Consider the following 144179-nt stretch of genomic DNA (forward strand, 5'->3'; position numbering starts at 1 on the left):
GTTTCCACTGGGTGTCAACCCCTGACTGAGGTCATTGATGACTTGAATAAGCCGAGTCTTGTCCGTTCCATAACCAACCTGCCTCAACTGCTCTGCATACGCTGTGACCCTGCATCTCCTGCTGCCATCTACCCTTCAGCTCTCCCTCAGAGCTGCCTGAGATGCCTCATCGAGGAAAAACCTCTTGCAGGTGCAATCCTGAGCTTCCCGTTGGCATAAGCCATCACGCTTGAAGTCCCCTGTGCTGGGCTGCTGGGCTGTACAGGCCCCGGGGGGGGGGGGCAGGACCCCCTGCCATTCCCACCCCACCCCAGCTTCCTCCCCATCGCCACCCCCACCACAGCATGCAATGCTAGCAGGAGGCTAGAGCAGGAAGGACTGGGATGTCTCCTCCCTCTGTGAGCACTGCAGAGCTCTTGTGCCTGGGGCCCAGGATAGAGACAATGCAAGGCTCAGGAAGACAAATGACACATGGCTGCTCGCAGGGTCACCCTATGACACACGGTCATGTGATGGGAAGGAGAATGTGAAGCCCAGCCTGCTTCCAGGCCACCACCAGGGCACAACAGCACACTGCCACCTTCTCTTCAGCTTCCAGGCACACAGCCCACAGGCTGACATTACACTGGGCAGGGGGAGAACAGAACATGACTGTAGGGCAAGTTAAAGATCTATGTTAGCATAGATCTCAAGCATAGTCCACAGAGCACATGTCAACTGCGACTGCGCGCTCTTGAGAGAAATTGTCTTTCCTAGTTCTTCACGGTAACTCCTTCTCAGCAGGCTGACTCCCCCAAACAGGTGCTCGGAGCTTGACAATATTGACTTTTACCGTACTTGGCAACACATCAAAGAATCATAGCCCATAAATACATGTCCTGTGCATCCATAGTGGCCAGATCTCATGGAGAGGGGATGAGAGGAAAAGGTGTGAAAAACACCAAAGAGAAATAGGAAACAAAGAAGGGAGGGAAGGAAAGAGGGAGGGGAAGATAGGGGGAGGAAGGGGAAAAAGGTGAGGAGGCAAGAAGAAAGAAAGGAAGGTAGGGAGGGAAGGAGGAAGGGAGGAAGGAGAGAGGATTACGTATCACCATCCTAACACAAAGGGTTTTTCTCCTGGACTCCATGTCACAGGCTCCGTGAGGCAGACATGCTTCTTTCCTCTGAAGTGCCATAGCTAAGCACTCATCGAGCAAGAATTCAAAGTTACATAATTCCCAGTGCCATGCCATAAACAAGTTTTGTGCCATCTCTGAATGTGAGCTCGACATTAGCTGCCAGGCGGTTCTACACACCTCAACTCTCAACTCGTCCTCAACACCAAAGCAGTCAGGCAGCAGCAGCCCTCGGCACTTTCTAGCAATTCAGAATCCGGAGTCCGCTCTGGACCTACAGAGGGAGATCTGCCAAGCACTGGGTGCCATCCTTGCGTGAGGCAGCTGGAGCCTGGTGGTCACAGGGGAGCCGTCTTCCTGTGCCGTGAGCAGCCGAGACAAAGACACTGGGATTCTTCCCACATTTCAGGCCCCAGCCCCAGTCAGAAACTCCCTTGTCAGACTAATTATACTTATGGGTGTTCTGTGACTTACTGTATTCCCAGAAAAAGAAAGAGAAATGAAGTTCTCTTTCAGGTTTTCAGGGTAGATAATGTCAAATATTTACAGAGCAAACATCATTCTACCAAGCACCATTCTCTTCCCACTGATTAGGGGCTGTCAATCAAGCCAAGATGGGAGGCCTGTCAGCCCTCTCGGCAGAAAGAAACCTCCCGTCACCAAGGCTGAACCGTCAGCACTCCTGCTGGGACACAGGGCAAGGCTTTGAAGGCAAGAACCCCTGGAGGGAGTCCCTTCCCCGGTGCAGGAGATGGGGGAGGGGGACAAGGAGCCTTGGTGGGAGGAGAGGGGGCTGTGTCCTAAAGCAGAGAGTTTCCATATTGAGGACACATCAGCATCTGCATCAGGACTTGATGCAGGCTGCCTGGCCTTGGGCCAGGATGCCCTAAGTGTGAAACGAACATGCTGTCTCCAAGTTCCGGGAACTGCTGCTAATTTGACAATCACACTTTGAAAGCTAGCTCCGAACCTTTGACATTCTAGCTGTGGGTTTCTGACCAGGAGCTGAGGGGTCACCTGGCCCTTAGGAGAACAAGATCCCCAGATGATGGGTCTACACTTTAAGCTTGGAGAAGCATGGCTCTTCACATGCTTCCACATCAGGACCACCAGACTAGCTGTTAAAGAATCGGGCTGTGGCCAGGCATGGTCACATCACACATCTGCAATCCCAGATCATTCGAGTCTGATACAGAAAGATCATAAATTTGAGGCCAGTTTGGCTGGCCTATCTAGTGAGACAAAGAAAGAAGGAGGGAGTGGAGGAGGAAGAGAAGGGGTAGGAGGAAAAGGAGGAGGAGAAGGAGGAGGAGGGGAGATGCAGGGAGGAGGAGGAGGAAAGGAAAAGGGGAAGGAGGACAGGAGGAAAAGATAGAAGAAGGAGGATAGGAAGAGAAGGAGAGGGGAGGCAAGAGAGGAGGGATAGGAGGGAAGAGGAAAATGAAGCCGTGCAGATTCCTAGAGCTGGCACTGGTCTAGACTGCAGGGTAGTGCACACCTCCCCTCCCCTGGGTCTTCATGTGTGTTTCACCTCACAGTGTACTAACTTACCACTCATGTGATGAGACACAGTCCAAGGCATGTGGGCATTTTGTATGTGTAAATGAGCTCTCTTATCCATGTAGCAGCCACAGTGTCTCCCCTCCCTCTTCAGTGGAGATTGCTGGCAACCACAGCTGGACTCTCCGATTGCATCGGATAATCTTTGAACAAGTGAGCCAACAGAGGCACCTGCCTTCTAAGGGAACCACATGAGTGCATAAGGAAAGGCCAGCGACTTCTCAGAGGCTGCCCATCACACCCCCCATGCCACACCCCCGGTGACTGGCAAGGTGTGCCAGTCCACCACACCCCACGTCATGCAGAAGAGAATCCACTCCCTCCGACTGCTTAGAACCTAGAGCTTCACTTTTCCTCTTCCCCAACCACAAGCCCAGCCACCAGGAGGTCACTTCTGACCAAGTCAGTTTTGCCTCTTATATCCATTGAAGTCTGAGAGGAGGTTAGACAAATTGGCCTAACTCTAAAAATAATCATTATTGGGCCTAGTGGTAGAGTGCTTGCCTAGCATGCATGAAGACCCAGGTTCAATTCCTCAGTACCACATACATAGAAAAAAGCCGGAAGTGGTGCTGAGGCTCAAGTGGTAGAGCTCCAGCCTTGAGAAAGTCCAAGGACAGTGCTCAGGCCCTGAGCTCAAGCCCAGGACTGGCAAAAAAAAAAAAAAATGTATCAGCCTTGAATCCTACTGTGCGAAAGCAAATACTTACCTGCTGCTGGGAAAGTGGGTAGATAATGGAGAGAAAAGGATGGCAAGGTAGTTATTTGGATGGAGGGACAGAGGGAGGGAGGAAGGGAGGGAGGGAGGGAAAGAAGAAGGGAGGGAGGGAGGGAGGGAGAGAGGGAGGGAAGGAAGAAAGGAAGGAAGGAAGGTAGGTAGGTAGGAAGGAAGGACCAATCTGAATCACTACAAAATTCCCAAGCGTCCTAATCCCTCTCAACTTTCAGGAGCTTTCTGTATGAAGGTGATGATCACCTCAGCTTTCCTGTTTCAGTGACATTTCCTGCTTCTTATCCACTTAAAGCAGAGTAAAAGACAGAGAAGGGGTATGAGTGTGTGGTGAGGAGAATTTTATAGATTGCTCACCCTTACTGGCTTTCTTAGGCATTCTGAAATTAACCAGGCCTGCTAGAAGACCTTCATAAATATTTGGTCATACGGTATCTTTAGAGAACTATTTTTGCCGTTAACTGTACCGGCTAAGCACTCTTGCCTCTCTGAGAAAGACTCGTTGAACTGTCAGGCTGAAAGATCATTTTATTGAATAGACGCATGATGTAGTGAACAAAAGCTAGAAAATAAACTCTAATTCCCAAAGGAACACTCTATACCATTCTATGCACACTAAAATATTCAATTTATGGCCTATATTGAATCCTATGTCTATAATTTACTACCCTAACTACGAAGGAGGATTTTTTTTACTCCAAACCCATTTCAATATATTTTACTATTTTTCTTGCCTGTGTTAAAGCAGAAATAACAAGTTTTGCAGAAAAAAATTAAGAGATGGATGCCACAGACAGTTATAGGGTATCTCAACCTTACTGATCTTCCTTTGAAACCCAGCTGGATACTCACTGCATCATGGGCATAATTCCCAAATGGCTCTGATATATGCCAAAGCACTACAGCTTTGTGTGTGTGTGCCTGCGTGTGTGTGCGCACGCGCTGGGGCTTAACCTCTGGGCGTGCGTGCTCTCCCTTAAGCTTTTTCACTGAAGGTTGGTGCTGTACTACTTGATCCACAACTCCACTTCTGGATTTTTGGTGATTAATTGGAGATAAGCATCACATCATCTTTCCAGGCTGGTTTCCAACAGATACTCTGATCTCAGCCTCCCAGTAGCTATGATTACAGAAGTGAGCCACCAGCTCTCAGCTGCACTACAGCTCTTAAGAAAGCAGAGATGGGTCTGTTCAACAAAGAGAAGGTATGGAGCCTTTGCCTAGAACAGTATAGGCACCGAGGATCCAATCACAGATGAGACACCGCTTGTGTCTAAGGAGCTGCTGTTTTAGCAGTGAGCAGGCACATAAAGGAATGGAGAATGCTTAGAGCCCGACAAGATCCCACCAGCATGGTGATGCCAAGATCTGAAGGAAATGAAGAGAGAAGGCATGTGTAGATCTGGAGGAAGACCAGCATAATGGACTAGACATGTAGAGTTTATAGTCCTTAGAGATCCCCCTAGCTGCCATATTTGGAATTGAACCTCAGGAATGTTATGAATGAAGGGAGCTTGGATGGACTCTGGCTGCAAAGAAGCCACTTAGATACATACAGGGACACTTGGTTGCATTTTAGACACGTTTTGAAAATAGATCAGTGGGGATGAATCTTACAATGAAGTTGTTATTTTGAAAGTAAGATAGCTTGTGAAAATGACTGACTCTGAAGGGGAAAAGAAAAGCAAGAGAAGGAGGAGGAGGAAGAGGAGAAAGAGGAAAAGGAAGAGGAGGAGGGGAAAGCGAATGATATTGCTGTTCTGTGAATATCAAAGAATTTGGTGTGCAGAATGACGATTCTGAGCTCAGCTCTGTCCTGTCACGTTGGAGAGTTTGTAGTAATTAATGCATAATAAATTTCTCCAAAATATAGCAGCTTGAAACAACAAATATTTATTATCTCCCAGTTTTCTGCAGTCAGGGAATCTGCAGCAGCTTCAACGGGTGGAGAGTCTACAGGAAGCAGGAGCTGCTCTTCTGCACCAGGAGTTTGCCCACCAGAGATTCCACTGGGCCTGGGGGAGCCTCTTCCCCAAGGCTGCTTTCCTGGCCTTTGACAGGAGGTCACAGTTTCTCGCAGGGTATTGGCACAAGGCCCAGGTTCTCCACAAAGGGCTCATGGGTGTCTCTCCTTCAGCAACTGGCTCTTCCAGAGGGAGACACCTCAGGGAGCCATGCCCACGTAAGCTTAACCCCAGGAAGCACACACTATCCGAAACACTGTTAGCTAGATACAATCACTAGTTCCACCCAGATTCCCCTGGGGCATTCCCATGGCGATACTAAACATACCAATCTGGAGGGGGTCTAAAGATGGCAGAGCAGTGGCACCCACCCATCTAGGCATCTCCAGGGCATAGAGCTGGAGCCACGGGAGAGAGGCGCCCCCTAGAGGACAGTGGTGACAGGAAGGCACTGAAGTTTCCCACTGAAGAGACCGAATCCTACTTTTAAAATTCAAATAGGGAGCCAGGCGCTGTGGCTCATGCCTGTAATCCTAGCTACTCAGGAGGCTGAGATCTGAGGATCAAGGTTCAAAGCCAGCCCGGGTACAAAAGGACCTGAGACTCTTATCTCTAATTAACCTCTAGAAGACAGAAAGTGGGGCTTGTCTCAAGGGTAGGGTGTAGCCTTGAGCCGAAGAGCTGGGGGACAGTGCCCAGGCTGAGTTCAAGCCCCATGACCCACAAAAAACAAACAAAATTAGAATAGGGGACCAGCAAGATTGGGAAAAGGGCACTAATGAAGAAGATGAATGGGGAAGAATGTGGTTGGGGTAGTTTATTTACATATAAGAAGAGAGCAATAGAACCTGTTAAAAATGGTTTTAAGACAGTGGCAAAAGGGAAGTGGTAGACAGGAGCGGTTGAGCTAGATACAGAATATGCATGTGTAGAAATATTGCCCCCATCTTTGTTCAGCCCATGTGTGCTAATATCTGAAAAATGGAAAATTTTAGAATTCAGAACAGAGGGAGAGAACGACCATCACACTAGGAGGAGTTCAGGGTGCCAAGCGTGGCACACACAGAGCCAGAGAGTGTGGGGCTGTGGCAAAAGGATCTGTCTGCTGTCTATTCACCATAGCAAAGATATGGAACCAACCCAGATGCCCCTCAGTAGATGACTGGATCACCAAGATGTGGCATTTATACACAATGGAATTTTATGCTGCCATCAGAAAGAACAACATCGCCCCATTTGTGAGGAAATGAAAAGACTTGGAAAAAAATCACAGTAAGTGAAGTAAGCCAGACCCAAAGGAACATAGGCTCAATGGTTTCTCTCATTTGTAATAATTATTACAGACCTTGGACTCTCCTAGTAGAAGATTACAATAGCTCAAAACCTAAATGCATAAGAGCATATAGGATGAGGCTAAATGAAAGGACCTCCAGGATATGGAAACAAGAGCCATATAATGTGTGACTGTTATTTTTGATGTACTATGTTATTTCTCATCTCTTTCATTGTCCCTTTGTTTTTCTCATATTGTTATAGTATCTTACCTTGTTATCTGATATATTATATATATAGTTATTTGTTTATTTGAAATGGGAAAGGGAAGGGGGTAAAACAAGATGAGGGGAGGGGTGGGAGAAGGGAAATGGGGACAAAAACATGAGAAGGGGTATCCATGTGTGTAAAGTAATGCACCTTCTATGTGATGAATATTATTGTAATACTTCTATTAATTATAATTTAAAAAAAAAAGGATCTGTCTGCTGAGACAAACATGAACTCTACTTTCAATAGTAGACAGGTACCACCTCCTTTTTTTAAAAAGCACACAGGGCTTGGAGTTTGGCCTACTGGTAGAATGCTTGCCTAGCATGCATGAAGACCCGGGTTTGATTCCTTGGTACCATATACATAGAAAAAAACTGGAAGTGGTGCTGTGGCTCAAGTGGTAGAGCTCTAGCCTAGAAAAAGCCCAAGGACAGGGCTCAGGCCCTGAGTTCAAGGCCCAGGATTAGCAAAAACAAAAAAAGCACACAGAAAACTTTGAGAAAAGAATGGAGGGAGTGAGAAAACTTAATGATAGGAACTGGCAGAGCACAACAGTAGAGAAAGGGAATAGAGAAGAAAGAAAGAAAGAAAGAAAGAAAGAAAGAAAGAAAGAAAGAAAGAAAGAAAGAAAAGAAAGAAAGAAAGGGAACAGAGAAGAAAGAAAGGGAACAGAGAAGAAAGAAAGAAAGAAAGAAAGAAAGAAAGAAAGAAAGAAAGAAAGAAAGAAAGAAAGAAGGAAAGGGGCTGGGAGCATAGCCTAGCATGCACGAAACCCTGGGTTCAATTCCTCGATACCACATACACAGCACTAGCCTTGAGTATAAAGCATCCAAGAACAATGCCCAGGCCCTGAGTTTAAGCCCCAGGTCTGGCAAAAAGGAAGAAAGGGAAGGAGGGAGGGAGGGAGGGAGGGAGGGAGGGAGGGAGGAAGGGAGGGATGAAGGAAGGAAGGAAGGAAAGAAGGAAGGAAGAAAGGAAGGAAGGAAGGAAGGAAAAGGGGCTCAGAAAACACATGTAATACTGATCTCTACACGGGGCAGATCTGCAGTCTAAACAGACAAGAGTCCTCTGGTCTGCATATCACAAAGAAAATGGGCAAGTTCTCTTTTCTTCCTGGCTCTGGTCATGATGTAATGGGGGCCCATTTTAAAGGCTCCTATCTAACTCTGTAGCTTTAGTGCTCAACTTGTAAGGACTAGCCCAGACAGTTGGTCCAGCTACAGAGGAAAGGCCCTGAGTCAGAGGCGGGGTGGAGCAAACTAATCAAAGCCCCGATAATACAGAGAAAGCTTCCTCTCTGGGCCACTGAGTAGAACAGCTGTGACCAGAGCTCTGAGAGAGGACCGGACCTGTAGCAAGTGAGAGCTCAATTGTGCAAACTGGAGTGCATTAGTGCCCCCAACCACAGTGGTGGTTCCATCCACAAAAGACTTCCCCACCCAACAACCAGACATTGGAAAGTATCGCCGACTAGGACTCATTCACAGAGAGATTTCAGTACACCTCCTCTATGTCTAAGAGTCAAGTGACCTTTGAAAGAAGTCTCATGTTTCAAGTGAAAAATTCAGGAGGTCAAAAGCTCTACCCTGCCCAATTTGGCACTGGTTGCATGAATTGCAACAGAAAAACAGAAGAAATGAGAAAAATCAAGACAACATAATCCTCTAAATGTCAGCGATTCCTTAGTTACTGATAATAATGATAGTGAAGAGGATAAAAAGACAAAGAATGTAAAAGAATGATCACAACGGCTGACAAAACTGAGAACACAAATAAGTTGTGAAATGAATTCAAAGATAGCACAAATATAAGCTGAAGGAAATAAGGAAGCTAGTGCAAGCCATGAAAGAGGAATTTTAAAAAGCAGTAACAGAAATTCTGAAAAAGAAATCACAATGGAATTTGGAAATAAAAAGCTCAATAAATTAAATTAAAAACTCAGTTGAAAGTTACATCAAAAGATCAAATGGAAGACAGAATATTGGGACAAGAAGATGAGGTAGACAAATTAGAACAGTCAGGCAATAAAAAGAAAAAATAAGAAGCTATAAACAGCACATACCAGAGAACTATAGCACCACTAAAAGACCTAACTTACAAGTCATGGGTACAGAAGAGAAGAGGTATAAGAGAAAGGCATAGAAAACATATCCAGCTGGGGGTCAGTGGCTCACACCTATAATCCTAGCTACTCAGGAGGCTGAGATCTGAGGATCAAGGTTCAAAGCCAGCCCAGGCAGGAAAATCTGAGACTCTTAGCTCCAATGAATCACCAGAAAACCAGAAGTGGTACTATAGCTCAAGTGGTAGAGTGCTTGCCTTGAGCTGAAGAGCTCAGGGACTATGTCCAGGACCAGAAGTAAGGCAGTAGCCTTGACCTGAAGAGCTCAGGGACAGTGCCCAGGCCAACCTCCAGTGCCCAGTTCAAGCCCCATGACCAACAAAAAACAAACAAACAAACAAACAAAAACCAAAAAAAAATCCAATAAAATAGCAACAGAAAAACATCCAAAGCTTAGAAAAGAAATGCATATTTCAGTACTAGAGGCCCTCAGGTCACCAAACCTGTAAGAGCAGAAAAGGGCCTCCCTCAGTCATGTAGCCAAAACACCAAGTACACAAGACAACCAATGTTGACAACTGTCAAGAGATGTGCCACAAAGGAAGGAAAACTCCTAAGAACAACAGCAGATTTCGCAAAGAGGGGCAAGCTAATGCATAACTGTAGTCCTAGGTACATTATAGGAGGAAATGGGAGGGTCTCAGTTCGAAGCCAGCCCAGGAGAAATGTACGACTCTATCTTAAAACAAAGCTGTGCATGATGACTCCTATAATTCCAATTACATGACCAGCAGAAGTAGGAGAACTAATGTTTGAAGCTAGCCTAGTGCAAAAAAATTCAAGACTCTATCAAAACAAAAAATCAAAATGTCATGGATTGGATAGTAATGTACAATCCCAAGTAACTGAGTTCAAGCCCCAAAGCTAGCAAAGAAAAGAAAGAAGGAAGAATGGAAGAAGAGGGGGGAAGAAGGAAGGAAGGAAAGAATCTGACTGTAAACTGGGTGAGGTGGCTGTTGCCTGTAATCCTAGCTAGTCAGGAACTGGGATTGAGGGTTGCAGTTCAAAGCCAGCCCAGGCACTAAAGACCATGAGACTCTTATCTCCAATTAACCACTAGAAAATGGGAAGTGGGACTAAGGCTCAAAGTAGGCAGGGTGGTAGCCTTGAGCTAGAGAGCTCAGGGACAGTGCCCAGGCCCAGAGTTCAAGCCCCATGACCCCACCCCATCCCCCAAAACAGGATCTGACTATAAAATCTAAGACCCTAAAAAGATCTTCAGGCTCTGAAAGTAACCTAGATTACTGTTGTGAGCAAAACTATCCTTCAGAGTTGAAGGAAGAATACTTTCTACAGCGCTAAAGGAATTCATCATCGCTAAGCCAGCAGAAGACATTTAAAGGAATGTTTCACGCAAAAGAGGACAACAAATGTGACCTTGAGAATACAGGAAAGAATAAGTCTTGGCAGAAGAGTAGATAAGCAAACAAGGATTTGGAAAGAAACAAACTTCACAAAAACTGGGGAATGACAATTAAGACATACATTTCTATAATAATGTGGAATATTAATAGTCTCAGTTCTTCAATTAAAAGATGTAGATTTGGGGCTGGGAGTGTGGCCTAGTGGCGGGGTGCTTGCCTAGCATGCACGAAGACCCAGATTCAACTCCTCGGTACCACATACACAGGAAAAAGCTGGAATTGGTGCTGAGGCTGAAGTGGTAGAGCTCTAGCCTTGAGAAAGTCCAAAGGCAGTGCTCAGGCCCTGAGCTCAAGCCCAGGACTGGCAAAAAACAAAAACAAAAAACAAAAAACAAAACAAAAGATGTAGACTGATGATAAAACTAAAACTCAGTTAAAGAATGCTTGCCTCTAGCACATATAAGGTCCTAGATTTGATCCCTACCAAAACACACACACACACACACACACACACACACACACACACACACACACACACACACACCAGTCTAACTGATTGGATTGCAAAAAGAAGACCTAGCTGTTACTGCCTGCCAGAGCACACCTCTGGAAGGGCAAACAGCCTGCAAGTGAAAGGATGGAAAGATATTTCAAACAAATGGCATCTGAAGATAAACAGGAGTAGCTAATGCTCACATCTGACAAAGCAGACTTCAAATCAAATATAGTCAGATGAGACAAGAGCTTGCTTCACAGTAATAACAAGTCTAGGCTCCCGTGGCTCACATCTGTAATCTGAGCTACTCAGGAGACTGAGATCTGAAAACTGAGATTCAAAACCAGCCTGGGCAGAAAAGTCTGTGAGATTCTTACATCTAATTAATCATGCACACACACATAAAGCTGGAAATGGATCTTTGGCTCAAGTGGTAGCCTTGAGCAAATGCAACTAAGGAACAGTGTCCAAGCCCTGAGTTCAAGCCCAAGGTTTGGCACACACACAAAAAAAAAGTCTTCATATTAATAAAGCAAACAATTCAAGTGTGTCTAACAATTTGGCCTAGTGGCTAACATCTGTAATCCTAATTATTCTAGAGGATGAGAATCTAAAGGATTGCAACTCCAAGTCATCAGAAAAACTGATATGACTCCATCATTCAATAAATTAAAAAAAAAAAAGTGTGGCTCTACCAAGTGGCTCAAGTAGTAAACCACCATCTGACCAAGCAAGCTAAGACAATGTGAGACTTTCAGTTGAAACTGTAGCAGAGAGAGAGAAAAAATCAACAACTATAGACATATATGCAGAAACATGGGTACCTGATTTCCTAAAACCCTTCTGTATATAAAGCCACCGGGTGACTTCAACACCCTGCCCCCACCAGCAGATAGGTGTTCAGACCAAATAAAATCAACAGAGAAGAGTCAGCATTAACAACACTGTCGATCAAGCAGATTTAACAGACACTACAAAGCATTTCACTCACCAGCTGTAGAATACATGTTCTCCTCAGTAGCCTATGGAACTTTCTATTTTAAAAAAATCATATTTTAGGACATAAAGAAGCTTTTGACAAATACAAGGGTACTGAGATACTGAGCTCCTGTTATGGAACTTGATTTCAGCAAGAGATACTCTACCTCAAATAGGCACACATGTGAAGATTAAATAGAACTTTTTTTTTTTTTGGTGGCTGGGTCATGGGGCTTGATCTGGGCCTGGGCACTGTCCCTGAGCTCTTCAGCTCAAGGCTACTACCCTACCCCTGGGCCCTGGGCACTGTCCCTGAGCTTTTCAGCTCAAGGCTATCACTCTACCCCTGGGCCTTGGGCATGTCCCTGCGTTCTTCAGCCCAAGGCTACTGCCCCACCCACGAGCTAAGCCCCACTTCCTATTTTCTAGAGGTTAATTTGAGAAAAGTGTCTCAGGTTCTTTTGTGCCCGGGCTGGCTTTGAGCCTTGATCCTCAGATCTCAGCTTCCTGAGTAGCTAGGATTATAGGCATAAGCCACCACACCCAGCTTAAACAGTATATTTTGAATGGGGTTTGAACTCAGGATTTAGGCACTGTCCCTGAGCTTTTGTGCTCAGGGATAGCTACCACTTGAGCCTCAGCTCAAAGTCTGGTTTTTTGGTGGCTAACTGGAGATGGGAATCTTAGCCTCCTAAGTAGGTAAGATTACAATGATGAGACACCAGCCCTTGTTTCCAGCTGTTTGCATTTGGTTTTATATACATCTAGCTGTATAAAACATGTGAAAACTAAAAGCAAGAATGACCTGTGGGGAAGGGAATTGTTTAGGGGAGGACAGAAGGCTAAAGGCTGATTGTGCTTTTCCGTATTACTGGAATAATGCCCAAGATGTGTCCCACTTTCTTGGGAATAGTTTGCAGAGTGGTGGCTGAGTGAAACAAGGCTCAGAAGACAGGAAGATAGCAAGTGTGATGATCTGTCCATCACCTAGACTCATGGCTTAGGCAGTCACTCCAGTTTCTGCATGTCTCCCCTATGTCTCCTGCTTCTGTTTCTCTGTACTCGTCCAGGAGACTGCAAGCCCTCCTCTCTCACACAGCATACCCACTTGGATCTGCAATGCTCACCTTGCCTCCTCCTGGCCACTGGGTTCTTCCTGGGTCTCTGCCTCTGGTCACTCCTAGCATGTATGACACCGTCCTGGGGCTTTCGGTACATAAGTGACACAGGTACGGGAATGTACCACTCAGCCACCAAGGAAAACCAAGGCTTCCAAGGTTGTCCTTGGGGTCGTCTGTGGGGCCACGTTGACAAGCCACGCTGAGAAGCCACACTGAGAAGCCACATTGTGTGTCCCAGAGACAGCAAAGCATCAGCTGCAGTGACCCCGTAAGCAGGACTCTTTCAGGGCTGTGGGAGCTTAGGAGATTCAAGGCTCAGGCTGGCCTGGACATAAAAGCAAGACCCTATTCCAACAATAGTGATGACAAGGGTTGCTCATTCGTGAAATCCTAGAAGGCTGAGATCTGAGGATTGCAGTTCGAAGCCAGCCCAAGCAAGAAAGCCTGTGACACTTTTATCTTGAATTAGCCATCATAAGTGGAACCATAAGTAGAGCTGTTGCTTAAGGGGCAGGATGCTAACCTGGAGCAATAATGCTCAGGGACAGTGTCCAGGCCCTGAATTCAAGCACCAAGACTGACACACACACACACACACACACACACACACACACACACACACACACACACACACACACACACACTGAAAGCAAAAAGGACTGGTGGTGTGGCTAAAGTGGTAGAGCACATGCCTGTCAAGTGCAGAGTCCTATTACTGAAAGAAAATAATAATAATAATAATAATAAACAGTCAGGAAAGCCAGGCATGATGGCTCACTCCTATAATCCTAGCTACTCAGGAGGCTGAGATCTAGGGATCGAGGTTCAAAGCCTGCTCGGGTAATATAAACCTGGGAGACTCATGTCCAATTAATCACTAGAAAACGGAAAATGAGGCTGTGGCTCAAGGGTAGGGCAGTAGCCTTGAGCAGAAGATCTCAGGGACAGCTCCCAGGCCCAGGGACAGAGCAGTAGCCTTGAGCTACAGAGCTCAGGGACCACCAGTGCCCCGGTCAGAGTGCAAGCCCCATGACCCCCCCACCTTCTCTACCCCCACCCCCGCCAAAAAAAAAAGTCAGGGAATTGGATTTTTTTTTTTACCTTCCAAAGGGACTTCTGGCTGTTAGGTAGATATGGTTTATTTAGCTAACAAAGGTTCTTGTGGAATTAAATGTACCATCAACCTATAACAACCAGGAAATGTCTAACCAAAATTTCATTCCCAGCTTCCCTTTAAATGTAGGAATTGTTTAGTTAGGTAGCACTCAGCTTGCACCCCCCAGTGGCAACCATCCTCTAGAGCTGACAGGAGACGGCATTTCTTTCCCAGCATGCCCATCTCCATTACTCCCTAGCGTCCCTTTGATCTGAAGACCCAGAGGCAGTTCTACTTGTCATTACTGAGGCTCAGACACTTGTTTTGTTTGGAGTAGATAATTATTTTTCTGTGCAAAGTCATCCATTGAAAATATGAAAATGAAAGACATCCCCCCTCCAAACCAAGGGATCTTCCTTACAAACCCAGTCACCTTCAGTCCACGGCCTGCCTGGATCCTGGCATGACTCAGTTGATGGCATCACCCATCTAAGCTTTACTCTGGAAAACTAAACTCATATTTGCACATGCTCTGTTTTCTGTCAGAGACCAAGGAGTTAAACGGAACAAAGCAAAGACCCTCTAGCCTTGAGCAAATCGCATCTGGTTGAGTCATCTGCACAAAATACTTCTCGGAATAACTGCAGGTTGTTGCTTGGGTTAGCACAATGGCCAAAAGAACAGCCTGACCCACCCCTAACCTTGAGATTTCCCGTTCTTGTTATCACAAAAACTCTCCATCCCCCCCCTCTATACTCCCTTCCTTACACTCAGGGTATATAAACCCTGCTTTACTTTTAATAAATGAGACCTTGACGCAACTCAGATTGTCTCTGTCTTTCTTTATGCGCCTGGTCTCCTTCCTCTCTTTCCCCCATTGGTTTTCTTCTTTTAGGAGGTGCCTCCTCGAGCCTCATGAATAGCTGAACCCGCGGGACGGGAGAGTTTTCTGCTTATTTAGTGTCTTCTCAGGGCAATAGAAAGCAGAGCTGGCCATCTGCTCCCTCAGGGAAGAAACTGGGAAAAAGCAGGAATGGGGGAAAAAAAAAAAAAAAAAAACCTGCGCCACAGGCTCTGGGTGGTCAGCGGCCTTTTTGTGTCCTCTCTCAATGTATCCAGAGCTGAAAAGGCAGTGTGAACTAGGCAGGAAGCCTGCAAATTCCCCTTTGTGTTGTCCAAGGCAGACATTACTAATCAATCATGGCTTCTTTTCCTCAGAACTCCAGAAGTCTCAATCCACTTTCAGCCCTTTCCAAATGATGGAGTTGGTCCCAAGCATAGGTGTTGTGCTCAATCTTCCAGGACAGTCTAATGAGTCCACAAACCCTTGTTCAGAAAGTGCTTAAAACTGTATCACACAGATTCAAGCCTGAGCCCAACCTTCTAACTCAAGGGCTGCTCTGGTAGCCTATAATCCTATAATCCTATAATCCTAGCCTCTCTGGATGCTGAGATCTGAGGATCACAGTTTGAATTCAGCCTGATCAGGTAAGTTCATAGAACTCTTGCCTCCAATTAAGTGCCAGAAAGCCTTAAAGCTCAAGTGGTAGATAGCCAGGCTTGAGTGAATAAGATCAAAAACTGAACCCAACCCCTGAGTTCAAGCCCAAAAATCAGGACCAAAAAGAAAAAAAAAAAATGTAACTCAAAAGTCAACTGCTATTGGGCTGGGAGTTTGGCCTAGTGGTAGAGTGCTTGCCCAGCATGCATGAAGACCCGGGTTCGATTCCTTGGTACCACATCCATCAAGAAAAGCCAGAAGTGGTACTGAGGCTCAAATTGTAGAGCTCTAGCCTTGAGAAAGTCCAAGGACAGTGCTCAGACCCTGAGCTCAAGCCCAGGACTGGCAAAAAAAAAAAAAAAAGTCAACTGCTATTGCTTTTCCATCTTGATGAATGCCAGCATTGTTTAAATATTAATGTTTGTTCGGTTGAGAAGACATTGACCGTTGGCTTACCTAGACTGGAACAAATTCACTGGAAATAGTTTACAACCAACGGTGTCAGATTGGTATTATGTGTTCTGTCTCACAGAAGCCTGAGGTTCTGAAAGCTTCAGAATCACCACCAAGGTCACACAGCCTGTAAGGGGAGTGAGGGAACTGAGTCTGGGTCCAAACTGCAGCACACACTGTGTGTTGGGCCACGTTCTTTCTTGTGGTCAACATTCCACACTCTTTACCTTCTTGACTTTTCCACCTAAGGTTGAGGACCTACAGCTGCAAGGATGAGGGAAAGCCCATGCTCTGAAGCTGACAGCTCTTCTTTCTGCTGGAAAGTCTTTGGGCTGCATTCAGCTGTTAGGGTGTATGAAAGTCTCTGAATGTTTGGGGAATGCTAATGGTCCCCAAAGAGCTGTTTCAAAGTTGAACTTTTCTTTCTTTTCTTTTTTAAACACAAGTTCCTAGTGTTTAGCACAGGCGAGTGTCAGATTCACAATGTGCCTTCACCTTGTACGGGGATTAAAGGTGTGAAACACCATACATAGCCTGGTATTGACTTCTTAATTTGCCAAGAACTTCACTTCTTCCAAAAGCAACCTGAGGGAAGACAGCAACAAGGCCAGGGCAATTCCATGGCAGAGGGACCAGAATTCTGGGTGTCTCCGTGTGGATCCAAAGCTTAGGGCCCTATTCTCCGCAGCCAGGTGAGGGTGTCATAAACTTCGAGGGTTGGTTGATTCCCCTGGAAAATGGGGATGGCAGCAAACCAGGAGACAGCTGGGGCAAGGCAGCTGCCCTCTATGGGAGAAGGGTAACCGCTGCAGGAGCTCTGTGACACAGTGCCTTTGTCTGCCGAGTGCTCTGTGGTCTTCACATCCCCTCACTGTAACACCTCCCTCTGGCTGATGTGTGCCTATCGGAAGTTCTCACTACCAGCTACTCACCAGGTCTTTGGTTGGCTGCTTTGGGGGCGGTCGGGGAGAACAGGAGTCAGAAACTGATATGTCCAATGATTCTGAGTCCTGTAGTTCTGTCCTAGAGACACCTCATGGTCCCTGGCACAATGCCCCCCAGGAGTTTCCTCTCTTGGGCTGAGTCCTTCCTCTGTGACTTCACAGGCTGGAACCCTCCCGTTGATGGTGAGCTGAAGCCTGGGCAGGTTTATACTTGTTTACCCAGAGTAACAGTTACTGATCTATTTCCTGAAGTTGGCCTAGAAATCTGGAGCCAGAAATCCCAAGCACAACCGTTCGTCTTAGCTAATGCTGCTCCCTTGTGGACACAAGCTGCAATGTCAGCACCAAAAGGGACAGGAAAGACCTTTTCTGACCCATCATATAAGGAAGTGCCTTCTCTGGGTCAATGTATAATTAAGAAGATAAAAATTCTGTTGGGTGCTGGTGGCTCCTCGTTACTCAGGAGGTTAAAATCTGAGAATCACCACTCAAATCCAGCCTGGGCAGGAAAGTCAGTGAGACTTATCTCAAATTAAACACCAGAAAACCGGAAGTGGCACTGTGGCTCAAAGTGGTAGAGAGAGCACCGAGGTGAAAAGCTCAGGAACAGTGTTCAGGCCCAGAGTTCAAGTCCCACGATGGAAAAAAAATAATAAAACACTGACTACATGTGATAGATGTCTTGGTAGTGTCATTGAGAGTGGCCTAAAAGTGGGCCTGGTTGCACATATTTGTAGTCTCGACTATTCCGGAGGCTGAAAATCATTGAACCCTGAAATTGAAGACAGCCTGACACAGGAAGCATTATTTTAAAAGTTAAATGAGAAGCCGAGCTCAGTGGCTCACACCTCTAATCCTAGCTACTCAAGGAGACTGAGATCTGAGGATCCAGGTTCAAAGCCAGCCCAGGCATTAAAGTCCCTGAGACTCTTATCTCCAATTAACTAGCTGAAAAACCGGAAGTTGCACTGTAGCTCAAGGGGTAGGGCAGTAGCCTTGAACTGAGTAGCTCAGGGACAACATCCAGGCCCAGAGTTCAAGCTCCACAACCAACCAAAAAAAAAAAAAAGTTATAGACGTTTTATTTTCTAAAATTAATATGTTCTATGACATACAAACCCTTAGCCTAATTTTGATTAAGTTCTAAGTCCCACTGATTATAGAGATTCCCTTCTTGAACACTCGTTTGTTAAACCTGTCATTTAAAATATGATGTAAAAATTAACGTTAATAAAAAAATATCAAAAAGTTATATGAATCAGTTGCCTCGATATTGCTTATTCATTAAAATGAATTCAAAATATATTGATTCAACCTGTATACTGGGCATTAGCAAGTCATGCTATTTAGACTAAGAGCCCATACAAAGACATTACAATAAACAAATGGTAGTCCTACAGTATTTCAAAGAAAGAGACCAGCATAGTGATTCCTAAAAGCTGAGAGTCCACTCAAGAGTGTTCAGATAGAACTGAGAGCCAGGAACCAGTGGCTCACACCTGGCAGCCTAGCTACTACTCAGAAGCCTGAGCTCAGAGGATCAAACTTTGAAGCCAGCTTGGCCAGGAACAGCCCAAGAGACAAGTATGTTCACTTCACCACCATAAAACTAGAAGTAGAGCTGTGGCTCAAGTGCTAAAGCACCAGGCTTAAGAGTTCAAGTCGGTGCAGTAATGGCATCAAAAGGGAGAGAGGGAGGAGAGTGGAGGGAGGGAGGGAAGAGGGAGAAAGGGAGGGAGTAGGGGAAAGGAAAGGGGGAGGGAGGGAGATAGACCATTCATTGTCTTCAGCATCTTCCTTAGTCAAGGATGATGCCTCTCAAACTCCTTAGCTTACCAGCATCTCTCCAGCTGCTTTTACTTTCCCTCCCACATACCGCAGACCCTGCCAGCCCTTGCTGTCTTCCACTTACGATAATTCTAGCAACAGCTGCCTCCTCTTCCCATAATCCCCCCTCCCTCCACTCCTTGTGAAGCTCAGTGTGGATGGCCAAGCCCCCAGTTGGCCCCAGGCCAAGATTCGCCAAAAATGTGGAGCTGTAGCTCAAAGTGGTAGAGAACTAGCCTTGAGCAAAAAGAGCTCAGGGACTGCACAGAGGCCCTCCGAGTTCAAGCTCCAGGATCAGCACACACACACAAAATCACTTTCTTAAAATCATATTAAGTGCCAGGCGCAGTAGCTCATGCCTGTAATCCGAGCTATGCAGGTGGCCAAGATCTGAGGATTGCAGTACAAAGCCAGCCTGAGCACTGAAGACCGAGACTCTTACCTCCAATTAATCACTAGAAAAGGGGAAGTGGGGCTCAAGGGGGTAGGGTGGTAGCCTTGAGCTGAAGAGCCCAGGGAAGTGCCCAGGCCCAGAGTTCAAGCCCCATGATCCACAAAAAAAAAAAAAAAAAAAAAAAAAAAAAAAAAAAAAAATCAAATCATGTAAAGTAAGCCAGACCTAAAGGAACATAAGACTTAATGGTCTCTAGGACTCTTCTAGCAGAGGATCACAATAGCTCAAAAGCTAGGTATATAAGGTCACATGAGACTAAATGAAATCATCTCTAGGATTTGGAAACAAGAGCTTTATCTTGTGTGACTGTTCTTAATGTACGGTTATTTCTCTTCTCCTTTGTTGCCCTTTGGTTAATTATTGTTACTGTATCTGACTTTGTTACCTGGTATAATGTATATGTTTATTTTTTATTTATTGTAATAGAAGGGTTACATTATATTCACCAGATAGGTGTATTACTTCACGAAGTTTATTTAAAATAGGAAAGGGAAGTGAGGATAACAAGATGATTGGAAGGGGGTGGGGGGAAGGAAATGGGGGCAACATGAAAAGGATATCAATGTGTAAGAAGTAATGCACTGGCTGGGAGTTTGGCCTAGTGGTAGAATACTTGCCTAGCATGCACAAAGGCCCGGGGTTCAATTCCTCGGTACCACATACACAGAAAAAAGCCAGAAGTGGTGCTGAGGCTCAGGTGGTAGAGCTCTGGTCTTAAGAAAGTCCAAGAACAGGGCTCAGGCCCTGAGCTCAAGCCCAGGATTGGTAAGAAAAAAAAAAGTAATGCACCTATTATTTGGTGAGTGTAACCATAACCCCGCTATACATTACCTCAATAAAAAATTAAAAAATTACATGTTCTCAATTCTCTATATCAGATCAAGAGTTCAAGGCACCAAGAATGAGCCCTCTCATATGCCCCAATCATGTCTCTAATTCCCATTTCCCAAAAAGAATCCAAAGCCAGCCAATTGTGGTAGTGCAGACCTGTAATGCCAGCAACTCTGGAAGACAGGGGACAGAGGTCCAAGGCCAGCTAACAGCCACTGTTCTGAGGGCTGTGATTCTAATGGCAGGACTCTGACTGACCTAGGAGGTAAAGCTGAGACCACTGGACAATGATTTCCAGGGCAGGCACCTCCACAGATCTCACCATCTTGTCACAAGAAGCAAAGCTGCCACTCCACCTGTCAAAAGAAATACACGAGGCCCCCTGAGGTTTGAAGGAGCAGAGTTCCAAGGTTTGGACCTAGACTAAATCTGGGAGATAATGAAGCAATAGACCCTCATCCTCCAAATTGGTTAAAAAAAAAAGGGGGGGGAAGGACAGGGAGGAGGGGCCTCACTCTAAGGTGACCAGAGAACAGCAGGTAGACTGAGGTTACTTCTGAGAGGTTGTTTGTGAGAAGTCATGCCTGAGACTGCTTTAAAATCCTCCCAAAAAGGCTGGCTGGGTGCTCACATCTGTAACCCTAGCTACTAAAGCTAATATCTTGAGAGCCAAGGCCTGGCCAGACAAATCTAACATTCTTACTTCCAATTAACCAGCGAAAAGCTGCAAGTGGAGGTGTGTTTCAAGCAGTAAAGTGCCAGTCTTGAGAGAAAATGCTAAGCAAAAGCATGAGGCCTGAGTTCAAGTGCCCTGCCCCAGACACACAATCCTCCAGGAGAGGTGTGGAAAAATATGGGAACCCATTTACACTCATCTACTGGGGTGCGTATGCATGCGTGCGCGTGTGTATGTAGTTCCAATTATTTATTAACAGTTAATCAAAACAGAGACACAATGAAGACCAAAAGCCAAGATTGCAAAACACCAAATCTATATTTACATCCATATAACATAACTTTAAGCTGAAATATAAATAAAACAAGTAATGTCTACTGTTTGACAACTTAAGTATCAACAATTAAAATAAATCAAACTGGGATGAAATAAATAAAACAAAAAAATCCACGAATTGTACCTCTACATATGTACTGTTGTCCCAAAGGGGGGAAAAAAAACATACAAAACCAGTAGTATCCCAATAGTTAATACTGATGGACCAAATAATAATAATAATAGTAATATTTTGAAGTACAAAGGGCTGTCAAAAAACAACTGGCTTTCTGCACTCAGAAATGCAGTTGAAAAGGAGAGATCAGAAAGCCCCCTGATTTCAGCAGAACACATACTGACTTGTTTTCAAATAGATTTGGTGATTTCTTTTTAAATACAAGTTGAATTTCAGCCCGCTATCATCATCCCCCCCTTTAAGATTTACATTTATTGCCACAGCAAGCTTTCTGTAATACTCACTGCATTAGGCAAAGATCGAGTCAATCATCCTGCAAATGTGTTAATCTTCAAAAATAGGATATAAAAGTGCAAAAACTATGGAAACAAAATCTAGACTATGTACATATGGCTCAGCTTGACAGGGAGAGGGAGCAGTGTATGCCTTTCTTCCTGATATGAGGCCCCACTATGGCGGCCGAGACCCTCCCAGCTACATCTCCCTGGAACATGGGAGTTAAGACTTCTGCCAACACCACCTTGTGTTGCATAAAAAAGAAAAAAAATCAAGATTCTTTGAGTACTTTACCCTTGTTCTATGGAGAGGATCAAGGCAAGGGAAGGGAGAGGTCCAAACTTTGTTTTGAACGTTTCTTAAAAAAATAATTTGGGGGTGTTAATCCCACGAGCTGCTGAACAAACTCAGTTAAAGTTTAAAAATCTCCAGCAAGCCAGCTGAAGGAACTGTGTGCAGTGGGGCAGAGGGGGAGGGGGGATGCTGCTGTATCACAACCCAATGATGGGGCAGCAGGGTTAGAAGCAGCTGCTCTCCCTACCCTCCGGACCCTGAGGCTCAGCCAGCTGTTCCTGCTAGAACAGGCAGGCTCTGGTGCACTGGCCTGAGTGTGTCCTCACTCCCCACTCCCAAACCCACTTACACACTCCGCGTCTCCTCCAGCATTTATATACCCATCCAAGTGACACCCCTAAGAAATTGGACTTGCTAATCAACGACTAACCTGATAAAAAATAATAATAATAATAATAATAAACTGAGCGTCCCAGGCAGCTGCCTCCCCAGTACAGGTCCCCTCATCTGCCCAGTGCTGGTAACGGGCCAGGGCCAGGCTCTGAGGTGGACTTCCAGAGGGGCCCATGTACAGAGAGAGGCCACCTACAGAGAGGCAGCACTTACTTCTGGGAACACATTCGTTAGGACCACAAGATGGGGCGATATTGGCTGACACAGATCCTTGATATTTCTTACACAAAAGAAGACAAACAGCAGGAACCGCTCAGAGCACTGAGCTCCAGAGGGAAAGGAACACACAGCATCTAAACAAGTAGGTTTGCAACTGAAGTATTTACAGATTTTACCTGAGGTGCAAGAATTAGGTTTTTCCTCCCACCCCGCCCAAGTGATTTCTTCCCAGCAGCGTTACATATGCAAAACTCCACTTATTTGGTCAATTCTTACAAAAAAAAAATTATTCTGGGACAAAATAGACTTCCAGTCCCCACTCATGTACAGCCAACTGTTCCAACTAGTTTTATTGCTATTTGGTACATTAAGAGAACGTTACAAACTGTAGTGTTCCTCTGTGCGCCTCGCACATGTATGTATACAATCACAGCTTAGTTCAGTAGCTTTCACCGTTTTCTTCAAAGGATGAACTAAAACATTTTCCTGGAGACTGCGAACTTGTACCCAGCAACACCTAAGGAGACAAAAGGTTCATGAAGTGATTGAGATAAAAAAATGAATGTGGTTCAGGAATCAGAACTTTCAAATGCAATCTGTGAGGAAGATTTTTTTTTTCTTTACCAGTCCTAGGCTTGAACTCCAGGGCCTGGATGCTGTCCCAAAGCCTCTCTGTGCTCAAGGCTAGTACTCTACTACTTGAGCCTTTTCTGTTTATACGGTACTAAGGAATGGAACGCAGGGTTTCATGCATTCAGGGCAAGCACTCTACCACTAAGCCACATTCCCAGCCCTGTGAGAAATGATGGAGCTGGAAACACTATGGGTGAATATGAGAAAGAACCGGGCGATGTGGCATCAGGAGACTGAATCATTGGGGCATGCTGGGCCACCATGAGGTCCTTCTTGCCCTCATCAGTATTTCTAGATAACATTTAGTAACAACTACTCCATGCATATGAGGCGGCGGCTTTGCATCCAGGAGCCTCAGTAATATACGGACTGAAGTAACCCTGCATCCTGACCTATGCCCAAAAATCTTTACTGAGCCTGACTCCAGTTACACTTCTGACATACATGCATGATCAAATACCCCAAGTACGGATGTGTGCGTGCATGCGCACATACACGTGCCAGCAATAGGGCTGGAACTCTGGATGTTATCTCAACCTTTTCTGCTCATGGCTGGCACTATACCATTTGAGCCACAGGTCCACTTCCAGTTTTTTGGTAGTTAATTGGAGATAAGAGTCTCACAGAAGCCAGGCATTGTGGCTCATGCCTGTAATCCTACTCAGGAGACTGAGATCTGAGGATCTCGGTTCAAAGCCAGCCTATGCACTAGAGTCCCTAAGACTCTTATCTCCAATTAATCACCAGAAAACCAGAAGTGGCACTGTGGCTCAAGGGTTAGGGTGGTAGCCTTGAGCTGAAACAGTGCCCAGGCCCAGAATTCAAGCCCCAGGACCATCCTCCCCCCACCCCCCGCCCCCCCAAAAAAAAAAAAAAGTCTCACAGTCTCACAGACTTTCCTGCCCAGGCTGGCTTTGAACTGTGATCATCAGACCTCAGCTTCATGAATAGCTAGGATGATAGGCATGAGCCACTAGCTTTTGGCTTGAGAAGGCTTTAGGCAGCTAGAGCTTGTACAAGGATGAACCCAGGATTGGACTTGCATAAACACTACATACCTGCAAGTGACATGGCCCCAGCCTCAGTCCCTACTACACCGCACCTAACCCTGGTTCAAACACCGTGTATTTTAGGCTGCTGGCTATATGGCCTGTCACATCTATCAGGTTTGCTGTTAGGGCAGGGAAGCAGCTATCTTCATTAAGTAAACAAATAGGCCTGATGGATTCCTTGACAAAAACCACCAGGTGGAGGGTTGGTGTGCTAATCCCTAGCCCTAGCAACACCCAACTGCTAAAACAAGGATTAAATGGCTAATGTTGAAGCACATCATTCAATGCCCAGCAAAAACCAACTTCAAGTGATGTCAGGACACCGGTAAGCTGGCTTCTCCAGCAATGCCCTCTGAGCTCTGAAACACGCTACTCAAGTAAATGAACTGCGTATTCTGTTGGAGAATTAGACTTTATTTTCACTTAAGTAAAACCAATACATGATACTTAATGAAAATATATGCTCACCTCCTCAATAAATAGGAATTCAAGTTGTTTTTTTGTCATTTGGTCGATAATGGGCATTCCCTATAAAAGTCTCATAGTTCCTCTTTTGTAGCATGCTGTTAGATAGGTGCTGGTAGGATACAGGTCTCTTTCCTGAAGGAAAGAATTAAAAATAAATAAATAAGAGGCTCCAGTGGCAGGACTAGACCAGTAACTCACAGTGAATTTCAGTATGAATTTTAAGACATAATAAAAGTAAGGACCTCCCAGGCTGTCATAAGGTAAGAATTAAAAAGTCAAAAGGACAAAATAAAATACTTCAAACCTATGTGTGTTATGAAAACACTAGGTGGATTGGGGGATGGGGGGAGGAGTGGCCCACTTAAAAGAGGATCTGAAGGCCCACGATGGTGGCTCACTCGGGAGGCTGAGATATGAGGATTGCAACTCAAAGCCAGCCTAGGCAGGAAAGTCTGTGGGACTCTTATCTCTAATTACCCACCAGAAAACTGGAAGTGATACTGTGGCTTAAAGTGGTAGACTGCTATATTGTGCAAAAAATCTCAGAAACAGCACCCTGAATTCAAGTCACAGGATAAAAAAAAGGGGGGGATGGATGGATTTGACTCACAACAGAGCATTTTCCCCTAAGCTTATTTGTTTGCTTCCAAAGAGGAGGTTCTTGCCAAGTAGCCTAGACTAGCCCTAATCGCAAGATGCTCTTTCTGCCTCACACTCCTGAGAGCCAGTATTACAGTTGGAACCACCAGGCCTGGCCTCAGTAGTTTTAATTCCTGTCCATTTTCAGCACCAGGGTGAGGAAATGGACGTTTTTAAATCAAACGGCAGCAAAAAATTACTATTTCATCATAAACTTTAATAAAATGCACCGGAGTGTGTGAAAGCAATTATTCTCCATGACACCAGGCCAATCACCAAGTCATCTTTGATGGGCACTGCCACCACACTGAGCCCTTCATTCAAATTACTGCAAGCTGGAAGGTCAGAAACCAACAGCTGCTCCCCCCTCCGGAGAAAGGGAAGGTGCTGGGGGAGGGGGGAGTGTCACAAAGCAGGTCTTCCTTGCCCCCTGCACACGCTGCTAGAGCACTCCATGAGTGGCTCACGCCTGTAATCCTAGCTACTCAGGAGATTGAGATTTGAGGATCAAGGTTCAAAGACAGTCTGAGCACAAAAGAAGGACCTGAGACTCTTATCTCCAATGAACCTCTAGAAAATGGTAAGTGGGGCTTGGCTCCAGGATAGGGTGGTAGCCTTGAGCTGAAGAGCTCAGGGACAATGCCCATGCCAGGTCAAGCCCTATGATCCACCAAAAAAAAAAAAAGAACACACTCCATGACGTGAGGACACACTTCCCTAGGGAGTGCTGCTGGACCCCTTGAGGCACCATGTCTGTTTAGTTAAGAAAAGATCAGCTCTCAGATTCGCTCAGTATGGAAGAACACAGACCACTGCCCTCCAAGGGGCCCAGAGACAGCCATTGTTCAGCTGTAGCACTCTGGTCTATATGCAACTGCACCCCACACCCGGCAACACCAGTACCTTCAAGTCCTGGGCCAGGAGCTGGTGGTGTGGCAGAGTGGCAGGTGAGCAGTGACCCAGAGCTGCTGTACGTCTTGGGCATGGTCAGCATACTGGGGGAGTCCACGTCCCCGGAGCTCAGGAACCGGGTCTTGGGGGGTAGGACAGGCTGGGCCGGGCACACACAGTCCTGTGGCAGCAGCGGGAGGCTCCTGACCACCTGGTACTTGGGGAGCTCAAAGCCCCTTCTGCCATTGGGCCCGGGCTGCTCCACATCAAGGGCAGCCACGCTGGACTTGAGTCTTTTGGGGAGTGGCTCCCCAAACTCAGTGCTCCATTTGCAGAAATAGTCTCTCCCAGAGGGGACCAAGGAGCCATCGGCCTTTGGAGGGTGATCAGAGGTGCCGTTGCTGCTGCTGAGGGGAGCAAGAGAATAGGCCGCCTGCAGCGGTTTCAGCTTGGTCTCCAGTCTTTTCGATTTCTCAGGCACGGCAGAAACAATGGTCTTGGAAAATGTCTGGGACGGCTGCTGTCTGGGGGCCCCGGGTCCCCCAGCCCCTGGCAGTGGCCTGTGTGACTTCAGATGACTGGGTGCTAAAGTGCTGCTGCAGTCCACCCCTGAAGTGAGGAGGGCCTTGCCTGGCCCTGGGGGGCCCTGCCGCAACTTCTCAGGAAGCAGGGATTTGGGCTGCGCTAGGGGAGCAGCCTTGGACTTGGCTTTGTGGAAACCGGGCAAGGGAGGCACATCTTTGCCCAGCAGGGCAGGTGGGCAGCCTGTCCGCCGGCTCCTCAGCAGAGACTTGTTCCTGCTTTTCTGAATGTCCGGATTGTACTTATGCTCCAGCCGCTGGTGCATCATGAGCACCTCTGGATAGAAAGTCTTGAAGGTACAGAACGGGCAGGTGATGCTGGGGATTAGACTTTTACTCAGAGAGAGTGCAGAGCAGCCAGGGAGGACCCCTAGGGATAAGTTCAAAGGTTTCTCCTGACAGTCCAGGCTGGGCTTCATCGGTGGCTTTTGATCAGCGGCAGTCTCTGATGGCTTCTCTATGTGGCCTTGTTGGCCCCATGGGGCAGCGCTGCTGTCCACAGAAGCCCCCTCTGCTTCTGATGTACAGGTGAGGTTGCTGGTCTGAGGTTCACCTCCTGACCTCTTCAAAAGGTCCAGGAAGGCAGGGGCAGGGATTCTGCTCATTTTCTCAGTGCTACTGCTAGCTGTATTTTTATGGAAATCCTGAGTGTCTCCATGTGCTGGTGGCGGGATGGCACTGCCCAGAGCATTCTCAAAGATAGGCGGTGTCTCTCGAAGCTGCTTGGCGGGTGGACTGCCTTTACCATCTTTGGCACCATTGAAATACCGCTTTAAATTTTTGGTCTGTGTGCTCTCGGCAGCTAATAGTGCATCTTCAGCCTCCTGGCCTTTGCCCTCTCTCTTCACCTCGGCAGCAGACTCAGCCACCTGCCTGTCCTTGTGGTGCCTCTCCAGGTGGTACCTCAGAGATGTCTTCTGGGCTGCAGCATAGTCACAGAATTCACATTTGTACGGTTTTTCACCTAGAACAAGAAATATCGCTGTATTAACAGACTGTGAAATTCACCGCAAGTTAACTTTTAAAAAATCTATGAGAGTGTAGTCCCGCTCCTTCCTTGCCCAGTCCACGTAGGATTTCTCAGGGGTGCACTGCTCCGAACACCCCACCATCCTAAAAAAAAAAAAAAAAAAATCACAGAGTATGAGCACTATCCTCACCAGACCAAGTAAACAATGTTGTCAGCTGATTTGCCTTCATCTTAGCCCCATCGAGTCAGATTAGCACTTTTTCATCTAAGAAAAGGGATACAACAAATAGGATGTAACTATGGCCAGTATGTAGGTGGATGAGGAGAAACTCAGATCCGCTAAGCCAGAATTGCTTCCATGACTACTAGATATGCTAATTTCATTCTACATTGTAAAAAAATAGTTTCAGAAAAGAAAACATGTGGCATTTAAAAATGTCAGAAAGTGCTGCGAATATAGTTTAGTGGTAGAGTGCTTGCCTTGCAAGCATGAAAGCCCTGGGTTCAATTCCTCAGTATCACATAAACAGAAAAGGCTGGAAGTGGTGCTGTAGTTCAAGTGACAGAATGCTAGCCTTGAGGAAAAACAGCTCAGGGACAGTACGCAGGCCCTGAGTTCAAGCACCAGGTCTGGCACAAAAAAAAAAAAAAAAAAAATCAGAGGAAGCCAGGTGCCAGTGACTCACACCTGTAATCCTGGCTACTGGGGGAACTAAAATCTGAGGATCATGGTCATGAGACTCTCAGTTCCAACTAACCAGCAAAAAGTCACTAGTGGAGCTGTGGCTCAAGTGATAAAGCACCAGGACTGAGCCAAGATGATAAGGGTTAGCCCCCAGGTCCTGAGTTCAAGCCCAGAACCAGTACTGAATGAATTTGTCAGCAGGTAGAGTGAGGTGTGTAACGTACATATGTGGGAAAGAAAACAAGGCCCTGCAGAAGTGCTAACTCAGCATTAAGAACTTACTGTGAGCACTTTTCTCTTTTTTCACAGGCAGCTCCACAATGCAACAGACAACACACACCTCAGCTCTTACCCACCACATGCGTTAAAAAACAAAGTCCTTTACCTGTGTGCGTCCTGAGATGAATATTGAGGTAATAGTTGGAACGGAAAAACTTTCCACAATAACTACACTCCCTCGAGGATGCGAGATGCTTTACTTTTCCTCCACCGTCACTCTTATCTTAAAGCAAAAACAAATGTTTTTATGTAAGACAGCTGAAGCATGTGAACCAGGCACTGATGTCCCAAACCTTCTTGACATAAACTTTTTTTTTTTTGGGGGGGGGGGTCCATAGTGAGGTTTGATCTCTGGGCCTGGGTGCTGTCCCTGAGCTCCGCAGCTCAAGGCTATCGCTCTACCACTTGAGCCACAGCACCACTTCCAGTTTTCTGGTGGTTAACTGGACTTAAGTCTCACGGACTTCAGTGCCTGGGCTGACTTTGAACCACTATCCTCAGATGCCAGCCTCCTGAGTAGCTAGGATTACAGGCATGAGCTACCAGCACCCAGCTATATGTTTATTTTAGTGTAGGAGTAGAAGCAAAACCTTTTTTTTTTGCTTGTTTTTGAGCTTTGTTTGCTCAAGGTTAGTGCTTTATCACTTGAACCACAGTTCCACTTCCAGGAAAATTTTTTTTTTTTTTTTTTTTGCTAGTTACTTGGTTGGAGATGACAGTCTCACTGAGTTTCCTGCCCAGGCTGGCTTTGAATCTCAATCCTCAGGTATCAGCCTCCTGAATAGCTAAGATTACAGGCATTAGCCACTAGTGCCCAAGTGAACTTTCTATGTTTTATAATGTGTTATTTTGCTTACTGGGTACAGTCCAGTACATGCACAATTGCTTCCTAGCCACAAACTAGACCACTTGACAGGAGAAGTAAACAGGCAGCCTCCATCCATCCTCTACCTGCAGTGTGCAGGGCAGGAGCACCTAAAGGTGGAGGAGCTCACTACCTGATCACCTTCAGAATCAGGGACTGCTTAAACTGACTCAATGTAAATGCTCAGCACTTCCAGCCTCCAGGAGAAAAATATTTTTCTTATCCTAAGATCACACTAGTTTCCACTAGAGGGCAGCAAGCGGCAATCTAATCAGGCCAACACCTGGAAGTCTGAGACTACAGACTGTATCTATAATCCACAAACACTTCAAAGGGCAAACTATATGACAAGTCAAAATCTGTCCCCTCAGACCTAGGACAGTGGACCTGATGTGCAGGAGCCCAAGTAAAAGGACTCAAATAGAAGGCCACCAAGGCCCCAACCCCAAATCAGTCCTCCAACAGATGATTATTTAGTTCTAAATACTCCCTATTGCAGATCGTACTTACACACATCACAATCAGAACTATAAGCCTGTTCATCTCTTTAAACTTAGCGTGATGAGCATAAGAGAGGTGGGGGGAGAGGAAAACAACAGGGACATAAACTGATCAGTGTGCCTTGCAAAACTTACTTTCAATTAAAGAGTTCCCTGCCCAGATTCTTCATCCTAGACCCTTACAGCTTGAAAGGCAGCTACCACAAAACCCTTCCATGTAATAAACACAGGATTTACATCCTCCATTTCACCAGAGCCCACTCTAGGGAAAGGTGCAAGAGACAACCCTTGCCCTAAAAAGGTACCAGGGAGATTCACAAAATTAATCATTGACCTCGCTTTCTGATCTTTTTAAAAGTAAACCTAAGCCTGTAATCCTAGGTACTCAGGGGGCTGAGAGCTGAGGATTGTGTTCAATTCAAAGCCAGCCTGGTCAGCAAAGTTCACGAAGACTCTATTCCATTAACCACCCAAAAGCTGGAAGTGAAATTGTGGCTCAAGAGGTACAGAGCCAACTATGCCGGGGGGGGGGGGGGGGGGGGGGAGAGAACCACACACACACACACACACACACACACACAGCTCAGGGACAGTAACCCAAGCCTTGAGTTCAAGCCCCAGGACAGGCACGCACAAAATGAAACCTAGCCAGTAACTGTTTGCTCATGCTTGTAACCTTGTAAAATCCTAGCTAGTGAAGAGGCTGAAATATAAGGACCACAGTTCAAAGCCAACCTAGGCACAACAATCTGCCCAAGCCCTGAATTCAAGCCCCAGGATCAGCACCAAAAAAAATAAATAAATAAAAAACAAAATAAACCTAAAGAAAGCCAGATAGTACAATAAGAGAACTTTGAAACTTGGAAGCTACCTAACAATGCAGATGTAGAAAAAAATCTATTTCCTGTGTGTCCAAGACTCATTTCTTCCTCACAGATGTGCCTGGCTCACTGTGTTTTCTCTGGATTTACACTTTGAGTCCCCTGCCTCCAACAGTGCATCAGAACATGTCATACCGTGTCCAAAAAGTTATAAAATGCTTTCACTTTAAAATGAAGGATGTGTAAGTGGCACTATGGCTCAAGGGATAGGGCTGTGGCCTTGAACTGAAGAGCTCAGGGACAACACCCAAGCCCAGAGTTCAAGTCCCACAACCGACAAAAATAAATAAAATGAAAGCTGTGACACCTCCACCATCTCCTGCCTTTTGATACATTTGGTTTTACAAGTGCTAGAGAGGGAACTTTTGAAGATGGGTTTGGGGTTACAAATAGGGAAACCAGAACAAAGAAAGTGAAGTGGCTCACAATGGGACAGAACGCAGAACGACTGCTTATCTGGGCCTACCTGCAGGCAGCAGTGACTGGAAGTCCTATCCCTGACAATCAATCCCCAAGGTTCCCATACCACCTACAAACAGCTCTACTCCTGTCAAGTACCAGGATACCTCATAGGAATCCAAGGGCAACTATAGGCTGTGCTTTTAAACCTGTGATGCCATTAGCATAACCAAAGGTTTTTTTATGTATCTGGAAAGATTTGAGCTATGCTAAGTGCTGGATGCCTTGTGTCCCAGGAAGCTCAGCAAATTACTAAGTATTTCTTTCTTTCTTTCTTTTTTTTTTTTTTGCCAGTCTTGGGCTTAGGTCAGGGCCTGAGAACTGTCCTTGGATTTTTCTCAAGGCTAGAACTCTACCACTTGAGCCTCAGCACCACTTCTGACTTTTTCTAAGTATGTGGTACCAAGGAATTGAACCCAGGTCTTCGTGCATGCTAGGCAAGCACTCTACCACTAGGCCAAACTCCCGGCCCCTTACTAAATATTTCTGATGGAAGCTAGGGGACTCAAGTCAGTCACATGAGAAAACGTGAGTGCTAGCTGATAACAAGTCCAGCACAAGGTGCTGCACACATCTTCCTGGGTCACAGAGTTCTCAAGAAGACCTGAGACGAACAGACAGCAAAGCTACATGGAAAGGATGCAAAGGCATCAGGTCTTAAACTTCTGGGAATGATGCTCCTCTTCACTAGCATGTGTCTTACACGTGGAATGTGAAGAGGTGAGCTAAATACTTCAGGAAATATGAGACCCAGGTGGACTCCTTTGCCTTAAATAATGCTACCAGGCTAGGCACAAGATGTACACAGGAACAGGTCTCAGCCTACATCTGTATATGCCATTGGCATGCTGGCAGGTCTACTGAGCAGTGTGAAATGAACTCACATTGCCTAGATTTTACAAACAAAACATTCCAGTCACTCGAGCACTTGTTACTGGATCACTCAAGTGATCACAAAGCCTTAGATGATTGCCTAGCAAACCCTGGCTCTGCTTGGCAACCCTTCCCACTGTCTCCTATACCTGCAGAAGCCTGTATGAAATAAATCCATGGAAGAAAGCAGGCCTGGCTAGGCTTGGTATTATTATACATGAGGTAAGGAGTGAGGGCAGAACCCCTCCCTCCTCACACTACTGCCTTTCTAGGCTAGGCAATTCTTTGGTGGAGATGCCTGCTCCCTTAGGCCTACCTAGCATCACCAGAAATACCTCCAAAGATTGCTAGATGTCACCTGAAGGCCCCAGGTTAGGGCTGAAGGATGATTATAAGAGAGACAGGTTACAAAAGCATGTCTTTGTTCTCTTCAGAACAAAGAGGAAACCCTGACAAGCCAATTAGCACAACCCAGTTACTATACAAATGAAGGGAAAAAAAGGAGCCTGGATGGTTAAGTGACTTCACATAATGAAACCACCACTGGGGTAGCAAGACGTATGCAGCAAGGTGCTTACCCAACTGAAGCCCTTCAGGAAGTCCATCCTCAGATCCATCTTCAGAGCCTCCTTCTCCTCGGTCGTCCAGAGTGGGGGCAAGATCCAGGGAACACGACCCAGCCTGCCTGCCATCTACAGACATGGTGGGTGAGCCAGCGTCAGTTCTCCGGTCCTTCTTATGTACTCGGGAATGCAGCACCAGCTGGTGGTAGGTCCTGAAGGCTTTGCCACACTCTGAGCAATGTGTAGGCTTCTCCTTGTTACTGGCCAACTTGGCATCCGCATCAACAGAAGGCACTTCACCACTCGCCTGTCTGGCTTTCTCTTTGTCTTGTGAAAAGCCTGCACAACTGCTTTTGTTTGTTTTGGACTTTCCAGAACCTTCTGATTTACTACCATTCCAAATTTCTCCCGGCTCTTCTTTTTCAGAATTTGAGTCCTCATTGTCATTGTCAGTGCTCCCTTCTTGCCCAGACTCCTTCACCTCTTCCTTGGCGATGGCAACTTTCCCCTTGGTAGCCAGCTGCCATGCCTGGTAGGTGGTAAATGGGTCCAGCTGAGGGATACATGCAGTGGCCCTCTTTGTGTTCTCAGGGTGACTCTTGGGCCTTAAATTTAAAAACTGCAGCAGCTCTTCCCTCGGGGATGGGAATGGAGAGGGCATTCCCTCCTGCCAGGCATCAATCTGTGTGTTGCTGGCAGCAGCAGTGGCTTCTTTGGTATGCACCTTGCTGTGCTCAATTAGATTATCTTTATCTGGAAAGAGGAAGCCACAAACCATGCAGATTTTGTAAGGCGATGTGATGCTCACAGCTGCAGGTGCCTGGACAACTTCATTGATGGTGGCCGGACTGTCCAGGCCAGGCTGCAGCTTGCTCCTGGCACCTGCCTTGCCACTATGGGTCCGCATGTGGTTCTTCAGAAACCAGGGCTCCTTGAACCTCCTTCCACACATGCTGCACCCGTATGTGAATGAGTCTTTGTGTTTCTTCATGTGCACCTCAACATCAAAAGCCACGCCGAATGTCTGCCCACACACCTCACAGCTCAATTCTTCCTTTTCGATGCAAGTTTTGTCCTTCGGGGGTTCCGCTCGCACCTGACTTTTATCAAGAGGGCTGAGGTACTCTGCCTCCACACGCAGAACAGCAGGCTCGCACAGAGTGGGACGGTGTTGCAGAAAGACATGGTTGTTCAGGTCCTCTGACTGTGCGAAGGTCTGGCAGCAGAACATGCAGTCCAAGGGCATGCAGTCTTCTATATGGATTATACTCTTCTCCTGACAGGCTCGGAAAGGAACCATGGCAGCCCCTTTGAATGACACAGCATCATCCACCTCCATCTGGGTGCCAAGAGACCCCCCGCCGACATCTGGCCCATCCATGTACACTAGGAGGGACTGAGTTGGCATGTTTCCTGTTGTGTTGAGGACTGGCTATAAACCAAGAGTCACCAATGTATCGCTGGGGACTCCTGGGTTGGAATAAGGCCACCTGGAAGACTTGTCTCACACCTCAGCAGCTCCTGTAGCTTCCAAAGCTAGGGTCAATGCATATGACACAGTCAAAAGACAGAATCTAACATCCTCCCAAGTTTGGAGAAGCTCAGTGCTGTCACTTGCCACTGGCAGGGTGCAGAGAAGACCACCACACTGTGCCTTACATAGGACTCAGCACAAGCATTAGTTCCATTGAGTCTCCACTGACTGAGCAGGAAGTCAATCCCTGCAATGTGGACACCAGAAGTTTCCAGATCCTGGGGAAAGAGGAGGAGAGATAAAAAATAGTTAACAAGGCTAGAAAAGAGAAGGTCAACCACGTCACAGAGGGACCTCACTCAGCTGCCTCACCTCTACCTAACCTATACCACATCTGGTTAAACATGTCTGTTAATTAAACCAGTAACATTCTGCCCAGTCCGTACACTTTTTGAAAATTTCATCTAGTCAAGAAATTTTCAAAACCAGGCAGCAGTGGGCTCACACCTATAATCCCACCTACTTGAGAGGCTGAGACCTCAAGTAGCTAGGGTTATGGTTCAAAGCCAGCCTGGGCAGCAAAGTCCATGTGATTCTTATTTCCAATTAATCACCAGAAAGATGAAAGTGAAGATGTGACTCAAGTGGTAGAGTGCCAGCCTTGAGCAAAAAGCTAAGGGATAGTACCTTGATCCTAAATTCAAGCCCACCTACCAGTACAAAACAAAACAAGACAGAGACGAGGAGAGACATGTGGTACTTCATTTTTAAATTTAAAGGTCAAATAAATTGAGTGTGGTGTGCACACGGGAAACTGACAAGAGGACTGGGATCCTGTCTACACACACACACACACACACACACCAAGTATAAAACCGAACTGCTATATTCTGAATGCCACTACAATGTGAATGTACATACTATCAGCCTCCAACATAAGAGTGAAGATGACAATGTGAAACCACATCTTCAAGCCAAGTGCCAAATACAGACAAGGCCTGACATATGCTACAAATTAGGAACCATCCCCAAAATCCTCATGGAAGAAACGAGTCACCTCAGCATGGAACACCTCCTGGCAGAGTGGCTGCATATTCTAAACTGCAGTCCACTGTTCAGTAAGCACCACACCAGGCATCCCAGGCCCAACAGTAAGGAAATGTGTAAACAAAACCTATACTTGATGAAATCCACAACAGAGCTATTTCTATGTGGTTTAGTTTTTCACTAGAAAACAGGTTTTATCATCTTTTAAACCTACCTCTCCCATGATGGCTGGCCAGATGAAAAAGGCTTACTTTATGTAGCTTTGCAGGCCCTGATGGAGAGGTTGATTTTCACTCAGAGAATTAACCTCTCAGGTCAGTATTGTCCCCTTTACGGCACACAGACAACCTGCCTTTCAACACTGCCAGCTACTTTAACACTTAAGTCAGTTAATTCTACCCAAAGAAACACAAGCAAACTGCTGCCCCCCACTGTCATCAATATGAAACAAGAAAGCCGTCCTTCTCTCCCTTTCTCCCTGTTGGTCTTTAGTTCTGAATAAACTAAAGATGTAACATTATGCTGTTCCACAGCTGTTCTACCTAAGACCCCAGAGCAAAGCTTAGGTAAAGAAAACACTGGAGTTTTATCTCCATTTGTACTTTCACTCTGTTGTAATCACAATGCAGGATAAACAGGCGAGCTGGATACCTGCCTGTGTCATAATTCACAATACAGTCCAGAGGCTTCAGTTCCAGTCAGTCTCACCTGTGGTCACCTCCACACCCATGCCCTGGGCCACATCTTAGCTGAAGAACTAAGGAACCATTCTAGAAAACTTTTTACAGATGGATCAACAACTAAATATAGAGAAAATAGCCCAATGAGTTCTATGCCAAGCCACGAGGATTTTAATTTCAATTTCAATAAAGACTTGGGGCTCAAGCAGAAGTGTAGCAGTTTGGCAAGCACAGGGTCCTGAGTTCAAATCTAAGTGCCTTCAAAAACAAAGAAAAAAACTATCACTTTTTTTTCCTGCCACCCTTGGGCTTGCGTTCAGAGTCTGAGCACTGTCCTTGGGATTTCTCAAGGCTAGAACTCTACCACTTGAGCCTCAGCACCACTTCCAGCTTTTTTTTCTATGTATGTGGTATTGAGGAATAGAACCTGGGTCTTCGTGCATGCTAGGCAAGCACTCTACCAAACTCCCAACCCATTATCACTTTTTCTTAAAGCACAGTCCTTTCTTAAATGCTGAAATAGCTAAGATAAAGACTTACAGTGTTGTTCTGTTTTGAATGTCCTTAAATCAGCAAAATCAAAGTCAGCTTAGGGCAGGCCTCAATTTTTTTTTTTTTAATGAAATTTGGCTGGGCTAAAAATATAGCTCAGTGGTAGGCACTAGTTTAATCCCAGCACAGTAGGTGGGGTGAGAGGGAGAAAAACCTGGCTCCCCCTTCAGTGTATAATTGAGGGTAGAAACCTCACTTAATCTCACTGGGGGAGCCCTACTTTTCCTTAGGCACCAAGGTTACACTAGAAATAGGTGAAACACCATGCTTCCCCACCAGGCACTCTACTACAACTACCCATCTACAGGCACAGTCTAATTCCAGTGTTCATCTCTGAAATATTCAAGTATGAGGAATAAGAATAAGAAGTTTGCCATGGGGGCCTGGAGTTTAGCCTAGTGGTAGATTGCTTGCCTAGCATACACGAAGACCAGCATTGGATACCAAGGAATCGGTACCACATACAGAGAAAAATGCCGGAAGTGGTGCTGAGGCTCAAGTGCCAGAGCTCTAGCCCTGAGAAAGTCCAAGGACAGTGCCCAGGCCCTGAGTTCAAGCCCAGGACTGGCAATAAAAATAAAATTAAAAAATAGAAGTTTACCATGTTCTCTAGCTAAGATTCTAGATTCTTTTCCTGGAATGTAGGGTAACATGAGGCACAGTGGGAAGAGGGATAGGAAGAGGAGGAAGAGAGTTCCAGCCTTGCCATGACCCACCATATAAACAAGCTGGACCTGCTACAGAAGTCTGCTATGGGTCTGGACTTGGAAACTATAAAACTCTTTAGGCACCCCCCCAAACAAACAAACAAACAAACTAAAAAAAAAAACACAGAATTCTTAAACTCTAAAGCAGCCAATACTTTAAACTACATAGATACCATTTAAACTAACTGGCTAAGCAAAAATCCTTAAAATGGTGGTAATAAACCCCTAAACAGTATCAGAAACAGCCAGAACAAAAATGTTAAAAGTAATTTACTAATAAACTCGCAGTCCAAATAAAGGAAGTGTACACACAGCCTTCCCAGACTCCCTCAGGCTCTCTTCTAAGCACAGAAGCAACAGAAAGTCCATGTGGCCACTGATAAAAGAATTGCCTTTCCTAACAAAGAAGTGGGGGTGTTAAATACCACCCTACAACCCAAATGCTTTTACTGGGCAGGACAGTGAGCATTCAGAACACACCAGGCTTATTGGAAGGTAGTTTACAAAAACACTTTATGTTTAAAATAGCTTAAAAACCTCTGCTCAGGGGTTGGGAGTTTGGCCTAGTGGTTAAAGTGCTTGCCTAGCATGCACAAAGACCCGGGTTCGATTCCTTGGTACCACATACATACAAAAAAGCCGGAGGTGGTGCTGAGGCTCAAGTGGTAGAGCTCTAGCCTTGAGAAAGTCCGCTCAGGCCCTGAGCTCATGCCCAGGACTGGCAAAAAAAAAAAAAAAACCTCTGCTCAGTAAACACAGTTACCCTTCAGCTATATGCCTAAGGCACCTGAGTCTGGTGGTCATTCAAAACAATCCTACATGTTGACATGATACTATGTGATTACTGAATTATTTTTTTTAATGTACCAGTCTTTGAAATTCAGTAAGAATATTTAAGTTGCTACCTAGCCACGGAACTGGGATGAAAGCTACTGTAAAGCCTACCATTACCTCTACCTCAAGACTGTAAATTAGCCAACATTAATCACACATCTCTTAATGAAAAGGACATTAAGTTGTGCTTCAGAATGACAAATTAGGGGTGCCCATCACCTTCCTAGCAGTAACTCTTCTTTGGAAATAGTATTCTTTACATACAGATGTATGTTACACCTTTAGACAACAGTAAGATATTCAAACTCAAACACTGTCAAAAATATACACAAAAATTCTATTCATCTCTTCTTTTCCCCAAATTAGCAGTATGCCCAAATCTGTGGGTTGTTTAGTAATTGAAGTTAAAACTGCTAGTCTCTGGCCAATTCATCTGGATTCTTAAAACTATAAAATGACTTCTAAGTTATGAATCTTCTAAGCCTTCTGTGACTTCCTCCACATTCACACACACACTGTTTTTCCTTAATTCATTCCTCAGGGCAGTTACTGGACAGAAGAAATCCAAACCTGTAGCCTCACACTCTTAACTCTCCCGCAAGGAAATCAAGTCATACAGAGCTAAGTGATCAACCCAACTTCCCTCATAACCTGTGGGAAAAGATACTTGAAAATTGATAGGATTTAAATATTCAGTCTAAATTATTCAGAACACAAATCTTTATATACAGAAAGAACGAAAGGAAGGAAGGAAGGGAGAGAGGGAGGGAAACATAGAAAGGGGGGGAAAAAAAACCTACTCAAAGGCCAAAACATAGGGAAAACCTAGAGAAAATAATCTCATTTTCTCAAAACTATACAAAAATACTCAGCTCAAAAGGATGAGATGAAAACCATAAAAATCACAATTGGAAACTGCCTGACTCACCCAGGTTAGTTTAGCTCTGCCAAAGGCTCTTGGCTCTTCCTAAGAACTTAGAACCACATATACCCTTCATTTTACTTTCAGTATTATCAATGCTGACAGTCTTTTGCCAACTCCATCTTGATCTAGAAGATCCTTAGGGGAAATAAGCAATTTTTAACTAGGCATTGTTAAGCACTGCAATCAGTGAGTTTCTGCTAGTATTACTTTTACATAGGGAGTACAATCTTAAACATTTTGAAAACGGTGACAGAACTGTGTCTGAGGAAAAAGAAAACCTCAGGAAATGAAAACGCCTAGCTGTTCTAACACCCTCTTCACCTGTTCCTACCGAGCAATGCTGGTAGTGTTTGTATCACACAAGCCAACACATGTAGATGAACAGTAACTGCCCATTACACTACACCATGCTCACAGTGGACAACTTCCTTCAAGCCAAGCCAGGAGTGTCTAAACTGAGGGCAATCTAACTAACTGCAAGTTAAACACAAGCTCAGACAACACTTACAAGCCTAGGATCTTTCCCTAACAATACCTAAACTCTTCTGCTTCCCAAATACTAAAACTGAACAGAAACTAAAAAATTAATGTCTACTTTAAGTCACCTACTTGCTTTCCAAACTAACGGGGGGGGGGGTCCTCTTTTTGGTTAATAGTGACACTGTTCAAGCCATGTATATATTAAACTAAAAATAATTACCCACTATCGAACAGAAAAATTAAACCAACCCTTCACTTTGAATATAGCTGTTTTAAGTTATCTGGATTTGACAGTGGTAGGAGAAGGCAACCTTTTTTTTTTTTAACTTCCTAATGCTGTCTCAGCAACAAACCCTGTATATGTCTATCATGCAATCTATTTAACTCCAGGTTAAAGTAATGAACACAAGAACACTACACAGCCTATTAACCCCAGCCTGAATGGGGCAGTGCAGGTCACAAACAACTAGGCAAGCCTCCAACCAAGGCTAGGGAGCTAAACCCACCCTGTCCTACAATTTACGCAGCTGTCTATTTAGGGCTAGTAATTTTATTTCTCAACTTTATCATAAAATTACCAAACTGGTCCCAAATTTCCAGTAAGTCATTTAGGTGGGTACGCTAGGCAGGATATTTACAGCACTGCCAACAAGTGTCCAAATGTAGAGTTCTTTAAGAAACATTCCAGTGTTAATATAAAACTGATTTGTAGTGGCAACTGGCTAACAAGAGGGGACAGGATAGGTGACACCTCCCTATTTATTTGGAAGACAGATGTATATAAGGAGCCAGCTTGCTCTCACAAGCTTAGGACTTTAGAATGGTCCTCCTTCCACTTCCTTAAAGACAGATTTCTATCTGGCCTCATGGTCTAAACTCAAAACCCTTTGCCCCACATACCATTGTAAATTTGTCCAACTGTACTATGATTAGGAACAATAATCCACATTACCTTAACATAAAATAAAAAGCCAGCATTTCAGGAGAGTTGACACTGCCCCAAAGGGAGTCCATTAAATCAGGCTCCACAACCTGGCTTCCCTTGCTGCTGTCTTTGTGTAATAGTACAGTCTTTTCTCCCCCACGTGCCTGTGTTCAAACTAGTTAACACCCCTCCCCCCAAAATCTGGAGATGGGGTGTAGAAAGAAGGCTTCTCCATTGTCATAAACTCAATTTACATGGTGAACTAAAAACCCTTTGCTGTTTACAACAATTAATATAACTAGCATTCTTTTAACTCAGTTTGGCAGCTGTTCTGTACAGACTTTCCAGATTTTTATTTTTTAATACTCTAGTGATTTAACTATTCTACATATTTGATAGTAATGATCCGACTTAAAAATCTTTTTACACTTATTTTAATCTCTGGCATTTGTGTTTACACAACTCTCATGGTTTCTATTCCTACTTTTTAATTCTGAAGCCGTAAACCTATAGCCACTGTTTGGTATTGATGAGCAATTGTTCAACTTTTCAACTTCTGAAGCACATTTCTACCGGTTAAAACTAAAATGGGAAATTAGGAATTATTTTTAGCACATTTATCCAGCAACCTCAAATGTACAACCACAACTTCTGAGACAGTGTGAACTGAACTGTTTCCTGAGCAAGTAGAGACAAAGGTTCATATAAAACATCTGTAAAAGCACCATTTATTTTCACAAGAGTCAGAAAAATGTAGATCCCTTCTTAAATTAATAGGTTAATTTAGCAGTCAAGGGTCATTAAAACTACTCCAAAGTTCTTATCAACCAATATCATGTTTGTGACAACTGTGCAAAAAGAATGTAACTTTGCAAAATGGAAAATGGCCCATCTTTGGGACACCCAAGGCTCTAATCAAGCTTCTCAGAGCACAGTGCACGGTCTGGAGAGGGCCACCCGCTGGGGTAAAAACACACCATTTCCTAAGACCTGGTGGTAAGGGGGAAAGGTGATTAGCACTTATTCAAGGAGACAGAGACTCCAAGTCCACCATGGATGCCTTAATTATTTCATCAGTACATAAGTGACTTGATTAAGTCTTATTTTCAGATTTCCTCTAAAACAAGTCCCTTGGAAAGGGATTAGGGGATATTTCTCCGAGTTTCACAGCCAAAAATGGGGGATTACAAAGAGAATGTAAATCTTCCCCCATCTAAAAGAAAGGAATCCAAAACCATAGCTTTCACTCCTCTTTTCCTCCCCCCCACCCCAACCACCTGGAGGGGCCACTGAGATACTATTAAAATGGATTCTTCAGCATAAAGGGGGAAAATTTTTTCTCTGCAAATTTTTTTCTGTCGTATCCTACTTCCTTTTTTTAAATAATAAGTGAAAAGGGGATAACATGAATCCAAGACAAATGCTGTAACTCCGATCTAACAACTTATTTAAAAAGCAAAAAACAAAAACAAGGGTCCAACTGCCAAGTGGTGGAAGGTGTGGTGAGGCTGGACACTGACACAGGGAGTCAATGTGTCCTTTTACCACGAAATGGCAGAAAAGGTCCCTCTTACTTCCTCCTCCTGTATGCAAATGAAGGTACAGTTCTAAAGGGCAGCTTTCCTCCACACAGTGATTCCCAACGGCCAGATTACTAACCCCATTCTAGCAATCCAAATACATTACAAATCTGCACTGTAACAACTGACAACTGTGTTTTCTAAGTTCCTCCTTCTTGACTCTTTAATACTTCTGTAACTGAATAAAACCGGCAGTCATTTGGGAGATAGGGGTGACTTGAACTGAAACAGGAGAAAAGAAAGAAACCAAAACAGTACACTACAGACTCCAGAACTCAGAACAGTATCTAAAATAAACATGACTTCTCGGAAGGGAAAAGTCATCCACCATTAAGGACACACCTTAAAAGTTCTCAGCACACATTAACTAAGCAAGCACAAACTAGTGGTTTAACTGTTGTATTCTGGAGACATAAAGCAATTCGATTTTTCTGCACTTGTCACTACTGACACACGTAGGCTGTTCACAAACTAAACCTATTACTCATCCTAAAGGCCTTAAAAAAAAAAAGTTCGTATTATCAAGTCTGATCTGTGATCAATCAAGGTAGTCCCTCCATGTCAGGGGAAAAGTACAGTAAATGAGAGCTGACTGAGCATCGTTCCCACATACAAAGAGAAGGTGAATAGCCCCTTGAGACCCCTACCTACTGGCCAGGCCTGCACGGCAGCTGTCGTTACCCTGCCTCTCCTTTTGTTGAGCTTAATCTCATGTCAAGTCATTCAACCAGCTCAAAAGGGATGAAGACATAATTGAATCAACCTGAACTAAATCAGACTAGGCTTCTTCAAACATACAGCTTAATGGTTCCAAACCATCCACCAAACCAGAAAACTGGCCAGGGCCACTCAGAGGAACGTAAGGTGGCCAGCAACACAGGACCCCGAACTGGTTCAGGGCCCCATTGCAGCCACCATTTCTTTAATGCCTACTTAGGAATGCCCAAGACTTACATTATGGGCTGATTCTGAAAGTCGAGGCTCAAAGAATTTCAAAATGGAACAACACACTTGAAACGACCACCCTTGCCTTGGGACAAAAAAAAAAGAAGGGGGGGCGAGTTTCTGCGGCCCTAGTAGGGCATACTTCTGGGGTCCAAAAGGGGGCCGGTGGCCTGGGCGGGCTCCAGTAACCCAAGCTTTTGGGGAAATTCACCGCCTGTTCTCCCCACCCCCACCCTCCCCCTCCCAAGAATGCACTTCCCATCCCCCGTGGCCTTGCCCCATCCTAAAATGTGGGTCTCCGGAACCCAAGCATTCCTAAACACAGCGGCACCCCACACGGTCCCGTGCGTTGGGGTTCGAGAGCGAGCAGGGGTGAAGAGAACCGAGCCTCCCAAACAGAGCGGGTTCTCCACCCCGCGCCTCCCGACACAAACTTCCTTTAGGAAGCAAGCAAGCACTTTGGGGCTAACGCGTCCAGACCTTCCGCCTGGGGAGCTGCGGGTGCTGGCCCCGCCGGCCGGGGGACCCCGCAAGCGCCCCCCTCCGCAAGCTGCAGAGGCACTTTGGAAGACTTTCTGAGCCAGGGCTAGACTTTGGGGAGCGCAAAAAAATCTTGAGGAGGACAAGAGAAAACCCAAACCACCTTATCACACATCCAGGAAACGCAGTCTGAGCGTGGCCGGGTCAGGACCGGCAGAAGCCGGGCGGCTCGGGGCGCCGGGGGCGGGCGGAGACCCCCGCCGCGGACCCCGTGGACGCGCCCCCGCCCGGCCCGGGCGCACCGCGGGCCATTGTCTGCGGGGACGCCCGCGAGGACGCATTGTTTTGGCTGTTTCCAACTTGCCGCCCCCCACGGGGCCACCGCGGGGGCCTGCACCCGCCCCCCGCAGCCAGCGCGGGGGCCCGCCGCCAGCCCACCAACTTTTCCCGGGACCCCTCCGCCCGCGCGGCCCGGGGAGCGGGGCGACCCCGGGTGTGTGTGGTGGCTGACTCGGTACACCGCCGGGCCCGCAACGCGCCGGTGGGGAGAGGGCGCCCGAGAGCGGAAACGGCGCCAAGCGGGGTGCGGGCGGGACGCTCGCGGGGCCGGGACTCCCGGGCGCCCCTTTACCTGGGCCGGCTCCGCGACCGCGCCTCCCTCCGCGGCGCCGCGCTGCAGCCGCCCCGAGCGCCGCCGGGTTTGAATGAGGAGCGCCGCGGAGGGGGCGGGGAGGGAGGCGACGCGAGTTCCTCAGCCTTTTGTGCGGGCACCTTCGGAGCCCGCGCCCGCACCCGGCCCCCAAGAAGACCAGGGGGCACCGGCGGAGGAACGAGGGGCGCGAATCCTCCCGGCCGGGACGCCGCGGGGGCCTGGCGCCCGGAAGACCCTCCCCCGAAAAAAGAGCGCCCCCACTCCCACCGCCCCCGCCCCGCCAGAGGATTGGGGGGCCGGGCTCACCTCAGGCGCGGGGCTAAGGTGAGCGGGGCGGGGTGCGCACGGGGCAAAGGCGCGGGCGCCCCCTACTCGTCCGCGCGGGGACAGTGCAGGCACGGGGGTCCCTAGAGCCGCGCGGCGCGGCGCGGCGCGTCCAGCGCAGGGGGACTGTTGGGTCAGAAAGTGCTCGGAGCAGCTGTTGCACCCGCCCCCGGCCCCGCCGCTCAGACGCCCCGCCTCCGGCCTCCACCGGCCGCACGGCCCCGCCCCGGGTCCGCCTCCAGCGCCCACGTGATCTGCGCGGGCGCGCCCCTGCCCCGCCCACTCATCTGGGCCCCGCCCCGAGACGGGAACGCGCCGGCCAGGGTGCGCACGGCCGGCTCCACCACTAAGCTCCACCACTGTGATTCCCGCGCACGCGCGTGCCTTCCCGCCGCGCCCCCAGCCCCCTCCCCCCACCCATCCGGCATAACGTGGCGGGCTCGCGCCCGGGCGGTTCCAAAGACAGGTACTAAGGGGGTGGGGGGGGGGAGAAGAGCCTTTCTGGCTAGCGCGCAAGCGCAGACCCCTCCGGATTCCCCCCCCCCTTCCTTCGCAAGGTGCGTCCAGGGAGGGGAGTGGAGGGGAGGGGCCACAGACCAACTCCCGGGTCACCCAGAATCACAAACAAAAACCCTTCACCCAGGCTCTGGGTAGTGTAGAAGATAGCGGTGTATTGCAATATAAAACACTGTTTCAGATCTTCTTCAAGTGTAAGATAGGATGATGAATTTTTTCCTCTTAATCAGTATCTTCGTAAGGCTATTTCCATTTTATTTTCCCCTGAAAGCGCTTGGTTTGCGTTTTAATCCCAAGTTTCTAAACTGAACCTAGGCTCCAAGGATTCTGATAACAACTCACTTGGATGAAACTAGGACTAAAGTGGGAAGCAAAAATATAAATGAAACAAAAAACGCTAGTCTCCTCCTCCCCCCACCCCTTCAACGTCCAACTCATTTAAGTGTTTCTCAACTGCTTTCTTCCGGACTCGAAAGATGAAGAAAAAGCAGGAAGAGGCTATGACTCCGAGACAGGCGACAGATAACCTCCCATGCCAGGAAAGCCCTAGGAGGAGCCTGGGGCCCACAATGGCATCCACTAATTTTTCTGCTCTGAAATGAAGTGGTTTCAAATGTGAAATTCCATCCATTCACGTTGCTAAACAAAATAGCTAAACTGTGATTTAAAAAAAAAAACTGGCATTCAGTGTATCCAAAATGAGGAAAATCATAAAGAAGCATAAAAAAATACATTTCCTAAATCAAAGTAAAGGGGCGGAGCCTACGAAAAGGACCCGGAACTGGCGAGCAATGGCAATCCTAATAAGAAAAGGAATTTGCAAAAGAGAAGAATTTGCCTAGTTGCAATTTTTCTGTCGTTTTACATATAACTACTAATACCACATACAGTCTGGATAGGAAGTAGATTACAATTAACTAGTAGTGCCAGAATCTGATCCTTAGGCCAGTACTATGCGTTTTCACTCCAGTACATTATTTTAGTACTATGCTTTTCTCCCCAAAAGATTAATGCCTTTCTTTAAATTCGTAAAAGCCTTTTAAATATTCATTCTCACACCCAGTTCTAACGCACTCTTTAAAACACACTTCATAACCAAGCAAGAAACCGCATTTATCAAAACAAATAACTGAGCTTCTCCAGAAAACGAAGTATTCTCAAGTGGAAGCAGGTTGAGCCAAAACCTAAGCAGTAACCTCGCTATACATGTTAATGGATAACCTTTGAACTCTGAAGCCTTGAATGTCGTAAACACAATAGTGCTGATAGTTAAAAATCCCAGTGTCAAAATGGGGCGAAAAGCAAGTCCAAACTTTTCAGCAGGAAGAAGGAAACAATCAAATATTTTGACAAATAATCGTTTCACTAAGAACAATGAGGCTCCTGGCTCTCAGACCTAGTTGCTACTGAGTTATTTTCAGAGCAAAAAACGGTTGTATTTTTGCTCTATGCCAGGCACAAAGCCTCCATTTGTTAAGGCACTGGGGCCTCATAGGGTCTGTTACAGTTTTCTCCTCCCCCTCCTCTCCTCCACTCCCAAAGCCCATATTCTAGGGGAGCTTTTAAAATTGAAGAGGAGAGGCTGAGCTTAACAGATCTATCAGCTCCGGGTTCTGTATGTGATCCTGATGTTTGAGCGAGGAATTACAAAGAACCTTAACTCCTGGCGCCGAGCCAAACCAAAAAAAAAAAAAAAAGGGAATGTGGCGAAATTCTGCCGGCGAATGACGGCTGGCTGGTAAATGCTGTTTTCCAACGGACGGGAGGGGGGCTCCGAGGTCGCCGGGGCGAGCCCTCCTCCCCGCACGGTCATTTTCTGCCCTCCACCGCTGTGGACACTCTCGCCCCGGCTTTATTTGGAAAGCACGTGGAGTTGAAACAATTAAAGATGCAAAATCACAAAGTAGCAGGAGCGCAGGCGGCACCCTGGGTTTCGTAATCAGCTCCCAGAACTCCCATATTGTGCCCGGTGACAAGCAAAAACCCCGTCGTGGGTCCCGGGGACCCTTGGCTCCGCCCACGCGCAATCCCGGGCTGGCCCATCTCTCCAGAATCAGGTGCCACCAGGCTCCGGCAGCCAGACAAAGCCTGCGACCGGCGGAGATGCCCCTGGCAAGGGGCCCCAAACTCTGCCCGCGTTGGTAGAAGGGGGGAGGGGCCTGCGGTTCACCTTTTTTTTATTCGACAAACGTGGGCTACTAAACTTCATTTTTCAAAGTGAACCTCCTTTAAGACCTATTTCCCAACTTGACCCATTTTTTAAAAAAAAAAAGTTTTTAACTATTCTCTGATTTCATTTCGGGCCTTCCTGTAACCAAAAACTAATGTTTCACCTCCATCCTGCCAATCCCAGCATTTAAAACCAAAACTACTAATTTTATTCCTTATTTACTGGAACACCGTTTTTGTTTTTGTTTTTTTAAACTTCACCTTAATGAGAAGAGTAGAATGGGATAGGATCTTTTTCCCAAGTATGTATTTCTTTCACTCTTGAACTACTACAGCAAAACAATTTGGAAACTGGAAACCCCAGAAGCTGATACAGAGCCAACATAGATACTCCCGCGTAAAAGAATTCAGTGTTCAGAACAGGAAAACCTGAAAAACTGCAGCGAGAAGTTCACAAGAACAGAAAATAAAAAAACTTAGGCAAACCCTGCCAACAACTGCAAACTACAAAGGACATTTGAGGAACAGGGACAACCCTTTTACCAAAACTAAAGGCACTAAAGTAAATAGGAATAACAAAACAACTGAAGGGACCCAACTTTTTTTTTCTACTAAGTTTCATTCCACACAAGTCATCATCATTTTGAACCTCCTCTAAAACACTGCAATAATGTATGATAAAAGTATGTAACAGAAATTACCTTCTAGAAGCACAGGCAGTGTCTGGAACCTGAAAACTCGAGAAGCCGGCCGGCCCACCTGGCTCAGAACAATACTGCAGGAGATGTGATTGCTGGGTTTTTACAAGCAAACCAAAAAGGGAGGAGCCAGGCAGAAAGCTCAATTTAAATAGAGATTTAGATATAATCCTGGCTTGACTGAATAAATCAACCTAGATTGGTTTTATCAACACAACTAGACTTTAACTTTAGTTATGCCTTTGTAAGCAAGATTTTCCCTCCTCTGCAAGCCTGGCTATAGCTTCTAATATTCTTGATACTTTTCCTAAAGTTGATTTAACTCAGAACATTCATATAAATGTTTAAATATTATATTTCTGACACAACATAGAAAAAAAATCACTCTAGCCCCATCCCACGCCCAGTACAGTGCCAATGGGAGGCTTTGGAATGGAGGAAAGCAGGGGAAGACAGAGGGAATGTTCATGAACTCCAATTATTGTCAGGAGGCTGAGATGGAGGTCTGAAGCCAATCTGGGGAGGAAAGTCTGTAAGACTCTTATCACCAATTAACTAGCAAAAGCAGGAAGTAGGACAGACTGGTGCCAGTTGCTCAGGACTATAATCCTAGCTACTCAAGAAGCTGAGATCTGAAGCATATGGTTCAAAGCTAGCCTGGGCAAAAAAAAAAAAAAAAAAAAAAAGTATGTAAGACCCTTAACTCTAATAATCTACAAAAAAAAAGAAAGAAAGAAAGAAAAAAGAAAAGAAAACAAGCCATAAGTAGAAAAGTAGAACTGTGGCTCAAGTGATAGAGTACCAGCTTTAAGCAAAACAAGCTCAAGGACAGCACCCAGGACCCGAGGGGTTTTTTTTGTTTTTTTTGAGGGGGGGAAAAGGAGAAGATGAGAAAGGGAAGGAGGGAGGAAAAATAGGAAGTGGACCTGTGGCTCACATGGTGGAACACCATAAATGGCAGGGCCCAGGCCCCAAGTTCAGGCCACAGTACTGGCATACACATACATGTGTCCAACAGAAATCCAATTATCATCTCCATCTCAATAAATGGAACTATTTTCCATACACACGCACACTTGTGGACAAACTCACCTCCCCTTCACAGATCTTGACTGTACTTCTTACTAAGATCTCTGTACTTCTTACTAAGGCAGGCCTGATGGAATACCATGACCACACCTCTCCTCCAGACACAGGAAGTGTGCAGAGGTTTCCTCCTTTCTAGGTTTACCTGTGTCCTTTCACCCTTCACAAACACAAAACATCTTTCTCAGTGGATATCAGATCATGTCACCACCCTGCTAATGGTTTCCTATTGCCGTAGGAAAAAGAACCAGTCTCAGAGCTAGCTCTGGCTGTGCTGCAACTCAAGTCTCGGCAGGCCTCCATGGCTGCCCACACTTCAGCCAGCAGCCTTCACAGACAAGGCCCTCACCCTTCTTTTGCTACCACCCATTCACATTCTCACCTGGATAGCTCCATCCTTTCTAGCCCCAAGCTCTCTGATATGGTAGCTTGTCTCCTTTCACTGTAAGACTCAAATCCTGGGGTTCCACCACTTGAAAGATACATAAAGCCAAATTACTTAATCTCTAATGTTCTGTTCCCTCATCTCCAAAATGAAGTGAATATGATGAAGAAATGGCAACACAGCTGCTTATATTATCTACAAATAACAAATATTAGTATGTTGAAAGGACTGGAGAATTAAGTGAGATTCATGAACAAAGGCTTATTCACATTATTAGAAGCATGGGAGTAAGCAACAGAGACCTGTAACTCTGGGGCTGATATTTCTAGAGAAACAACAGCACAGCACATTACACACATGGAGACAGAAGTGCTACCAGAAAAGCAGAGACAGTTGGAAAGCAAATCACAATTACATGGAGAGTGAGGCTTCATTCAGTGGGGACAGAAGGGGTAAGGCAGTCCAGAGAGCCAGGCTTGGAAAGAACTGAACAGTGGCTAGTATGGTGGTCCTCTAGGACAAGAGCATAGGATAAGGAAGATAAGGTGAGGACTGGACCACAAGAAATAGAGGTGGGACTTTGGACTCCTCCTACAGCATGGATCAGCAACAAGACACTAGGCAGCCCTAGGTCTAGTCTCCTCCCACCACTCAGCCAAGTCCCCAAGTTCCTGTTCTCACTATCCCAAGAGACTCATCTCTGGAAGAAACAAGAATGGTCTTACAAAACTGTATGTCCCAGCCCGCCTTGGTGGCTCACACCTGTAATCCTAGCTACTCAGGAGGTTGAGATCTGAGGATCAAGGTTCAAAACCAGCCCAGGCACAAAAGGGCCTAAGACTAGTATCTCCAATTAACCTCCAGGGCTTTCCTCCAGGGTAGGGTGGAAGCCTTGAACTGAATAGCTCAGGGGCAATACCCAGGCTGAGTTCAAACCTCATGACCCACAAAATAAAAAACAAAATAAAAACTTTATGTCCTGGGGGAGGGAAACGGGGACAAAAATACAAGAAAGGGTAGCAATGATTGTTAAGTAATGCATCTTCTATCTGGAAAATATTATGTAACCCTTCTATTAACTACAATAAAAAATAAAATAAATAAATAAAAACCGTATGTCCCAAAAGCAGAGGGCTCTGCTCACAGAGCTATGAGGTAGTGTTTGTAAAATGAAAATATCCCACGCCCTTCCCTTCATCTCTGGTTCCTTCAGATGTGTGACTGCCCTACAGCTTCTCCTGCATCCAGTTCCTTACCAGCTCAGAACATGTCCCTTTCGCCCCTTCTGAAGCATCTTGCTACAGGCCTGTGCACAAACCTACTTTACCAAAACAAGTCATAGTTCATTCTCAGGATACCAGGATGCAAAACCACACTCAGCCAAAACAAAGCCAACTTTTCAACCTGATTCATTTAACAAACATGTACTGGCCACCCCAGTCTCCCAAGCCAGTGGGCTACACAGTAATTACAGAACAGGCATAAAACAAATCCAGTTTCCTACCCTCATGCAGATTCTATTTTAAATGGACAGTAAATATTAATCCAATTAAAACACAAATAGATTAGCGTGTAATTACAGTATTGACCTAAAGACATAATCACTCATACACATTAAGAAAAGTACTAAGCCAGGAGCTGTGGCTCACACCTATAATCCTAGCTACTCAGGAGGCTGAGATCTGAGGATCTAGGCTCTAAGCCAGCCCGGGCACAAAAGGACCTGAGACTCTTATCTCCAATTGATCTCCAGAAAATGAGAAGTGGGGCTTAGCTCAAGGGTAGGGTGGTAGCCTTGAGCTGAAGAGCTCAAAGACAACACCCAGGTTGAGTTCAAGCCCAAGACTCACCAAAAAAAAAAAAAAAAGCATACTTTGGGGGCTAGGAGCATAGCCTAGTGGTAGAGTACTTGCATAGCATGCAAGTCCTGGGTTCAATTCCTCGGTGCCCACAGATAGAAAAAACTGGAAATGGTGGTGTGGTTCAAGTGGTAGAGCACTAGCCTTAAGAAAGCCCAAAGGCAGTGCCCAGGCCCTGAGTTAGAACCCAGGAATGATAAGAAGAAAGAAGAGGAGGAAGACGTTCTCTGTGGGATTGTTTATAACACAGACACACCAGGAACAACTTGTGCTTTCCTAAAGGAAGGCCATACCAGTCATGGTATATCCAAATTACTATGCCAAGAAATCAGGCATCTGGGTGGTAGATAAACATTTTGCTCTTTCTATATGTAAAACAAGGAGGTGGGGGTTAATTGGTTTTTATGGTGTTACTTTTTTTTTCCCCCCAGAAAAATCCATGAGATTCTGTCTCCAAAAACTGCAGAGCTGGAGGCATGGATACAGCAGAGTAAGTCAAGCAGTATTTCAGGAAGGTATAAGGAAAACATAACTTATTGACACAGGCAAGAACTTCCTGAATAGAACTTCAATAGCTAAGCAAGCCAGAGAAAGAAATGTGAATGAGAATGAAGCTAAACAGCTTCTGAATAACAAAGGAAATAGTAAATCACTAAGCTAAAAAGACAAAATAGAAAGCCAGGCAAGGTGGGTCACACCTATATTCCTATCTGCTCAAGAGGCTGAGATCTGAGGATTGGGGCTCAAAGCCAGCCTGGGCACTAAAGTCAGCAGTCTTATCTCCAAGTAATCTCCAGAAAACGAGAAATGGGACTGTGGCTCAGGGGTAGGGCATAGCCTTGAGCTGAAGAGCTTAGGGACATCACCCAAGGCCAGAGTTCCCAGGACCAGAGTTCAAGTACCGTGACCAACAAAAATAAATGCAAACCTAAACAATAATCCAATTAATAAATGGACAAAAAAGCTACACACATATTTATTTAAAAAAAAAAAACTAAAAATAGCCAATAAGGAGACGGGAGTTTGGCCTAGTGGTAGAGTGCTTACCGAGCATTCACGAAGACCCAGGTTCAATTCCTCGGTACCACATACATAGAAAAAAGCCAGAAGTGGTGCTGAGGCTCAGGTGGTAGAGCTCTAGCCCTGAGAAAGTCCAAGGACAGTGCTCAGGACCTGAGCTCAAGCCCAGGACTGGCAAAAAAAAAAAAAAAAAAATATATATATATATATATATATATATATGGCCAATAAATACATAAGAATGTTTCAACATCCTTTAGGAAGTGCAAATCAAAACCACATGGAGGCCCGGCGCTGTGGTGCATGCTGGTAATCCTAGCTACTCAGGAGGCTGAGATCTGAGGATCAAAGTTCAAAGCCTCCCGGGCACAAAAAGACCTAAGACTTATCTCCAATTAACCTCTAGAAAATGGGAAGTGGGGTTTGGCTCAAGGGTAGGGCCGAAGCCTTGAGCTAAAGAGCTCAGGGACAACGCCCAGGCCCAGGGGTAGGGTGCTAGCTTTTAGCTGAAGAGCTCAGGGACAGTGACCAGACTGAATACAAGCCCCAAGACCCATAAAAAAAAAAAAAAAAAATACAAGCTATGTTAAAATGCCCAGGAGCCAGGCGCTGTGGCTCATGCCTGTAATTCTAGCTACTCAGGAGGCTGAGATCTGAGGATCGAGGTTCAAAGCCAGCCAGGGGCACTGAAGTCAGTGAGACTCTTACCTCCAATTAACCAGTAGAAAATGGGAAGTAGAGTTGTGTGAATTCAGGGGTAGAGCGGTAGCCTGGAGCTGAAGAGCTCAGGGACATTGCCCAGGCCCAGAGTTCAAGCCCCAGGATCCACCAAAAAAAAAAGAGCCCCATGATTGGGCACTGGTGGCTCACACCTGTACCTCAACTATTTAGGAAATTCCATGAGAATTTTTGGAAAAGGAAGAAGAGGAGGAGGAAGACAGAGAAAAGGAGGAATGGAGCCAGGAGCTGTGGCACATGCCTGTAATCCTAGCTACTCAGGAGACTGTGATCTGAGGATCTCTGTTCAAAGCTGGCCCAGGCACTAAAGAATGTGAGATTCTTATCTCCAATTATTCACTAGAAAATGGGAAGTGGTACTGTGACTCCAGGGGCAGGATGGTAGTCTTGAGCTGAAGAGCTCAGGGACAACGTCCAGGCCCAGAGTTCAAGCCCCAGGACTGACAAAAAAAGAAAAGAAAAGGAGTGGGAGGGGGAGGAGGAGGAAGAGGAGGAAGAGGAGGAGGAGAAGGAAGAGAAGGAGAAGCAGCAACAGCTCAACAGTGGCTCACCCCTATAATCCTAGCTACTCAGGAAGCTGTGCTCTCAGGATCACAGTTCAAAGCCAACCTGGGCATCTGTGAGACTTTTATCTCCAATTAACCACCAGAAAACGGTAAGTGGTATTGTGGATGAAAGTGGCAAAACTCTTGCCTTGAACAAAAAAGTTCAAGGACAGAACCCAGGACCTGAGTTCAAGCCTATGACCAACCAAAACCAAAACCAAAAAAGAAAGAAAAATACATCATAAAGTATGCTTAAGAAAAAAAAATTGCTTTCACTATTTTCATATAACCCATTACATACTTAACCCTTTTTCTGAGTAGTATCTGCCCTGCCTTTTTTTTTTTTGGTGCCTGGTACTGGGGCTTGAGCCTGACCAGAATGTCAGTTCCACTGAGCTTTAGTGGCTCACACCTGTAATCAAGAGGCTAAGATCTGAGGATCTGGCTTCAAAGCTAGCTTGAGCAGTAAAGTCCTGAGACTCTTATCACCAATCAAAACTATACAGATAAAGTACAGTGGTGAAGTACCACCACTGAGCAAAAGAAGTTCAGTGACAGAGGCCAGGACCAGAATTCAAGGCCCAGGACTATGATTTAAAAAAAAAAAAAAAAAGGCAAGTCCCCAAAGGGACCTTGGTGAAAAATTAGGACCCCAATATTTAGCTGTTCTATTTAATTATATAAGTATGTTTGCTGTATTTTTCATCAACTTGCTTACTCAAGGACTTCTCATTCTTATGTATGTATATATGTATGTATGTATATATGTATATACATACACACACACACTCATATATATAATATATATATATATATTTCCGAGCCCCCCTTTCTCCCCATTGCTAGAGCCTGAACCCAGGGCCTTCCACATACTATGTATTAATCACCTACTATGTTCAAGATACCATTCTAGGTTCTGGGAATATAGCAAGACACCATGCAGATCAAAATGCTTATCTCATAAAGGTGATTTGTAATCTTATGGGATTAGATGATTAAGTAGCCCAAGCAAAAGGAGATAGATCAGTGATACTGAATTAGTTGATCCTGAAAGACTGTACAGTGCAGACACCTCTGAAACAGAAGTTAGGGAACAATGGAAGCCAACAGGAGGTTTGGAAAAAGAGTATTCCAGATTCGGGACTGGCACCGAGAGGCCTTGAAGCAAAGTGAGCCCCATGGTTAAGGAGCAAAGAGATCAGCCCAAAATCATGGCTGGCACAAAGATCAATCAACGTAGGGGCTGAGAAAGTAGCTTAGTGGTAAGAGTGCTTGATTACCATGCTTGAGACCTTGGTTCAACACCACATAAAAAAACTGTCACGGGGGGCCGGGAGTTTGGCCTAGTGGTTAAAGTGCTTGCCTAGCATGCACGAAGACCCGGGTTTGATTCCTCGGTACCACATACATAGAAAAAAGCCGGAAGTGGTGCTGAGGCTCAAGTGGTAGAGCTCTAGCCTTGAGAAGTCCAAGGACAGTGCTCAGGCCCTGGGCCCAAGCCCAGGACTGGCAAAAAAAAAAAAAAAACTGTCACAAAATAAAATTAAAAGAAAATCAGCAAATAGGACATACAAACTGCATGGAGCCTTCCGGCTATAATATAAGCAAAATGGCGACCAATGGCTCACACCTATAATCCTAGCTACTCAAGAGGCTGAGTTCTGAGCATCCAGATTCAAAGCCAGCCCCAGCATGGAAGTCTGTGAGACTCTTATCTCCAATTAACCACCAGAAAACCAGCGAAGTGGCTCTGTGGCTCCAGGGTAGGGTAGTAGCCTTGAGCTAAAGAGCTCATGGACAACGCCCAGGCCCCAAGAGTTCAAGTCCCATGACCAACCAAAAACAAAACTAAAAACAAACAAAAGGAAATCTTAACTGGCGTCCAGTTTTTAGATTCATCTTCTAACAACAGTAATAGATACAGTAAGGAGAGCAACAAATGGGGAAAATAAAACTTAAAGACCAGGTCATGTTCCAGAGTCTCAAGCCCACATCTGGTTTGTATCATGGTGTTAATTAGTTCTCAGGATAACTAGTGTATTTTAATCTACTTATAGATGAGGCCAAGTGTGAGCAGCCAGGGTTAACTTCCCGACTTGCTAACCTCCCTTAGCTGAGGCCCTGTACTCAGAAAAGTACCCTTCTGACCAACCACTTAATTCCACAATCCAGATGTCTCAAGCTTTTCTGGCTATCAGTTACCTTGGCCTTAGGAGAATAACCAACAGAAATGGGGATCAGGCCAAGTGACAGACACTATTTGGGGGCACAAAGCAATGACTATGGGGTCTTTCAGTTAGAATGTCACCACAAGGAGCAAAGATACCTACAGACCTACTGACCTTCCTCTGGAGTATAGATGTTTGGTTTCAAACCAAGGCTTCCCTATCTCAGGCAGTCTGCTTGCCTACCAACCGTTTCCTCTATTTTAAGATGGAGTAATGATATGCATTGTGGGGATTTGGCACTCAGGAAGCACAAGACAGAGCCCATGGCACACGGCACAGAGATCACTAACACTGAAGATGAGGTGAGCCACCCACAGAAATGTTCTTACCCAGAGCAGCCCCTGACACCCATGAGTGCAAAAAAGAATCAAAGCCTTAGTTTGGGCCCAGCTTTGGGTCCAGTTTGGTCCAGCTTCAACGGGACCTTCCAGTGTAGTTAAAGCTAGTAGAATTCTCCTGTATGTGTATGCCTGTGTCTATGTGCACACAAATGCATGGGTGCAGGAGTCATTGTCCTTTGAGGTCAAAGGCACTGTCCTTTGGCTATTTTCACTCAAGGCTAACACCAAATCATTTGAGCCACAGATCCACTTGAGGCTAAGATCCACTCAGCCTCTTGAATAGCTAGTATTACAGGCATGAACCATCAGCACTCAAAAAGCAAATACAATTCTTGTTAGTACGTACCTGGACCTGATGATCCTTGAAGCAGGCAGGTCTCAACACAGCCTTCAGTGGGCCCGAAGTATCCTTAACAGCAGCAAGGTCTGGCCAGGCCTGGGAGGAAGGTAAAGGAGTTTGTCATCCACCAAGGAGACAGCAGAGACTAGGTTTTGGCTTTGTGCAGGTGGGCCTTTTAATCTCACTCTCAGGAGAAGAGATTAGGGTAGGGGTCACACCCTAGCCAGGTCCTAGGCAATACCATCCCAGAGTCTATAATCTCTAGAGTAGGTTCAGTTCTGGGGCAGATCCAAAGCCACACCCCTAAGGCACTTTCTCAGAACCAGAAGTAAACAGAACAGCTTTCCTAGACCTGCCCAACTGAGGTCTAGAACTCCAAGCTCAGCCCTGGTCTTCTGCCTCCAGTGCAAGGGGAGTATGTGGCCCTGGGTACAGAGATTGTCCTGAGGATGGCAAGCACATATCACCTGACACCTCCAAGTGACGCCTGCTTCCTGGTCCCAAAACAGCCCTTTAATTGAACTATTTAATCCCTCTGGTTTCTTTGACAACATTTTAAATTTCTGCCCCCCTCACCCCCGCCTCTCCCCACCCCCACCCCATCCTGAGCCTTGAACTCTGGGTCTAGATGCTATCCCAAGGCTCCTTTAGTCAAGGTTCACACTCTACCACTTGGGCTACAGCACCACTTTCAGTAGTTAACTGAATGTAAAGAGTCACACAGACTTCCCTGCCTGGGCCGGCTTCAAACAGAGATCCTCAGATCTAAACCTCCTAAGTAGCTAGGATTACAGGCATGAGCCAACTGTGCCCAGCAACATTAAAAAAAAAAAAAAAATAGATAGGTAGGTGGGTAGATAGACAGATAGGTATAACATTTTGCTGACATTTACCAAAACCAAGCTACCATGTCCTCTTAGAAAATATTTTAAGTGGTTGTTTTGTTCTCACTTGTAAGGAATACTCTAAGGAATACTCTTTTGACATCATGGGACAGAGAAGGAAGCAGAGGAAGGACCTCCCCCACCTCCACCCATTTTGAAAGAAAGAAAAAGGAATTAAATGTTCAGATAATTAAGAACCATCCTGCTATCTTCTTATCAGTTCTCTCCCCACTCTTCCAACCCAAAACTAACCCAATATTAATGAGTTTCTATTTCTCTCTGCCTAAAAGAAGTACATTAAGGGCCGGGAGGTTGGCCTAGTGGTTAGAGTGCTTGCCTAGCATGCATGAAGACCCGGGTTCGATTCCTCGGTACCACATACATAGAAAAAAGCCGGAAGTGGTGCTGAGGCTCAAGTGGTAGAGCTCTAGCCTTGAGAAAGTCCAAGGACAGTGCTCAGGCCCTGAGCTCAAGCCCAGGACAGGCAAAAAAAAAAAAAAAAAAAAAACCCCAATAAACTGACATATAAACTTCTCCAACCAATATGGTTGAGTTTTCTACAATGATCTGCAATCCATGTGCTATAATCCTTAAGGAAAATATGAACATTATGAACAGAATAAACTTGGTTGAACAAGTCTACAGATAAAAACAGCATGTCCCCAAGGAAACAAAGTAGAATTTGGAGTCGTGGCTAAAATGACTGTGGCTTAATCCTCTGCTACCCAGCCCAGTGGGGCTGCATTTAACCCAAACTCTTTTCCCTCATTCCTTCCCTCCCTCCCTCCTCAAGCTTTGTTCTCTCCTTTCTTTCTTTTTTTCTCTCTCCCTCTCTTCTTTCTCTTCCTTTCCTTTCCTTTGACATTGTCAACTCAGTCTCAGTCCTATGGGAACAAATAAAATTAAAACAGCTTTAAAGACAAAAAAGCACACAGAAAGAAAGAGGGAGGGAGAGGGAGGGAGGAGGGGGAGAGGGAGAGAGAGAGAGAGAGGGAGAGAGAGAGAGAGGGAGAGAGAGAGAGAGGGAGAGAGAGACAGAGAGAGACAGAGAGAGAGAGAGAGAGAGAGAGACAGAGACAGAGACAGAGAGACAGACAGACAGACAGAGAATAAAATGGTAAAATAGCAAAGTAAAGGAACAGAAGCTGACCTGAGCAGTCTACCTTCCTCGGGACAGGGCGTGGCCAGAGGACACGTTCCCCCTCCCCCTCCCGCTGAGCTTCCTGGCTGGCTGTGAACTATCTCATTACTGCATTTTAAACCAGTCCACTGGTTTCCTCATTTAATCAAAGTTACTTTGTGGTTACAGGCCTAGAGTGCGCACAACATGCTTTTATAGCTATAGAAAATGCACATTTATTTATTCAGAGATGGCTGAGCATGTGACTAACTCAAGTCAGCCTCTCCTGGCCAGTGATTTGTAAGAGCTCTGGAAAGCATTTTAATAGGGCCTCTCTCATCCTTTCTAAGTGGAAGTGTAAATTGGTACAGTCCCTTTGTAAACAACTCAGTGAGACAAGTCAAGGGCCTTACAAATGTTCAGACATTTGGATTCAGAAATAATACTTCTGGAAGGAATCCTAAGAAAACAACCCTCCAATAGGAAGAGGCATTGGGAACAAGGATATTCATAGCAACAGGAGTTACTAAAAGAAGAAAACTACACATTCTCTTCACATCCAAGGAGACACAGAATAAAGGAATGGCTAATCACCCAAGTTATCCACAGAGTTACACACAGCCATCTTTAAATTAGAACTTTATTTTTAAGGTTTTGCAAAGTGTGCCAATGAAAACAGTTGTGAGAACACATGGAAAAGCCAAGTTGGAAAGCAGATTTTTAGTCAGCCATATATATATATATATATATATATATATATATATTATTAGAAAGCAAAAAGGTAGGGTGTGAGGCTACATAAAAATATTTTAAAATCAGTCCAGTGGAGATGAGGAAACAGGGTAAGAATTCAAGGCCAGCCCGAGCTCATAGCCAGACCCTGTTTTAAACTGCAGGGGAATAAAAAAAAGTAACACAAAGTAAGGTAAATAAAATATAAAACCGAACAAAAGAAAACAAAACAAAACTTTAAAAATATGATTTTCTTATCAGGAAAATTTCAGTATGGGTAGAACATCATTGTGATACCAAGAAACTTATTTGATCATCTGTACAAATGGCTGTATGGATGTATATGTATATACACGAAACATTGAAGCATCTAAAGGAATGATAGGATTTATAATAAATTAGTATATAAAGAACAAGAGAACTGAAAGGAATGTGGTTAATATGTTGAAATTACAGAACTTAGTATTGGGCACAAAGGAGACTTTTTTTTTTACTGTTTTTATTTTTATTATTCGCTCTACTTTTCACACACATTTCAATGGCTGTTGTTTTTCAACAATGGATATGCATTAACTTTTCTCTACTTCCTGTTTTCCTCAATAATTTTCTCTAAAATGCCTTCTCTGCCTTTGAGATCAAACACATTAACATGTATTTACCGAAAAGAAAGAATGTGCAGTTATTCCCAGAGGTGTGTTTTGTTTTGTTTTGAATGGCTGTGAGGATACTCAGATCTTCTAAAGGTCCTGGTAAGCCTATAGAACTCAAAATGAGAGGTCTTAAATGGCCAGATCTGCTTTGGGGTATGGAACCAAACTTTCTGAGACTTAGCTGTAAATATGTAAACACACACACACACACACACACACACACACGCAGTAGTGCCTATGTCTTAAATGTTGAGACTGGTTTTATTTCTAAAGTTTCATGCAATGATCATGTAAGCAAGCAAGCAGGGCAGAGTTCTACATACCGAGGAGCTGACTCAGAAGGACCGGTTCCACATTCCTTAATTAGCAGCATTAGAAAGCTCCACTTCCGGTAGCAAGTTCCCATTTCATCCTGAGACCCAGAGGGCTCAGACACACATACATGCACATTCCCCTCCAAGTCTGGATATCGCCACAGCACTTCTTAGCTTATTTTGTTTCATTCTGAGGGTTTTTTTTTTTCCCTATTATTCACTTTCCCTACTCTTAATCTTTACAGAGCAATGCTTCAGTTAAAGACACAGAAATCAGATCATGTACATTCTTTTACCTCCAGGCAGAAGGAGCCAAGATAGATGAGTATGTAATCAGCTTAAAAAGACAGCTTTCTTTTTCTTTTTTTTTTTTTTTTTTTGCCAGTTCTGGGCTTGAGCTCAGGGCCTGAGCACTGTCCTTGGATTTTTCTCAAGGCTAGAACTCTACCACTTGAGCCTCATCACCACTTCTGGGTTTTTCCAAGTATGTGGTACCAAGGAATTGAACCCAGGCCTTCGTGCATGCTAGGCAAGCACTCTACCACTAGGCCAAACTCCCAGCCCCAAGACAGCTTTCTTGATTATGCATAGGCAAGATTCAAAGTCCTGGGCCAGAAGTTTCTTTTTTTAGTACCAATTACTGATATTAAGTTTGTGATCTCTATTTAGTTCCCTGGCAGAACTCATACAGGACCAAGGATCATCTCCAAGCCTGACACCCAGCAGTCCAAAGCAGTGCATTTGTACAGGTTTGAAAATTCAGTTACTGAAAACTTAATTAAAACGACAGATTATCTACTGGCAAATTAGTGGATGCAAGCAATGGTTGTTCTTTTTAAACTGGAGAAGCCTTAAAGGCATTTACAATAACCCTAAAAAGGCAATTAGCAGATGTAACAGGCATTTTTTAAAGTAAACTATTTAGTAAAAGATTTTCAAAAGTTGAAGTATCATTACAAATCTATTCTTGTATACATTGTGCCATTTTCTTTATTTATGTACTCATTTATTTGGTACAAATAGAGAAGCTTGAACTTAGGGCATGGGTGCTATCCCTGAGCTAGGTTCTTCCTTTTTTTTATTTTCCCCCCCTCAAGGCTAATACTCTAGCACTTAAACCACAGTACCACTTCCAGCTTTTAGCAAGCTAATTAGAGATGACTCTCTCGCACTTTTCTGCCCAGGCTGGCTTCAAACTTGGATCTAAAGGTCTTAGCCTCAGCCGGGCACAGTGGCTCTCTCCTGTAATCCTACCTACTCAAGAAGCTGAGATCTGAGGATTAAGGTTCAAAGCCAGCTCCAGCACAAAAGAACCAAGACTCTCATCTCCAATTAACCTCTAGAAAACGGGAAGTGGGGCTTGGCTCAAGGGTAAGGGAGGCAATAGCCTTGAGCTTTAGAGCTCAAGGAAATGCCCAGGTCCAGGGGTAAAGTGGTAACCTTGACTAAAGAGCTCAGGGACAGCACCCAGACCAAGTTCAAGTCCCTTGACCCACAAAAAAATAAATAAATAAAAATAAAGGTCTTAGTCTCCTGAGTAGCTTTACAGGTATGAGCAGAACCATAGATGTGAGCCAACCATACCCAGCTCCTGATTCATTTACTTATTTATGTATTTATTTGCCAGTCCTAAACTTGAGCTCAGGGCCTAAGCACTGTCCTTGGACTTTCTCAAGGTTAGAGCTCTACCACTTGAGCCTCAGCATCACTTCTGGCTTTTTTCTATGTATGTGGTACCAAGGAATCGAACCCGGGTCTAGTGCATGCTAGGCAAGCACTCAACCACTAGGCCAAACGCCTGGCCCCCCCTCATTTATTTTCTTACTTATTTTCATGCAAACTCTTAACCATTGTCCAGTTTTCCTGCAAAGTCCCCTAATTTCTGTAAATCCTGCCTCTGCCTCCCAAGTGCTGGAAGTACAGGCGTGCTCCACCACAACCATCCTCTATTTCCCCTATTCAATCCTTGTTCTTATTCTTTTCCTTCTGTTGGTCCTGATGCTTGAGCTTGGGGCCTAGGTACTATCCCTGAGCTCTTCAACTCAATGCTAGCACTCTACCACTTTGTACCACAGCATCATTTCCAGTTTTCTGGTGGTTAATCAGAGATCAGTCTCTCAGATTTCAGTGCCCAGGATGGCTTTAAACCCTGATCCTCAGATCTCAGCCTCTAGAGTAGCTAGGATTACAGGCGTGAGCCATCAGCACTGGCCCTATCTTCTTTAACTTGGATGTTTTCAAATAATTCTTCTCTTGCATCATCAGATTGACAGACTTATAGCCAGCTTTTCATTAAGTACTTTAATTAAGAGGCTACTTAAAAGCCTAGAGGCAGGTTGGGAATTTGGCTCTAGTGGTAATAGTGCTTGCCTAGCATGCACTAAGACCAGGCTTCAATTCCTTGGTACCACATACATAGAAAGGAAAAAAAAAAAGAAAAAGCTGGAAGTGGTACTGTGGCTCAAGTGGTAGAGTTCTAACCTTGAGAAAGCCCAAGGACGGTGCTCAGGGCCTCAGTTCAGTCCCTACCACTGGCAAAAAAAAAAAAAAAAAAAAAAAAAAAAAAAAAAGTAAAAATCCATAGCCTCATTGGAAGGAAGAAGAAAGAATAATTGGTATGATGTGTAGAAGGTTCTGAGTTCAATTCTCGTATCAATTTTAAAAAGAAAAAGGAAAAGGAAAAAGTAGCAGAGGAGTACAAACAGTAGAAGTATTATGAAATGCTCGTGTGGAAATGTAACAATGAAAAATCTAATGCCGGGAATGTGGCTTTGGGGTAGAGTGCTTGCCTAGCATGCAGGAAGCCCTGGGTTTCATTCCTCAGTACCAAATAAACAGAAAAGCTAGAGTAGCATTGTGGCTCAAGTGGTAGAATGCTAGCCCTGAACAAAACTAGCTTATGGACAGTGCCCAAGGACTGGCAAAAAAAAAAACCTAACCTTAAATATATGTTAAGGGCCAGGAGCATAGCCTAGTGGTAGAGTGCCCACCTAGCATATAGGACGCCCTGGGTTCAATTCTTTGCTACCACATTGAAAAAGCCAAAAGTAGTGCTTGTAGCTCAAGTGGCAGAGCACTAGCCTTGAGTAAAAAGTGTCCAAGGACAGTGCCCATGCCCTGAGTTCAAGTCCCATGACTGGCAAAAAAAATAATATATATATATATATGCTAATAAAAATGTGTGGATTTTTTTTTTTAAGACCAAAGGGGCTGGGGTTTTGGCTTGAGTGGTCTAGCAAACACAAGACTCTGAGTTCAAAGTCTGGTACTGCCAAAAATAAAAATAAAAATCCCAAAGCTTAGCCCAAAAGAAAGCAAAGCAAACATCTCCTCAGTGGTAAAGTGAGCCTAAGCAATCCAAGAAGGGGAGAAAGAAGCACATTTATGGGTCTATTTTCTTCCCAATACTTGGGCATCTGAGAATTTGTGAGACTGTTTAGTGAAGCAAAGTAAGCCTTGACTGGCTCTCCTGAAATACTGTTTCTTTCTGAACACAACATAAGGAATTACTTCTAACAACATGTGATAATCATAAAAAAAAAATCCAATATGTGTGTATGGAGAGAGAGAGAGAGAGAGAGAGAGAGAGAGAGAGAGAGAGAGAGAGAGAGAGAGAAGCCAGGTGCAGGTGGCTCAAGCCTGCAATCCAGGCTTCTCAGGGAGCTGAGATGTAAGGATCACAATTCCAAGCCAACCCAGGAAAAGTCTGTGAGATTCTTTTTTTTCTTCTTCTTCTTCTTCTTCTTTTTTTTTTTTTTTGCCAGTCCTGGGCTTGAGCTCAGGGCCTGAGCACTGTCCTTGGACTAGAGCTCTTCCACTTGAGCCACAGCACCACTCCCGGCTTTTTTCCGTATATGTGGTACTGAGGAATCGAAACCCGGTCTTCTCGCAGGCTAGGCAAGCTCTCTACCACTAGGCCAAACTCCCAGCCCAAGTCTGTGAGATTCTTATCTCTAGTTAACTACCAAGAAGCTAGATGTGGAATTCAAGTGGTAAAAAGCAAGCCTTATTCCCCCCTACCCTCAACAAAAGAAAAAGGGCCCAGAGGCCCAGAGTGTGGCCTAGTGATAGAGTACTTGCCTAGCATGCACAAAGGCCAGAGTTCAATTCCTCTCTACCACATACATAGAAAAAGCCGGAAGAGGGGCCGGGAGTTTGGCCTAGTGGTTAAAGTGCTTGCCTAGCATGCATGAAGACCCGGGTTCGATTCCTCGGTACCACATACATAGAAAAAAGCCGGAAGTGGTGCTGAGGCTCAAGTGGTACAGCTCTGGCCTTGAGAAAGTCCAAGGCCAGTGCTCAGGCTCTGAGCTCAAGCCCTGGACTGGCAAAAAAAAAAAAAAGAAAAAGAAAAAGCCGAGAGTGGTGCTGTGGCTAAAGTGGTAGCTCTTTATCCTTGACAAAGCCCCAGGAGAGTGCTCAGGTCCTGAGTTCATGCCCCAGGGCTGGCAAAAAAAGGGGGGGGGCCCTCAAAGACAGCACCCAGGTCCTTAGTTCAAGCCCCACAAATATAAAAAAAAATTTTTTTTTTTTTGAGCTGGGCATGGCAGTGCTTGTCTATTATCCCAGCTAATTAGGAAGCTGAGGGAAATGGCAGTTTCAATACAGGCAGCCAAGACCATACAGGCCATGCGGTAAAACACTGTATCACATACGTGCGTATAACTATATGCGTATATGTGCATGTGTTACATTTATATTATACATACATGTGACATGGATGTATGCACATGTATTTCATACGCATTTTTTAAAAAATAAATTTTGAATAACAATGGTTAGTTTTAATACACATAATTCTCTAATGATGAGCACAAGTGAATTAAATTAATGTTCAGCTGAGCCTGTAGCTTAGTCAGGGAGCATCTACTTATGATTAGCAAGGTCCTGGCTTTTAATTCCCAACACCTAAAAAGTGATAAGTGAATAAACAGAGACCTCGCTCTTTTGGTATTTGAGGGTAATGTCTGCCCCTGACTCAGTTTCCATTCTTGTCCTGTGTTACGAGACCTTATGATAATACAGAGGTGTCCCCTAATGAAAAAATTACCCTTATGCAGACATGATGTCTCAGACTTGTTTCTCTTTAGTAAACTCATGTTTACATGGGTCAGTAATGTAACTCAGTGATAGGGTGCTTGTCTACTATGGGTGAGGCCCTGGTTTCAATCCCAGCTCCAAAATAAAATAAAGTGAAAGCAAAATGTTAAAATGTAAAGTGGGATGTCATGGGTCACAGTCTTAACTTGAGAAGCAAATCTTTCAACTTGAAAGAAATCAAGACTGGAATACAATTGTTCTTATTAATGTTGGGGGTGTGGCTACCATAATAGATTGCTTGTTTAGCATGTTCAAGGCGCTAAATTCAACCTCCACTGCCACAAAAAATTATATATATATATAATATTAATATTGGAATTAGAGCTTGTAGCACAGAGATAAAATGTTTGTGTCACATCCTAAAGTCTTTGGGTTCCATCTTCAGCAGCACAGAAACAAAACAAAAGACAAACAGAAGACAGAAAAAAAAAAAAATCATGCAGAGCATGGAGGCGGACGTCTGCACTTAGGAGGTTAAAGCAGGAGGATGGACAGTCTGACATCAGCCTGGGCTACACGGAGAGACCCAGACCACTACCACCCCCTCTACTAAAAAGAAAGCAAACAGGCTGGGGGCGTGGCAGAGACAGAGAGATGGGGGAGGAGAGGAAGAGAGTTCGTCTTTAACTCCCATGTTCTGTATAGGGAACACAAGACATTCTCTACCTTTCTATTTCTCCATATTTTGTTCTACAAAAATTAAGACCTTGTCAAAACTTAAAAAAAATATTGAAAAAAAGAAAGGCTTCTATGTAAAGGGAAAAGCTCATTAAAACAAACCAACAAAAACATTTGAATTCTCTCTCAAATTTTATCTCCTCCCCTTCCAGTATATTACAATCAGCCAGGGAGACAGTCAAATTCCAAACCATAAGAATCCAGAGAGTTCAGTGACAGAGCACTTGCTAACATGTGTGAGGCCCTGGGTTTGATCCCCAAACAGCAGCAGCAGCAGCAATAACATCCGAAAGTTTCAACTGGAATAAGGGAAGAAAGGCCCCCCTTGCAAGTATATTCGCTGTGTTCTGTCCATGGAAGCCTGGAAGAATGGTACTCACCTCAGTGAGCAGCTCACTGGGTTGCAGTAATCCCCACAAACTTGTCCTGGTTTGAGTTCAACCTCTGCTGCTTTGCCACCGGACGCCAGCAGCTGTTGTCAGGACTGTTTAGATAAGGACCTCCCTCCCGGGCCTCCTGGCTCTGCTGATATTCCTTTGCATATCATTACTTGGGAGTATTTTCTTAGTCATAGACAGGGCCGTTTATTGGAATGTTCTCTGTATGAACTTATATTTGAAGATAACAAATGGGTATTTAAACAGGAATGCAAGCCAATAAATATTCTTATTTTGGAGGAGGCCTGAGATAGTTTGGTTTTTGTTTTCTTTGCTATTATTTTTTTTCTTAAACTTTTAGCTGTTTTTCAGAGTAGAGATTTGATTTTTTTTTAAAATCATTCCTCTGACCTTTGAATATTTAAGTCTTTTGAAAGCATTTATTTCTACTGATCATGCTTACTAACATTAAAGAAAGAAAAGGTGGGGGAGGGAGAAAGTTAGAGATTTTGCACAACTATTAATCTTGAGCAAGAATAGATGGGTTTGAATTTACTGAAACATTTGAAAGCAATTTTTTTCCTTCCAACTTATTTTTGTGTCTTTTAAAGCACACACAGCTATAGACTGAAAATCTCATTACAAGTATAAATGAATTATTAAACTGATCAAGATAAGGAAGTATGGTCAGAGGTCTTTGCAGTACAGTAACATAGAATAATCCATTTTCAGGCTATTGGAACCAAGATTAACCCTATTTAAAAAAAAAAAAAAAAAAAAAAAAAAAAAAAAAAAGCTGATCCAGTCTTCAGTATTGCAATATAATTAAGGACCACTGACCTGACATAGAAAGCCCTGTGTCGCATTTAATATGCCATCTCCCACCAGGAGCTTACCTAACTACTCAGGAGGCTAAGATCTGAGAATCTGGGTTCAAAGTCAACCTTGACAGGAAGTCTGTGAGACTCATATCTCCACTTAACTACCCCAAAGCTGGAAGTATATGAAACTGAAATTTCTTTGTACAACAACTTAATAAAATTAATAGTAAAACAAAAATCAAAAAGAAGCTGGAAGTAAAAGTGACTCAAGCGATAGAGTGCCAGCTATAAGCAAAAAAAAAATTTATTTTTTATTTTTGCCAGTCCTAGGCTTTGGCTCAGGGCCTGAGCACTGTCCTTGGACTTTCTCAAGGCTAGAGCTCTACCACTTGAGCCTCAGCACCACTTCCGGCTTTTTCTATATATGTGGTACCAAGGAATCGAACCTGGGTCTTTGTGCAGGCTAGGCAAGCACTTTAACCACTAGGCCAAACTCCCAGACTGCAAAAAAATTTTTAAAATTGGGATTCTAATTAATTTGAATTCTAAGTCCTCAATAGCCTAGGAGAACACTATTATTAAGTCTGTGTTCTTATTTTTGAATTTTTTTTGGCCAGTCCTGGGCTTGAGCTCAGGGCCTGAGCACTGTCCTTGGACTCTCTTAAGGCTAGAGCTCTACCACTTGAGCCTCAGCACCACTTCAGGCTTTTTTCTATGTATGTGGTGCCGAGGAATCGAACCCGGGTCTTTGTGCATACTAGGCAGGCACTCTACCACTAGGCCAAACTCCTGGCCCCCTGTGTACTTATTTTTAAAAACAAGTCACAGATATGTAATGTGTAATTTTTAAATACATGTTTGATTTAACAATTTAATCATAACAAAAATTAAAAATTTGAAAATACTCATAAACCCCATACATCACACAAAGTATCCTGATTCTTCTACTTTTGAATGTTTTTAAATGGCATAGTATTTCCTCAAACCCTGTTGTCTTCACCTGACAGCCATTATTATTTTTCTCAGGTGTCAGAGATGGTGTCAATAGGGAGTAGAAAGCATGCTACCACTAGCTCACACCTGGATCTTAGCTACTCAGGAGGCTTAGATCTGAGGATTACAGTCAAGGCCAGTCCAGGAAGGAAAGTCCATGAGATTGCAATTAACCACCATCAAAAACAAAACAAAACAACAGAAGTAGAGCTGTGACTTAGGTGATGGAGCACTAATCTTCAGAAAATGTTCAGGAACAATGCCCAGGCCATGAGTTCAAGGGTAAGGCCATAGCTTCTATCCAAATAAATAAATAAATACTTAAATAAATAAAACAGCAATAATAATATCAGATTTTGAAATCATGTCTTATTTTCTTTGCTTAAAGATTTTTATAAAATGCAAAACTGGAGCTTGCCTAGCAAGCATGAAGCCCTGGGTTCTATTCCCAGATACCCACATAAATAGAAAAAGCCAAAAGTAGTGCTGTGGCTCAAGTGGTAGAACACTAGTCTTGAGAAAGCTCAAGGATAGTGCAAAGGCCCTGAGTTCCAGCCCCAGGGCTGGCAAAAAAAAAAAAAATTTTTTTCCACTGATAGTTGAATCAAAGCCTTGACATGAGCTGTGAGTTTGGGTTAGTGGTAGAGTGTTTGCCTACTAGCATGCACGAAGACCCAGGTTCGGATCCTTGGTATCACATACATAGAAAAAAGCTAGAAGTGGTGCCCTGATTCAAGTGGCAGAGCTCTAACCTTGAGAAAGCCCAAGAATAGTGCTCAGGTGCTAAGGAATGGAACCCAGAGCATCATGTATGCTAGGCAAGCACTCTACCACTAGTTCAAACTCCCAGCCCCTCCTTGCCTTTTTTGACTGAACCACACCTCCACTTCTACCTTTTTGCTGGTTAATTGGAAATAGTAGTTTCAAAGATATTTTTTCTGGGCCGGGATTTTGGCCTAGTGGTAGAGTTCTTGCTTAGCATGCACAAAGACCCAGATTTGATTCTGTGGTACCATGTACATAGAAAAAAGGTGCTGTGGCTCAAGTGGTAGAGCTGTAGCCTTGAGGAAAGCCCAAGGACAGTGCTGGCTTCAAACTACAATCTTCAGATCTATTCCTCCTAAGAAGCTACAGTTACAGGTATAAACCACTGGAACCCAGTCAGCCCAGCTTTTTGTTGGTTATTTTGGAACTGGAATCTGCCTAGGGTTGACCATGAACTTCAGTCCTTAGGATCTGTTTCCTGAGTAGCTAGGATTACATTAACCACTAGCGCTCAGTTTATTATTTTTGTTTTTCATTTTGGAGACAGACTATCATTCTGTAGCTCAGTTTGGCCTCAAACTCAAAACATCCTGTACCTCAAACTCCTGAGTGCTCTGATTATATGCAATGTCTACATGTCCTGTCTTTTGCTTTTCCCGTGTGTGTGTGTGTGTGTGTGTGTGTGTGTGTGTGTGTGTGTACACGTACGTGTGTTAGGTTTCTCATAGAAATTCTGCTTGAACATCATAAAAAGAATTACAGATTATTGCTGGGCATGGTGGCTCACGCCTGAAATCCTAGCTACTCAAGAAGCTGAGATCTGAGGATCAAGGTTCAAAGCCAGCTCGGCACAAAAAGACCTGAGACTCTTATGTCCAATTAACCTGTAGAAAAAAACGGGAAGTGGAGCTTGGCTCAAGGGTAAGGTGATAGCCTAGTGCTGAAAAGCTCTGGGACAACACCTAGGCCCAGGGATAGGGCGGTAGCCTTGAACTGAAGAGCTCAGGGACAGTGCTCAGGCCAAGTTCAAGCCTAATGACCCACCAAAAAAGAAAAAAAAAAAAGAATTACAGATGATTTGTCAGTGTAACTATGGACACATCTGTGTAACAATCTTAGGGAAACAAGCTCATTATGTAGGAGACATACCACCCGTTTTTTTTAGCACACAAGATTATCCTCCCTTCCTTTACTTCTCATTTCAGGAGCAGTTTGTGGGACATAAAGCAAAAAAGCAAAAACAGAGCACCTATTACACTTTGTCAATGGGTAAATTCTCAGATAAGTCCTGGGAACACCCCAGATTAGGGCAGCCTCACTATGTAAAATAGGAATCCCTACAGATTCCTACAGATGTTTAGGTAATACGCTCATGAGGTACTTGTAGTTTATGTTCTGTCTCTGGACACTTGGGCCTGGAGGATGCTGAGCAGGCTAGGGGATCAGGAGGATGGTGGGGTGACAAGAAGGCTTGCTGTGTCCCAGGCCTGAGAGTCTTCAGTGACAACTTCCTGTAATTGCTTTCTATTCTAGCTGGCATTCCTTTAGTTCTTTCAATACCTGTGCCCCAACTGAATCTCTTTCACAGGAAGTGGAAATGTAGACTTTGTTCACCATGGAATATCCTTGAAATGCTTATCACCTGACATGGATGAGCAATTTCACTGAAATAAGTTTCCTTATAGGAAACACAAAATGAATACTGTGGATGCAAACAGGCTATCAGATTTCAGGTTTTCTATGAAACAAGAGCGCTAGGGGTGGGGCTTGGTAGTAGAGCATTTCCCTTAGAATGCTCAATTCCCGAGATCGCCCCCCTCCCAAGCACAGTAAAAATTATAATGAAGGACCTGATTTTATTGACCACAAGTAACAGCCTTGGCTTTCCTTCCTGGGTTTTAAGCAAGTAAAAACAGAATCTACTTTTGAGTGACAAAAACATATGCTTGTGTAATTTTCTCCTTAAGATAACCTGAGGCCAGTGGTTGGCCTATTTGCCCTCAACTGTGTGTGAGGAAATATTTTCAGTGCATTTTTGGATTCTCACACTCAGAACTTTTACTTGTGAATGGTATGCTTCTTAGGCAATGGTATTTTGAGAAGATGGTGAAAGTTGGGATTTTTTTTTTCCTGTCTTACTCCTTTTTCCTCCTCTACTTTAAAAACAAGATAAGCCTATATGCAAATAGGTTCCTGGCAACCACTGTAATACTTGCAACTGTATTTTTTGAATTCTTGAGTCTTACTTTAGCCTATTAATTCCTATTTGCATATCTGTAACAGTAGAAACATTGATTATATAATAAATCAGGAGGCACATATTGGTGAGTTTACAGCTGTGAGGCTGGATTCAGCCTGACTGAAGCCAGACTGTCTTCTGGTAGAGAGAGAGACTTGTTCTCTGGGCACTGATGGTTCACATCTGTAACCCTAGCTAATCAGGAAGCTGACATTTAAGGAACAGGATTCAAAACCAGCCCCGGTAGGAAAGTCCTTGAGACTTTTATCTATGATTAACCACCAAAAAGCTAGAAGTGAAGCTATGCCTTCATTGGTAGTATGCCAGTTTTAAGCTATAAATAAATAAATAAGGGCTGGGGATATGTCACAGTTTGAAAGGATCTAAATTTTCCCTTGAAAAACACTTTTTTAAAACTGAAAGTAAAATTGTAATGTGCCACACTCGTTAAAACTAGCATTTAATCTCATATTGTTACAGTATTTTATCTTGTTATCTGATATATTGTATATGTGTTTATTTGGTTATTTGAAATAGGGAAGGGGGGAAAACAAGATAAGGGGCGGGGTGGAGTGAGGGAAATGGGGACCAAGACATGAGAACGTGTATCAATGTTTGTAAAGTAATGCACCTTCTATCTGGTGAATATAATGTAACCCTACTATTAATTACAATAAAAATATATGGAAAGAAATATATATATTTATCTACGTGTTTCATATCTTAAAAATACACACTTTGGTGTTCATGTTCACAAGAAGAGAATAATAGGCTGCTCTTCTCTTGGGCAACAAATCATAGTTCATTTGTTGAGTAGTTTCAAGTAAGAGAGAGAGAGAGGAACTTTTCTCAAAAATTACAGGAAACAGAAGGAGGAAGTTGGTGACGGTTTAGTTTTCAACCAGTACAAATTATCAAGTGAATGAAATTCCTCTGAAAGCTATCACAGAAAAATGATTAGAGGATGGTTATGTTTCAATAGCTCAAAAAGCTGCTTAAATGTTTAGTTCTTTTTTTTTTGAAGCAAAGTTATTCACTAAAGCCAATTATTGCACTTTTCCAAAAGGAAACACTGAGTCACTCATGAAATGATCTAAGATTTCGAAACTTGCTTACACCATTTTTCCCCCTCCTTCTCTACCTGTGCCAAAAGTAGGCTCAGAAAAGCCAACCCACAACTGGGGCCTAAAATTTGGAATCAGGTGCCAAATTAGTTCAGGAATGGCCTAATTTTCAGACTCTTGATGGTCCCAGGGATTCAGGTCCCACCAGGATGGAAAGACATAAGCTCGGGGCCATGGAGTGGCTGGGTCCCCACCTCCAGAGGGCCTGTGATTAACTAGTTCTGGCAGAAGAATTATTTGGCCATACCCCTGGCCTGCCTCCCAGTTTCATGTGTAACGCACATGGGCGTGGGCCCCCATGTCGGCTAGCCTGTGTTCCTGGGAGGTATTATATATATGACTACATATTTATAGCCTGAGCCTACAAAGCTTGGCCAGCAGAGGGGACACAGAGGAGATTTTGTTTGACTGGAAAATACCGACTTCTTGATTCATTTATCATCAGTGTGTGAGCTTAGCCATCAAAATGTGGCCAAGAGGCCATCAACAGATGTTTGTATCAGAATAAACTGTGAGTGAAACGGTTTTAAACCAGGGACAGCTTTATCCTGTCTCTTTCCTGGACAAGGAAAATATTTCTGGGTACTTATTTTTAAAACCTAATTCAAAGTCCACTCACTAAGAGTGAAACCAAAGTTTCTAGATGGGCAATCCTGGAAGCTGTGTTTTGTATTTTTTGTAAACAATTAAGTCCATGTAAATAATGTAGTCAAAGAAACAACAGTTTGATCCAAACAATATAGAAAAGCTTGAAATTATTGCATACTAATTGCACCATATGTGGTGCCTTAGTTTGTCCTGTACATTTTTCCCCTTCTTTTTTTTTTTTTTTTTTGGACGCTAGTAAGTAAGACTTGAACTCAGGGCCTGGATGCTGTCCTTTAGATTTTTCTATTCAAGGCTGGTACTCTACCACAACTCTACTTCCAGCTTTTTATTGGTTAATTGGAGAAATAGGAATGTCACAGACTTTCTTGCCCAGGCTGGCTTCAAACTCTTATCCTCAAATCTTTCTGTAAGCAGGATTACAGATATCCAGACCTTTCTTATGTTACAAACTCAGTCCCCTGCAGGGCTCAGATAGAGGGCTAGCCCTGGTCTTGCAGTCCTGCTCCTCTTTTAAGCCTGCAAAGCCTACAGAGGGAACTCCTCTATTTTCTTTCTTTCTTTCTTCTTTCCTTCCTTCCTTTTTTTTTTGTCTTGTCGGTTGTAGGACTTGAACTCTGGGCCTGGGCGCTGTCCCTGAGCTCTTCAGTTCAAATCTACCACCCTACTCCTTGAGCCACAGTGCCACTTCTGATTTTCTGGTGGTTAATTAGAGATAAGAGTCTCATGGACTTTAGTGCCTAGGCTGGCTTTGGACCAAGATCCTCAGATGTCAGCCTCCAGATTAGCTAAGATTACAGGCGTAACCTGTTGCCCCTGGCTCTGTATCTTCTTCCATATTATATCTCACTTTTAGCCAGGCATATGTAGCTCATGCCTGTAATCCTAGTTACTCAGGACCCCCAAGATCTGAGGAACATGATTCAAAGTTAGCCAGCATAGGAAAACTCCATGGGACTCTTATCTCACTTGAATTACAAAAAAAAAAAAGCAGGAAGTGGAGCTGTGGCTCATGTGGTAGCCTTAAGAAAAAGAAACTCAGGGACAGTGCACAGGCCCTGAGTTCAAGCCCAGGACCAGCAAATAAGTACATAAAAATAAAAATCTTCCTTTGAACTTGTAGAATTCCCACCCCCTCCAGGAAGAGGCAGAACCTTTCTCAAGGTGAGGGTGGTACCTGATTGGAAGGAAGGGGATATGGGGCTGGTATAAAATTGCCATTTCATTTTTTCCTCTGACAATTTATTATTTTTTTCTCAGCATTTCCCCCAAATCCCACTCCAAATCATGAAATTATAACAAATAATAACCAGTGATCTTTAATTTTATGTGTGTGTGTGTTAAATGTGCACACTTTTAGCAATGATGCAGAACTGTGGGAAAATGTTGCCATTCAGAAATATATGTTTGTGTTGTTATTGAGAGATGAGAACTCAAACTCGGTACTGGATGCTTTGTTCATTAGCTGGCTCTCTACCAACTGAGTCAAAGATCCAACCCCAGAGAAAAAAAAATTTTTTAAACATCTTTTCTTTGTGTATAATTTGTGTGTATCTTTGTAATTGTTCTTACTGTATGTACTATGTGAAGTTTCTTTTCTCTTTTTTTTCTCCTTATGGTTAATCTCATGTGGTTACTTTATCTTACTTTGTTAGCTGGTATATTGTATATCCGTTTATTTGTTTATTTGAAATAGGGAAAGGAAGGGGGAAAACAAGACGACTTGGGAGGGGGTAGGGAGAAGGAAAGGGAGACAAAAACATGAGAAGGCATATCAATGTTGGAAAAGTAATGTAATCACTACCTGAGGAATGTAATTGTAGCTCCTCTATGTATGACCCCATAATAAAAAACAACAATAATCAAATCTTTTCTGTGTAATTCACATAGCGTCACTTACTTGGTAGGGGGTCATTATTAAAAAGGAGGTAAATCATCACAATGTTTTTGGACAAAATCCCTCATTTGGAAAATGCAGGGATACATGGATTATAAACTTCAGTTTAGCCTAATTTCTCCATGTGATTAGGGTGAAACCCCAAGAGACCTTGGACAATCAGTTAGGTTTTACAATCCTGGGGAGAAGGGAGGGTAACAGGAGGAAGAGGGCTTTATTACTCAGCTAAAAGTCCCTAGCTCTGCCCCCCTGCTGGGCTAGTCTGGGGCTGAGCTGGGCGTTGTCAGTGAATTCTGTCTCCCTTGGCCTTATACCAGAAAGGGTTGTTTGCTGGGAAAGAGATCGTTTTCAAAAGCTGTCCAAGAAAACTTCTTTACTCCACGGTTTCTCCCCCACCCTTGGTTACAAGCTCCTCCAGAGAGAGTTTCCTAAACTCCTATCTGCTGAGCAGAAGCCATTTGGGGGTAGGGGAGATGCCTGAAGTTACCTCATCATCATGATGACAAACATTCCAGACAGTGCTCCCTAGAGCCCAATCCCTGCACAACTCAAACTCCGCTGAAATTGCTGGACCCTTATTCACTCACAGTCCCAAAGCAGCTCTGCGGGGTGGGCACTCTGAGGATCCGACTTGAGCAATCAGACAAAGCTCACAGGGCCAAACCAGTCTATTCCATTCTCTATGCTGCCTGCAGCTATTTCTAGAGCTTGAAGCAGTCTGTGGGTCGGTGAAGTCTCCCAGGATGGGACAGGACTGCAGATCTTACACAGCCTAAGAAGCAGAAAGTGTTTTCTAATCTCACACAAGAGTAGGGGTGAAAGTCAGGAGTTTCCCTTTGGAGACAAACTGAAGAGACTCCTGGATTCCAGTGAGAAGGGTCTAATCTGTGCCAGGGTTTCCTCATTGCCCTGTAGGATTTCCTTTAAATCTAGAAGGCACCTCACAGGTTACTTCACAAATGCCCCATGGCTCCCTCCACTGGTCAGGAAACCAGGAAATACAACATAAAGAAACAGACACCTAAGAGCAAGTACCCAGAACTTCTGAATAAATAACCTTATGCCAATATATTTTTGAGTAGTTAGGATTACAGGCATGAGCCACAGTGCCCGGCTTTCATGTTTTGTTTTGTTTTTGCCAGTTCCAGGGCTTAAACTCAGGCCTGAGCTACACTACTATTTCTGGCTTTTTTCTGTATATGTGGCTTTTTCTATGTATGTGACTTTTCTATGTATGTGGTACTGAGGAATCGAACCCGGGTCTTCGTGCATGCTAGGCAAGCACTCTACCACTAGGCCAAACTCCCAGCCGCAGAAGGATTTTTTTTTTTTTTTTGCCAGTTCTGGGCTTGAGCTCAGGTCCTGAGCCCTGTCCTTGGACTTTCTCAAGGCTAGAGCTCTACCACTTGAGCCTCAGCACCACTTCCCGCTTTTTTCTATGTATGTGGTACCGAGGAATCAAACCCGGGTCTTCATGCATGCTAGGCAAGCACTTTAACCACTAGGCCAAACTCCCGGCCTTTTCTGTATATGTGGTACTGAGGAATCGAACCCAGGTTTTCATGCATGCTAGGAAAGCACTCTTCCCACTCGGTCAAATCCCTGGCCCCTCATTGTTATTTTTTTTTTTGCCAGTCCTGGGCTTGAGCTCAGAGCCTGAGCACTGTCCTTGGACTTTCTCAAGGCTAGAGCTCTCTACCACTTGAGCCTCAGCACCACTTCTGGCTTTTTTTCTATGTATGAGGTACCGAGGAATCGAACCCGGGTCTTCATGCATGCTAGGCAAGCACTTTAACCACTAGGCCAAATTCCCAGCCCTCATTGTTATTTTTTAAGAAAGAAAAACTTGTGAATCCTAGCCAGACACGGTAGCTCACGCTTGAATCGTGGTTCAAAGCCAGCCGGAGCACTACAAAGCCAAGAGATTCCTTTTTTTTTTTTTATGAGTCATGGGGCTTGAACTCAGTTTGGGTGCTGTCCCTCAGCTCAAGGCTGCTGCCCTACCCCTGGGCTTGGCTGTTGTCCCTGAGCTCTTCAACTCAAGGCTACTGCTCTACCCTTGAGCCAAGCCCCACTTCCCGTTTACTAGAGGTTAATCAGGTCCTTTTGTGCTAGGCTAGCTCTGAAACTTGATCCTCAGATCCTTAGCCTCCAGAGCAGTTAGGATTACTAGTGAGAGCCACTCACCCAGCTTAAAGCCCACAGACTCTTATCTCCACTAGAAAATGGGAAGTGGGGCTGTGCCCAGGCCCAGAGTTCAAGGCCCATGATCCAAAAAGAAAAAAAAAAAAAAAGAAAGAAAAACTGTCAATCCTTCAGCTAGTGGCTAAACTCCAAGTATTAACATTTTAGCGCCGAGGCTCAGAGTTCACGACCCATAATGACAAAAAGTAAATAAATAAATAACAATGAACAAGCAAAATAGAAACAGATCAAAAAGAAACAAAGGAAACTAACAAATTAGATCAGCAGCAAGTTTTAATATCTATTTTAAAAATACCTAATTATGGGGCCGGGAGTTTGGCCTAGTGGTTAAAGTGCTTGCCTAGCATGCATGAAGACCCGGGTTCGATTCCTTGGTACCACATACATAGACAAAAAGCTGGAAATGGTGCTGAGGCTCAAGTGGTAGAGTGCTAGCCTTGAGAAAGTCCAAGGACAGTGCTCAGGCCCTGAGCTCAAGCCCAGGACTGGCAAAAAAAAAAAAAAAAAATACCTAATTATCTCTAGTTACTCAAAGGGCAGCAAATAAGTTTTTGTTTTACCTATAATGTACTGGGCACTGTCCCTGAGCAATTCAGCTCAAGACTAATGCTCTACCACTTGAGCCACAGCACCACTTCCTGTTTTCTGGTAGTTAATTGGAGGTAAGGGTCTCATGGACTTTTGTGCGGGCTAGCTTTGAACCTTGATCCTCAGCCTCCTGAGTAGCTAGGATTACGTGTGTGAGCCACCAGAGCCTGGCTTGTTAGTATATTTTTGTGTATTTCAATCTCTCATATTTTAATATGTGATAAAGATTTTCTAATCTTTAAATACATGTAATATGCTAAATATGTCATTTTTATTAAAGCTTAAATATTAATAAGCTATGCTTAAACAAGTAGAAAAAATGCTACTCTTTATGAAGAATTTACAATTCTTCAATTGGATTCAATTCTGAATGCAAGCTCATTCTGAATCCAAGTAATCATGAGACCAGAAAGCAAGACTAAGTCTACTTACTTGGGCTCCAAAGCTGTCCTTGGAAAGTGCTTTTCTTTCTTTTTCTTTTTTTTTTTTTTTTTGGCCAGTCCTGGGCTTGAGCTCAGGGCCTGAGCACTGTCCTTGGACTTTCTCAAGGCTAGAGCTCTACCACTTGAGCCTCAGCACCACTTCTGGCTTTTTTCTATGTATGTGGTACTGTGGAATCGAACCCGGGTCTTCGTGCATGCTAGGCAAGCACTTCAACCACTAGGCCAAACTCCCGGCCCCGGAAAGTGCTTTTATTTATACCAATCCTTAATATTAGTTCAGTCCTTAAAACTTGTCTCCTTCTCCTTCTCCTTCTAAAGAAGGAGCAACTTGGCTGGGAGTTTGGCCAAGTAGTAGAGTGCTTGCCCAGCATGCAGGAAGACCCGAGTTTGATTCCTCAGTATCACATAGGTTCCTCATTACCATCTACATAAAAAAGCCAAAAGTGGTGCTGTGGATCCAGTGGTATTATCCTAGCCTTGAGGAAAGTTCAAGGACAGTGCTCAGGCCCTGAGTTCAAGCTCCAGGACTGAAGAAAAAAAAAAGAAGTAGAAACTAAAAGACTAAGTATTTATACACATACACATACACACACACACACACACACACACTTTAAAAAATACAGCACATGCACTATGGATTATTGCAGTGCACTGTTTTGTAGCTTGCATTTGTGCTAATACCACTGTCCCTTAGCTTTTTCCACTCAAGGCTGGTGCTCTACCGCTTGAGCCACAACGCCACTTCCAGGAATTTTGTGGTTTATTAATTGGAGGTAAGAATCTCTGGGGGCCAGGTAGATTGCATGCTAGCCCAAGCAGGAAAGCCCCCGAGCCTCTTATCTCCAATAAACTACCACAAAAGCTGGAAGTACAGCTGTGGCTAAGTGGTAGGACACTTGAGCAAAAAAGAAGCTCAAGGACAGTCCACAAGCCGGACTAAAAAGTCTCTGGGATTAGTTTGCCTAGGATGGTTTCAATCCTCAGATCTCAGCCTCTTGAGTAGCTAGGATTACAGGTGTGAGCCATAGTACCAGGCGAAATAATAAGTGAAGATTATCTGAATGTGATCATGGGCAGTCCAGGGAAGTTGATGAGATAAACAGAACTGCTACAGTGGGGCCAAGGAGAGGGTGGTGTACTCAGTGTATGATACTGATCATGCTAATCAGAATGACATATAACTATAAACTCCCAAATTACTAATTTCTGGAATTTTCCATTTAATGTTTTCAGACTGAGATTGACCACAGGTAACTGAAACTGTGGAAACTAAAACTTAAGGGAACTGCTGGTTGAAGAAGCAGATACCAGGCAGCCAAGACTCTGCTGGCCTCCGCGGAAAGCACCCCCTCTTCACCACCATACAGGATATGTGTATGAGGTCTACTTACACAGACCTTAAAGACAAACGCAGGGCCTGGAGCGTGGCCTATCGGTAGTGTGTTTGTCTAGCATGCATGAAGCCCTGGGTTTGAGTCCTCGGTATTCATACACCAAAAAAGCCAGAAGTGGTGCTGTTGCTCAAATGGTAGAGAACTAGCCTCGACCAAAAAAGGGGGGGGAGGGGCAGGAATGTATCCTAGTGGTGGAGTGCTTGCCTAGCATGCATAAAGACCTGAGTTCGATTCCTTGGTACCACATACATAGAAAAAGTCAGAAGTGGTGCTGAGGCTCAAGTGGTAGAGTGCTAGTCTTGAGAAAGTCCAAGGACAGTGCTCAGGACCTGAGCTCAAGCCCAGGACTGGCAAAAAAAAAAAATAAATAAATAAATAAATAAAATAAAGACAAATGCAGGGCTCAGATATAGTAGTAGGCTACTTGCCTCAACCACCCACCCCGATTTAGGACTTTCTCTTGGATGTTTGGCAAACAGCTTTGGTATTTTCCTGGGTGTGTGACTGACACATGCACCAGGATGGGAGATTCCCCATAGATATCCAAGTTGCCGCCATAGTGACTTTCTGTACATTTCTGACCAAAGAAGAATCTGGGCTTTTTGTTCCTAAAACCAGGTTAAGACAAAAAATTGCTGTTTCCTTGAAAATATCAAATTTAGAGTGGTGGACTACTATTTACCATAAAACCCTTCATGGCTTACTTCTGTCAAAGCTCACTTACGAAAGCTGGTGGCTCTCACCTGTAGTCCTGAATATGGAAAGCTGAGTTGAAACAATCACAGTTCAAAGCCAGTCCAGGTAGGAAAAAAAATCCACTGGATTCTTAGTTCTAATTAGACTACTAAAAAGCTAAATGTGGAGTTTGACTCAAGTGGTAGAGTACCACTGTTGAGTGGAAAAAGACAAGAGCACCAAATTAGATTTAAAAAAAAAAAAAAAAAAAGAGGGGCCGGGAGTTTGGCCTAGTGGTAGAGTGCTTGCCTAGCATGCACGAAGACCAGAGTTCGATTCCTCGGTACCACATACGTAGCAAAAAGCCAGAAGTGGTGCTGTGGCTCAAGTGGTGGAGCCCTAGCCTTGAGAAAACCCAGGGACAGTGCTCAAGCCCTGAGCCCAAGCCCAGGACTGGAAAAAAAAAAAAAAGAGGAAAGAAGGAAGAAGGAAAAAAAGAAGTTAGCTCATGAATCTGACAATCACAGATGAGCCTAGTATCAATTGTAGACTTAAGTCCCTTATCAAAAATGGCATATAAGATGCCTTTAATGGGGAAAAAAGAGGTTCAGAAGAGGCTAGATGGCAACCTGCACTTTTCTGATTTTATAAACTAAACTAAACAGTAAAGTCAATTGTTAAGTGGCTTATGCTTGAATCCTAGTACCTCAGAAGGCTGATATCTGAGTATTGCCATTCAAAGCCAGTCCAAGCAGACAAAGCCAAGAGACTCTTCCATTTCTAATTAGACAGCAAAAGTCTAGAAGTCGAGTTGTGCCCCAAGTCGTATAACATCAGTTTGAGGGAAAATCTGAGTTAAGAGTCCAGGCCCTGAGTATAAGTCCCAGTAACTTGTGTACACACACACACACACACACACACACACACACAACCATACCCCCAAGGAAATTCATTTGAGTTAAAAATATACACTTAAAAGATGCCCTGTTTAACGAGTTCCAGACTTGGAGGAAATAACCCTTCCTCTTCCTTGTTACCAATAGAAACATTTTGAAGCATGTGGTTCTTTTGGGCCCCCACAAAGAGCTAGACTGGTGAAATTGACGCACTGTCACTATTTTAGCAGCAGCTGACTTTGTGAGGGTTTTCATTAATTTTGTTGTTTTGTGGTACTAGGGGTGGGGGGTTCCTCACCCAGTGCTTCTGCATACTCCTTGTCAAGTGCTCTAGCCTCTTTTGTTTGTTTGTTTTGACTGAGTTGACCTCAGCTCACAGTTCCTCAGCTTCCTGTCACTGATTTGTAATGTTAGATTTTGGTATCCCATAGAAAACTTTGGAGAAAGCATAGATACTCTTAGAAGTCTGTATCAAATGGTTTACCAACTGACAACCTCAGACTTCCTGTATTTCTGTAAATTGCTACTCCCCCTTCTTCCCCCTTTCCTTTGTTAATGATTCTGGGCACCAGCTCTGTCTAGCAGTTTCTAAGTAGATCAGTGGATCAAAGGTGAGGCTTCCTAGAGTAATCAGTGTAATTTCACCCAAGCAGCTAGCTATTAAAAACAGACCTGCAGGGTTTTTCAAGACACCCAAGGTATGGATCTGGCAACTGAAATCTGTCATGCAGGCACAAGGAAAGTGTGTCCAGGTTAGCTACCATCCTGGGCTCTGTGCCCAAGTCCTAGGAACTTTGAAGGCACCTGCGTTCAAAAGAGGAATTCTATTGCCACAAACACTACCAGGATACATGTCACTGGGGGCTCACCATTTGTAATTCTAGCTACTCAGGAGGCTGAGATCTGAGGATCCTGGTTGGAAAACATTCTGCCTTCTCCACAACCACCATCCCTACCCCTGCAGCCAAGTGAGACTCTTATCTCTCCCCAAAACTCAAAGAGTGCCCAGGCCTAGACTGTAAGCCCCAGGACTGTTAAAACTACACCAGAGCAAGAGAAGAGACTCCCACGTAGCAGGAAAATAATGTAAAGACAGACCCAGGAGAACTGTTGAGAAAGGCAGATAAAACTAGTTGCTTTTTCACTCAAGGCTGGCACTCTACCACTAGAGCCACAGCTCTACTTCCAGCTTTTTGGTGACTAAATATAGTGTCATGGACTTTTCTGCCCTGGCTATCTTCAAACCTTGATTTCTCATCCTCCTTAGTAGCAAAGGTCAGAGGTACTTGGCTGAGTACAATTTGAAAAAAGCAAACCGTCAATTCTGTGCTTAACCTCAGGAAGATATATTTAAATTATACCCACAAAAAGAACATTCATGGGCAACAAGCATCTTGGAAAGGGGTTGGTCTTGTAGTCATTTGATGTACATGGCTTTTAATTTTAATTTTTTTCTGTTGGTTGTAGGGCTTGAAGTCTGGGCCTAGGTACTATCCCTGAGCTTTTCAGCTCAGAGCTATTGCCATACCTCTTGAGCCACTTCCGTTTTTCTAGTGGTTAATTGAAGATGAGGCTCACTGTCTTTAGTGCCCCACCTGGCTTTGAACCTTAATCTTCAGATCATAGCCTCCTGAGTGGCTAGGATTACAGGCATAAGCTACCACACCCCGCTGGCATTTAATGCTAAGGGAAAAAATATGTTCATTTCAAAATTATTATCATGTCCAGGAATTTCATGAACAAAATAATCACAGAGCATTTCCATTAAGTATTAAGCTATTTTTCTCCTTCCTTTAAGTTACTTTCTTACAGTCATTGTGCTTTGATTACACAAACTATTTTTCCCAACATCAGTCTTTTGGCAGGCAGATTTCTACGTAAATCACCTTGAGATAATATCAACATTCCCTGTAGTGCTTTTGTTTGGTGAAATACACGCTTCATCATCTGTAAAATTTGGTAAATAATCTGACTGTACCTTTCTAGTTCTTTTGAAGAAAGCAAGAAGAAAAATTAATGTAACCTCCTAGGCTGACTAGAGTACACTAGTGCCAGGTACTCATAAGCCGAGCCGTTCAGGAAGCTGAGATCTGCAGATCGTGCCAGCCGTGGCAGGAAAGTTCATGAGACTCATATTTCTAATTAACTACCTTAAAAGCCAGAAGTAGAGCTGTGGCTCAAGTGACAGGATGCCCACTTTGAGAGGAAAAAGCTAAGAGATGGTGCCTAGCCCTTGAGTTCACGCCCCCGTACTACTTTCCAGTACAATCTTCCAGAAAAAGTACAAAGGCTTTTCTTTCCTCATAAAAAAAACAAAAAACAAAAAACAAAAAACGCATTTGGCAGTTGAATACAGGTGGTAATTCACTAATTCAGTTCATTCAGGAACTGAGAAAGATGAAGGCACATTTGAAACTCCTCTTTTCTCAGAGCAGAAGATGGCAAAGGTTGAGCAAAATAGAAAATAGAGTCCCTTTCTAAATATAGCAATGTCATATGACCCAATTGCCTCCAGCCGCAGGATCTAGGTAGACACATGCTTCGTAGACATAGCGTGGAATTAACTCAGGGAAGGGACATGGCCAGGCAGTGCAGATGTGAATGCCCAACTGTGTCTGTCTTTTTTGATCTGAGGAAATAACCTAGAATGTTGTTAAGTGTCCTCATGTGACAGCTTGTCATCTGGGTAAACGTTCTCACTGAATGCAAGAAACTAGTTTTTTCATTCTTTAGGTTTGTTTTTATTTTCTGTGGTCCTGGGGAGACTCACTGAACCCAGGGAAAGCTCTACTAATTGAGGCCCTCCCAACGTGAGGAACTCACATTTATTTTTACACCCCTCAAACAGTGGTTGATGCCTAAACATATTTTATACATGTTTTCTTTTTCTGCTGATTTCTTTCTCCATGAAGTCTCACACTGAGGCTAATTTAATTTTGCTGGTGATTATGATTATTCATGATAACATCATATAGTTCTCAATTTAGATCCCCTGTCATCCATGTCAGTGAATGTGGCTTTTTATTTTTTGTTCCCTAAAGGACTCGTCAGAGAGGAATTTGTACATGTATCTTTGTAGATTTTAGTGCGTCTCTCTCCTACCTTTTCATCTTTACTTTTAAAGAACATTTTAGGGTCTTGCTTTCCTGGGACAAATGAAAGAATCATTTGAGAATGAGTACTTCATGAGTTATCACTGTATTTAGATGTGGTTAAATACAAACTAAAATCTTTCTAACTACTTCTAGTTTTCTGGAGGTAGATTTTCTAGACAAGTGAGGATTTGCAAAGCCACAGTAGGGTAGAGTAGGAGTCAGATCACATTAAAAACCTGCTCCAGCTTGGGGGAAGCTGCCAGGCTCAACTGTTATCCAGTTTTTCTGAGAGGAAATTTTTACTTTTGCCCTCTGGGCCCTTGTGGGGGTGGGGGAAGGAGGAAGTAAGCAGGGTTGTCTCCCAGCTGCAGGAAGCAAAGGCCTCAGCTGGTTGCTAAAACATCAATTCTGAAGCATAAATAAATAATGTACTGGGGCACACAGCAAGTTGTGGACCAGAGCTGCGTATGTGCAATTAGGAGGCTCCAGTTTAAAAAGAAAATACTTTTTTTTTTTTTTTGCCAGTTCTGGGACTTGATTTCAGGGTTAGGGTACTGTCCCTGAGCTTCTTTTGCTCAAGGCTAGCACTCTTCCACTTGAGCCAGAGTGCCACTTCTGGCTTTGTTTCTGTTATTGTGGGTGGTACTGAAGAATGGAACCCAGGATTTCATACATGTTAGGCAAGCACTCTACCACTAAGCTATATTCCCAGCCCTCGAATACACTTTTGTGTCAGTTTATAGATGATTGTTGTTGTAAATTAGTTTGCTGCTTTAATTTTTTGTTGTTGTTGTTTGTAAACAATGTATTTTGGTAGTACTGGGGTTTGAATTCATGGCATGTGCCTGCTGGACAGGCATTCTACCATCTGCTATGCCTGTTGTTTCTGAAGATCAAACACAGGGATTCATCTACCACTGAGCTACAAATCTATTTTTCTCTTATTTGTTTTCTTTGTTTTTGTGTGTGTGCTGGTACTGAGGCTTTAACTCAGCCAGGGCAACTGTCCCTTAGCTTTTTCAACTCAAGGATAGTGCTTTACCACTTGCACCACCCCTCCATCCCTGATGGTGGTTAACTGGAGATAAAAGTCTTGTACACCTTCTTACTCAGGCTTACTTTGAACTGTAGTTGTTAGAGCTCAGCCTCCTAAGAAGCTAGAAATTAAAATTTTCTGGTGGTTAATTAGAGATAAGAGTCTCAGGAACTTCCATGTCCAAGGGCTGGCTTTGAACTGTGATCCTTGGATCTCAGCATCCTAAGTAGACAGGATTACAGGCATGAGCCACTGGTGCTCGCACCCCTTTGGGGGTGGGGGGACAGGACAGGGTTTTACTGAGAAATCCAGGCTGGCCTCTAATTCTAGACTTTTTAGGCTATGCCACAGCCTCAGAAGAGTACTGGGATTGCAGGCACGTGCCACCACACCCAGCAAAACTATTCTTGACAAATAAATCAAAAGACTCCAAAAATTTTTTAAATACCCCTCCCTTTTAAAACCACCTTCTCAAAGAGTCTCATGGTGACCTTTGCCTAGTTGTTTGGAATGTCCCTCACTGAATGATAAATCGTATTTTTATCAACTTCCTTACAGGCTTCAAAATAAAAGACAAGGTTCAGCTAAATTCAGTACTGTGTAAATTCATCCAAAAAGTAGCCATCTCCACAAATCCTCTTCCTCTAGCAGCATGTAAATAGCCATGAAAACAGGCTTTTTCTTTTCAGGCTGCTATGGCAGATCTGGGCCTTGATTACAGGGGTCGCTCAGCCCCAGGTTTTAACTTCCGTCATTGCATAAGTGAAACCGCTTTAGTCAAAGAGTTTCAAAGCTAAAGAAGCAGTGAACTAATTTCCAAGCCCATCCCCCTGCTTCTAGTTTTCCAGTACAGAAACTTTCTTTGATTTTAGCTGGTAGAGTTTATAGCCTGAAATTCTAGATAGTGTCTTAACATTTAAGGGAGTTTTCCAGTTTACTTTATCAAACATTCTACATATAAAGGGAAATAGTTCCCCCAAACAATATTTATGAACATTTTCGGCCTTCTTCTCCTTTGTTTTAAGACAGTATCTCAATAATCAGCTCAGAAGGGCTAAAACTATTCCATCTTTATGCCTCGCTACGACTATACACAGGTGCTCCTATGCCTGACTTCTGCCTCTTTTTTTTTAAAACTTCTGACTAGATCTGATGAATCACTCAGTAATTCAGGAAGCAGACTCGTTTGCTGGGCTATCTTTAGAAGAATTTTAAAAATTCACTATGCTCTGTGACCTATAGGTTTTCTTTCTACTCAAGTCAGGAGAGATTTCATCTTTGCAATGAAATGAGAAGGTAGAGATATTTTGTTTGGGTTTTTTTTTTTTTTTGTCCGTCGCTGGGCCTTGAACCCTGGCCCTGGGTGTTGTCCCTGAGCTCTTCAACTCAAGGTTACCACCCCTAACTCTTGAGCACTGCCCCACTTCCCATTTTCTAGTGGTTAATTAGAGATAAGAGTCTCTTGAACTTTCATGCAGGATTGGCTTTGAACCGTGATCCTCAGATCTCAGCCTCTTGAATAGCTAAAATTACAGGTGTGAGCCACCGTGCCCGGCTGAGAAAGTAGACTTTTTAAAAGCCCACTATTTCTCCATATTTCTGTAATCATTTTTATTTAATGTCAAGTATGAGGAATTTTTAATTTCCAGGAATATTAGCTTACTTTTAAAAAATATGTACAGCCAATAGGTTAAAAAAAAAAAAAGAGCCAGACTCATACTCCTGTAATACTAGCTACTCAGGTAGCTGAGATCTGAGGATCTCTGCTCAAAGCCAGCCCAGGCACTAAAGATGGTGAGACTTTTTTTGTGTGTGTGGGTCATGGGGCTTGAACTCCGTGTGGGTGCTGTCCCTGAGTTTTTCAGATCAAGGCTAGCTCCTTACTCTTGAGCCAAGTCCCACTTCCCGTTTTCTAGAGGTTAATTGGAGATAAGAGTCTTAGGTCCTTTTGTGCTCAGGCTGTCTTTGAACCTTGATCCTCAGATCTCAGCCTCCTGCGTAGCTAGAATTACAGGAGTGCGCCATCATGCCAGCTTATTGAGACCCTTATCTCCAGGGACAGGGACAGAGACAGGGCCCAGGCCCAGAGTTCAAGCCCCATCACCGACAAAAAACAAACAGAAAAACAAAAAAACTCCTCTACATGTACTAAGAAGTAAACACCTTAGACACATGTTTAGAACATCTGGTCACACATAAAAAAAATCATTTAAACAGCAATCCTTCAAGTTTTATTCCTATAGAACTTTCCATCTGGCCTGGGGTGTGGCTCAGTAGACGGGTACTTGTTGCCCTGAGTATGATCCCCTGAGCGACCCAAACATAACAAAACTTGATGCTGGTAGAACTTTGCATTATCTGATATTTTCACAGATATCATATGCTTGTTTATGTTTACAGAGATGTAAATACTTAGGCAAAGGGAGGTGTTACAGAGAAAGAAGTTTGGACTCAATGACCCTGAAAACCAGAATGCCGTTCAATTGGAAACCATACACTTTTTTATGTACAGTAGCTCTTTAATTATAGGAAGAGATGTCCCAGCCAAGAGAAGCTATGTAGTTTGCTTATAGGATCTTTAAGTTCTAGTCTGGAATCTGCTGTGTCATTTTTCACTTACTCCTCTCCATAAAGGGGGAGATGGGACAACAGGGAGACAAGATTTGAAGATAGTGAATTGTGTAGGATTTGGCAAGTGTAGGTTGTAGATCTTGCAGAAGAGGCTAGCTATCCAAATGACTGGATATTCCAACTGGTTCTAATCAATGGTCAATTTGTTTGAGTTCTTGGTCTGTATCACAAGTATAAAGTGTCCTTTTTATTTGTTTTGCCAGTCCTGGGGGTGAACTTGGGGCCTTTGCTCAAGGCTAGCACTCTGCCTCTTCTGCCACAATGCCACTTCCAGCTTCTGTTTATGTGGTACTAAGGAACTGAACCTAGGGCTTCATGCATGCTAGGCTAGACTGTACCACTAAGCCACATTACCCACCCAATCATCACAGTAGACTAAACTTTTTTGTATGGGGGGACGGGTCATGGGACTTGAACTTAACCTGGGCGTTGTCCCTGAACTCTTCAGCTCAAGGCTACCGCCCTACCCTCGACCCAAGCCCCACTTCCTGTTCTTTAGAGGTTAATTGGAGATAAGAGTCTGGGGTCCTTTTGTGCCTTGGCTGGCTTTGAACCCTGATCCTCAGATCTCAGCCTCCTAAGTAGCTAGGATTACAGGCGTGAGCCAGTGCAACCAACCGGCTTATACTAAACATTCACTAAAGACTGATTCTTACTAGGATGGAGCAGGGTACTGGTGGCTTACACATGTAATCCAAGCTACTTAAAGGCTGAGATCTTGCCAGGAGTGGTGGCTCATGCCTGTAATCTTAGCTACTGAGGAGGGTGAGGTCTGAGGATCATGGTTCAAAGCCAGCCTGGCCACTAAAAACCTGAGAGATTCTTATCTCCAATTGACCACTAGAAAACCGGAAGGTAGGGTGGTAGCCTTGAGCTAACGAGCTCAGGAACAGACCCTAGGCCTGGAGTCTAAGCCCCTTAACCAACCAAAAAAAAGGGGGGCTGAGGTCTGAAGTCTGTAGTTCCAAGCCAGCCAAAGCAGAAAAGTGTTGAGATTCTTATCTCCAATTAAACAGCAAAAAGACAAAACTGGAGCTGTGGCTCAGGTGGTAGAGTGCCAGTCTGGGTGAAAAGACTAAGGACAGGGCTCAAGCCCTGACTCCAAGCCCCAGTTCCAGTACACATTAAACAAATAGACAAAAGAAGGTAGGATCCCATAAGCACAGAGGTTAGTGGTTTAAAGAGAATTGGTTGCATTAAGGAAGCAAAGATTGAGCAATACTTTAATTCAGAAACAAGTTGCCCAATGTGCATCCTATGAAAAGTAACACTCTTGAGAAAGGGAAGCTACAAAATGCACACAATACACTATTCTTGCTTCGGGTCTGTGGTTCACACCTGTAGACCCAGGCACTTGGGAGGCAAGGGAAGAGGATGGAAAGTTGGTCTGTCCTAGCAAAGTTGGCTGGGATCGATCCTATCTCAAAAAACAAAATACAAACACAAGGGCTGGTGTGTGGCTCAACCGGGTAGTCCTTGGCCTAGCATGAGCTGGGTTCAATACCCAGTACTGGAAAAAGAAAACAAAACAAAAATTCTACTCCTCAAGGAATGGGGTTCTCTTATCTAAATGGCACTGATACCTGAATCAGGCAATAACATCTGCTTAGAAACTTTCAAGTTCTAAAACCCTTTTTGTTTTGTGTGGGTCCTGGGGTTGATCTCAGGGCCTATGTGCTGTCCCACAGCATGTTAGCTCAAGCTCCGCACTCTGCTACACTTGAGCTATAGCTCCATCTCTGGCCTTTTGGTGGTTAATTATAGATTAATAAGAGTCTCTTGGATTTGTCTGCTGGTGCTGGCTTCAATCTTTGATCTTCAGATCTCAGCCTTCTGTGGAACTAGGATTGCAGGCATGAGCCACCAGCACACCCGAAACCCACTTTGAAAAGCAAAGAACAAAATTTGCTGAACTGGAAACCTGTGGAATCAAACCTAAGATGCTTTTCTACAGGTTTTGTCTTCTGTTGCTTGGGTGTTAGGAAAAGTCTCTCCAGGGAAAGGTCAGTATTTAATGAATGTTCACACACAAACGAAGGCAGACAATCTCATAGAACTATTGAAGAACACCAATCCTCTAGATCTAGAAGCTTCACTGAATTAATGACTTCAGGCTTTGGAAGTTACAAATTACTACCCTACCTGTTTTCTGTGACTGAGAGATAGAGGCAGGGGTGAGGGTGTGAAGGAAGGAGTGAAAGAGTGCAAACAGCTGCCTGAGGTGGGAGGGGAGTGGGAAGCACAGAAGATGAGCTCAGACCCTTTTCTTCTGCCACCCGCTAAAGCCAGAGTCCTGAAATGTTCTTTTGGAATGCAAATATGGCATTCACTGACAATCAGTTCTTTTGAGTGGATTAACTTTTAGATGTTAGGGTCTGCAGAGGTAGAGGAAAGTGAGGAGAAAAAGGAGAAAAGGAATTCCATTTTTAAAAAGTGAAGAGAGCCAGGCGCCACCTGGTGCCTCATGCTTTTTAATCCTAGCTACTCAGAGGTTGGTACCTAATGATGGAGAAGTTCAAAACCAGCTCAGGGAAGGAAAAGTTTGAGAGACTTTCATCTCTAATTAAAACAACAACAAGTTAGAGGTGTGGCTCAAGTGGTAGAGAATCTATCTGACTTGAGAGGAAAAAGCACACGGACAGCACCCAGGCTCAGAGTTCAAATAACACACATGTACTACCCTGTCCCCTAAGCCTCCAGTTGGGTGAACTTTGGCTGAGCCAACACTTTCTGTTTCCTATAACCCTTTATCATCTTTGCTGAGGCCATTGGTTGTTTTTCTTATTTCAAACTTGATACTGAGGGAGGACAGGTGCACTGCCTAGGATAAAATTAGAAAGTTGCCAGCTCAGAGTGAAAGATACATTGGGATTCCAGTAAGGTGTGATGTGACCTTGGATAATGGGCCCCCCTCAGTTTCTCCATCTATAAAATTAGTATAATAATGGTTTCATGACCTCAGCTCCACATCATGGTGAGAGCTAAAGATGCTGAGGTTGACTGGGCTTACTCCAAATAAAGGGCATGGCCTCCATGGTCAGTAGTAAGTTTAGAAGCTGCCACCCAAACCTACACAGTCTTTCCAGACTAGAACTGAATTCATGAAAGAGATAAAATTACAAATCTGCATTTTTTTTCCTGATCCCCTCTATGAGAAGCCTTTTTTTTTTGCCTGTACTGGGCTTGAACTCAGGGCTTAGGCACTGTCCTTGGGCTTTCTCAAGGCTACAGCTCTACCACTTGGACCACAGCACCATTTCTGGCTTTTTCTATGTATGTGGTACCGAGGAATTGAACCTGGGTCTTCATGCTTGCTAGACAGTACTCCACCAGTAGGCCAAACTCATGGCCAATGCCTTTTCTTTTTTTTTTTCCATTGCCTTTTCTTAATCGACTTTTTTTTTTTTTTTGCCAGTCCTGGGCTTGAACTTAGGGCCAGAACATTGTCCTTGAACTTTCTCAAGGTTACAGCTCTACCACTTGATCCTCAAGTGGTGCCGAGGAATGGAACCTGAGTCTTCCTGCATGCTAAGCAAGCACTCCCTGCCCTTAATCTAGACTTTTTTTTAGTGCTTAAACTCAAGGCCAGGGCCATGTTAAGTCTAGTTCTCTACCACTTGAGCCACAGGCACCACTTCCAGCCTTTCCTGATCAGTTTATTATAACTAAGAGTCTTGTAGACTTTCCTTCTCAGGCTGGCTCTGAACCTTGATCCTGGGATTCTTAGACTCCTGAATAGCTATGGTTACAGGCAATATCGGGTTACATCACCAGATGCTCTGGTTTTATTTTTTTAAAAGCAATTTATTCTTGCCTTAATTTTATTGAACTTGGCAAAGCAGTCAGTGACTGATTTTATAGGCTAGAAATATCACCACTTTCTGTCTTTATTTATAGCTGTGTATAACATTCCCTTCTCTGTGATGTGGAAATACCCACCAAATGGAGATCAGCCTTGGACTTGGTGGGGGGGTACAATCGCAAAGGGAAGTTCATGAATGTTACCCGCTAACAGAAACAAATGCCTTTCAAGACATGTGAAAGGGTATCAATGTATGTGAATTAATGCACCTTCTATCTGGCAAATATCATGTAACCCTTTTATTACTTACAATAAAAATATTTTTTTTAAAGTAAAAGAAAAAAGAAACAAATACCTTTGAGTTTTTTGCTTTGAGTTTTCATTTTTATTTTTAATAAGTATTCAGGAGTTCCCTGAATCATTACAAGCACCAGGAATAGTCGGAAGCTCTTTTAACCTCAAGGCGACTCCCGGGGCCCCGCTACGGGATCCAGGAGCGGGAAGAGGGGAAATGGGGAGGCTGGGGCCCGGCAGGAAGGAACTGCCCTCTGGGTTCTCAGCCATCTTCGTCTCCGCCGCCCACAGATCTCCTCTCAGCCCACCAGAAACGCAAGCTGCACCGCGCCAGGGACCCGAGGGCTCAGGTCCTCGCGTGCGGCCGGGAAGGCAGGGCAGGGGCGGGGGCGGGGGGCGGGCGCTACAGAGGGGAAGGGGGCGGGGTAGGGAGTAGGGGGTGGAAGTGGAGGAGGGAGAGGGGAGAAAGGGGAAGGGGGAGGGATGGCAGAGGGGGAGGGAGGTGGGAAGGGGAGGGGCAGCCGCAGGAGGGAATGGCGTGGGGGGGGGGGAAGCCTCACCACGTGACCCTCTGGAAGCGCACCCCTTCCCGCCGCTCCGTCCCCCAGGCGGCGAGGCGGAAGGGCCCCGCCGGGTCCCCTGGGCTGGATCCTGGGCCCATTCACGCGCACAACTTCCCAAGTGTCCATCCAGTCTTCGATCGTCTCCCCAGCCCTCAGTTCCCCCCGCCCGCGCCCGCCACCTTCCTTTCCTTTCGCATTCTGAGAAAAGCGTTGTATATGTCATTTCCCCTTTAAAGAGGTCTTTCTCGGGGGAAGTCCTTTCCAAAGGGCGGCGGGCACGGGGAGGAGGCAGGGCAGCGCGCGCTTGCCCCACCCGCCTTCCCTTTCCCTGCTGGGTCCAGGGGTCCAGCGCCCCGGCATCTCCCTGAGGCAGGGTCAGTGCCCGGTTCTGGAGGGAAGCCCCCTCCTCCCAGCCGAGGCGGGGGGGGGGGCTTTCACGCGCCCCTGACAGGTATCCCCCCCCCCCCGCGGAGCTCGGCAGCACCTAACCCCACTTTGGGACACCATTAGGGGTTGGTGGCACTGGCCGTACAGCGCCGGGAAATGGGACATGGCAGTCCCCGTGGGGCAGATGAGCTGCTGTACAACAGCTAACCTTTGTCTTTGGAGGTTTGTGTCTGAGCCACATGTGGCTCTGTAATTCAGCAGAATTTGGTACATTTCAGGCTGTTTCCAGTTAGCTTTCAAGCATGTACACCAGTCTGATATGTTTGATGTGGCTCACAGAACCTTGCCTAATACTCCCCCCTTCACACACATAGATTTTATTGTTTGATTAGATCTTTTTGTCAGATGAGATCAAAGATAGCCTTCCTTTCTTTGCTAGGGGTATTTTATTTGAATACGTGAATAGAGGGTATTACTTAGTAAAGAGGCATTTAAAAGATTTTGAAGGATTTCAATAAGGAAGAAGAGGTTCCATGTTTGTATTTGTCACAGATCAGATGAAAGTGAATACTTTCGAGTTCGAAACCTCATATATATTTGTACTATGGAAAGACTGTTGTCTTAGCTGAAGACATATACCCTTGTGGAAAGTTCACTTACTTTCTTTTCTATCTGTACAGGGGCTTGTACTCAGGGTTCTGAGCTCTCACTGGGCTTCTTGTAATTAAGGCTGGCACTCTACTGCTGGCTTTTTGCTGGTTAGTTGAAGATAAGTGTCTCAGGGATTTTTCTTCTTGGGTTACCTCTGAACCATGATCCTGATAACTCACCCTCCAGAGGAGCTATTAAGGTGTGAGCCACCAGCACCTGGGTAAAACCAACTTTTTTTTTTGGAGGGGGGGACCGGTCCTTGGACTTGAACTCCAGGCCTAGGCACTGTCCTTGGGCTTTCTCAAGGCTATTTTCTACCACTTGAGCCACAGCACCACTTCCAGCTTTTCTGTGTATGCATGGAATCAAAGCCAGGGCTTTGCGCATGCTACATATATGAATGCCATCTGGTGAATTTTGTCTTTCTGTACCTGGTTTATTTCATTTAATGTAATGTCTTCCAGGTTCATCCAAGTCTTCCCAAATAATGAGAGGGTGTGTGTGTGTGTGTGTGTGTGTGTGTGTGTGTGTGTGTGTGTGTGTGTGTGTGTGTGTGTGTGTGTGTGTGTGTGTGTGTGTGTGTGTGTGTGTGTTGGTCCTGTGTGTGTATGTGTGTGTGTGTGTGTGTGTGTTGGTCCTGAGGCCTGAACTCAGGACTGTGCACTTCCCTGAGCTGCTTTTGCTCAAGGCTAAAGTTCTCATCTAAGTCTTCGCAAATAATGAGGGTGTGTGTGTGTGTGTGTGTGTGTTGGTCCTGAGGCCTGAACTCAGGACTGTGCACTTCCCTGAGCTACTTTTGCTCAAGGCTAAAGTTCTTACTACTTAAGCCATAACTCCATTTCTGGCTTTTTGGTAGTTAATTGGATCTTTCCTGCACTGGCTGGCTTGGAATCAAGATCCTCAAATCTCAGCATCCTAAATGGTTTAGGTTTACAAGCATGAGCCACTAGTGTCTAGCAGATTTTTTTCTTCTTCCTTCTCCCTCTTCCCTCTCTTTGTTTCTCCCTTTCTTTTTATCTTTTTACTTTCTTTCTCTCTCTCCCTTCCCCCCCCCTTTTTTTTTCTTTTTCTTTTTTTTACGTAGAGTTAAATGGTAAAGTCAAGAGCACAGGAAGAACACAAATGTTGTGCTGCCTGGGACCAGCTAGGTCCTATTCACATACCTGGCCAAGTGCCCAGGGCAGAGGAGGTGCTTGGATCACTTGTTAAGGAAGAAGCTTTAGGCCTTTTTCGGATCATCAGAAGTATGGCAGAAGTGTCCCTGCACAGGCCATAGAGCGAGCAGTTGGAGGATGAACCATTTAATTTGAACATTTTGCTTGCTACCTGAATGCTCAATTAAATGTTTTCAACCACAAGCGTTGCTTGTATATGTACTGCCCCTGTAATTAGCCTGGGTGCAAGACACACAGGTTGTTTTGTAATATAAGAAATAAGGAAGCCAGGCACAGTGGTTCACAGCTATAACCCTAGCTACTCAGGAGGCTGAGATCTGAAGAGCAAGGTTCAAAGCCAGCCCGAGTACTAAAGTCAGTGAGACTCTAATCTCCAATTAACCAATAGAAAACTGGAAGTGGCACTGAAACTCAAGAGGTAGGGCGGTAGCCTTGTGCAGAAGAGCTCAGGTCAGGGACAGTGCCCAGGCCCAGAGTTCAAGCCCCACAACCGACAAAAAAAAAAAAAAAAGGAAATATAGTTCTCCCTCTAACTCTAGGAGGCTAGTTCCAGACTCTTGAATCCTCAAGTGTTCCTCTAGTTAAGTCTTTTACATAACATTGTATGGCAGGTTAAGCTATCTTTAACGAATACAATGAAAATACCATGTACTAGTTATAATACTGTATTGCCCAGGGGAAAAAAAAAGTATGTTGGGATTTGATCTGATGCAATCCCCCCCCACTCCCGCTCCGAGTATTTTGAGTGAATCCACAGATGACTGGGCAAACAGAACAGTAAAATTCACAGAATTTTAGAATTCAAATAACATATTGTGCATAATTATGTATAATATATACATAGGTACATACATACTTGCACCATACTGTGGAAGACATAGGAGTTTCAAAGGAATTCTAGGTATTGGAAACAAAAAATTAAAGCAGAACAGAGGATGTAGCTCTGTGGTAGAGTTCTTATTTTTCTAGTATGCAGGAAGCCAAGGGGGTCCATCATTAAGGAGTAAACAAAACAACTAGACACCAATCAGACTCTATTTTAATTTTTCTTTTTCTCCTAAGCCAGTAATAGGGCTCAAACTCTGCTTTTTCCACTCAAAATCGGCACTCTAGGGGCCGAGAGTTTGGTCTAGTGATAGAGTGCTTGCCTAGCATGCACAAAGACTCGGGTTTGATTCCTTGGTACCACATATATAGCAAAAAGCCAGAAGTGGTGCTGTGGCTCAAGAGGTAGAGCCCTATCCTTGAGAAAATCCAGGGACAGTGCTCAGGCCCTGAGTTCATGCCCAGGACTGGCCAAAAAGGCACTCTACCACCTGAACCAAGCCTCTACTTCTGGCTTTCTGCTGGTTAATTGGATATAAAGGCCTCTTGGATTTGTCTGCCCAGGCTAGCTGAGCATTGAGGTCCTCAGAGTAGCTGGGACTATGGACATTAGCCATTTGTGCCAAGCTTATGGTTCCCCACCCCCCTTTTTTTAAGCCAAAAGCTTCTGAGAGAGGCTGTATGCCCTCCCCCCCAATACTATTAAAAATGGTTATTGTTAGATATGTCCAGCTACATACCTTTATATAGGATACTGGCTAGTATGGGGTTTTTTTTTTTTGAGACAGTCTTGATACCATAGTCCAGGCTGGCCCGAAGATTTCAATGTGGTCCAGGTTGGCTCAAACTGTCCATTTCCTACCTCAGTCCCTGGAGATGGTTGGGATGACAGGTGTGCATCTGCAAGCCTGGGCTCCTCTCTAGCTGCTGCTGTATAACAAACCCAAAATTAGTTACCTGAGGCAGCAAGCCTATTTACATTTCATACTCTTATATAGTAAGCCAGGTTGGTGACCCCTAGGGCTCTTGAAAACCTGTAGACAATTAGCTGAGGATAGCTGGCTCCCACAGAAGGGCCTAGGATTCCTCTGCTAGGACAGTTTGCCTCTGTTCCACATGACTGCTCATCCTTGCCAGGGAACCCAATCCTCGGGACCAAATGGCCTGGAAATTCCAAGGAGCCAAGCCCGATCTCAAGCCTGGACACCTCCAGCTCCTTTGGGAGTTAACACTAATGAAGTATTGTAACTCAGAAACGTTGCTTCAAGAAAAACTTTTGTTAAGAGCCCCCCCCCCCAAAAAAGGGAGAAGAAGCCACCTAGCATTGCCAGACTTAGATTTTTCAGATTTATTGATTCATGTCAATACTGGGGTTTGAACCGAAGGCCTTATGCTATCACTTGACTTTTTCCACTTAAGGGTGGTACTTTACCACTTGAGCCACAACTCCATTTCTAGCTTTTTGCTGGATAATTGGAGACAGGAGTCTTAGGTTTTTCTGCCTAGGTTGGCTTTGAACTGTGATCCTCAGATTTCAGCCTCCTGAGAGGTTGGATTACAGGCCAAATTAGCTAGGATCTCTTAACAAATTATGAGTTCCTGAATGACCATGTGACTTAAAATAAAATCTGCTTCAGTCTCTGCCATAATGGAGTTGATTATGGTGCCTTTATGGTCATAAAGCCTGTGAACTCAGTATACAGGAAACTCAGTACCTAGTTAGGCCCTAACTATGTACTAGCACATAATCATTATTGCCATCATTATTACTGGCAATAACAGAGGGTCATACTTGTTACTGTGCTGAGAATCAATCCCAGGACCTTGAGCATGCTAACACTTGGGTACCCTCCCCTCCAGCTTTGTTAGAACTCAACTTTCAAAAATAATCCTTTTGTCAGATATTGGTGGCTCACACCTATAATCTTAGCTACTCAGAAGGCTGAGATCTGAGGATAATGATTCAGCTAGCCCAGACAAGAAAGTCCCTAAAACGTACAGTCTCCAATTAACTAGTTAAAAGACAGAAGTAGAGCTATTGCTCAAATGGTAGAGCACCAGCCTTGAGCAAAAGAGCCAAGAGCATAGCAAAGCCCTAAGTTCAAGTTCTAGTGGGTTGTTTTTTTTTTTTTGAGGTTAAGCAGTTACATAAAGTTTATAGTACTGTGCGATAGCTAATGTCACAATCATTTTTTTACTTCATGATACTAAGCATCATCGTTCCAGTCTACAGCTTATAAATGTTAGATATACAAAACCCTCTAGTCTTATACAGAACAGGCTTATCTTTGAACATTGACAATAAAACCATTTCTTCCAAATCGGGTATTAAGTTGGAAGTAGAGCTGTGGCTAAGGGTCCAGTGGTAAAATACCAGCCGTAAGCAGAGAAAGGTAACTCCTGACACTGACACATACACACACAGATACAAACACACCAAATTCTTTAAAAACTAAAAGAATAAAAAAGTATTCTGAAAATTTAAAAGGACTATCTTAGCCATGCACAGTGGCTCACCCCTGTAATCCTACCTAGGAGACTGAGGCCTGAGGATCACAGTTCAAAGCTAGCCTGAGCACTAAAGTCAATGAGACTCTTATCTCCAATTAACCATAGAAAACGGGAAGTGGCACTGTGGCTCAAGATGTAGGGCAGTAGCCTAGAGTTGAAGAGCTCAGGGACAATGCCCAGGCCCAGAGTTCAAGCCCCATGACTAGAAACAAACAAAAACTATCTTTAAGTTCATGGTTGAAAATTGAGCTCCTCAAGGGGGTAGAGTACCGTCCTTGAGCTGAAATGCTCAGGGACGGAGCCCAGGCCCAGAGTTCCAGCCTCATGACCCACAAAAGAAAAACAAACAGAAAGGAAGGAAGGAAGGAAGGAAGGAAGGAAGGAAGGAAGGAAGGAAGGAAGGAAGGAAGGAAGGAAATTGAAGCTGGGTGTGGTGGCTCACGCCTGTAATCCTAGCTACTCAGATCTGAGGATCATGGTTCAAAGCCAGCAAGGGCATAAAAGAACTTGAGTCACTGATTTCCATGTAATCACTAGGAAACAGGAAGTGGGGTTGTGGCTCAGGGTGGTAACCTACAGCTAAAGAGCTCAGGGACAACCAGGCCCAGAGTTCAAGCCCCATGAGCAACAAAAATAAATAAATAAATAAATAAAATAAAAAAGAAAGAAAAGAAAGAAAAGGAAAAAGAAAATTGAGCCCCTAAGGTAAAGAAAATTGACCTAGTTTTTATGAGAGTTGCTGTGTGTTTGGAGGGAGGGGGTTAGTTGGTCTGAGACAGGATGAGTTGAATGAGAATTGTGGTCTTGTCTTGCTAGGTAGGGTACTGTGTTCACCACGATGGACATAACAATGAATACTGTGCTTACTTTGCAACAGGTGTTCAGGACAGAGCTGTTAGTGAAGGGAAGGAAGGAAGGAAGAAAGAAAGGAAGGGAGGAGGGGCGGGGAGTTTGGCCTAGTGGTAGCGTGCTTGCCTAGCATGCATGAAGACCTGGGTTCAATTCCTGGGTACCCCACATACATAGCAAAAGGCCGGAAGTGGTGCTGAGGCTCAAGTGGTAGGGCTCTAGCCTTGAGAAAGTCCAAGGACAGTGCTCAAGCCCTGAGCCCAAGCCAGGACTGGCAAAAAAAAAAAAAAAAAAAAAGAAAGGAAGGGAGGGAAGCAGGGAAGGAAGGAGGGAAGAGGAGAGGGCTGATGGTTAGCAGGCAGAAATGAACATTTACAGGGTTCCTTTTCAATATCGCAGGCTGTTTAGAAACCAACTTCTCTAGTGCCCTTCCCCTGCAAGACTGAAGTTGAATATATCACAGAACCACTCACTTAAATAAAGCATTTGGTATACTAGACACATGTTAAGAGCTTCAAAGTGAGTTGTTGCTTTTTGCCTCCCTTGGGCTATCTCTATTAAAATCTTACTGATTAAGACTGGGTGCTATGGTGCTCTCCCATAATCCCCAGGTATTCAGGAAGTAGAGGTAGAAGAATTATTATTAGTCTACAACTGGTTCCAGGCAAAAGTTTGAGATACCAGCCAAAGATGCTAGAGGAATGGCTCAAGTAGAGGCAGAGCCTATTTAGGAAGAGAAGGGTCCGGAGTTCAAATCCTACTGCTGCCAAACAAACCAATAATTTCTGAATAAGAGTTTGAGCTCTTCTTTCATTTTTAAACACTAAAAGTACTCTGACATTCTCATATTTGTTCCTGAGAAATTTTTGCACATCCTTGGTCCGGGAAATGCTGGGGAAAATAAAGAATACCTGCGTATTGAAAGGCAACAGTCAAATACTAAATACACACATGCACATGGTCATTAAGTCAGGCTTGTTTTGAGAAGACAAGAATGGCTTACATTTTATCCTTTAGAAGAATTTTCTTTCTTTGGGAGTGATCTGTTGCATGGTCAGGAAAGGCAGGATTTCCTAGGATAGTAGGAAATAAAACAGGTTGACAGAAGAAAGAAAACAATTCTCAAATCACACATGTGGATTTGTCTTTAGTGGTTCTAGGATTTACAAATATCATGGTTATTGTCTGAGAAACTCTACTGTGTTTTTGCACATGTAGGGTTAACCTCAGGATCAGGGTTTGTTTATAATCCAAAGAGGCCAGAAAGGAATCCTGGTTCTTATGGTTGGGCAAAAATGTAGCTTCAGAAACTCAAATGCAGCAGAAGACTTAGTAGTATTTAATGCTATGAAGGAAAATAGGAACAGCCAAGCACTGGTAATTTACACCCATAATTCCAGCTACTCAGGAGGATTGTTGTTCAAAGCTAGCCTAGGCAGAAAATCTGATATGTACTTCTAATTAACCAAGAGAGCACTGGAAATGGATATATGGCTCAAGGGTAGAGTGCTACCCTTGAGTAAAAAAAGCCAAGCAAGAGCAAGAAGCTCTTTGCTCAAGCCCCAGTGCCAGTATTAAATAAGGTAGATACAGTGTGCCACCTTTGCAGGATCACAGAAAAAAATTCCTAAGTCCTTATCCTCTTGCCTGATCTGACCCTGCCGAAGCAGAACCAACCTCCTGGTTCCCTATGGCGGCTGTTTATACTAAACAGAGGTGTCCTAACCTCAGGAAATTGCAACTAGAGCTGTTTGTTACTCAATATAACTTGACTTGCCTCAATCAAAACAATTGTTTTGTTGAGAGAATTATTAATTCATCATTCTTGTTGATGCATGCTTATTTTTTCTTATTTCTCTGCTTAACTTCTGATATTTCTTCTTTTGAGGAATGGCTATTGAGAAAGGGTCTCCCAATATAGCTCAGGCTGATCTCACACTGGACTATTATTTTTTGGGGGGAGGGTCATGGAGCTTGAACTGGGCCTGAGTGCTGTCCCTGAGCTCTTTGGCTCAAGGCTACCCCCCTACCCTTGAGCCAAGCCCCACTTCTTGTTTTCTAGAGGTAAGCTGGAGATAAGAGTCTCAGGTCCTTTTGTGCCCAGGCTGGCTTTGAACCTTGATCCTCATATTTCATCCTCCAGAGTAGGATTACAGATGTGAGCCACCACACCCAGCCCTAATGCCTTTTTAATTTGGCTTGGATAGTATTTAAACTTTTTCCCCCCAGTCCTGGGGCTTGAACTGTCCTTCGGCTTTTTGTTCAAGGCTAGTGCTCTGTCATAACACCACTTCTGGTTTTTCTATGTACATGGTACAGAGAATCAAATCCTAGTCTTCATGCATGCTAGGTAAGCACTCTACCACTAGGCCAAACTCCTGGCCCGTATTTAAACAAGACCAATGTTTCTAACATCAGCTTTTTTTTTTTTTTTTTTTTTTGGTAAGTTGTGGGGCTTGAACTCAGGACCTGGGCACTGTCCCTAAACTCTTCAGCTCAAGGCTACCGCCCTACCCCTTGAGCCAGTGCCACTTCCAGTTTTCTAGTGGTTAGTTGAAGACACGAGTCTCACAGACTTTAGTGCCCTGGCTGGCTTTGAACCTCGATCCTCAGCTCTCAGCCTCCTCAGTAGCTCGGATTATAGGGGTGAGCCACCTCGCCTGGCTAACATCAGCTCTTCCATTACAACCCTGGATTTCTGCCTTTTGTAGATGAGATGTAGATTGTCTTCACACCAAATCCTAACTCTAAGCCACAGGGTTTACAGTGGGTGTACATTACCCATCCCTTCCTGGATGACTGTTCCTTGTTCAACTGCCAGGGCCCGCCTTGCCTGGCTGTGTGTGTGTGTGTGTGTTGTGTGTGCGCGCGCGCGCGTCTGTGTGCTTCTAACCTGCTTGGTTGGTCTGCCCAGTAGGTATTTTTATGTGGCCACACCCCCTTTCCCTTTTTCTGATGTCTTATTTTAGATCTTTCCCACAACTGAAAGAAATTTACTTGGTCTCATTATGAAAAGAAGAGACCTTCCAAACTTCCCCTCCCTTCCCCATAGCTTCAAACTTGTTCTTTGTCCTCTGATGCCTGCCAGGAAGAACTCTCCAGAGAAAAGGTCTCTAGGCAAACTTGCTCCTACAGGTTGCTGGCAGTCACTGCTCTGGTGCACAAGAGGTGGGGGAGGGGAAGGCAGAGAAAATGGAACCCACGAATCTACCTCTCTCTATGTATGTATATATGTGTATGTATGTATACATATTGTATACATATATATAATATGAAAATTTTTGGAAGAAAAATGTCTTGATTTTAACAGCGCTTTTTTTTAATTAAAGATTTTATTAACATTGATTTTTACGTCATACATACATATATATATATATGGCTTTTTTCTATGTATGTGGTACTGAGGAATCGAACCTGGGTCTTCATGCATGCTAGGCAAGCACTCTACCACTAGGCCAAACTCCTGGCCCTACGTCATATTTCAAATGACATGTTTAACAAACAAGTGTTCAAGAAGGGAATCTCTATATACAATCACCGGCACTTAGTTTTTAACAGTGCTTTGATTTTTTAAAAAAATGTTAGAAGTTTCTTCTCTCTCTGTGTTACTAGACTTTAAACTACAGTTTATTATATGAAAAGCAGCTATTTTGGACAGGCTGGTTCCTTTGAGATAAATGCACTGCCCGAGGCAATTTCCTCTAAGAATAATCTAAGAATAAATGCCAAACTTTGATGACCAGTTTAAGGTAGTCTTCATTAGCCTTGAGGTATTTTCTCCTATAGCAGTACATGTTTGGAGTCCCAAACTATTATTTATTTTTATGCCAGTCCTGGGCTTGAGCTCAGGGCCTGAGCACTGTCCTTGGACTTTTCTCAAGGCTAGAGCTCTACCAGTTCAGCCTCAACACTACTTCCGGCTTTTTTCTATGTACGTGGTACCGAGGCAAGCAATCTACCACTAGGCCCAAATCCAGCCCATAAACTATTATTTTGCAGTTATTAACTGGGTTTTCTGCTACCCTTCCGCTCTGTGTTTTTGCATTTTAATTTAAGTATAAATGCTCAGGAAAAATGCAAATTTCTTCTATTTAAATTCAAAGGAAAATAAATGGATTTTTTTAATGGTTTAAAGAAACTATTCATTACCAAATCATTATCTTTCAGAGATAAACCATTTTTTATATCTGATATATCTTTATTTATTTCATTTTTTTCCTCCTTTGATAAATACGTTTCCATTTTTAAATCACTCTTGAATCTATGTAGATGAGGCAGCTCAGAGCAGGACAGACCAGGAATATAATTAATTGCTTTAAAACAGAAGGCAGGCCGGGAGTTTGGCCTAGTGGTAGAGTGCTTGCCTAGCATGCATGAAGGCCGAGGTTCGATTCCTTGGTACCACATACATAGAAAAAAGCTGGAAGTGGTCTGTGGCTCAAGTGGTAGAGCTCTAGCCTGAGAAAGCCCAAGCACATTGCTCAGGCCCTGAGTTCAAGCCCCAGGACTGGCAAAAAAAAAAAAAAAAGTACCAGTACACACACACACACACACACACACACACACACACACACACACACACTTCAAATTCTAACAGCTGGAATGGAGAAAGCAATTTCTGCTAAATACATCTAACCTGAGCTGTTTCTGGCTTCTTCCTGAGTTAGCCAGGCTCCTAAGTGAGAGTGGCAAATGTCCATCATGCTTTTATCTTTGTAGCCATTTGCCTTTCTCTAGAGTATCAGAGGAGTGTGCTACACTTATAGACTGTTGACATTCCCCCTTGAATTTATGTATTTAGTTGGATTTCAGGGCACAATTGACTGGATTTCTTTGTTCTAACTAGATTAACTCCAGACAGATAATCTGATGTAATTATGGTTACATTTACATTGCTTAAATCCTACTAATTATTATGCTTTACAATACGGGGAGGGGATGGGAAATGGTATAAATGTTCATTCTGAAGGAGAGCAAATCATGTCGAGTTCAAAACTCTGCAGTCCCTCTAAGAGATCCCTGAAGGTCAATTTCAAGGCAGCTTTGCAAGAAACCACTTACCTCGAAATTCTTAAACATTAGGGGGTGTAGGACATGATGTTGGGGGGGCTGATTCTAAGTCTTGTGCTTCTCCTCAGAGTTGGGGTTTCAGAACAGGTTATAAGCTGCTTTGCATCATTCATCTCCCCAGGGGAAGGATCAGAAAGGACCACCCACCTCCAGTCTCTTGGGCCTTTTTGGGCTAATGGCTTCCAAAAGAAAGTAGGACAGAATGAATAGTGAACACCAGTGGGCCAGGCTGGAGATCCAAGAGAAGGATGGAAATTATTGCCTAATGATGTGCTGAACTGATGGGCTGAGAACACACAGGCAAGGAGTGCCTGGAAGCACATGTTTACCTCCACTACTAGTTTCTAGTCAAGGGATTGTCCTTCCTTTCATGATTTATCTGGACAGCCTCCAGTGGAGGCAGGGGACATCTCAGGGTCCTGTAGCAGATAGGAAAGCACGGTACTAACAATAGCCAAATTCCAGACAAGTAAAAAAAAAAAAAGAGCCCAGTATCAGCAGCTCAAGGCTACTCAGAAGGTTCAGATCTGAAGATAATGGTTCAAAGCCAGCCAGGAAAGTCCTGAGACTTTTATCTCCAGTTAACCACCAAAAAGCCAGATATGGAGGCAAGGAAAGGCCCAGGTGATACAGCAGAAAAAGTTCAAGCTCTAGTATGGGCACACATACACACCCATACACAAAGAAAAGAGAGGTCAATTCTGCTGGTCACCCCTTTCCAGGAATCGTCCTTGGCCTGAAGCTTCCATGAGGTCAGATGACATGATCAAAAAAGAGCAAAGAGAACAGCCTGCTCGGTTGTTGGGATGACCAGCAATTCATGGAAAATCCTTGATAATAAAGTAGGCTTTTAATTTGCACTGGGTTCTCCCACCTGTACACCGGGATGTCTAAGAACAGCTTCCAACTGCTTGCTACAAGGACTAAAGGATAAGGTGGGGTGGCTTAACGGCAGAGTACTTGCCTAGCATGTAGAAGCCCCTTAGTACCACATACACAGAAAAAGCCAATGATGTTATGGCTCAAGTGGTAGAGCACTAGCCTTGAGCAAAAGAAGCTCAAGGACAGTGCCCAAGCCCTGAGTTTAACCCCAAAAGTGGTGGGGGTGGGTGATACTGGGGGCTGGGCTTAAGGAAGTATCAGAGCCAGCTGGGATTGGGCTGGGCCCCAACGAAGACCACTTGCCTGGAACACTGCAAATTATGGAAGCTCTATCCTTAGCACCAACACAAAAAGTCTGATATGTTATCACAGCTATGCCTAAAATTATTGCTACATTTTCTATTTTGATAAGTGGGCTTTTGTTAATAGATTTAATTAGAACGGACTGCCTGCCTGTGAAGTGTTTGTATGCTTTAGAAAGGGAGGAAGGCGTTTGGAAATTGGACGTAATTGTCACTTATATAAACACATTCACAAATATACAGAGATTATGTCTTTCCTTGTGGAAGAGTATTTTATGAAAAACATAATAAACTCTGGCTGGGTTACAGCTTAATAATCTCACTTTCTCAGAAAGTTGAGATCCAAGAATTGAGCTTCTGAAGTAGGACTGGGCAGACTTTATCTCCAATTAAAAAGCAAAATACTGGAAATGGAGATATAGTTCAAGTGGTAGAGCGCTAGGCTTGAGCAAAAAGCTAAAGGAGAGTTTGAGGCCTGAGTTCAGGCCCTGTGACTGGCATAAAAATAAAGACAAAAGCATAATAGGAAAAACTGGGAGAATACAGGGAAGGAGCAACACTGTCTAAAAAGAAAGGTACTCTTTCCCTCACTTATGTAGATGTAACTCCTCTGTACATTGCCTTTATAATATTTATTTTTGCTGGTACTAGGGCTTTGACTCAGCGCCTGGATGCTGTCCCTGGATGCGCTCTACTAGTTGAGCCACGGCACTATTTCCAGCTTCTTCCAAGTAGTTTATTAGAGTCTCACAGACTTTTTAGTCCAGGCTGGCTTTGAACTATTATCCTAGATCTTAAATTTCCTGAGTAGTTAGCATTACAGGAATGAACCACCAGCGCCCAGCTTACATAATAATAATTAAAAAATAATAAACGAGTGTGGAGGACTGAAGCTGTGTCAATTTTTAGTGAGTAGGTATTGATTTTCATGAGTAAAGAAGAAAGAAATTTGTCCAAAAAATAGGCCCTTAATAGTTATAACAGTATCAGCTAGCAGCCACAGCCCAGCTTGCCAAACCTTATATATATATATATATGTGTGTGTGTGTGTGTGTGTATGTATGTATGCATGTATATATGCATGTATGTATATTGCCAGTCCTGGGCTTGAACTCAGGGCCTGAGCACTGTCCTTGGGTTTTCTCAAGTCTAGCGCTCTTACCACTGGAGCCGCAGCACCACTTCCCGCTTTTTTCTATGTATGTGGTTCCGAGGAATCGAACCCGGGTCTTCGTGCATGCTAGGCAAGCACTCTACCACTAGGCCAAACTCCCGGTCCTGAGTTGTTTATTTTTTCCAGTCCTGGGCTTGAGCTCGGGGCCTGAGCACTGTCCCTGGACTTTCTCAAGGCTAGAGCTCTACCACTTGAGCCTCAGCACCACTTCCGGCTTTTTTCTATATATGTGGTACCAAGGAATCGAACCCGGGTCTTAGCAGTAGAGGCAAGCACTTTAACCACTAGGCCACACTGCCGGCCTTGTCGTTTTCCATTACCTTTAAGTCGCGGTGCAAAGGAACTGCCACTGCACACTCGTGTGTGATGAGCGCCCCCTCCCCCGCCCCCCCCCCCCCCCCCGCCCGCCGCCCTCCCCTCGGCTTCTGGGATACAAACCCGAGAGCAGGCCGGGGCGGCGTCCACGAAGACCCTTCGGGAAGTGAGCCGGGCTGGCCTCCGGGAAGGTCCTTCCCGAGCGCCTGACACGGCCCACGGCCCACGGCGGGGACGCGCCGGGTTCCGGGGCGGCGACGGACACCGGAAGGCCCAGCCCAGCTTGGCCGTAGGGCGCCATCTTAGACATGGCGCGAGAAGGCGGGGGAGTCCGGCTGCCCGCCTAGGGAAATGCGTGGCAGAGGCATGCGGACGCCACCGGGAAGAAGGGGGTGAGAAAGGGCAGGACGCCGGCGAGATGCTTACCTGAGGTGGAAGAGCTCTGAGGGGCGGAGGTGTCTCGAGGGTGGTGGCAGTCGCCCGACCCGGAAGAGCTCTGCAGCTTGAGGGCGTCTCGGAGGCGGCAGAAGTGGCTTGACCCGGAAGAGCTCTTCAGCCTGAGGCAGTCTTGAGGGCGGCCGGTGAAGCTTGACCCGGAAGAGCTCTGCAGCTTGAGGGCGTCTCGGAGGCGCAGAGGTAGCCTGACCCGGAAGAGCTCTGCCAGAGTCCCGGAGGCGACCCCTCCAGCCCTGAAATGGGGGCAGGGATTCTTTTGGGTCAGGTCCTGGTGTCATGGACGGTCGCCATTTTGTGACCTGTGTGAGGGAGACGCTGTCACTGTCCATGCATCGGACGGGTTCTTTAAAGAAGAATCAAAATGGAAGTTGGACCCACTTGCGGCTGGAGGAAGAGGCCAAAGCGGTGCCCGAGGGAGAGGTGTAGCCTGCAGCTCTCTGCCCGGGACATGACGTAGCAGGGGACCAGGAGTGAAGCTTAATTCATTCCGGACGCAAGAAGAGAGATAACAAAAATCATGTCTACCCGGGAGTGAGGCCTCGTGGTGGAGCGCTTGCCTAGCATGCACGAAGACCCGGGTTCGATTCCTCACTACCACATACACAGAAGAAAAGTAAAATCCAGAAGTGGTGCCGAGGCTCAAGCGGTAGAGCTCTGGCCCTGAGAAAGTCCAAGGACAGTGCTCAGGCCCTGAGCCCAAGCCCAGGACTGGAAACAAAAATCACGACCAGAAGAGAGGAAAGGAATAAATAGAGTGCAATCAAATGTGTATATCAGAATTGAAACGAAAATAGACTTGAACCTGCCGAAAAAAGGAAGTCAGTGCCCATCGAGTTTAAATAACTTCTGCTTCCCTGCCCCCCCCCTTCCTTCCCCACCTGGGCTCATTTTGTTGCTCAAGGCTGGTGCTCTACCACTTGAGCCATGCATCTGGTTTGGCATTTTTTGCTGGTTAATTTGGGAATAGAGTCTTACAGACTTTCCTGCCTGGGTTGGCTTCAAACTATTATCTCAACCTCCTGAGTAGCTACAATTGCAGGCATGAGTCATTGGTGCTGGCTTTCCATACTTCTTTGAAGTTGTATGGAAAGTAAATTTTATGTCGTTCCAGATGACTCCTTCAGAGGCCTGGTCCACATGATTTGAAGACTAAGATCTCACTGGTAAGAGGGAATTCACTCTGCTCATATAGCCCAGCCAGGACGTAAACTGGACTATGACAGTCTCACAATTAACTTTTCTGCAGTGAAGAATGGTCTGGGTCACCCAGCCACCTCCTGGTATGACAGGGCAGCTCCCTGGTTCTGGTTGCTCCAGGACTTTCCTGATTTTAGCACAGATATTTCCACAAATGGGGAAAACCCCAAGTGCTGAGAAAATTAAGAGTAATTGGACGCCTCATCATTTTTCCCACAATGCTCAGGCCCCTAGGTGTTTGAGTTAGGAAATTAGAGTACAACAATAAAGCCCAGCAACCATCAGCATACATGCGTGCATATGCGTGTACAATTCTACACCATTTTGTTTGTTGGTGAGTTGACTTGGAAACAGTCTTGCTATGTAGCCACACTAGCCTTACACTCATTATCTTCCTGCCTCAGTCTCTTAAGTACTGGTACTACAGATGTGACCCACTACATCTGACCTATAGGAGTTTTTCGTGTGTGTATATGAGTGTATCTGTTACTCTCAAGATGCAGAACTAACCCATTACCACAAAGATTTCCCCAGTGCTCATATTTTTAGTCAATACTTTTTATTTTTTAACCATCCCCAGGATGGTAAAAAGTATTGACTAAGCCAGACCCAGTGGTTCACAACTGTAATCCTAGCTATTCAGGAGGCTGAGATCTGAGGATCAAGGTTCAAAGCTAGCCTGGCACAAAAGGACCTGAGACTCTTATCTCTAATTAACTTCTAGAAAATGGGAAATGGGGCTTGGCTCAAGGGTAGGGTGGTAGCCTTAAGCTGAAGAGCATAAGGGATAAGGCCCAGACCCGGGGGGTAGGGTGCTAGCCTGGAGCTGAAGAGCTCAGGGGCAGCGCCCAGGCCTAGTTCAAGCCCCATGACCCCCCACCCCCCACACACAAATTACTTTTTACCATCCTAATCCTTGGCATAACCTGTTGTCTATCTTTTTTTTTCCCCCAGACCTGGGTCTTAAACTCAGGGCTTGGGTGCTGTCCCTGAGCTTCTTTTTTTCAAGGCTAGCATTCTACCATTTGAGCCACAAAACCACTTCTGGTCTTTCCTGTTTATGTGGTACTGAAGAATCAAACCCAGGGCTTCATGTATGCTAGGCAAGCACTCTACCACTAAGCCACATTCCTAGAATCCCACTACATGGAAAACTAGGTGTATGTTTTTTTTTGTTGTTTTGTTTTTTTGCCAGTCATGGGGCTTGAACTCGGGGCCTGGGCACTGTCCTTGAACACTTTTTTTTTTTTTGCTCAAGGATAACACTCTACTACTTGAGCCATAGCTCCACTTCTGGCTTTTTCTAAGCATGTGGTACCAAGGAATCCAGGGCTTCATGCATGCTAGCAAGCGCTCTACCAGTAGGCTATGCTTCTGCCTACCCCCAGGCATATGGCTTTTTTTTTCTTTTTTCTTTTTCTTTTTTTTCTTTTTTTTTTTTTTTTTTTTGCCTGTCCTGGGCTTGAGCTCAGGGCCTGAGCACTGTCCTTGGGTTTTCTCAAGGCTAGAGCTCTACCACTTGAGCCTCAGCACCACTTCCGGCTTTTTTCTATGTATGTGGTACCGAGGAATGGAACCCGGGTCTTCATGCATGCTAGGCAAGCACTTTAACCACTAGGCCAAACTCCCGGCCCCATGGCTTTTTATTTTTTTTTTTTTGGTACTGGGGATCAGACCTGTTTTTGTTGTTGTTGTTGTTGTTGGGGGTATTTTTTGCCTGTCCTGGGTGCTGTCCTTGAGCCTTTCTGAGTAGTTTACTGGAGATAAGAGTCTCACTACTTTCCTACCTGGGCTGGCTTCAAACCATAATACTCAGATCTCAGCTTCCTGAGTAGTTAGATTGCAGGCATAAGCTGCCAGCACTCAGTTTTTTGTTTTTTTTTTTTTTGTTTTTTTTGCCAGTCCTGGGCTTGGGCTCAGGGCCTGAGTGCACTGTCCCTGGCTTTTTTCTCAAGGCTAGGGCTCTACCACTTGAGCGACAGCACCACTTCTGGCTTTTTTACTACATATGTGGTACTGAGGAATCGAACCCGGGTCTTCGTGCATGCTAGGCAAGCACTCTACCACTAGGCCAAACTCCCGGCCCCAAAGCACCAGTTCTGGATTTTTCTATGTATGTGCTACTGACGAATTGAACCCCAGTCTTTGTGCATGCTAGGCAAGCACCTACCAGTAGGCCAAACTCCTGGCCCCTGTATGACCTTTTGAGATTGGCTTTTTCCCACTTGATGTAATGTCCTTGAGAACCAACCAAACTGTTGCACATGGTGGTAATGGCTTTTCACTGCTGAGTAGTATTCTGTGTATTATGATTAGCATGCTGCTCTTAACAGTATTATTCCAGTTGTCCCACATCACTTTTAAGCCAAATGGTATATTTCACACACACACACGAAAAAGCAGCTACCTATGGCTGTGTGAGGCTGGCTCATCTGATCCTTGCCACAGTCCTATGAGCCTTAGCCATGACCTCTCTCTCTTTTAAATTTTTTGAACTCAGGGCCTGGGCACTGTCCTTGAGCTTTCTCAAGGAAAGTGCTTTGCCACTTGAGCCACAGTACCACTTTCAGCTTTTTCTGTGTGTACGAATGGTACTGAGGAATCGAGCTCAGGACTTCCTGCATGCTAGGCAAGCACTTACCACTAGGCCAAACTCCTGGCCCCCTCTCTAGATCATACACAAGGGAAGTAAAGAAAGTTTCCTCCTATTTCCACAGACAGAGGTAGCAGACTCAAAATTTTTATAATTTCTTTCTTTTTTTTTTTTTTTTTTGATAATTTGTCTGACTGGCTTCAGACCATAATCCTGATATCTTAGCCTCCTGAGTAGCTAGGATTAAGATTAGATAGGCTTTAGGTCGTTGGTGTTTTTAACATCAAGGATTGTCCATGTTGTACTATAAGGCAGAACTATGCCAACCCCTGGATGAGCCCATACCTGGCCTATCCATTCATTCTGTGGTGGAATCTGGGTGGTTTCCATGTTTCAGTTGCTAGGAATATGGTACTACAGGTACATAGGCATCTGTTTGCACTACTGTTTTCAGTTCCTTTGTTGGTTTTTTTTTTTTCCCCTGGGAGAGAACCAGGTCTGGTCATGTGGTAATTCAATCTAACTTCTGAAGAGTGGCAAGAACAATTCCAAAAAGGAAGCCTAGAAGGTACCAGAGAAAGGCCTCAAAATTGATGGGATTGACCACAGTCTTGTCTTCCCTGCCAAGGATTCAATCTGTAATGTTGTTAGTTAACATACAGAAAGAAAAGTTTTCACTTTCTTTTTAAAATTTTATTATCGGGGGCCCGGGAGTTTGGCCTAGCGGTTAAAGTGCTTGCCTAGCATGCACAAAGACCCGGGTTCGATTCCTCGGTATCCCACATACACACCCAAGCCGGAAGTGGCAGAGACGAGACACAACCAAACCGGAAAAAGTGGCAGAGACAAGACTGCGACGGCGACAGAGAGCGAAAGAAGCGAGCTGAGCTGAAGTGAACAGAGCCCAACCGAGTGGTGGCCGGAGCGAGCGGGGCGGGAGCGAGCAGGACCGGAGCGAGCGGGGCCGGAGCGAGCGGGGCCAGAAAGAGAAAGGGGCCAAAAACAAAAACAAAAAAATTTTGTTATCGGGGTGATATATAGAGGGGTTACAGTTACATTCTTCAGGTAGTGAGTACATTACTTCTTGAACACTGATACCCGCTCCCATGCTTTTCTCTTACTTTACCTCCCCCACCCCATCCCAATCATCTTGTTTTTCTCCTTCTCTTCCCTATTTCAATTAAACAAGTAAACATGTATACAATATACCAGGTACTAAAGTCAGATACACTCACTTTTCTTTTAAGGCAAGGCTACCCTACAGAAGTCCTGATTAAATAAAATTCCTTTGGGGCATGAAACTGTATTAAAACAATTTATTAGCATACATTAGTTGTACAAGGTGGAATTATTGTGACATTTCTGTACATACCCCATCAACCTCACCCGGCTCTATCAGTCGCCCTTATGCTGACTCACTTCTTGCTTAAAACAAATTTCAACAGATTTCATTGTTCTGTTTTTATATGTGCAGATAAACTATTCACCCTCCTTCATTCCCACTGGTGGCATTTCCCTCTCTAGATGGTACCCCCCCCCCCCACCAGAGCCTGTTTTACTCTCCAGTCATTCATTTTTGTTTTATAGTACATATTGATTGGGTCAAAGGGTAAAACTCTATTTTGAAACCACACTCAAATCTCAAGCCAAAGTAAATTCCTTTTCTGGGTATATTTTTGTTTTCATGTTTAAAGATACACATGAATAATTGCACACAATCACATAGTAGATCATATTAAGCAAGCCAAGTTGTTCTCTTCTTTCTGAAGGATGAATTTCCTGGAGTTTTCAAATTCCTGGCTAGGTCCCAATTTCTCAGTCAGTGGCCCTGACAGGGGCCTGGCCAGGAAAGCCTCACCTGCTTAGGTGTGGCCTAACTAGGTTAAATATGCAGTACTTGATTTCTTCAGTGTGAGTTTCCAAGATGACAACTCAGCTAGCTCGACATAACTAGTGGAAGCTATTTTATTTTATTTTTATCAGTTATGGGGGCTTGAACTTAGGACCCTCGGGTACTCTCCTTCAGAGCTTTTGCTCCAGGCTTGTTAGTTTGTTTGTTTTTAAATAGGAAATAATAATCTCTTAGACTTTCCTGCTTGGTCTGGCTTTGAACCATGATCCTCAGATCTCAACCTTCTGAGTAGTTAGGATTACAGGCATGAGCCCCCAGCACCTGGCTGGCAGTTAAACTTCTTTTTCAGGAATTCAGTATATTTCAAGAATCCTTATTCTGTTTCCAGTTGGGATGACAGATAGTGTCTCCTCGGGACTGAATGTGGGGTGACCCTCTTTGAACTATGCAGTTGCTGTGTGCATGCTGTTGAACTGAAAGTATCTCTTGGCCTGTTCTGAAAAGCAATTTGTTATTTTCCTCCAAGGCTCTTAGTTGCAGCCACATACGCTGCCATCTGAGGCCAGGATGAGAATGTGCTTTTGTGAGATTTAATCCCATTCCACAACCCAGTTTCCTGTCAGGCCCAGAATTACTCTCTCACAGACTGCCCTCCTACCAAGTCTGGACCATTCTCAGGCCTCAAGTGTCCCACTTCACTTAATTTTTAAATGAGAAGGCTCCACCTCATACAGTAAGTTCAGTCCTTACTAACCACAAAGCACAATTCACAAGAACAGAAAGAGGCTATTTCAGGTCGTAAGGGGCAAGCAGAAGGAACTTGCTTTTTTTCATTTTTTTCTTCCTTCCGTGCTCGCTCTCTCCCCCCTCCCTCCCTCCTCCCCCTTTCTCTCTCTCTCTCTCTCTCTCTCTCTCTCTCTCTCTCTCTCTCTCTCTCTCTCTCTCTCTCTCTCTCTCTCTCTCTCTCTCTCCTTTCCTTTTTGTCAGTCGTCGGGCTTGAACTCTGAGCCTGGGCGCTGTCCATGTGCTCTCCTTGAGCCACAATACCACTTCTGGTTTTCTGGTTGATAATTGGAGATAAGAGTCTCAGGCTCTGTAGTGCCCAGGCTGGCTTTGAACCTCAGTCCTCAGCTCGCAGCCTGCTGAGTAGCTAGGATTATAGGCGTGAGCCACTGGTGCCTGGCTCACTCTTCTTTCCTTCCTTCCTCCCTCCCTCCCTCCCTCCCTCCCATCCTTCCTTCCTTCCTTTCTTCCTTTTTCCTTTTTCCTTAGTCTCCTTTCCATTCTTTTCTCTTTATCTGTGTGTGTGTGTGTGTGTGTGTGTGTGTGTGTGTGTGTGTGTGTATGTGCGCACACGTGTGTGTTGAGGGGGGCAATTTGTGATTCAGGGTCTGGCTAGGTAGCCCCCGCTGACCTTGAACATGAGATCCTTCTGCTTCAGCTTTGATCTGGCACTTGAGCCACACCCCCAACCTGCTTCAAGAAGGAACTTTTTTCTTGCTTGCTTGCTTGCTTGTTTGCTTGTCTTCTTTCTTTTCCTTTTGCCAGTGCTGGGATTTGAACTCAGGGCTCTTGTACAGCAGAGCCCTGCCCAGGCCATGACCACCTGTGTAGGAAGTCACATATTCACAGAGCCAGACTTCCCTTCTAGGAATATCTTTTGTCCTTGCCCAACCCCTCTTTCCTTTGCCTGGTTTTACTTCAGCTAACGGTTTAAATTTTGGAAAAAATTATACATAGTATGAGCTCACCATTGTAATATTTAAAACGTGTACAGCACAGTGGTACTAAATACATACACATTGTGTGTGTATTTAGGACTGTCATCTATCTTCAGAAAACAATTTTCCTTTTTGTGGCACTAGGAATTTTCTTTTTCTTCCCTTCCTTCCCCCACTTGTCAATACTAGGTTCTGAATATTGAATATAGTGACTATATCCGTTCATCTTTCCTCTCTCTATTCATGTGCCCCTCACAGCCCTCCTCCTCAAACATGTTCCCCTTCCTGATATTTATTTCATTAAATGGTTTATTCATTGTTCAAAGGAGTTCTACCTTTGGACACCCCCCCCCCCCAAGTATACCATCCTTTAGTCAATTTGTGTATATAGCATCCTATTCTTTAGGGATTGATTTGTTTGCTGTTCCCAAGGACTGCCATATCAATTTCAGGGGCCTTCGCCTTAGTGGTACTGTAGTGCCTAGAACAATTCCCAGTATACAGTTGGCACTCACCAAACATCCAGGGAATGACTGAACCAAGTTACCTCTGCATATCGACTGCCTGCTCATCCCTGGTCACACCTGGGCAACAACTTCAGGAAAGCAGGCGTGTCTGTGTCCCAGAGCTCTTGAAATGACTATGGCGGATGCCAGTACTGGGCACTGCCCCCAGGTGGTGAGCCATGTACTTTTCAGGCTTTGCCTTTTTCAAGTCTCCTCCATACAGTACCCTGATCATAAAAGCCAGAGCCAGCTCTGACTCACACCTGCTAACAGAGGTGAGCCTGGCTTCTATAAGGACAGGATGGTGTGTGACACATGACAATCCTGTTTTAAAGCAAACTGCTTTTCTCTGGCAGCAGCTGCTACTGTTGCTTCTGGTTTTGTAACAACACATTGCCTTATGCCATTCACTGGCTCACTGCCTCCATCCTGCAGAGGTCACTTAAAGGATTCCTTCCTTCCTTCCTTCTTCCTTTTCTCCCTCCCTTCCTCCCCTCTCTTCTCGTTCTCTGCCCCACTTCTCCATTCTTCTTCTCTTTTGGGAGGTCAGTTCTAGGGTTTTTTCTATGTATATGGCACCAAGTAATTGAACCTGGGCCTTCGTGTGTACTAGGCAAGCACTCTACTACTAGGCCAAACCCCTGCCCTCTTTTTTTGTTGTTGTTCTTTTTTGGCTAGTCCTGGGGCTTGAATTTGGGGCCTTAGCAGTGTCCTTGGGCTTTCCGCTGAACGCTCTTCCACTTGAGCCACAGCGCCACTTCTGGCTTTTCTATGCATGTGGTACCAAGAAATTGAACCCAGGTCTTCATGCATGCCAGGAAAGCACTGTACCACTAGGCCAAACTCCCCTCCCTACATTGCTCTTTTCTTCCTTCCCTCCTTTCTGTCCCTTCCTCTCTTCCTTTTTTCTTCTATCTATCCCTGGCTTCTCCATAGGGTTTCACAGTGAATTCTCATCCTTCAATGCAGACAGGCTTAGTAGTGAATTGGACGTAAAAGTCTCACATACTTCTTTGCCTAAGTTGGATGTGAATAAATAGATATAATGAACAGATACATCCAAGTATGGCAGAGATTTTTGTTACCTACCCTCTCCAATTCCTTAAGAACAGAACTGTTCTGTAAACTGTGCTTGTATGTTAGAGATGATTATTATTTACCCATTTCTTGCTTTTTGTTTGTTTCTGTCAGTTGTGGGGCTTTAACTCAGGGTCTGGGCACTATACCTGAGCTCTTTTGCTCAAAGCTAGCACTTGACTGATTTGAGCCATAGCTCCCCTTCCTTTTTTAATGGCTAATTGGAAGTATGTTTGTTTGCTTTTTTGACAGTCCTGGGGCTTGAACTCAGGGCTCAAAGGCTGAGCCACCGAGCCTGGCTCAACCTTTCCATTCTTGAGCCAATGATACTTAAGCCACTGTTTGAGCTGGACCTTTATTACTTGCCAAGTCAAATGTCAGTGCATGATAAGAATAACAGACACAGCCGGGAGTTTGGCCTAGTGGTTAAAGTGCTTGCCTAGCATGCATGAAGATCCGGGTTCGATTCCTTGGTACCACATATAGAAAAAAGCCGGAAGTGGTGCTGAGGCTCAAGTGGTAGAGCTCTAGCCTTGAGAAAGTCCAAGGACAGTGGCTCAGGCACTGAGCTCAAGCCCAGGACTGGCAAAAAAAAAAAAAAAAAAAAAAAGAATAACAGACACACACAGCACAGCTCCAGTTGGTTAAGGCTGTGTTAACTATGAAGAGACTGCGTAGATAATTAAAGACTCCAAAGCCATCCAATCTGTATATCAGATGCTAACTCTACCATGGACCTTGTGTAATTATTTATTCTAGCTTATTCTGACTGTGCATTAATTTCCTTCTCTGCAAACAGGGACGATAATGTCACTCACTTGATTTACAGCACGGTTGAAAGACTTGAGTGTGATAATATGTATATCTAAAGGGCCTGGCGAATGGAAAATGCTGTGGTTACTGTGACTCTGGTGAAGCAGTGATCTCTAGACTGGAGCAAGGCTGTGATGAGTACAGAATGGTGCTTCCCCAGCCTTCGCCCCTCAGAGCTCCCCACTCTGCTAGAACAGTATGCAGAACCCATTCCTGGCCTCATCCATGGCCTCTGCTCCTTCCCAAGCTACCAGGTGTCCAAGGGTTAGGTCCTGGAAATCCTGTCTTCTGGGATGGCCTGACCATTGGCCAGGTGCCAAGTAGGAAAGAGAAAAAATGGCTCTTTTCGCTGGGTAGGAAAGTGGTTTACAAGGAGAGGATTTGGTATCTCAAACATGGGTGACAAAGGGGGTGGTGTGGGCTGTTATGCTGTTGTTAACCAGTAATAATAGCAGGCAAGTATTTCTAATTCTTATCAGTTCTTCTCTTCTATTCTATTCTATTATTCGGCTTGCCTATATTTCATTAGATGAGTAATGGCTGTTAGAAAAGTTTCGTGCACATTTATTAAAAGGAAAGGGAGAAGGGAAGAGTACTTTCTTATATGCTATACTTCTGGATCTTGAACTAATAAAAGAAAAAAAAAGTATTTATGATCAAGTCATAAATGGGGCTGAACATATCACTGTATCTCCCCACTTTCTTAATGAGGAAGCCAAGGCACAGAGGTGTTGGAGGCGTCATCTAGGTCAGGCTGCAGGCGGGCCCACACAGAGCTGCCTTCCCCATGCAGAGCTTCGTACACTGAGAACTAAGCACTGAGCCGGACAGCAGCAGGTGTCCCTTTACAAGGAAATCTGGTGGCCTCTGCTATTTACTCACCTCACCCAGACTCCCTTGCGTTAATCAGCTCCTCCAGAGGCCCAGCTTTCCCTTGCAGCCTCAACCCTTTGCCTCCCACAGGGTCAGTGATAGCTACCACTGGCCACTTTTAGTTCAGAGGAGGTACCAAGCTCCTCTTATCAATTGATTTCCTCACCTGCTCCCTTCCTCAAGACTGAGTTCCAAAGCCTAAGTGTGGCTGGAAAGGCTCAGAGGTTGGGAGAACTGGGAGTCCCTCAGGCTAAGGAGGGCGTGTGGGGAAGGGATCCAGTTCCTCCACGCATCTGTCCACACCGTATTGGAGAAGGTACAATGCAATTATCCAGGCACTCCTCAGTGTGGGAGGGGTTAACAATGGAGGCAGTGTTCCCTCTCTCCAGCAGACATTCCTGCTCCACATCAGAAGCAGCTGGGTCACATAAAGACCACTGGGCTGGATCCTTGCAAGTCCCATCCTTCAGTACAAATGCCTGCAGATAGCTTTAATCTGATTCTTTTTGTGACAGTCCTGGGGCGTGGGTGCCTGAACTCAATGCTTAGGTGCAATCTCTGAGATGATGATATTGTTTTGTTTCTCTCCAGTCCTCCCCTGCCATCCCTCCAGGTCTAACACTTTACTATTTGAGCCACAGCTCTCTATTGGCTTTTTGGTGGTTAATTGGACATAAGAGTCTCACAGACTTTCCTGCAGGGCTTGGCTTTGAACTGTGAGCTCTCAGCCTTCCTGAGTAACTAGGATTACAGGTGTGAGACATGCAGGCTAACCTGGATTCATCAGAAAAATTCTAGAGCAGGTTTGCACATAACGATTTGCTTGCTGAGTGAAGAGAGTTTCAGAAGAAGAGGAGACAGAACCACAGACAGCTTCAATGACAAAATACAGAATACTAGGAATTGTAAGCAGACGCTAAGAATAAAAAACCTGCACAGATTTAGAAGCAGACCCCATCAGCTTCCTCCTAGGAGTCTAACTTTGTGCTTGAAAAGATAAATAAATGAGACATACAGTAATAGCTCACTTCCACATGTTCTCTCTTGCTGTTTTCCTTTTGCCTTCTAATTCAGAAACTGATGGGAAATGTGACATCATCAGAAAACTCTGTTTCCAGTGGTGTTTTAGCCCGAGCAGCAGCAGAAAGATCTAGAATCTCAGAGAGCCACGCACTGATGGCTCACGTCTGTAATCCTATTACTCAGGAAACTAAGAACTGAGGATCAAGGTTCAAAGCCAGCCCCGACAGGAAAGTCTCCATTTAACCATCAGAAGACGGGAAGTGGTGGTGTTGCTTAAAGTGTCTAGCAAAAAAGGAGCTCAGAGACAGCACCCAGGTCTTGAGTTCAGACCCCACAACTGACAGAAAAAAGTAATAAATGAATAGAACCTCAGAGAAAGCTTTGCTGTCTAGTGCTGGCTCGAAGCACTAGAGTAGTGAGCAGACTCAGATGATAGATGTTGAGGACTTCAAAGAAAGGGAGAAGATACCTGAGACTTACTAGCATGAACTCCATTCAGGTTACAGGATTGACACAGAGCCCACAACCCACTTCCTCAAAGTCACACAGCCCAACACGGCACAGTAGTAAACCCAGTGAGAAAGCATAAGAAGGTGGATCTTGCCTCTTAGGCTGAATTTTCATCCTATTTTCCTTCTTTTTTCTCAGTTAAGCTTTTTTTTAATTAAATAATTTATTAACATTGAGTTTTACATCATATTTCAAATGTCATTTTTAACAAACAAGTATTCAAGAAGGGAATCTATATACAACCACTGGCACTTAGGTTTTAGAACATAATTAAAGCTGAGGGTTTGTATGTTATTAGTGATATCAGTACCTTAAAGAAAATTTGCCCAGAATTTTGAAACAACAGGCAGATACAGGACCGGTGTGTGTGTGTGTACATGTGTGTGTGTGTGTGTGTCTTCTTCCCCCTCCCCCCATGAAATGTGATAATTAACTGCATTGGCACAAGGGGGAGGGGGAGGAGGCAACTCTTTTTATTTTTATCTTTTCCCTCCTCCTTGGACTTGAAAAGAAATCTTGGCAGATCATTTGGCTGCACTGGAAAAGGAGAAGCTGCTTGTAGCAAGGCTGGGGAGTTGCAAGGGTGCCGAAAAGCAGACATGGCATGTTCGCATGGAGATGGAGTCGTGGGAGTCCTCGAGGCGCTGAGGGGGGGGGACGACACCACAGTCAGTAGTTTCTCTTCACACCTTGAGACACATCCCACTCCCCCTCTTTTAGAATGTCAGTTTAAAAGAGTGACTCACAGAATACCTGTACGTGCACCCGTAGCATTTTTTAAAGTCATCTGAGCTGCCCACAAGGACACTTGAGGAAACCAGGGCCATGGCTTCCCCCTTAACTTCCAAGTCCTGGGACAATGCTGCCACCACCCTGATTTGCATAAGCTTGCCTTCCAAATATGGCCCCACCCATCCACAGAGAAGAAGAATTCAAACGGTTAAATAATGCAGGGTTGAGATTCCCCAGATGATGGTTGTGAGGCTGTTCAGCTAGCGCTGGCTCCACGTAGTGGGGTGGGGGGGAGACGAGCTGCTGAGAGCAAGTCCCTGACCCACTGAGGACTGAGACTTCTTTTGCATTTCTTTGCTGGAAACCCTGTACCTGCCTTAGTGACCAGGGCTGCCACCCACTGCAAAAAGTGCTGCTGATATCCCTTGGCAAATTCTGCTGGCTGTGGCAGGAGAATTGCAGGCTAGGATCCAGGAAACTTAAGATAAATAACCTTTGCAACACACAAAGGCAAAATGTTGCAGGACCCCTTGGCGAGTGACTTTTATTTATTTAGTTAGTTAGTTTGATGATTTAAATTTTTTTTGCCAGTCCTGGGCTTGAGCTGAGGGCCTGAGCCCTGTCCTTGGACTTTCTCGAGGCCAGATCTCTACCACTTGAGCCACAGCACCACTTCCAGCTTTTTTTCTATGTATGTGGTACTGAGGAATCAAACCCAGGTCTTTGTGCATGCTAGGCAAGCACTCTACCACTAGGCCAAACTCCCGGCCCTGTGACTTTTATTTAATTAATTTATTTATTTTGTGGGTCATGGGGCTTGAACTTGGCCTGGGTGCTGTCCCTGAGCTCTTCATCTCAAGGCTGCCACCCTACCCTCGAGCCAGAGCTAAGTTCTACTTCCCATTTTCTAGAGGTTAATTGGAGATAAGAGTCTCAGGCACTTTTGTGCCCAGGCTGGCTTTGATCTTCAGATCTGAGCCTCCTTAGTAGCTAGGATTACAGGCGTGAGCCACCGTGCATGGCTGACTTTTATTTCTGTAGGGTGTTTATGCATGCCACTGGCAGAAGAAGTGGAACTAAGGGCTTTCCCACTGCAGATGGGGATGGATGAAGACCTTCCTGGTCCATGGCTGGTTTGCATAGCTGTAGTCCTAGCTGGCCACACTGGGAGATAGTGGCAGGCCTGCAGACACCACAGGGTTTATCTCGAAGTCACTGAATGGAGCCACACCAGTGCCTCTGTAAACTCCGGTTCACAGCGTGCAAATTCTACACTGTCTACAGCTTCCCAAAGCATCTGGTCCTCCTCTCCAGGAGAAAAGCTGGGAAAATACCCCAACAAGACCACCATTCCTGGAGCCCTTCGGAGCAGTCCTACAAATAGGTCAGAAGAAAGTAGGAAGTCCCTCCTGCCCCCTGACCAGTGTTCTCCTGATGGGGGCGGGGGAGGGGGTTTGCTTGAATGCCCTGCCAGTGAGGGCTCTAGAAGGAGCTGGCATTTCTCCTATTCTGTGGAGCCATATTTGGTCATTTCCTCCAATCATTTCTTTCTTTTGTTCCCATCCCCCTTTAATTTTAAACATTTGATATTAAAATTTAATTTCAAGAATTCTAGTATAAAATTACACAATCCTTTTAAATGATTTAAACTGGAACTAAGTTCAGGATTACAGCAGAGGAAGCTAGTAACTACTTCTTAATGATGTGAATGATATTCTTCTATTTTCCATATATATATATGGACTCACTATTATTATCATCATCATCATCATTATTATTATCATTATTTTGCCAGTTCCAGGGCTTGAACTCAGAGCCTGAGCATTGTCCTTCAGCTTTCTTTTTTTGGGGAGGGGAGGTCATGGGGCTTGAACTCTGCCTGGGCATTGTCCTTAAGCTCTTCAGCTCAAGGCTACCACCCTCTCCCCCCACTTCCCATTTTCTTTAGGTTAATTGGAGATAAGAGTCTCAGGTCCTTTTGTGCCCTGGCTGGCTTTGAACTTGGATCCTCAGATCTCAGCCTTCTGTGTAGCTAGGATTACAGGCGTGAGCCACTGTGCCCGGCTTGTCCTTTGGCTTTCTTAAGGCTAGATCTCTACCACTTAAGCCACAGCCTCACTTCTGGCTTTTTTTTTTCTATGTATGTGGTACCGAACAATCAAACCCAGGTTCTGGTGAATGCTAGGCAAGCTCTCTACTACTAGGCCAAACTCCCAGCCCTTATTTTATTATTTTTTATTTTGTGTACTTGTACTGGATCTTGAACTCTGGGGCTCATGTACACTCAAGTCTGGGCACTGTACCACCTGAAACACAGCTCCACTTTCAGCTTTTTGCTTTTCTTCCCAGGCTGGCTTCAACCCTTCATCCTACATTTCAGCCTCCTGAGTAGTTGGGATTACAGACGTGAGAACCAGTGCTGGGTGACTCTTGACTCTTTAAATATATATATATATATTTATAATAATATAAATATATATTTACTGCTGAAAAACTGTGGTATGAATACACATTGGAATTTTACTCATCTATTAGAATTATGTCATTTACGGGGAAATGGATGGACCTAGAACAAATCATATTCAGTGAAGTAAGCCAAGCTTAGAGAGACAAAGGGTGCATGTTTTCTCTCATATGTAGAAGATAGATCTAAATTACAACTAGACCCCCAAACATATGAAACTCTAGGCATTCACACACAATCAGACTAAAGGAGAATATTCTTTTTTTTTTTTTTTGCATTTTTTTATTGTAATTAGTAAAAGGGTTACATGATATTTGCCAGATAGAAGGTGCATTAATTCACGTACATTGATACCCTTTCACATGTCTTGGTACCCATTTCCCTCCCCCCCCCACACCCCCCACCCGTCTTGGTTTTCCCCCTTCCCTATCAAATTTCAAATAAAGGAGAATATTCTTATGGGAGGAACCTGAATACATAACTCCTCTGAATATGTAAACATTACCTATTGAAACACATTTCAGGGAACAGAAATATGGATTTTGTTGTTGTTGTTATTGGTGGTGGTGTTAGTTTTTGCTCTCTTTTCATTTTAATTTATTTTTTTAAGAGGGATAAAAGGGAGCACAGAAATGGAGGGAGGAAGAATGAACATAGTCATAACACTTGGTACATACTGTGGAAAATGAACTATACAACTTGTAGGCAAGGATGGGAGGGGAAAACTAGTTGAAAATAATGTAAGGGGTGACATTGTCCAAAACAAAATGGACTCATTATCTGACTTAGGAAATGGTAGCCTCCCTGTACAACACCTTAACAATCATAAAATTAGATTAAAATAAAGAAAATATACCACTGGCATCACTCTCAATGTACTATTATACACTTTTTTTTTTTTTTTGCCAGTCCTGGGTCTTGAGCTCTGGGCCTGAGCACAGTCCTTGCACTTTCTCAAGGCTAGAGCTCTACCACTTGAGCCTCAGCACCACTTCCGGCTTTTTTTTTTTCTATATGTGGTACCGAGGAATCGAACCCGGGTCTTCATGCATGCTAGGCAAGCACTTAAACCACTAGGCCAAACTCCAGGTCCACTATTATACACTTTTTAAACTCAGTTTTTAGTTCATATCTATCTTGAATTAGCTGTAAATCTGGGGAGAACACATAACATACACTCCTGGGGAAAATTATAAGGTGAGTCTCTGTACCCCTTCTAGTAGTTTTTAATCTCTCATAAAGAAGAACTGAAAAAGGGATTGCCCCTAGGGGTTGTCCTGCCAGGCTCACCCCCCAGTCTTCCAGGCACGCCTACACGCCTGCTTCTCAGCCGCCTGCTTCATTTTGCGTACTTCTTCCCTTCCCTGCCTTTTATCTGTGGCTCAGCACCACATCACAGCTGTTGCTAACAAGTTAGGTGTCGTTTCCTGCTCTCTCTGCCTGGCGGACGGGTGAAGCCAGTGGGATTTAGAACAAAGTATGCGGGCAGAGTGAAGTGGGCGTGGCTGGGATTTCAAGACCTGTGCCTCCTGGGTGGAGGAATGGGGTTTTTCCCCATTCACCCAGGGAGGAGTGAGATTCTTTGTATAGTAGGGAGCCTGGTGCAATCCCAATCGCTCTTCTGCTCAGCTCGAGTCTTTTTGTTCTTTGTCTTGAGATGTGCGGGATAAAAGAAAATGGAGTTAAATAGGAACATAGTTCTGTAACAAGCCAGCTAAATGAAAAAATTAATTCAGGAAGAGAAGAACGAAGGGCAAAGTAAAAGATCAGAACGGGAAAGCCAGGAAGGCTACAATGGGTCCTATGCTGGATTTGTTGGGATCCACAATCTTTTTTTTTTGTTTTGTACTGGTCTTAGGGCTGGATTTTAGGGGCTAGATGCACTGGCTTAGCTTTCTCACTTAAGGCTGATGTTCTGCCACTTGAGCCACAGCTTCACTTCTGGCTAGTTGTTGGTTAATTGGAGATGAGTCCCACAGACTTTACTGCAGGGGCTGGCTTTGAACTGTGATCCTCAGATCTCGGCTTCCTGAGAAGCTGGGATGACAGGCGTGAGCCACCACCAGCACCTGGCACATGGCTGCTTTGGAACAGTTAATTGGCTGTGAGGGAGATTGTCTGGCCCACAGAGGAAAGATATTTATCAGCATAGCTGTGCTGACCCTAAGTGTGATTGCAGAGTGGCTGTTCTAGGACAGTGCCAAACACATGGGAGACACTCAGTACATGTTTTCTATAAGAACCGTCTTTATCTGTGTATGTATATGTGTATGTGTGCTTACTTGTATATCTATCGAGTCACAGGGAGAGGCGCTCTCACTGTATTGCCTAGACTGGCCTCAGCTTCATAGGCTGAAGTGATCCCCTTGTCTCAGCCTCCTAAGTAGCTGAGGCTACAACTGTGTACTACAGTCCAGTGCCCGGTGCAGTCAACACTTTCAAAACAAAGCGAAGGCAAGTCTTTCTCTTCTGACCTGACTCATTTGTCTGCAAATGTGACTTACAGGCATGTGGGACTTTGTACAGTCTTTATTTCTCATGCTTCATGTGGGCGTTGGTTGTGTCTCTGTGGCCAGGCATCAGATGGCATAGGGGGTGTGGCCTCAGGCCCTGTGGAATGGAACCACCATCACAGAAGACAACAATTTCAGTGATGACAGGTTCAGGGAGAGAGATTAGGATGTGGAGTTTTCTTCATAGAACAACTCAAGAATAGAGAATTCATTAGCAATGTCAGTACATGGCAGAGGCAGGATCTGAAACCAGGACTCTGCTCCCTGAGCCAACAGAATCAATGACCACTAGGCTGTATCTTAGAAGAGGCAGACAAATGTGTGCTGGTGAATGGGCTCAGGGATAAATAACGCTCTGCCTGTTCCGAGGCTGGTTCTGCATGCTGCTAGGAGACTCTTGCCTCTCTGCTATCAGAATGTCTTTCAGCAGAGGGCTGCAGCTGCAGCTGCATGTGTATACAAACACACACACACACACACACACACACACACACACACACACACACACACACACACACAGGCAGAAAGGAGATGCCTGCTATTAATTTTATTTCCTAGAGCTCCATGGTCTCCTGTTGCTTCAACTGTCTAATCATTATGAATCAGGTGACAAGACTCACTAGTAATCCAGAGAGGGAAAGAAAACAGATGTCCTGCCAGCCGGGCTGGGCTGAGCTAAGCAGAGCTGCACCCTCTGTCTCCAGCAGGGCCAGCTCCTTGTAAGGAATGCTGACGCATCTGCTCTGACCAGCAGCTGCTGTGGTCCTGACAACACAAAGCCACAGGAACAGGAAACATGTGAACTGTTTGCCTGGCACTCTGGCGGAGTCCAAGGTTTCTCCGAGAGGAGCTCACGTGACTTTAAATGGCGTAGAAATACTGACCTGGTTTTAGGTTTTCAAAAGAGGATGGTATGCTAGGTGCCTCTGGCTCACACCTATAATCCTAGCTACCCAGCAGGCTGAGAAATGAAGATCGAAGTTCAAAGACAGCCCAGGTGCAAAAAGTGTGAGACTCTTATCTCTGATTTACTAGGAAAAAAACAACAAAAAAAAGAGAGAAAAAAAGGCAGAAGTGGAGCTAAAGCTTAAATGAGAGAAAGCTGAGGGATAGTGCCCAGGCCATGAGGTCAAGTCTCAGTATTGACTGGCAGCAAACAAACAACAACAACAAAAAACCCAGCTGGCAAGAGTAAGATAAACTTAAGGGCATGGTCAAAAGTGATTGTTTTGATACATACAGGAAAATAACTATAAATGGGTAACTTCTGGATGTTTCCTATGTTAAAACAAACAAACAAAAAGTCATGTATCTGCACACTTGCAAGTGAAAGGGTATAAAAACAGAAAAGCCCTTACTATTAGCACAGGAAGTAAACGTGAAATGGGCTGGGTCATTGGTGGTGGGTGGCAGAAAAAAGCTGAGTTGCTATTTTCAGCCATATGGACTCACTCTTTTTCCTTGTCATCTGAAACAAAAACAGATCAAATTAACCAGCAAAAACAAACACCCAGAAAGGTAAGCTACATCCTTAACAGAGAGCCATTTACATTCTTTCTGTTAAGATGATTAAGGTTTGTCCCCCCCCCCCCCCCCCCCCCCCCCCCCCCCCCCCCCGTCTGCCTCCACAAACTTTAGAGGCAGAAACTGCATGGTCACCAGTAGCCCTCTGTGTCTGTGCTATCTGGGGGAAGCGAAGGAAGATGATGCAGGAAAGCCCATTACATAGAGTCGGGAGCTTGGGGTGGGGTTACTCAGAAGGCTTCCAGCTGGGAGAATTCCTGCATGAGAGGTGGCAGGAAGCAGCCAGGAAACTTCCCTGATAAGTAAAAAAGAAATGTTCGATTATACCTCTCCTTCCTCATGGTGGGGGAGGGGGGGAACAGGGTGGGGGGAGTGGGTTTTACTACCCAGGCTGGCTTCCAACCATGACCCTCAGGATCCTCATATTTTAGCTTCCTGAGTAGCTAGGATTATAGGCATTCTTAGTCACTGGTGCCCTGGTGACCGTTCTCTTCCTGAGCCTCACCTTCCCATCCCCTACCCCTGGCCTCCTCCAGCTCCTGCTACCTCCTCTGCTGTATACCAGCCACTCAACAAGGTGGTGGGCCTCATTTGAGGGAAGAGGCAGCTTCTTCAGGGAAAGCAAGGATGGGTTTTTTTCTTTGTGGTATTGCAGATGGACTCTAGGGCCTTTGCAACAAGACCTTTGCTACCAAGCCACACCCTCTGCCACCAGTATGGCTTTTTAACATGTTTTACTGAGGCATCTGCAGGGTTCATCTCATGTCAAGAGTAATGGAAAAATTGCCAAGAGCACAATGCAACCCCGAGAGGAGGTTTACTTAAGCATGATTCACCCCAAATGCCTACTTCAGAGGCAGGAAAGAGGCTAATTGTACCTTTGTCATCAGGTATGCTCAAGTCACTGTGTCCAAGCCCTGTCAGGAACTTGTCTATTTTTACTTTGTTTATTACCTTAGGTGATTGTGCAGCTGCGGATCTGAAGTCCTAGAACTGGGCTTACATAGATAAGGACCCTGAACCATGCACGGCAGGCTCTCTTTTATTCCAAGGATGTGTCTCGTCATCTCATGGCCTAAGCCACGCAGTGGAAGACACTGGGGTACAGCAGAGCAAGACGTAGAAGAGGATGGCTTCCTGCCAGCTTAGAGACAAGGGGTGCTCAAGGTTAACTTAGAACTTGGGCTCTAGCAGCCCGGGCCTACATCCCCAAGCAAGTGGGAAAACACAAGTAGGATGATCATGGGTTTTGTTTTGTTTCTATTGGTTGTGGGGCTTGAACTCTAGACCTGGACACTGTCCCTGAGCAATTCTGTTCAAGGCTAGCACTCTACCACTTTGAGCCTCAGCTCCCCTCTGGTTTTCTGGTGGTAAATGGGAGATAAGAGTCTCAAGGACCTTCCTGCCTGGACTGGCTTTGAACCTTGATCCTCTGGCTTTCACCTTGATCCTCAGATCTCAGCCTCTGGAGTAGCTAGGATGACAGGCGTCAGCCACCTGCACCTGGCTAGAGTCACAGTTTAAACCAACTGGGGCACGAATGGAAAACTCTACCTTGAAAATAAACAAAACAAAAAGGATCTGGAGGCATGGCTTCCATGGTAGAGCAGCCGCCTAGCAAGCGTGAGGCCCTGCATTGAATTCCCAGTACCATCTAAATAAGTATCAATGTGCGTGGAAAGTATGAGCCAGGCAGGATAGAACACATCTGTAATCCCAGCACTGCAGAATCAGGACAGAGAAGACCCTGCTCTCCAGACACAAAAAATGATGAACTTAGGAAAATGCTAAGGGATTTTTTTTTTCTATTGCAACAGTAATGGAAAAATTGTGCCCCTGCCCCTCCCCAAAGCACGTGCTGCTGCCTCTCTGAGTTTGTGGCTGATCAGGTGGCCTTCGGGGACTCCCCTGGGCCAGAGGAGGCAGGGCTGAACTTGGGTAGACCCACCAAGGGCCGGTGTGAGGAGCCTTGCTGGGACAGCTGTGGCTTCCATACAGTGTTTGCACAAAGATTTGCCGTGTTTTTGCTTTTTTTTTTTTTTGCCAGTTCTGGGCTTGAGCTCAGGGCCTGAGCACTGTCCTTGGGTTTCTCAAGGCTAGAGCTCTACCACTTGAGCCTCAGCACCACTTCCAGCTTTTTCTAAGTATGGGGTATCAAGGAATCGAACCCGGGTCTTCGTGCATGCTAGGCAAACACTCCACCACTAGGCCACACTCCTGGGCCCTGCAGTTTGTTTTTTTTTTTGATAGTATATTTCTTAGACTGTTTAGAGACAACAATGGCGATGACTATTGCCGTATTTGCCATCTGGCCGTATGCAAGCACCAAGAAAGCTGGGGTCTCCCTGGCCAGGCAGACACAGAAGCCACCACAGTCCTTACTTTCGACTTCCAGGGGAGGCTTTGGGCTAGGCTGGAAGTCATTTGCTGGTCAGGTAAGGCATGGGAGAAGCATGGACAGTGTGGATGGGACACAAGCCCATCTGCCCGGGTCAGTGGGGAAGAAAAAGCTTGAATGTGCATGCCTGTAGTCCTAGCGCCACACAGGAGGCTGGGACCCGGGGGTCACAGTTTGGATTCAGGCTGGACAGGAAAGCCCATGAGATTCTCAATGCCAAGTAACCAGTCCAAAGTTGGAAGTGGCTCTGTGAGAGCACCAGCCTTGAGCAAAAAAGCTGAGGCCCTGAGTTCAAGTCCCAGGACTGGCACAAAAAAGGGGGAGGGGAGCGAAGAGGAACACATTCTGTCTGATCAGCTGTGACTGTGACATGTGCCACCTCTGAGGTTCCCAGCCTCTGTGCCTCTGAAGACAGGTGCCTCCCAGCGCTCCAGAGGGTGACAGGGTAAAGGCACTCCAGCGCTCTGCTCCCCGGTGAAGAAGAGACCCAACTATTTTTAGTTGTTCCTTAAAGTCTTAGATTTTGCATTTTAGGTTTGTTTTCCAAGTTTCCAATAATTCTGGACTCAGCAATGACCCGACTCATGCGCTGCCAGCTCGCCAATCATTGTGTCTGCCTCGCAGCGAGCCTGGTGCCATGATGTCCTCCACTGGCTGGGCAGAGAGGGAGGGAGGAAGAGAGAGAGAGAGGGAGGGAGGGAGGGAGAGAGGGAGGGAGGGAGGGAGGGAGGGAGGGAGGGAGGGAGGGAGAGAGGGAGGGAGGGAGGGAGAGAGGGAGGGAGGGAGGAAGGGAGGGAGAGAGGGAGGGAGAGGGAGGGAGGGAGGGAGGGAGGGAGGGAGGGAGGGAGAGGGAGAAGGGGAGGGAGGCCTCTGCGTCCTGGCGCCAGCTGCGGCTGCCCCTGCCTCTCACCATCACCTGCTGAATAGAATCATCTGGAATTCTCTGCTCAGATTCCTGACAACTTTTCTGTTTGAGGATCCCATTCCCTGCTGGGTGTGAATACCCTCCTTCAAGAAAGAAAGCACATCTTCTCCCTTCCTTTCCCTCCCCTCCCCTTCCTTCCCCTTCCCTTCCCCTCTTCTCCCCTTCCTTTCCCTTTCCTTCTTCCTTTCCCTTCCGTTTCCTTCTCCTGCCCTTCCCATCCCCCCTTCCTGATCCTTCTTCCCTTCTCCCTTCCCCTCCCCTTTCCTCCCCTCTCTCCTTCCTCTTGGGACAGGGTCTTGCTTTATAGCTGAAGAGGGCTCCTGCCTCCACCTGAGTGCTGGAATTACAGGTATGTGCCACCACTCCTGCCTTGTCCCCTCATTTCTACTGGATGTAAATGAGGGCATGTCAGGTCGTGTGCACAAAGCCCTCCAGGTAGCCCCTTTCCAGTAGAGAAACTAATAAAATAGTAAGTGCAAAAATTAACTACTGTCTAAATCCATGCAGAACTGACTATATGCAATGTTTATTATAATTACAATTAATAAGGTAATTGCATGATGACAATGCGATGCCTCTCATGTAACACTTATTACACAGTGGGTGGGATATTAAACAAACTCCCTATTAACTCACCTCATGCTTCCCTGCATTACAAGTGGAGAGACTGAGAAGCTGTCAGTTACTTCTGCCTTTTTGGGGTCAGTGGAGATGAGTGTCATGGGTTGTCTTTGAAAGGCAATCCTTAGATCTCAGCCTCCTGACTACCTGGGGTTACAGGTGTGAGCCACCAGCACTCAGCAAGCCTGCTTAATGAATGCTTCTGTTTCCCCTAAGAACAATGGCTGGGGGCTGGAAATGTGGCTAAAAGGTAGAGTGCTCGCCTAACATGAACAAAGCCCTGAGTTCGATTCCTCAGCACCATCTAAACGGAAAAAGCTATACTGTGGCTCAAGTAGTAGAGTGCTAGCCTTGAGCAAAAGAAACTCAGGGACAGTACCTATAGCCCCTGAGTTCAAGTCCAAGGACTTGCTAAAAAAAAAAAAAATCTGTTCTAGAACAAAAGATTAACAGAGGGGCCAGGAGTTTGGCCTAGTACGCATGTGCTTGCCTAGTATGCATGAAGCCCCAGGTTTGATTCCTTGGCAACACATACATAAAAAAAAGTCAGAATTGGTGCTGTGGCTCAAGTGGTAGAGCTCTAACCTTGGGCTCAGACCCTTAGTACAAGCCCCAGGACTGGCAGAGGCGGCTCAGCTTGTTACATGATTTATTTTCAAGTCCTCTTCCTTTCTGTTTGGAAGCGTATTGTACACACATGTCCACTTTCAACATATTTGAATTCACTTTCTCAAAACCAATTACTGCAGGTCACCACAGCCTGAAGCTTAATTAAATGGATATTGGTTCACTTAATCTTTATGTCTGCAAAAAGTGAGGGTGGAGGGTGTGGATTCAGAAGAGGCGTTCCTCAAAGCACTCAAGCATCAGGAGAATGGACTGAGCAAAGAGATACAGGATGTGTTCTAAACTTGGAAATCGACGCCTACAATTCTAGCTGGTCAGGAGGCTAAGATCTGAGGGTGACGGTTCAAAACCAGCTCCTGCAGAAAGGTCTATGAGTCTCATCTGCAAAAAAACCTAGCTGAAACCTGGAAGTTGAGCTGTTATTCAAGCAGCAGAACACCAGCCTTAAGTGAGAAAGCTAAGGACGAGCACATAGGCCTGGAGTTCAAAGTTCAAGTCTCAGTACTGGCATACCGCCCCCCCACAGTTTTACAGTTTCCTAAAAAAAATTCCAATACACTTGCCCTATGACCTAGGTGTTCCATGCCTAAGTAATTATGAAAGGGCAAAGGAAATATGCAGCCACACAAAGGCTGTGCATGGCACAGTGGTTTTGAATAGTCATAGCCTCAAGCCAGATACAACCCACATATCTGTCTGAAGAAGAAGAAATACATACATTGTGTGCCTTCACCCAGTGGAATACTCCGCAGCGATTGAAAGGGATGAGCTCCACATAAATGCAATAGTATGGGGGAACGCCAAAGTCATTACGCTGAGTGAAAGATAACCAGCCAAGAAGAATCTAGCCTAACACTTCTTTTATAGGAAACTGCATGTGTGCAGTCACCTGAGATGACCGCTGAGGGGAGGGAGGGAGGCTGCCAGGTGTTGGGAGATGGGAGGATTACGAAGAGTCTCTGGGGGAAGGGCTGGGTTTACTGGATTCGTTGAAGCCAGAGTTTTAGGGATGTACACAAGAGAACAGTACACACTGGGCCTTTGAATGCGTGCACTTGATCCTAGCTCAGTTCTGAGTTCATAAAGCATAACAACTAATTCTCTCCAATATAAAAATACCCTTTGTTTGAGTCAGTATTGTTCCTGTGAATGGCAGAATTCTGGGAGTGTCAACCAAATAAACCGGGCTATGAGCCATGTCCCTGGAGGTATGGATGTCCCCTGCTGGTGTGTGATACCCCCCTGCTGGTGTGTGATGCCCTCTGGAGGTGTGCAACGTGCACAACAGCCTTGTCAACAAGCCAGCAGCGGCTGCGTCCATTTACAGCCTTTGCTGTTGGTTTTATGGGTGTCACTTTGCTTTTGATTTTACAACTGTAGACATTTTCTTTTTCATATTTAGTCCTGAGAATCTTCCTGTTCCTGTATTCCTCTCTCTGTCTCTTTCCCTTTGTGTCTTTCCCCTTGTTTCTCCATCTCTGTCTGTCTGTCTCAGATAGATCCTTAGCCTGTAGTGCAGGCTGGCCTCAACTCACGGTCCTCCGGCCACAGTCTCCTGTGTGTTGGGATCACAGGCCTGGAATAGAGGGCTCATGGCTTGCTTGTGGATTTGTTTCTGCACCTCACTACTCACCCATGAATGCAAGCTGTGAAGCTTGGGGCTGAGGGGAGGTGCTGGGCTGAGTGGCATGGGGTGAATGTGATAGAGGGAGTGTTTCCAAAGTATCTTTACCTCAGTCCTGGACATAAATAGAGAACAGAGCCACATGCGCTGAGGACAGAAACTCACTTGGCTGTGTGTGCCTTCTGCAAGCCAATAGTGTGCAGTCACGCTACCACCCAGGTTTCCCAGCGCTTCCGTGCTGGGTTGGGCTCTGCCCTGTGGGGTGGGTGTCTGTGTCCAGGGCCTCTACCCATGAACGCCAGAATCCTTCAGCCTCCCAGCAGCGCCAAATGTCCTGTTGGGGAGAATCACTCCTGGTTAACAGACAACCACCAATTAATAATCGCCAATTAGGAAACCATTACAAAACCAAGTGTTTAAGGAGGATGAGATCCAGAGGAGCATAGTTCATAGCAGAAAATTCTACCTTTCCATCTCCAATGTAACAACAAAATGCCAGGATGGAGGTGTGGCTAAAGTGGTAGAGTGTCCACTGTGAGCAAGGAAGCCCAGAGAGAACGTCAGGACCTGAGTTTGTGCCCTAATATCAGTGTTCATATGTGTGCTCGTGTGTGTGTGCGCACGCATGCGCGTGTGCGCACGCGCGCGCGCACACACACACACACGCTTAGTGATGCTTTCCACAGCTCCCCAGAAACAGAGTTAAATTCTGAGACCTTACCAAAAGCTTCCCTGGACATTACTTCTCTTCTTTCCCCTAGCAGAACTTCCTAGGCGCGCTGAACCGTTTGTGTGTTTGCTTACGCATACTGTTTATTAAAAGAAAACCTTTTTTTGGTTCTCTTCTTTATCGATATCATTCTGCCAGAACTTATCTATTTGTCAATCCCATTACTGAGTTGCTTAATGCAAGATGTCTGGTTTTGATCCCAAGTTGTGCAAATAGCCCAGCTGTTATTATCATGTTCCCAATGCGGAAAGGACTTCGACACATTAAATGCATCCTTCAAGGTCATCCCCAAAACGGCAGTTCACAGCCAGCAGGGACAGGAAATGCTATTGTAAGAGTTTCCTCAGATCTCAGTCTCCTGAGTAGCTGGGATTACAGGCATGAGCCACCGGGGCTGGGCCATTCTACTTTTTTATTTTCTTGGCAGAACTAGAGTTTGAACTCAAAGCCTGGAAGCTCCTTAGGCAGTCACTCCAGTGTTGAACTATGCCCCAAACTCTTTTCTTTTTTTGCCAGTCCTGGGGCTAGCATTCTGCCACTTGAGCTAAAGCACCACTTCCAGCTTTTTTCTGTGTATGTGGTACCAAGGAATCGAACCCAGGGCTTTGTGCATGCTAGGTGAACACTTTTACCACTAGGCTATGCTCCGGGCTTCCCCTTTCTTTTTGTACCGGTCATTTTGAGATAGGGTCTTATTTTCTGTACAGGTCTGTCCTGGATCGCGATCCTCCTCCTCTACACTTTCTGCCACACCTGGGGTGACAGGCACAGCTTCCCGCTGTGGAGTCTCTCACCTTTCTGCTTGGGACATTCTTGAACTGTGAGCCTCTCAATCTCAGCTTCCAGGCAGCTGGGTGACAAACAGCCCCTGGGGCCCCGCTTAACGGTTTCTTTTTTCTTTGAATGTGGGATTACTCTTTTATCACGATGTGAAATACTCCACATTAGCACCATATCCTTTCCTTTTCCCCATGGTGGTAAGTGCTCTCTGCTAGTGCTCTCTGAAAGGGCTCTGTCCTAGTCTAGGAGAGACCTATAACCAGTTTTCCACTGTCAAACATTTCTCTCCCTCCCTCCCTTCCTCTCTTCCTCCTTCCCTCTCTTCCTCCCTTCCTCCCTCCCTCCCTCCTTACTTTTTTCCCTCCCACCCATTTTCATGACAAGGACCATGTTTTGAAAATTTATGAAGCTATTGCCAGACTGTATCTCCTTAAAGGTTATAATAATCTACATTTTAACCTCATTTACAGACACAGGTTCTGGGCTTCTCCAAGAACTCAAAGCTGCCTCTCTCCCCCCCCCACCCCCGCCTCCCTCTCCTACAGATACAATGCAGCATCACAGTGGAAATCACATTGGCTTTTATTTGGATTTCTTTGAGTACTGGTAAATTTGACATGTCTTTATGAAATGGGCAACATTTAAGTACTTGTCCTGTTTTCTTTTTAAGGTAATAAAAGAGAAGTTAAAGATACATTTTGAAATCCGAGGAAGAGTCAGACCCCTTTCCTGTAAACAAGGGTTGCAGGGCAGAAAGTGTTATTCATAGGTGTTTTATTCTGCACATGCACCACTGCCAGCTGGCCAGATTCCTTATAGATCTTAAAGCAGCGGAAGCCGAAAGCAGATTTACACAGAAGGACAGAGCAATCTATGAACTCTGCTAAGCTAAAAAAAAAAAAAAAATGAGCAGCAGTCACTGAACAGTGTGGGGAAACACCAGCACAGCCGGCGTGGCTGCCTGGCGCGGAGCACTTCCGCGAGTCTGCAGTGACTCAGCCAGCCCACCACTTTCCCCAGCCACAGAGCTCCTTCCCACACTCAGCTCTCCCGCCATCTCCTCTCTCCAGGCATTGCTCCACTGGGGGAGAACAACTCAGCTCACTCACTGCAACCCCAAGTCCACAGGAGGGAGCAGGAGGCTCAGTCAGAATGAGGAGAGAATCTTTTTACATTGCAGAAGGCAAACAGGAACTGCTTTCTTCCAGGAACCAACCCCCCTCTGCTAAACACTGCAAGCATAGCCATAGATCACACTGGGAGCAAGTTGTAGTCTCATTTTTGGTGTGTGTGTGTGTGTGTGTGTGTGTGTGTGTGCCAGAGGTGGGTGGGGCTTGAACTCAGGGCCTAGATGTTATCCCTTTGCTTTTTCATTCAAGGCTGGTGTTCTTCCACTTCAGCCATAGCTCAACGTCTGGCTTTTTGCTAATTAAATGGAGATGAGAGTCTTATGGACTTTCCTGCCTGGTCTGGCTTTGATCCCCAGTCCTCAGATGTCAGCATCCTGCATAGCTCGGATCACAAACTTGAGACACCAGTGCTTGGCCAGCATGCATCTTAGTCTCTCTGGTTGGGAAGCAGGAGGTCAGCAGAGTGATTTTCTCAGTAAAGCATGCTATACACCAAGAACTGATTCACAACTTTCTGCGTGGGGTCTGACTTCCCTCAAAGTCTCCCCATGGGACCTCCCTCTCCTTCCTGCCATCAGAGTCACCTCCCTTGAACTCCTGGGAAAAAAAAAAAAAAAAAAAAAAAAAAAGCTGGACTCACTTAAGGCAAAGCCCATAGCCCAGCCCAACAGGAATGCATTTGCACGCATATCTTGGTGTGTCTCCTGCTTGTAAATATCCACAGGGTTCCCCCCCCCCCTTTCTGTAGAGGCAGGATCACCAAGAACACTCACAGCTCAGGCTCCCTCTGATGTGACAGAGTTGGCCACATTACACTCTGGGTAAACTGCCTGTTTCTTCACATCTCTTGAAGAAAAGCTTGGGAGCTCAATTTTACATGCTATTATTATTAATTGGAGTCTAATTTGTATACATCAAATTCAAAGAATGACAGCTTTGTGGCATTCAACAGATGTGAATTTACACCTTTGTAAGCAGGGCTCTACAGATTCCGAAGCTTGCAGCACTCCCTGGAATTCCTTTCCTGTTTTCTCCTCCCAGTTCTATGACTGGAACTCAGCTGGTACTCAACCACTTGGGCCAAAGCTCCACTTCCAACTTCTTGGAGGTTAATTAGAGAAAAGAGTTGGTCTCACAGTCTTTTCTGTTTTGGTTGGCTTCAAACTGTGATCCTCAAATCTCAGCCTCCTCAATAGCCCAGATCATAGATGTGAATCATCATCATCCAATTTTGTTGCTCAGGTTTGAGAAGTCTAGATTGTAATAGAAATAGAACCCCAAGAAAATGTTTCCATGCCTGGCTTTCTCCAATATTATAATATTTTGAGATCATCCTTCTGTTCCCTATATCTCCCCCCCCCCACACACACACTTTGGTTGATTGAAGGGCTTAAACTTGGGGCCTGGCACTGTCCCTGAGCTCTTTTGCTCAAGGCTAAAGCTCTACCACAGCACCACTTCTAGTTTTCTGGTGGTTTATTGGAGATAATTGTCTCATGGACTTTCCTACCCAGGCTGGCTTTGAACTGTAAGCCTTAGATGTTAGCCTCCTGAATAGCTAGGCTTACAGGTATGAGCCACCAGCACCCAGCTGTTTCCTTCCTTTCTTTCTTTCTTTCTCTCTCTCTCTCTCTCTCTCTCTCTCTCTCTCTCTCTCTCTCTCTCTCTCTCTCTCTCTCTCTCTCTTTCTTTCTTTCTTTCTTTCTTCTTTTCCAGTCTTGAGACTTGAACTTGGGGCTGGGACACTGTCCTTGAGCTTTCTTAAAGCTAGCACTCTGCCATTTGAACCACAGCCCCACTTCCGGCCTTTTCTGTGTATGTGGTACCAAGGAATCAAACCCAGGGCTTCATGCATGCCAGACAAGCATTCTACCACGAGGCCATGCTCCTGGCCCCTGTTCCCTGTATCTTTAGCTTATTTTGGTTCTCGGTTTGTTGGTCATTGTCCACTGGGTAGATTTTGTGCTTTGAGAGAACCTGGCCCATGTTAATGGAAAGATCCACTCGCATTCTCATCTGGTTATAGAAGCCATGAGCTCAGGAAGAACTCATATGCACAAACTATCATTAACTACTTGTTGCTTTAAGCCATTGAGTTTTACATTGATATGTTACACAGCCATAGCTAACTAACACCCTTTACCTCTTCCTTTACCACTTAATGCGAGGGTGAATTTGATCAACTTAGTTACTATCTATTTAGAACTTTAAAGTCTGTCCCCTCCAAGAAATGATTCCTAATACTTACTTTGCAAAAATTGTTTGGAGAATTGGATGAGTGACTGAAATGAAAGAACACAGAACCTAGCTGATAGTAAGTGCTCAGTGAATTCCTTGTGCATGGGGATAGGGGGAAAGGGGAAAGCACTGAAACTCAGGACCTTGCACTTCATTTGGCTTTTTGTGTACAGGAAGTGCTTTACCACTTGAGCCACAACCCCAGTCTGGCATTCTGTTGGTTAATTGAGGATATAAGAGTCTCATAGATTTTTCTGCCTGGCATAATTTACCATCTATTCCTTTTAACCTCAAAATATTTTTTTTTTTTTTGCCAGTCCTGGGCTTGAGCTCAGGGCCTGAGCACTGTCCTTGGACTTTTTCAAGGCTAGAGCTCTACCACTTGAGCCTCAGCACCACTTCCGGCTTTTTTTCTATGTATGTGGTACCGAGGAATCGAACCGGGGTCTTCATGCATGCTAGGCATGCAAAATATTTTTTTTTTGGTGGGATTTGAACTCTGGGCCTGAGCACTGTCCCTGAGCTCTATCAGCTCAAGGCTACCACCCTATCCCTGGAACCACAGTGACACTTCCCCTTTTCTAGTGATTAATTGGAGATAAAAGTCAGTCTTTAGTGTCTAGGCTGGCTTTGAACCTCCATCCTCATATCTCAGCCTCCTGAGTAGCCAGGATATCAGGCATGAGCCACCTCGCCTGGCTGTTAATCTCAAAATATTTCTTATAGAAGATGATAATTTGTGTGTGCATCAAATAGTGAGGACTCTGTAGTAATTTCCTAGCTTATAGTGCCAGAAACGGAACCCAGGGCTTTGCATGTTCTAAACAAGCGCTCTACTACCCAGCCACATCCCAGCCTAATTTCTGATCTCCTCCCTCCCTCCCTCCCTCCCTCCCTCCCTCCCTTCCTTCCTTCCTTCCTTCCTTCCTTCCTTCCTTCCTTCCTTCCTTCTTCTTCCCGTACTCGCTTCCTTCCCTTCCTTTATTCTTCCTCCCTTCCTCCCTCTCTTTCCTCTTCCTCTCTCCCTCTTTCCTCCCTTCTATCCTTTCCTTCCCTCTCTTCCTCCTTATTTCCCTTTTTCCTTTCCTCCTTCTCTCCCTTCCTTCCGCTATCTCTTTCTTCCTTTCTTTTAACAAGGTTTTACCATGGAGGCCAGGCTGGCCTCAACCTTGTGAACCTCTAGCCTCAGCCTCCTGAAGGCTGGGATTATAGGCTTGTTTCGCCTCAGCTGTCTTATTTTGTTTATTCAGGTTTTTCTGAGATAGAACTCACAGGCTAGCACAGTCATCCATGCAGTGTACAATTCAACAATTTCTACTTCTCTGGCAGCACAGGAGGCAACCTCCAAGCCTTCAGTGATTTCTCTTCTCTTATCATTAGAATACTGCAGTATAGAATCTTTCCCGTCTGCCTTCTTGCAGTTAAGCAGGTTGTTCAAGTTTACCCATGCTGCTGCATGGAGCAGGGCTTTTTTTTTTTTTAATTAAAGAATTTATTAACATTGATTTTTACATCATATTTCAAATGGCGTGTTTAACAAGCAGGTCTTCAAGAAGGGAATCTCTATATACAATCACTTGGCACTTAGATTTTAGAACATACTCAAAATTAGGCTGAGGGTTTGTATGTCATAGATACATAACAATCTATGTAATAAAACATTATGTCCATAGAGGTGTAAGTTTTTATGTCTATGTAGTTGTGTTTGTATTTCCAGTACCATGGCCATAGCATTGGGTATGCAAATTTTGAGTCCTCGGAGCAGGGCTTTTTTTTTTTTTTTTTTTTTTTGCCAGTCCTGGGCTTGAGCTCAGGGCCTGAGCACTGTCCTTGGACTTTCTCAAGGTTAGAGCTCTACCACTTGAGCCTCAGCACCACTTCTGGCTTTTTTCTATGTATGTGGTACCGAGGAATCGAACCCGGGTCTTCATGCATGCTAGGCAAGCACTTTAACCACTAGGCCAAACTCCCGGCCCCGGAGCAGGGCTTTTAAAGAGTGGTTCACAGAACTTCATTTTGTGCACCTCCTTCCAGCAGGGACCATTCCAAATGTCGATGCTGGAGCAGCGGGGAGGAAGGAGTGGACAGAGGCTTTCATGTTTCCCACAGGTGTAACTACGAGTGACTTGCCAGGTGCCAGGGTGGGTTGGTTTGCTTTTGATGAGCACTAGTAAATCCCTTTTCGGTGGCTAACCACAAGAAGGGAGCCAGGCACTGGAGCTCACACCTGTAATCCTAGCTACTCAGGAGGCTGAAATCTGAGGGTTGAAGCTCAAAGCCAGCTTGGGCTGGGAAGTCCTTGAGACTCTTATCTCCAATTAACCATCAAAAAGCCAGAAGTAGAGAGTGGCAGAGTGGCAGCTTTGAGCAAAAAATCTAGACAGGCCGGGAGTTTGGCCTAGTGGTAGAGTGCTTGCCTAGCATGCACTAAGGCCGGGGTTCGATTCCTCGGTACCACATACATAGAAAAAAAGCTGGAAGTGGTGTTGTGGCTCAAGTGGTAGAGCTCTAGCCTTGGGAAAAGTCTAAGAACAGCGCTTAAGCCCTGAGTTCAAGCCCCACTACTGGCAAAATACAAAAAACAAAAACAAAAACAAAAAACAAAAAATAAAAAATCTAGATAGAGTTCAGGCTCTGGGGTCAAGTCCCAATGCCAGCATAAAACTAAAGAAAAACTAAAGAAAGAAAAGGAAGGAAGGAAGGAAGGGAGGGAGGAATCAGAGGTTGGGGCGGGGGCGGGGGGGGGGGGGGAGGAAGGGAGGGAGAGGAAAGGAGGGAAAAAGGGAGGGAGGGAGGGAGAGAGAGGAATTATTTAGCTCACAGTTTTGAAAGTTCAAGGGCATGGCCTGGATTGGCTCAGCTTTGGTGGGGGAAAGATCTCATTGCCAACAAGTGTTCAAGTTGTATCCATATTTGGGTCATAAAAAGAGTAAATAAAGCCATGCAAATAAGTAAATGAAGCTTCCTGGGTGGTAAAGTGGGCGGGGCAGTCTCCAAGTAATTAGGCATGTGCTGGCTCCAGGCAATCAGAAGGTAGCAGACTGACCAATCAGAAGTCAGCAGGCTGCTGAGATACCTATTAACCCTGTATGTGCTGGGTCCTGGAAGGCTCTAGATGGTTTTAGGGGAAGGCTAGGGGCATCCTGGGTGTCCAGGGTGTGTCAAAAGGCTTAGGGTAGCAGCTGTTACCCAGCCAGTGTGAAATCTTCCCAGCATACACCCTATCTTGTGCTGTGAAGCCCGCCCTTTTTTAGTCTATGCACATTTTTAGCCCTGAGATGGTTGAATACAACACTTTTAGGTTTTGTTTGTTTGCTTTGTTTTTGTTTTTGTTTTTGCCAGTCCTGGTGCTTGAACTCAGGGCCTGGGCACTGTCCTTGGATACTTTTTGCTCAAGGTAACCCACTGCCACTTGAGCCACAGTGCCACTTCTGGTTTTTCTGGGTACGTGGTTCCAGTGACTTGAACTCAGGGCTTAGTGCGTGCTAAGGGAGCACGCTACCACTAGGCCATGCTCCTAGTCAACACTTCATTTTTGTTGTTCTTGTTGTGGGTCATGGGGTTTGAACTCGGCCTGGGCACTGTCCCTGAGCTCTTCAGCTCAAGATTACCACCCTACCCTTGAGCCAAGCCCCACTTCCCATTTTCTAGAGGTTAATTGGGGACAAGAGTCTCAGGGTTCTTTTGTGCCTGGGCTGACTTTGAACCTTGATCCTTAGATCTCAGCCTCCTGAGTAGCTAGGATTACAGGCGTGAGCCCTCCCCCTGGCTCCAACACTTAGTTTTTTGGTTTTTTTTTGTTTGTTTGTTTTGCCAGTCCTGGGCTTGAGCTCAGGGCCTGACTGTCCTTGGACTTTCTCAAGGCTAGAGCTCTACCACTTGAGCCTCAGCACCACTTCCGGCTTTTTTCTATATGTGGTACGAGGAATTGAACCCGGGTCTTCATGCATGCTAGGCAAGCACTTTAACCACTAGACCAAACTCCCGGCCCCTCTAACACTTAGTTTTAATCTGTTCTTTTTAAATAAGAGTTGACATTTATAAGAGCTGTGCTTTATACACCCGAAGCTTACTATCCTTCTATGAGGGATTTATATCACCCCCATTTTACAGCTGGGGAGACTCAAGTTTCCACAGCAAATCAAAGACTGGGATTTAAGACCAGTTCTGCCTGGCCTGGCCACCCTACTTGGTAGCCTTTCTTCTTCCTCCTCTCCATCCACCCCCCCCCCCCGCCCCCACCTTCTCTCCTTCTCTTCTTCTTGCCAGTACTGTGATTTAAGCTCAGCCATCTTGTTTGTTAGACAGATGTTCTACCACTCATTTTTTTGGTTTTGTTTTTGCTTTGGTTATTTTGCAGATAGGCTTTTGTGGTTTTGCCTCTGACTATATCCTTCTGGCATGGCCTTCCATATTCCTGGGATTACAGACATGTGTCACCGTGCCAGTCTGTCTTTTGGAATCTTAACCACACAAGTGAACGCAGGCCTATTCAGAATGTTTGGAAGGGAGGTGGGCACGGCGCACTGCAGCTGGGGCAGTGTTTGGCAGCGGGTCTGCAAACATTGGGAAGTGCCCCTGTGAGTTATCTGGCAGGAGGAGTCCTCTGTGCTACTAGAGGACTGAGAACCGAGACAGGATGCCGCCTTCTGATTTGGCTCTGGCCTGGGCTAAGGGTGTGATTCTTCTTAAATTATTTCATCTCTTTAGTCCTTGCCTTCCTTCAATATAAAGATGGTCGGTAATGTCAGATAATCAAATTAGGAATGCACTGGAAACTGAAATGCCTGGCAAAATGGAATGTTATTTCCATACTCTGTTCAACGAGCTGGGCTGCCTGTGAAGCCTGACTTGCCTGAGGGACACTTTAAAGAATTCTTTTTCCCCTTCCCTTTGTTTTCCATATATATGTATTTTTTTTTACTTTCATTGGTTAATGCAGAGATATTAAAGTTATAACAAAAAAGAAGGGTTCTTCTATTTCTGGATGTTCCAGGAGGCAAAAGAGTTGCTTACCTGTTTTATTTCCAATCTCCTCTGTTCCTGATATGGAGGAAGGGAAGGAGGAAGGAAGGAAGCAAGGGAGGGAGGGAGAGGGAAGGGGAGAGAGGGAGGGAAGGAAGGAAGGGAAGAAAGAAGAATCTATTTCCAGTTCACTGAGCTACCTATGTGAGTGGGTTGTAATGAAGCCGCAGTCCTCAGTGTGCTTGTATGTTCTCAGTTTTCTTTGGCACAGTTGTACCTTGGAAACAGCCTAATCAGTTAATTTAGTGAGATTTAAGCTTCTGGTGTTTGTCAGAACAAATCAGAAATTGCCAGGAAACATTTGAGCAAATGGTGGAGCCCAGATGTAGCTCAGGGTGGACCACATCCCAGAAACAAACAAATGATTTCAGCTTGAGTCAAATGCGGGTTTCATGATTCATTTCTGACAAGAGGACTGAAGGTGGGAGCTTCACTTCCCAAGGAACTGGAGAAACGGATGGCTCCATGTCACGCAGTTGTAGGGACATTTCAGTGTGTCACCTGTGTAAGTAAACACCGCTTGACTCCCATCAGCTCTGTGATTTAGCGGATAAGGCGCTCCTTAGGACTTTTTAGTTAAGAACTCAGGCTGCTCTTGCATGACATGGATTCCTGTGGTCATTCTTCATAGTCTTGTTTTCATCTTTAAAAATTGCTGTCGTGAACACAAGGACTTCCCACAGGGTAAAATAGCTGCCAAAGAGCTTTTCTTCTCAGGAAAGCTTGTGAACACTTTCTGGAAAAATTCAACATTCTGCAAATGAGAGGTTCTACCCAGATGTCTATCACGATTTACATTTGAATTGGGCAAACACCAAGAAATCACAGGGAGGGTGGGGAGATTTTGTTTCACGCCGGGCTGTGAGGCTGGGTGTTTACAATGTGGGAACAGGATACAAGGGAAGGATTTTCTGTCATCAGGGCCAGCCCAGTCTCCTTCCCACCCCAGCCTTGGGGTCTGCCCCACCATGTTAATTCCTGCACTTCAGAGGACCTCGAGACACATGACCCCCCCCTCCTGATATTTCTAGAGGTAGAGATCATGGAAGCAAGGAGACTGAGGAAGGGCTTCCTAGCTTAGCATAGTCATGTTGCCTTCTGGAATCTTCCGATGGAGTTTCTGTTTTGTTTTGTTGTAAGGGCTTACTTCCTTTCTAATGAAGTTTGGGGATGATCTTCTTGTTCTGGCCCTTTGGAGTTTCCTTTACTGGTATTGTTTGGATTGGAGAACTGAGCTCCCATCTGCAGACCGTTACACGCACGGGAATTATGGTGAGAGAGGAAGGGAGGGAGGGAGATGGAAGTGTGTGGAGTGGGGTCAGGAGTCATCTGGGTGCTCATCCCAAACCTCCCTCAAACACATACCACACACTGAATGTGAGCTGTTGGATCTCACAACAGTGCCATAGTGTGATTTGAATCCTGTATCCTGTATTTAGTGGATTCAATTCCAACCAGATAAGCCCTTCCTTCCTCCCCTTCTTTCTTCTTTCTCTCCCCCCACCTCCCTCTCTCTGTCTGTCCATCCGTCTGTCCTTCTCTCTCCCTGCCTCCTCCCCAGTCTGTAATGGCACTTGAACTCAGGACCTGGGCTTTGTCCCTTAGCTTTTTTGGCTCAAGGCTGGTGCTCTACCACTTGGGCTGCAGCTCCATTTCCAGCCTTTTGCTGTTTAATTGAGGGTAAGAGTGTCATGGACTTTTCTGCCTGGACTGACTTCAAACACCAATCCTCAGATTGTAGCCTCCTGAAGAGCTAGGAATAGAGCCAGTGCCTGGCTTCATTTCAGTATCTTTACATTCATATTTAGAATACCAGTGTGACACG

General features: G+C 44.9%; 1 protein-coding gene across 4 annotated transcripts; it reads right to left on the bottom strand.

The window, feature by feature from the left end:
• Nucleotides 1-21071: 21071 nt before the first annotated feature.
• On the bottom strand, nucleotides 21072-106911 carry Znf217 (zinc finger protein 217). 4 transcript variants are annotated; one of them, XM_090352539.1, is made up of 9 exons: nucleotides 106829-106911; nucleotides 99663-99732; nucleotides 96040-96226; nucleotides 56346-56435; nucleotides 32825-34561; nucleotides 28775-28891; nucleotides 26166-27698; nucleotides 24624-24755; nucleotides 21072-22987 (listed from the first exon to the last, which is right to left on the bottom strand). In XM_090352539.1, exons 5-8 carry the CDS (start codon nucleotides 34215-34217, stop codon nucleotides 24643-24645), a joined length of 3156 nt encoding a protein of 1051 aa, XP_090208665.1. In that variant the 5' UTR covers nucleotides 34218-34561; nucleotides 56346-56435; nucleotides 96040-96226; nucleotides 99663-99732; nucleotides 106829-106911; the 3' UTR covers nucleotides 21072-22987; nucleotides 24624-24642. The 4 variants fall into 4 exon arrangements, with proteins under 4 accessions (XP_090208665.1, XP_090208664.1, XP_090208667.1 ...); XM_090352538.1 differs by having other exon boundaries at nucleotides 96040-96229; XM_090352541.1 differs by lacking the exons at nucleotides 56346-56435; nucleotides 96040-96226; nucleotides 99663-99732; nucleotides 106829-106911 and adding an exon at nucleotides 44397-44482.
• Between the last annotated feature and the right edge of the window lie 37268 nt (nucleotides 106912-144179).

This window comes from Megascapheus bottae, chromosome 18 (genome assembly GCF_031878675.1).
Source record: "Megascapheus bottae isolate mThoBot1 chromosome 18, mThoBot2.hap1, whole genome shotgun sequence".
Lineage (NCBI taxonomy): Eukaryota > Metazoa > Chordata > Mammalia > Rodentia > Geomyidae > Megascapheus > Megascapheus bottae.

Bases quoted from the DNA above. Each gene is read 5' to 3' on its own strand.
- Znf217 (XM_090352539.1), bottom strand. From the start codon at position 34,217: ATGCCAACTCAGTCCCTCCTAGTGTACATGGATGGGCCAGATGTCGGC. The intron at 28,892-32,824 runs GTAAGCACCTTG...TTTTGCTTTAAG, and splicing joins TCCTGAAGGGCTTCAGTTGG to ATAAGAGTGACGGTGGAGGA. The intron at 24,756-26,165 runs GTACTGGTGTTG...TCTTTCCTTCAG, and splicing joins TCCTGGCCCAGGACTTGAAG to GAAAGAGACCTGTATCCTAC.